Consider the following 125089-nt stretch of genomic DNA (forward strand, 5'->3'; position numbering starts at 1 on the left):
TGGAATTTGTTCAAAGTAATTGGCCACACAGTGAAGATAAAAACATATTGGGTTGTATTTTTCCTTCCCTTAGGGAGAGAAGTGTTTTCTTTCTAATAGTCACCGGTGTCTCGTGTAAACCTAATCACTCTGAATTCTGAAAAAAACTCTGAATGAGATCAATATGTGTCTCAGACCCTTCATAAAATCACCTTGGAATACATGAAAATATGCACTACTTTAACTTCCGTCCAATAGTGGTCATGGGAATGTTCTGAATAAATGACTTATGAAATTCAGCTTAAGCTTCTTGGTCTCATTTTTCCCTCCTTTCCTTAAGTATAACAAGGAATGGACTCTAACACAACTTGTTTTTAAGACATCAGGAAGCTATACACTTATTTATTATTCTTATTATTTATTACCATGCTCACTAGATATGCTCCAAATCGTTTTCATTCATTCAAACAGCTTATAATGGGAAATATTATTCAGATATTTGATACTATTGTGCTCTGTTATAGATTTCAATTTTTTATTATTGCACAGTGTCCCTTGTTACTGAGAGACAGAACATCAGTCATAATGTTTTTGCATTAAAGAAAAATAATCAATCGTGTCAAAATAATATATAATATAGAAAGGGCAGTCAAATTAAAAGGCAGATTCAACTGTTGATATTTCTTTAAACAAAGTTATTTGTTGTTTTTTTACTTTTCAGTTTGAGATATGTAACATCTTGTAGGAAAGGTAAATTCCGGTTATCTATTACTATTATATATCTGCTAACATCTACTGGTAGTTGGTAACTTAAAACGTACAAGGGGTATTCACCATCTAGTCCTACTTTCTAAAATTACAAAATTAGTTAATAAAGCATCTTGCCATTAAAATAATCTCATTAATGGTAAAATGTTGGAGTCTAAATATATTTTGATCTCTTTGACCAAATTTCAAATTGTATTTACACTCTTTAAAGTTGCAAATAAATTAAAAACGTGATCAAACCTTGAGATAAATTAGACATTCAGTTTAACTTCTACAGAAAATTAGTACTAGTTTTTAATGACTAGTCCAGATCACAAAAAAGTCCAGTAGTTACAAACGACACAGAAAATCATCAACTTAGCGACACTACAGTTATATAAACATGCACATAGATGAATAAACATTAGAAAGAATAAATAATACTCAATATAACAATATATATATAAATATCTTTGTTTTGCATTGTGACCGGATGTGGCGCCGGCGCGACGTCACTTCCGGGTATGTCAGGTGGTCGCGATGCCGCCAAAAAGGAAATAAGCGGAGAAACATGATGGTGTCAGAGAAAGTGACGGAGAGAATCCGCAGGTTCGTGTGCGATCAACTCCGGAATCAACCAGACTTGAGGTGGAGGCTTTAAAGACTTTGTGTGTTTGTGTGTTTATGTGTTTGTGTTGAGTCAGTGCAGTTTGAGTTACAACAATAACAACACAGGCCCGTCTCCTGTTATATCAAATCCTAGTGAGGTCAAACTGCCGGATAACGTCCAGTTAAACCGTGTTTACGTCGCTGTGGCGGTGTTGTGGCCGCGTGCTGGTTTTGTTTGTCCGCGAACTTTAGCGGCACGAGGCGCAAAATGAAGTTTGTGTCGCAAAAACCAGTGTAAAGGTTACGTCTCGGTGCGAGGTGACAGCTGCCGAGTGGTATTCACCATCGTGTTTACGCTTTTTCACGACACCTGCTGGGGAACAGTGGGACAGACGACAGCTCAAAGTAAATTAAATGCTGCGTTGTTTTTTTTTTCACATCACAACTAGTTACCAACATTTGCATTTTTCATATTAAGGAAACTTTTGCACATTGTCAGTATAACTAACACTTATTACAATAACATGTTAGTAATAAAACAAAGACTTAGTAGAAAAGCATAAAACTAGGACAATGGTGTTTTAAAAACAATAAAAATGGATAAAAAGCAAGATAATAGAAGTAGGTTTTGAGCTGTTTCTTAAAACTATCAACAGAAGGAGCTTGTCTGATGTGTTGGTGGGAGTTTGTTTCTGAAGCTGCTCCCCCAAAACCTTTTGTTTAATTCATTTTTGGGATATTTAGCAAGCCTGCGGTAGAAGACCTGAGGGAACAGTTTTGGGAACATACTCCGATAAACAATCAGAAATGTATGAGGATGCTGTACCGTTAAGAGACTTCAAAGTAAAATCATTTTAAAGTTCAAGGTCAGTGATACTGGAAGCCAGTGTAAAGACGCTCAAACCAGAACAATGTGATCCCTTCTTAGAGGCTGTATATTTAAAATGATCTCAAAGACAAAGAAAAATACATTTCAGTCTTTCCCTGTCACATGAGTTTCACGTGTGTTTTACAAAAGGCTCGAGTGAAGAACATCTGTTTCTGCAATTCACCTCTTCCCTCTCCCACCTTGATGTAATCTGTCTAACGTCTTATTGCAGCACACTGACCTTGGGAATTTTAAAAAAACGATATCTGGTGCTGGTGGGACTCGAATCACTAAGTCCAGAGGACAGAAATTACATGAAGCAGGTGGTTGAAGAGGAACTGTCGAAAATGCAGGTATCTGAATTCTTCCCAAACAGCTTGTATGTATATATATATATTTAAGTGTAGTTATGTTGGGGGGGTCATTTTCAGCTTGTCCCCCACCCCCCTTCTAGGAGATTGATGAAAATGGAGTTGAGCCGGAGACCGAGAAGCCCCACAACAAAAGGAAGAGAGAAAAGGAAAATGATGATGATGAGGAGGAGAGTGGGATAGAAGACGAAGATGAATCCACGGCAAAGAAATCCCGACGTCAGATAAATTCAGGTAACTTGGTTATATTTGTTATTTACCGAGTACGCAGACAATTATTCCTATTCTTTTTCAACCTAGTAATTACATTACTCTGACATTGTTTTAATTATAGTGAGTTCTGTTGCTTCTTTATAAACCAGGAAATGTTTTGTCTTCTTTTGTGTGATGAATGACAGAATCTGAGGATAACGAGGGCCACAAAACAGGAAGTGAGGGGAGTGCAGAGGAAGAAAACAAGAAATCTGGATCTGAGGATGCGGAGCAAGAGGTTGAAAAATCACAGCTAAAGAAAAGTGGAAATCTTAAACGTAAGAGGGAGGGTGAGGACTCTCCAGTAGAGGACGTGAGTGAGTCGGGAGGGTCAGACAGTGAAGGTCCAAAAGACATCGGGATAAAGAAAGAGAATTCTACAAAGAACACGCAAGGCAGCAGCAGTACAAGTCCTGGAAAGAAAACACCACAGAGTGATGAAGAGAATGAAACTGACACAGAGAGAAAGTCGGAGAGGAGTGACCAGATCAACGAGTCTTCAGATGATAGTGAAAAAAGTGAGAATTTAAACTTTATACTTCCATCTACCACATTTAAATGTTCATTCATTCATAGTATCTTGAGTTTTTTTTTTTTTTTTTGTGATACGACTTTCTGTTACTGTGCAGAAGAAAAAGTCCCAGTGAAAAAGGAAAACAACCAAGACTCAGATTCATCGGCACTCACCTCCTTGGACGATGACCAAGAAACTGGGAGGAAAAAAAATGACGATGATAAGAAAACTGTGAAAAAAGATGAAAAGACCAGCGGAGAAAAGGTGAGTCCATGAGTCATGTGATCAATCAAGTCCTCATCATCTTATAAAAAAATGTATAACTGGCTTTTATTCATAAGTAATTTCAAGTGATTTTATGATGTTTATTTTTGGTAGTTTTAATTTTAATCACTTTTACAGTGGTCATGTGATCTGAAATGTAGTTAATTTAATTGAATTTAAATACAGGCAGATACAAAAACATATTTTTGTTGCAGTATTGTAACTGGAGCTCTATCGATATGGATTTTTGTGGGTCGATGCTGATGCTGAGCCCAATTTATACTGGCGTTGTTATCAAAGGACCCACTGTGCATTTGAAGTTATTAGAAAGAAGTTTGCAGAAATGCTAAACTGAACCATATAATTGACTTTGAGCGGAGTCGAGACACAAAGTTCAACATGAATGAAAAATGTTTTTACTGAAACATAAGTTTGTGTATTGGGTCATTGTGGAATATAATATGGAATAAAGTCTTATCTTCTCAACCCGTCTGACCCCTGCAGGATGAACACAAACAAGTTGTGAGGCTCAAGCGCTACATTTCTCTCTGTGGTGTGAAGCGGAATTACAAGAAGCTCCTCGATGACTGTCACTCTGTGCCCTCCATGGTGGCTGTTTTGAAGAAGGAGCTGGACGATCTTGGTGTCCAAGGTCATTAGATATATATTCACCTTTTTAACAGTACACAAATTCATGCCATGCTAGTTTTTTGAGTCCTAAAGTCAGGTGAATAAATGGTTATTTGCGGTCTCCGGAGCAAGATTTCAGATATTTTGACGTATTTTGTGTCACCAGAAAGCAAAATTTACAGAGATCATTCACAAAAGCTATTCAAATCTTCCCCGCCAGGTGGCTGTGACATTTACCAGGCACCTAGTTTGTTCTTACTTTGCCCATTTTTCCACATTTGTTTAAATACTATACATTGAGATGCTTCTAATTTGTAGCACTTATGAAAGACTGACAGAAGAAACAGTCAATCCGATTATAAGTTTGTAGCTGCAGCGTGACATTTGTCATTTGTGAATAATGTAAACTTTGACCGTTTTTCTTTTTCTTTTTACAACCGACAAAAAAAATCTGAAGTTATAACACGTGTGTGTTTTCACACAGGACAACCATCTATTAAAAAATGCAAAAGTGTCAAAAGGAAGAGAGAGGAGGCTCAGGAAATAGCTGATCTTGATGTCAGCAACATCATTTCCACATCAGGTAACTATTTGTCTCCGTTTTTTGTTTGTTACCACCTTCTGCTTTTAGTATTACTAAGTAACAAAGCAAGGTTTCTTACAATAATTCACTGGCCAAATTTAGAAATAATCAACTGAAAATCTTATTTTGGATAAACCCACACTTTGCATTAAATGCAGTTCTGTAGCTAGAATTCACACGATTCAAAAATCTGAGCAAAATGTTAGTGGAGGAAGATTAACCATGAGCATTTGTGAAAATTCCATTTCTTTATTGTTCATTGTGCACATTTAGTTCAGTTTGTACAAGAAAAGCCAGTTGGTGTGACACAATCAATATTGATTATAGAAAATGTGAATGTGGATCTAACATAATTAGCACTATAAATAGGCTTTTAAGATAAGACTTTGCATTATTATACTGTCCCTTGGTCAAATGAACAACTTTAGATGTTTTCTGTTCCTCTCATGGGAAACTTACATGTATCACACATGCTGCATACACTATATACTGTGATCTATTTGTACCAGATAATGCACAGAACACTTACAGCAATGGTGTTATTCAATAAGTTTTGAAGTGACTTAATCGCTAGATTGTTTATCACTTTATTGCGCATTCAAAATAAGAAAATATTGATTAACGATAACCGGTTGTGTGGATACTTCTCTCAGGTCGTCCAAAACGCAGAGGAGCCTCAGTGAGGTGGGAAGGTCACGACTCTCCGTCCTCTACGTATAAGCGCACTCTGAACTCCGCCTCTGATAGTGATGAAGAAAACAGAACACACAAGGTGCACAGACGAGCCACAGACTGGACCAACCTGCAGGGGATCGTCAGTGATGATGCAGACAGTGACTGACAAGGGTCACTTCCTGTTCTAAGGACATTACGCTTTTCTCTGTACAAGTTGGTTTTTGATCTTTATGAATTACTTAGTTATTGTTTCTTATTGAGGGGCGACATGGTGGTGCAGTGGTCACCAGCCTCCCAGCAAGAATGTTTGCCTTCATGTGGTCTCCCCGTGTCTGAGTGGGTTTTCTGCAGGTACTCCAGCTTCCTAGCAGAGTCCAAACACATGCACACTGGTGTTAGGTGAATTGGAGACTCTTATTGACTGTTGGTGTAAATATGAACAAATGGTTCTTATGTCATGTGATGCCCCCCCCGCTCCCAGTTAAGTGATGATGCATACTTTTTCATGTTCATATATTTTCAATTTCTAATAAAATATTTCAAATGATATTGTGTTCTTGTGGAATAACCATTTATTTTAACCTGTTGACACATAGATAAAACTGATTTCCTTTTTCTAACAGGAGGTGATATTCTGTATAAAACAGCTAAAGACGTGCACGATATTAATAACAGGCACAAGACAACACAGTAATAAACTTAGTCCGGAATCTTCGCAGCGTTTCATCCCCGGAACTATTGTGAGCAGGCTCTCGGATTCACGGACTATTTCGTAGACGGACCGGTCCCACGGGCTAATGTGTCCGCCAGCACTCCTGCAGGTATCTACTTATAAATACGCTAAAACAATGTTATTGCGGGCGTTTGCGTTTGTTAAATATCTTAATGAAGTAATGAGTGAGTGTTGATGTTCTTAATCAGAGATCGTCACTGGATCCTGATAAGAACTCCATGTGACCCTCAATCTCCTGCGAGAGCACTGAGCTATCTCAGTCATTAAGCTGAGTTAAAAACGCTTGCATTGCATTAAATTGTCTACGTTTCCATGTTAGTATCCAAGGAGCTTTTACATAAGCTGTGAATAGAGAGAGCATAGATGGTAGATTGGTATTTCACGGTTCATGTTTCTACTGGTTTTACATTATTACCGTATTATAGTATTTATTGCAGTGGTGGATGTAGGATCTTTTTATATTTGGGGGCCAATATGTCCAACATCTGTGCACAATTCCTGATTCAGTAATATGCACGTTTTAAACATTCATTGTTTCATTGAATATATTTAGAAAAGTGTTCCTTGTTCAAGCACATTGTTTTCTTCACAAAAGAAAATAAACAAATTGTCATATTTGTTGTTAGTTTTGTTAGTGAGTTTTTTTTTTAGACTACTGACAGGACAGAGGCACTTCAGTGTCCAGTCAGATTTTCCACCCCTGGATCCGGCCCTGCCTTGTTGTCAGTATTAGTATTTTCTCGGATGTCACATTTACTCAGACCTTACACGACACGTTTCACACAGGAATGGATGATGACACACCAGACGAGGTCCTTGCCGAGCTGAGGTCCAGGCCCATTGGAGGATGGGGTGTCGCACAGATAGCTGCTGGCACTGGGCTGGCTGTGTACGCGATGTGGGTGGTAATCGTCCAGCCAGGTTTTAGAAAAGTCCCTCTGAGGCTGCAGGTAAGATCAACATCTTCGTAACACTTTGAATGATTGCTAATGTAACTCTGCTTGTTCCGATTGTACCTTGTTAAACATTATTCTAAAATGCCTCCAGGTTCCCTACATCCCAGCCAGCAAAGCTCAAGTAGATAATGTCATGACACTGGTGAGAGGTCGAAAGGGAGGCCTGGTGGATTTGGGATCTGGTGACGGTCGCATTGTGAGTACAATCAGGATGTGTGAGATCCTTTTGTCTTGCACTGGTGAACCATAGGTTTTTGACTGTGGTCATTTTTAAAACTTCAGGTCTTGGAAGCCCATCGGCAGGGTTTCACTCCTGCTGTTGGTTATGAGCTCAACCCTTGGCTTGTTCAATTCGCCCGCTTTCATGCATGGAGAGCAGGCCATCATGAAAATGTATCATATCGGCGGGAAGATCTCTGGAAGGTTTGACATTTTTCACTTGAGTTGCAGCATTTGTAACAATCCTGTGCAAATTTGTATGTTACACTAGCCACCATTGAATGACAACAATTCACTGTATTACTTTGTGGTCTTGACAACATTGTAAAGTATTATTGAACAATATGATAGTTTGAGAGGAAACGTTCTCATGCCCAGAAGTAGACGATAACAAGAATGACACAATCAGCAGCCCTCCATCTAAAGCAAAGATTGACATGAAAACTATCTTTATGAACAAGGAACATGACATTTTACAAGCTACATGAATACTTAATCGTTATGTTTTTTCTAATGTGATTATTATATTTATGTGAAGACAGATTCTTAATAAAAAATGAATGGTAAATGTTTACTTCCTGCATTGTATCTCTTCACAGGTTGACTTGACAGAATGCAAGAATATCACCGTGTTCTTGGCACCTAGCGTGGTGAGTAACACATTGAACAGTTGCCTAGTTACCAGAATAATAGGTTATCTCGGTGTAGCCTACAGCAAAGCCAAACTCCCTGATAAAGAAAAATGGAAGGTTTCCTGGTTGAAAAGGGAGGTGAGATGAGTTGTGGTTGGTCACATTATAGAAACGCCTTTTCTGTCTTAAAACAGGAACCTTTGTTTCTGTCAGAGAAAGTGTTGCAGTGGTTTTAATAACACTTGAATCACATCACATAGATGGTGAAAACAATTTAAAAAATACTTAAATCTCTAAATGTGCAGGTGGCTAAAACTCAATAAAAGGAACTTGACCACTATGGTCCTGCACCATTTTAAGATTATAGATACCAGCATAAGAAAAACCATCAAAGATTAATCTGTCAGCACGCGGATGAAGCTTCATTGAATTCAGATGCATAGTTTCAATAGATTACTGTTCTACTATTGCAGTCGTTTTTTGATTGTGCTCTTGTGTTCGCAGCTTTCATTATTGCAGGAGAAGCTGCAGGCTGAGCTTTCTGATGATGCCTTAGTTGTGGCCGGACGTTTTCCCTTACCTGACTGGAAACCCTGCAGGATTGAGGGCCAGGGTGTGGACAGGGCCTGGGCCTACAGCATGAAAGCACAAAGACAGCACGCTCTCAGGAAAAACGACAACCTCACAGTCATGGATAGCGACACTGTTACAAACTAACCAAAGGAGAAATTATTCTCTTGAAGCTACATGGACACACCAAATCTTTTTCCCTCCTGTAACGGCAACATGGAATCATTAAATTATAACTGCCGGTAAGATGTAAAAATCCTTTATTGGATAAGGGTAACTTGAAGGACATTTTACATAAATACAATTTCAGACTTTTTGATTACATCTGCAACAGGATGTTTCTGAGAAGCCGTGTATGCATATGCACTTGCTGCTTTTTACTCTACTGTTGTACTGAAGTGAAAAATTGCAATGATTTTACAGAAATTTGCAGAAATGCTCTCTTCTATATTTTTGATAGCTTGGTTGTCTAATTTATTTATCAACAATGTCTGAACTTCACTTTTATACCAGAAATTCCCAATTGAGGATTTCTGTGTAACTAACCTTTGGTGGATTACATGTCGAGGAGGAACATGCTTTTAAAAGTTGTTTTATCTATAGTTTTCTGTTTTCTGTGTCCGCTATATGCCACTATGTACTTAGTGTTTCTTACACCTAAATATAATTAGACATCTTCAGAGACTATTTTGGAATTCATGGTGCAGCTTGATCCAGAAGTAAGAGGAACTAAACAATGAATAGCTTCCAGGTGGTTGTGTGGGCAGGTGGACTTTGCCCTTCATGTTCTGTAAGCGTGATTGTTATTTTCTGCAATATCACAGACTGTAACCCTTGGACTAATGGTGTCCATAGTGTATAGTAACTTTGATGGTATTTCGTAGTTACATCTGTGAACATATTAGGAGAACGCATTCATCTTTCCAAAGTGGTAAATAATTATCCAGTATCAGTTTATTTTTGACTGTAATGTCTTTGATAAACTTTATTGAGCACACACTGGAGAAATTCACTTGTTACAGCGTATTATTATTATCACTGTAATGCAAAATGATCATAAAATAATAATACAAGAATTATTATTGGTAGTAGTAGTAGTAGTAGTAATAATAATAAACTTTATTTGTATAGCACCTTTCATACACAAAATGCAGGGGCCTTACATACAAGAAAGATAAGAATAAAAACACAACTGATCTGAAGTAACATAAGAACGTGAAAATGACATGAAGAAAATGACATTTAGAAGAAAAATAAATAAAATATATAATTTAAAAAAGCATAAAAACAGAAAAGAAAGAAAGTGATACAAATTATAAAAGCGCGGGCAAGTGCAAGATGTAGTTAGTAGCATTACATTATCACAGAAACATTTGGCATTTGCCCATAAAAAAAAAAGACCTTTTCTCTCGTTGCCTAGTATTTCTTTAGTAGTTGTTGTTTTGAAACCGCTGTAACTTGAAGGCATAACCGGATGTCGTGCTCTTATTGCCGTGAGCGTCTTGACCCGGGGGCTGCTGGGATTGGTTGGTTTCTGCAGCGAAAGAGGAAGTTGCGAAGCCCCGAGCTGTAACAGGAGGTTGTTAGCTGTTGAGCCGCCCTGAGCACCGACAGCAGCAATAACAGGAGCCAGCGCCTTCAACTACCACACGCTTAACGCCGCCGCTCGTCCGTCCCGTGTGCGGGGAAGGAGTGCTGTGACCCCCCGCTGTAAAACAAGCACCGAGGCTGGAGGCGCCCGACGCTCGTGGACGCGTGTCTCCGCTTTTGACAGCAAGCTAACGAAAAAACGCGACGTCTTCATCCCTGTAGAGAAGCTAACGCGTTAGCCATCCGCTGCACCGCTTTTGGCGAGTGATTAGCCGCGAGACGTTTGGACTTAGGGGGGGGCTATTTAACGGTTCTCCCCGGTGTCGGATGTCCCGCAGAACAAGATTTTAAAGATCAACAAACCCAACGGAATCACGCGACGATGCAGCCGAGCCCACCCGATTCGAGTTAGCTGGTTCGGTTGCCTGTGTACTTGGTCGAGCGAGTACGCGTTTTTATTGCGGGCGAGATCAAAATAACTCGTTATTGCTAACATTTGCTAGCCAGACGCGTGTAAGTGAGTGAGTTTGTGTGTGTGTGTGTGTGTGTGTGTGGAGAATCGACCCACGATGAGCCCCCTCTGCAGCTGCGTTAGCCAGCAACACCGTAGCTAACGTTAGCTACAGATCTGGCTAGTCAGGCAGCTAATGTTGGCTCATTAGTGTAATTGAGCCGAGACTTAAGTAAACCCAAGAAAGCATCTGAGCCCCGCTGAACATGGTGAGTACGAGTCAACGCTTCTCCCCCTTTCAGCCTGTCTGTCACACTCGCCCGTGTCTTCCTGTCCCATGTGCTAACGGCTAGCGTGGTGCAGCGGCTTCTAACAGGAACACATAACGTTTTATTAATACTCCTATTAACACATGGCGCTAATGGGACAGGCCAGTGTGTGTGACAGGTCAGGTAACGGTTTGAGAGAGAGCTATGGGCCGCTTGACGGGACGTGACGGCTCTTCAAGCCATTTCACGGAACTAGACGCCCATCTTGCAAAAGCGAAAATTTGCCCCGAGTCGTGTTGAGCCTCGGCAAGTTGTGGCGTATTTGAGGAATTCAGAGCCGCCTGCCACGGGAGCTGCTGCGTGAAGCCTCGTTTCCATGTCGCTCCTCTTTTCGCCAGACGAGGCCAAATCCTCTTCCAGCTGCCAAAGCCCAGTGTTTTTACCTACAGCTATTTGATTGTATATATCACCGAGACCCTTCACCATCCACGTGAACTGTGTACTTCCACCAGGCCGTGCCTAAACGTGCACGCCACTGATACACGTGCAGTGATCCAGCTATATCCATCTATAGCAGTGTGCAGGCATTGACTTCTGAAGATAGGTTTCCACCTCAGTAAGCTCGAGTACGATGGTAACATACACCTGCAAATGCCAACTAATGTCTGTTAAGATTAGTCCGTGAGACCGCTTGATGAAGTTCTCTGCACGTGCACACGTTCATTCTTTGGGAACAAACTAGAAGATATCATCATCATAAATGCTCGAATGGCCGTGTGTTGTTATCTTCACGGTGACAATGGGATTTTTGGACATGATCCGGTGTTTGAAGAGACTTATGACTGGTTTGCACTTCGGCATCCGATGTGCATGTACACTGCAAGACATGCACATCCCTGAATTTCATCTGTCAAATGGACAGATATTGGTCTACGTTTGATTTCTCTCACGCTAATGTGTAGATCCTTATGAGACAAATAGAGCATCCACTGGTTCGGATCATGCATATTGTCAAGTAGTTATCTTATGTGTGCTCATTTATGTTTAACTTTATCTCGTATTATTCTCTAGGCTTCAGAGGAGTCGTCGCTGCGCGCACTGGAGAGCCTCATGACGGAGTTCTTTCACAGCTGCACGACCAATGAGCGGAAGAGAGAAATAGGTAAGTGTGTAGTCAGTAGATCAATGAAGTGGGAAACATGAAATTGAAACCGTTAAGCCCTCTCCAGATCTGTGCCTTGGCACAATCTTGTGTGTGACCTCTGCCGGTAGTTTCTCTGACCTCGTGGCTTGCTTTTTGCTATGATGTGCATTGTCAGCTGTGAGACCTTTATATAGACTGGTGTGTGTGAGCCTTTTCCAGATCATGTCCAATCAATTGAGGTGTAGAACCATCTTAAAGATGAAGAAGAGAAATGGGAGGCACCTGATCAAAGGGTTAATAATTGTGTTAATGTTATGTTTCAGTTTTTCTTTTCTTTTAAGAAATGTACAGAATTTTCTCAACTCACTTTTCACTTTTTAATATTGGGTTACTGAGTGCAGGTTGGTTGAGGGACAAAATCAGTCAAATTGTTTCAGCATAGGGCTGCAACATCACAAGATGTGAAGGGGTCTGAATACTGTCTAAATTCACTGTTGGACAGTTTCTCACAGTGGAGCATTTAATGTGACCCGGAATAATTTGGTTTCTAATTTTTTGTGTCACTTTTTTTAAGACACTTCCTGTTTTGTGATGCGTTACTTTCGTCTGTCTGCAAGTGAAGTACTACATTGTCATATACCTCTGTGATCATACCTACTTCCTCTTCTCTGCAGAAGAGTTGCTGAATAACTTTGCGCAGCAGACTGGAGCGTGGCGGCACTGCATGTTCTTCCTTTCCAATACTCGGAATGAGTATGTATGATGTACAGCCTCACAGTATTTGAAGTAAGTCCTGTAGGTGGAAGATACATATTTTGGAATTATTGTTCCCTGCAGGGCCTTTTTTACTAAAATATTACACACAGAATGCAATGCTTATTAGGAACTGATCGTATGACATTAATTTTATTCTGTTTTTTTGTTTCCTCATTTCATTACTTCTACAAAATGAGTTGGTTAAATGTATCATACATTTTGTGGGAGATAAGTCTGACCCCAATGATATGATTGAATTAAAAATGTTGTTTTATTTATAGCATTTTCTTGATAAATGAATTACAGGAATTAGTAATCAAACAAATTCCTCAAGCAGAAGAGCTGTGTCTAAATAACTTTCTACATCTTTGACCATCGATTGTTCCCTTTTACTTTCAGAACCTGGTGAACAAAATGTGGATTGGTGTTGCTTCACAAGACAAGATGGAGATTCGCAACTGTCTACCCAAACTCCTGCTTGCTCAGCACAAATCTGTGCCCTATTTCATCCGTAACAAACTCTGCAAGGTCATCGTGGACATCGGTCGCCAGGACTGGCCGATGTTCTACCACGATTTCTTTACAAACACCCTTCAGGTGAGCCTCGCTCGCATCCTTTATGCAATTAAAGTGTGTTGTGCTGTGAGTTTTTATCATCATCAGCTTTTTCATCTGTTGTATATAGTGAGAAAAATTCAGTAATCTCTATCTCCATTGTCTCTTGATGTGTTGTGAACTACAGTTGATCCAGTCCCCAGCTCTGGCTCAGTTGGGTTTGGTGATGTTGAAAACGACATCAGAGGAACTTGCATGTCCTCGAGAAGATCTGAGTGTTGCGAGGAAAGATGAGCTGCGTAAACTGCTGCTGGAGCAGGTACCGACTGTACTTGGACTGTTGACGGGTGAGAACAACCTTTTTGTGCAACATGATTTCCTGATATGAATATACATTTTAAAAGTGCCTGGTGGTAGTTTGTGGTGGATCACTTGTAGTGTTCTGTCTGCATAGGAGCAAAACAGCAGGTTGTCTTTTACTGTTTTTTGATGCTTTTACTTTGAAGGGGATGATCATTTTAATGTCTTGCCTCCACACCTGTAAATGTTACAACAAAATTATAATAATAATAATACAACACTATTTTTCAGCAGCACCATCGCTGCATGCTGGGATTAGCCCTGTTCTGGGTGACCTCACTGTTGCATCCCATATTGCGAACAATGCAAAGGACTTCAATTCCCTTTGCACACTGAGGCCTACCGTCAACAGAAAAGCTAAAACCACCAATGTTGCAACCTGCAATTTGGGTTTAATTTGACTTTTTAATTGCAAAACCTTAGATCAAATCTGCCTGAAGTAGAGTTAGGCTGACGCTCAGAAAAATGTATTGGTGGAAAGCTGTCAGTATATGTGGTTTTAACTATGCGTTATGTCTTGTTTTGCAGGTATCCTGGAGACCTATTGGGATAAGCACAGTGTCATCGCCTCCACGCCACCTCCCTCACCCACCTCAGGGGAAAGTGGTGAGAAAATCATTCTTAAGCTCCTTTTAAAATGCAAAGACTTGATTGAAATGTTGGGCTTTAACCGGACCATTTTGTGTCTCTTCAATCCATCTAGTGGAATTGCTGGGCAGTTTGTTTCAGGGCAGCCAATACTCAAAGCTGCTCTGCCAGCCCATGGCAGCATTGGACAGTGAGAGTCAGCAGCTCTGTTGTCTTGTTTTGGAGTGTTTGGCCCATCTGTTCAGCTGGATCCCTCTCTCAACAAGCATCACACCCACCCTGCTGGCCTCCATTTTCCATTTTGCACGTTTCGGTTGTGATATTCACACAAAGGCCAAGACGGGATCCTTCATCTCCTCCAACTCTTCCTCTTCTAATGGCCAGCTTAACCCTGGGACAATGGCACCAACGTCGAACGGGGGAGGGCGAAACGGACAGCAATGTGAGGGCAGCAAGGTGGATCGTGCCCGGCTTGGCGTACTCGCCATGACTTGTGTCAATGAACTGGTGTCAAAGAACTGTGTGCCAATGGATTTTGAGGAGTACCTGCTGCGCATGTTCCAGCAGACCTTCTTTCTTCTGCAGAGGCTGACACGAGAGAATAATGCCCATACAGTCAAGAACCGCCTACAGGAACTCGATGAGAGGTATGGACCTTAGTGCGCTGGTGCTTGTGCGTGTAGACGTGTTAACAGATGATAGTGTATGTGTAAGGTAATTTATTCTTTTCATCATACTGTAGGTGTCGAGCTTACAGTATGACGTAGCAAAATACATCTTCGTATGTGGCAGACTGTCAAAACCACCAAATTAGAACACCATCCATCTCCGTAGACTTGTGAAACATAACTTTTACGTTATGCCTGTAACACAACACATGTGAAGCTCTTTCCTGCACTGTTCGTATCATTTAACACAAAATGAGCAAAGTGTAAACAGGAACTGAAGTCGTCCTTCAAAAAGACCCTTTGCAGACATCATACAGAAAAGCATGTATCTAAGGTTATGATGCATCATTATTGACCAGTGTAGACTAAGTAACTTCTGAGTGCAAGATCTTCGTGGTGTATTAATGTTTTGTTTTGTTTCCTCTTGCAGTTACCTGGAAAAGTTCACTGATTTTCTGCGCCTGTTTGTCAGTGTTCACTTGAGGCGGATTGAGTCCAGTCCTCAGTTTCCAATTGTAGAGTTTCTCTCCCTTCTTTTCAAGTTCACCTTCAACCAGGTAATGATAATTAGTCGGTTATTTGTGCAGTACACCACATTGTGTCGATTCCTTCAGGTTTCCTGCAAGCTTGCCTCTCATTGATTATAAATGTGTATATATATATTTTTTTTTTTTTTTTTTTTTTTTCAGCCTACCCATGAAGGTTATTTTGCCTGCTTGGAAATTTGGAGTGTGTTTTTGGATTTTCTCACAACCAAAATTAAAAGCAGACTAGCAGACCGAGACAGTGTCCTGAATAGGTAAGTGACTCAGAAAGCATATTTATACCTTTTAAACCTCAGTGGTTTTTCTGAAACACCAAGTGAACTGAAATAGGCAACTCTATACAATATAATTAAGTGTACATGATGTCTGATGTGTTGTCGTTGTTCTTAATATAATCATGTGTGGTTGGACAGGTACAAAGATGCCCTGGTTCTTCTGTTAAGGGAAGTTCTAAATCGCATTCAGTTCAGATACAATCAAGCACAGTTGGAAGAGCTGGATGATGAAACGCTGGATGATGATGTAAGAACATTTCCCACACAGTATATTCCAGTCTGTCATTTGCATCTTTTTATTTAATATTTCTGGTGTTTCTTTTTAGCCACAGGAAGTCTAAAGTAAAAGTTTGCTATTTTAACTTCATTAGGAAGGTGTTTCTAGCTTTCACTTCAAAGTCTAAATGTTTTTCTTCATTTGGTAACCATAGAAACAGACAGAGTGGCAGAAGTACCTTCGTCAGAGTCTGGAGGTGGTTGCCAAGGTGATGGAGCTGCTCCCATCCCATGCATTCTCTACTTTGGTAAGAGGTCGCTGTTGGTGTCACATTGACATATTGTAAGGATTTAGGCATCTACACAAAATTCATTTATATATTTTTTTTAATTCCAACTTGAGCAAATTTCCTTCAACAGGAGCTTCAACATTAATTCCAAACATGATTACACACTCCAGCTTGCCAAAACATTAGAGCAGCAATATTGACTCCTGAAGTTTCTAAGATTGTTTATCAGCTCACAACGTATTCATGGTCTGAAATATTAAACAAACCACAATAACATTACACATTTCCTCATTTTATTTTACCAGTTAACTCGTGAGTGAAACAAAATAGTCATATGACTTCACACTAACATGAGTTCCTAGAAGGATGATCCAGCCACGTGTTGAGCAGTTTGAAAAGATCTGACGAGCCATGTGAACATAACACTTCATGTGTGGAATGTAGAATTATGAGTTTCACTCTCGTCTTGATAGAAAATGTGAATATTTAAAATCCAAATATTTCTTCTTGATCACTTGTAATTATAACCTCACTGAGTTCTGCTGTTTACAGTGATGTGTTCATACACTAATTAATAGAAAAACTGAATTATTTTCACATGGCTGCAGATTTTATTGTTTCATGCTGAGAAATGTATAACCAATCTTTGACAGTCTTCCTCCTTGTTCCTCTTTCCTGTCTCAAGTTTCCAGTGCTTCAAGAAAATTTGGACGTGTACCTGGGTTTGCAGCAGTTTATTGTCACCACTGGCACAAGTATGTAATGCTTTTGGTTTTGGTACAGCCACATATAATGGTGCGACCTCGCATAGATTCAATGTTTGAATGCTCTGTTGTGTTTCAGGTCGAAGGCTAATATCTCTGCGGAGAACGACTGCCAGCCGAGCCTTCACTGTTCTCTCAGGGACCATCAGCTCCCTACTTCAAGCTGTCGGACGCTTGGCTGAGCATTTCATCGGGGATGTTTTTGCTGCACGTTTCAGTGATGCCCTGGCCGTGGTGGAGAGGTTTGTGCTTCTATATAACATTGTACCTACAACATGAGACTATATTATATCTCAGAATGTTGTTAAACCATATTGTTGCACGTTTTGGGATATCTAATGACAAACAAGTGATGTAGTCATTTTCTGTTGGCCGTTCATTTTGTTAATTGAAAGAGCAAAATGTCATAATGAGCCTTTCCTTTGTCTTTCTCAAGGTTGGTTGAAGTGACTTGTTACGGCTCTCGGACCAGCCTTTACGACCTGGAGACCGCTGTGGCCTTCTGTGCTGCAAGCCTGACCTCACGGACGTGTGAGTATCACATGTTTAAAGAAGAATGTAACCCTATCTTTTAACATGGGACTCAAGTGGTCATAAAATACAATACTATTCCGTTATAGAGCACAGTGTCACATAGGGGGACGTGTGTGTGAACAGTTGCGATGTTTGTGTGAATTTAGACACTCAACAGCCGTATTTCACTGTTGAAATAAAGCTGCTGTGGCTGTTTGCACAGTGCTGGTGAAATTGCTTCCCATTGTTTGTCGTCAGAGCGGTCCACATTTTGCATAATGAAGAGAGAATATTTTGATCCTTGGAGCGGCAAGGCGGAAGGCCATTAAAATATATTTATTCCGTCATAAATAAACTAACGGTATTATAAATGCAAATTCAAATCAAACTGGGAGAAGCTTTACAAAGAAGAATCAAGTATGTTTAATTTATTTCATTTGCGACATGAACTCCAAAAATGTCTGTAAATTTGGGTCCAGACACTTTCCTGGTTTTCACTTTCGCATATGAACGCAGCAGGAGATTGTCCGTGTCAGAGGCGTTCACCGACAACAGAAAATGTCCATAGCGTTCAGGGGAGGGTGGAGCCTGGGTAGAGCAGCAGAGGCAGGAAGCACCTGTTTTTGAATATAGACAATTGACACAGGTTGTTGGCCCTTAGTACCTAGAAAGCTCTTGAATCGTATCGTCTTTCCAAGTTAACATCTTGTCTGCGTCTTCGCTTATTGCTCCTCTTTTCACCCTGAGACATTTGTATTCTCCCTATTTCATGTCTGTTGCGTGTCACACCCTGTTATTCTCACATGAGCTCACTCGGGACATTTTACTCTGGGGGCTACTAGAAAAAGTCAGACATTTTGCGGTCTCACGTATAGCCAGGGAATTTCAGGAAAATGTCCAGATTTCAGTGCCATGTCTCAGAGCAGCACATGTTTTAGCCGTGTGTCATGTTTGTTTGTTGCAGACATGCACAGGCTCTTGCTGCTTTGCAAGCCTACTCTCACTGGCTTGCACAGTTCTACAGTGAAGTCCACAGTCAAAACCAGAGCCAGTTCATCAACCTCATCACATCCACAATTGAGGCCAGCAGCCCACTCATCACAACTAAGGTAGCTTCTCTAACTCTCTCTCTCTCTGATGATGTCATTGTGGTTACTTACATACATGACAAAGAAGAAAAGTGGAGAATGTGTTGCCAATGATTTTATACTTAATTCTGCTTTTATCTCCAGGTACCCGAGAAATTGCTGCGTTCATCATCGGCCATCTGATGGTTTCCATCACATCTACTGTGCTGCCAGTGTTCTTGGTCACTTTGCCAGCTGTTCAGAACATCTTCAACCTCATTACCACAGAGAGTCGGACCCGCAGACTTCCCCAAGAGGTAAATGTTTGTTTCTTTTATTTAGAATATTATTTTTTTGACATGTAGTCCACAATTTCTCTTTAAATAAAAGACTTCACTACACAAGCCAAACATTTTTTCAAAAAGTCGATTGAGAAAAGAATCTAAAAGGTTGAAATGTTCTTACTACTTGAAATAATTGTTGTTGTGTGGTTTCTGCTCACACGAGGCGCACATGCTGGTGTGTCGGGCTTTATCCAACATGCTACTGCTCCCGTGGCCAAATTTACCAGGAGAGTGAAGCAGCAGTGGCAAAACTCGCTCCAGCAACCACGCCAGCATGATGGCAGGCCCTCACGCGGGAATATCGTAGTTTAAGAGGAACGGTGAACATCACTCCTCGGCAACCCCATAGGGATGACAGTCAGTTTTGATTTTATTATCTTTCTTTTCTGTTCTTTACTCCTGGTCTGATTAGTTGATGCCCTGGTCATTCCTTTCCTCCTCCAAGTTGTGTTTTGTCACGTCTTCTCACTCCAGTGAAGCGCTGATACAGCAGACCCTGCCTGTGCGCAGAGACATGGTGACAGCATCTCTGGGGAATCCACCAAATCACGTCAGATCTGTTACCAGAGTCTCCAGGAGTCCTGTCCAAGTGGTCCCTCAGCAGCCTTTTTCCCAGTGTTATTTTATTCAGCAAGCCAGGGTCAGTGTCTCATCTGTAGTTGTGCTGCCCATCTCAAGGTTAAAACTTGACATTTGATTTAAGTGGAGATCCGGTAATTTACAGTTCGCAGAGTTTTTCTATAGTTGCTTGCAATGAAACTAATAATAAATACATTTTAATATAAAACACGTTTCTCAACAAACAACGACACATCTGACTGGCCAGCCTTTGTTCACGGTCATTTCTCTTTCCCAGATGTGACGGATGAGATGCTGGCCTTCTTCTTGACCGCTGTTTCAGGCGTTGCGAGTCCAGATGGGTGTTTGCCTTCACTGGACAGATCATCCACACTTTTCTCAGCATGTTCACCAGGTAAAAGAAACTGTCCCAGCAGTATTACATCCTGCTTGGATGGATAAAGACTTAAATGGCTTCGGGCATAATGCTGCTATCACTCTTTAACACTAATGAATGTAATGTCACTTATATGTGCTGCAGGGAACAGCTGGCAGCCAGTATTTTACAAGAGGGCAGTGCAGGGTGTAGAGTGGTACAGAAGTTCCTGAAAATCCTGCAGGTGGTGGTGCAAGAGCCTGGTCAAGCTTTCAAGCCCTTCCTACCCAACATCCTCTCTCTGTGCATGGAGCAGGTTTACCCGGTGGTGGCAGAGAGGTCAGTTAGTGGTCACTTGCTCAAGTTAACGTTCATTCTGGATTTTAACAACCTCAATGATCATGTGGCATCATCTCCACTGAGAAATCCAGCTAAGACGTAAATGTGAATATTGGGGAACAACATATATTATCAAAAAGATTCAAATGTTTTGTCTGTGGAACCAGACACTAGTCACAAATCTGTTAATTTGTAAAACCGGACTATAAAACGTGTCACACACATTATGATATTGTTTTGATGGTGTACATTGAAACTCGTTGACAGAGATCTTCAACCAGACGTCAAGGTGGAGATGTTTGAGTTGCTTTACCAATACTCACCAAAACTGGAGGTACTTCTTTAAACCTCGGTATTAACAAGTGTCCAAAGAGGAGCTGCCGAAGATACGATGGAAAACGAAGCCAGTTCACAGCTGCCATGCAGGTCAGTGTCCCACAGCCCACAGCATCAAACCTTTATACCACTGTGTTTCTATATTTCTGTTTTTCAAATGAAGAACTATTTATATTTATATGATGTCCTGCAGCTTTGTAACGTTAACCATACAGAACACAAAATCCAAACGGGTTTGTGTTTTCTGTTCTCAATATCATCAGTTAACTCACTTCTTCATCACACCGCTAACAGATGAAGTCATTGTTGAATCTGATGTAACTTCCTTCCCTGACTTGTGTTGAAATGTGGTCTCCAGGCTTTCGGACAGTCGTTCCTGCAGCCCGACATCCACATCTTCAAGCAGAATCTCTTACATCTGGAGTCGCTGAACACCAAGCACAAGTTGTATCACAGAGTGAGTTGAGCTTCTGTGTCGGTAGATGTGTTGTATATCATCATGCAGCATTGCTAACTCACGTTTTTGCACTCTTATGGCTCCTGTTTGTAAGTTTTGGATTCACATATTTTATTGAGAAAAGTATATAAGCTATAAATTGAGATGTTTTTCTCTTTTGGTGTTCGTCTCCCTTTTTTGGCAAATTAAATCTAATTAGTAATCAAACGAGCAAAACAAAAACAACCACTTTTCTAATCAATATAACCTCTGTACTCTCTGTTATTAATATGAATGTTTATAATGTAAAGACTCCATTGTCATTACTTTTCTTTTGAATGTGCTTCAGAAGCTTTTTCGGACCTCGATGCTCTTCCACTTCATCAACGTGCTGCTGCAGGTCCTTCTCCACAAAAGCCACGACCTTCTTCAGGAGGAAATCGTCCTCGCTATTTACAACATGGCCTCCGTGGACTTTGATGCCTTCTACTCTGCCTTCATGCCAGAGTTCCTCAACAGCTGCCAGGGTGTAGACAGTGGCCAACGAGGTGTACTTGCACGCAACTTCAAGCTTGAACAGGTAAGAATGACGTTACTCAGATATCTTGTCCACCAATCGTTAACCCTGGCAATGTATTTAACTTCCTTTGGGCACAAGTGCTGCATTAAATGGTGACGGAATTAACCACTTGTTACTTACATGATTTGATTTGTTTTGATTTTACTTTGATTGGTCATGGACATGAATCTTCATAACAACTCAAGACTACAGTGGCATTTAAAAGATTGTCCACATATGAATACTGAACAGTATTTTACACTGCTGTAAATAAGCAACACAATTCAGCTCTTAATTGAAAATTATTTTCATCCTAATCTTTTTAGCCCTCAACAAGTTGACAAAAATAAGAGGTGGAGGCTAACGTTTTTTATAATTGCATTTATTGTTCATTGCTGTGAGACTGTATGTAATTAAACTCCGACCAGTCTCAACTCGTGTCCCCTCTGTAAATTCATATCTGTTAAACCTTTCTCTTCTCTGTCTAGGACCTGCCCTCCTTCACTCAAAGCGTGCAGCGGCTGGTGAATGACCTGCGCTACTACAGACTGTGTAACAGTAGCCTGCCCACTGGCACCATCAAGCTATAGCACAATGACTGAACCACTCCACACATCAACTATGATCTTCAAGGACTGCCTGTGCTGACCACTTTGCCCCAACACTCCTTTCCAGCTCAGCGTCGCTCCTCCTATTCAGAGTGATAGGAAGGAACCACATGCGTTTCATGGTTGAGTGACTGGAGGTTGAGGATGCTGCTGATGTTTAATTTCGTTGATTTCTACTGTAGAAGGTTGGCGCGTTATTTTTTTTAAAAAAGCAGTGCCCTCCTTATGTATTGCCAATGATAATTTGGCAAGAAATGTAAACCTGGTGTGCAGTCGGCTGTCGCCCAGACCTGGAGCAGTCTGAGCCAGGCCTTCTCTCCCACGCCTCTGCAACAAGGCCGAGCTGGGACTGAGCACTTTCAACTCATTTTGAGTTTTTTAAAATATCTGCTTTTATTCATTTTTGCCTTCAATTGTTTTCATCTCCAACGGAGACGGACTCTCAACTTAAGATCTTTCATATCATTCCATTCTGACAAAGATAAAACCTGCTTGATTTAAATAAAGTGCTTTTTTAGTAAAACTCAAGTCTTGGATAATTCATGATTTATTGCCCTATGTGCTCTGACAGTGTTACAATCATTTGCTGCACGTTAACACTGTTGAATTTCATATTAACTGGAATTCAACTACTTCAAATGCTGAATGTTTTTTTTTTTTCAGATTTTAATTTTGTAGAGATGTATTGTACAGTATAGATTAATTGTAAAAGTTTAGACTTCTTTCTAGTTCTGAGTGAATTTTTAAACAAGACTGAATGTCTTAAACACTGACAATCATTCATGTGGTTTAATTTAAAACAAATTCCACATATGTTATAGCTCAAGTTAAATGTATTGGTCACAGGGAAAATAGACTGTTGTATGGTGTCAAGCACGAGACAATAATGTTAACCTGCTTTACTTTATAGCTTAAGAGATATATGAAGTGTGTAATGATGACAGGATTGAGTTGCATAATGTGTGTATATATATATATCTATATCCATCCAGCAGTTTTAGGGATCAAGAAAGATCATAAATGGACAAACGGTCTTGAACATTTACCATTTGTTAGCTCTTGCAAGTCCAACAACTTCATAAAAATACTTAATTCACTGTGAAAAAATACTTAATTCACTGTGATAGTCTTGTATCATGAAGAACTTTCTCGATGCTGTATTTGTCGGCACTGAAGAGCAGGGTCATTGTTGGGCTCTTAAACTCACTGGCGTCTTTTCTGTCTCTGACGACTTCCACATACTTCAACCAATTTCACCTATTAAACATTCTGCTGGTCAAGGACACATCTGTGTGTTTACAACTTCTGATGTAAAAAAAGAACAAAGGATACTTTTTGAAATATTCAACTTTTTCTGCAATGGATTTTATAATGGGAAGCTTAGCCATGACAGCAACATCAGAAATCTTTGACGTAGGCAGTGTGACATGTCATTCTTCTGAGAGACAGCAAGCTCGTAGAGGAACTTCCGATGTCAACAGAAACTGCCACTGATTTGTAAAGGCAGTTGCCGCAGTTGCCACTGTTTGTGACTTATTCAGGGATATTTTATGTAGTTTAGGAATGTTTATCAGCGTGCTACTGTTCTGAGCACCCAGAATAATTGATCTGTATTTCCCCACTTGTATTGTGAAACATGCTCGTTTATGTGGCTGATTTATTTGTAATATTCTTATCCATTCTGCTTAAATGCTGTTAATGCTTTGCCTTTGTTTTGTGTCATTGAACTGAAGCTTGAAATCACTCTGTTACCACGCTGTTTGGAGGCATCTGCCTCTGTTGCCACGCTGTTTGGAGGCAGCTGCCTCTGTTGCCACGCTGTTTGGAGGCAGCTGCCTCTGTTACTACGCTGTTTGGAGGCATCTGCCTCTGTTGCCACGCTGTTTGGAGGCAGCTGCCTCTTACCAAGCTGTTTGGAGTCAGCTGCCTTTGCTGCCACGCTGTTTGGAGGCATCTGCCTCTGTTGCCACGCTGTTTGGAGTCAGCTGCCTTTGCTGCCACGCAGTTTGGAGGCATCTGCCTCTGTTGCCACGCTGTTTGGAGGCAGCTGCCTCTTACAAGCTGTTTGGAGTCAGCTGCCTCTGTTGCCACACTGTTTGGAGGCAGCTGCCTTTGCTGGCACACTGTCTGAGAGCAACTAACGCTGTTTGTGACTTATTCCGGGAGATTGGGACCAGTTTGTGAACGTTTACTTACTTTTGGATGGTTGAGACACTGCGTACAGTTCTGGTGTCATCCCTTCACATCTGTTTTATTGTTTTCTACTTTCTGTGCTCGTATGTACTGTATTTTAATACGGCCAATTTCCCAAATCATTTTTTTCAAAAAAATGATTTATTAAGCATTTTATGGGTCCATGCCATTTTAATCCTTTTATTTTTGTCTACTGATCATGTATAAGATATGCCTGTGCCACACTGCCTTTACATATCAGTGGCAGTTTGTGTGGAGACCCGAAGTGCCTCTACGAGCTGCCGCTGCCACGATTCGAGCTTCCCCCTTACTGATTCTTCTGGAATTGGGGGTGTGACATTACATTATCAGCATGTTAGCATTTAAACGGGGAAAGTTCTTGTGGAGAAACAAGAGGAGCAGCTGACGCATGTGACTTCACTGGAGTTGAGTGTGTTTCAGAGGGAGCTACAATCAGGTGGGACAGACCCGTGAGTTGTAATTGAGCAGCGTTGACTTCTGTCTCCTGAGGGGACACGGGACACAGACCCAAACATGAACGTGTTGACGAGGTGCGTTCTTCAGGGAACCACCCGACCGTTTTATTGGAGACATGGAGAAACCAGTAAAGAGCTGGTTTCTGGGTCTGCAGCCGCTCTGCTGTGTGGACTCAGGAGCAAATCAAGTAAGTGACTGAACTAATATTCGAGAAAAGTCAGAAAAGTCTTAGAATTTGCTTTTGTACATTTTCCAGTCTTTGGGCACTTCAGTTAAATACGACTCTATCTCCTCTTTAACGCAGGGAAATCGGACTAAATGTCAATTCTTCCAAGACATAGATATAAACTTGATTTCTTTAGATTGAAAAGAATATATCGCTGCTCGTTAAACGTTATTTTTACCACAGAGACGCAGCGTTTACTTGCTCCAAACACCGCAGGGCCATTTGCAAAAACAAATCCTCTTGCCAAACTCACGGGGTCATGAACTGGAACTAGGTTGGGGGGTGCAGAAGATAGTGATGATCATGTGGGTGACGGCGGTGGTGGAGAAACTGTGACCTGAGCTGTGCGTAATTGGGCCAAAACCGGTGCGCATTCAGCGCGCAAGGCGCAGGATCATCCGGCACAACAGCCGAACTTTTTTCTCAGCGTGAAAACTAACATCCAACCAACATGTAGCCCACAGCACAGCACGGACAGACTCCGAGTTAAATGTCATCAGGACTTTTCCGGGCAGGTCACGTGTGTGTAATTGATCGCATGCTGTCATTCATTAGCTCGTGCGTCGTGTTGCTGCTGATCTTTGCGTAACTCACCAAAATATCTGACGTGCCTGTTCCACTCTGTGTGTGTGTGTTTCTCTGCAGTAAATTGTGTGAATATGCATCAACATCTCTATATTCGTCTTTATCTATATTGTGCTTTGTGTGAGGCTGGTGCTGCTGATCAGCTGCTGTTCTGTCCCACCAGGTTGTCCAGATGTCAGGGAGCAGACCCTCATCGCTGTGAAGCCCGATGGAGTCCACCGACGTCTTGTAGGACAAATAATGCAGCGGTTTGAGCAGCGAGGCTTCAAGCTGGTTGGTCTGAAGATGTTACAGGTACAAAAGTCTGAGGGGACCACTTGGGTTGTGTTTGTGTAAAGTGCAACATCTGACATGTGTGTGTTGTGAAGGTGTCTGATGATCTCCTGGCTCAGCACTACTGTCATCTGAGGACAAAGCCCTTCTACCCCAGTCTGCAAGATTACATGACCTCAGGGCCCGTGGTCGCCATGGTGAGGGCATCATTTCTATCATTTCTACTTTTGTATTCGGTTGACGGACGTGAAAGTTTCGTTAAAGCAAATGATTCACACCTAGTGCAGAATGTTGCAAGAAAAAAAACCTGCTACACTTCTTCTGTTTTATGTGCATTCTCAGGTGTGGGAAGGGCACAACGTCATCCAGACCTCACGCATCATGGTGGGACACACTAACCCAGCTGAGGCCCAGGCCGGCACAGTCAGAGGAGACTTCAGCATTCATGTCAGCAGGTAACCTGATGTGTTTTTAAGCTTCACGGTTGGGTAATAACTTCATGACACAGCCACTTTCCAGATATTGAAGCTGTTGCATGTGTAGTCTTCTTTTTGTCCGTCTTGGAGTAATGATGTATGTTGGTCCTTTATAGGAACGTGGTCCATGCCAGTGACTCCCGGGAGGGGGCAGAGAGGGAGATCCAGCTGTGGTTTCAGGGTAAAGAGCTTCTGAACTGGGAAAGCTGTGACCAGACCTTCACCTGCGAGCCGTGAAGACAGAGCGGAAAGCAAAGAGAATCACTCGTGATACCTCAAAACAATTCAGTGTTCATGCCCAAAAAAAATAAATGCACTAACTCTATAGTCACAAAGATTTATTTTATAAAATAGATGAGAAATTTTTACTAATTACTTTAAAATTCAAGCTATGCACTAAGCTTAACTATTTTAATTGCACGAGACTCAAAGTAAAATCAGGATGTATCTCACAGTCACCGAAACACTATTGTCTTTCTGACCAGTAGTTATAATTTGCTTTATAATAGACATTGAATCCCCAAATCCTAGTGGATAGTAATCTAAACAGTAATGATCTACAGTTTGGAGAAGTAGAGCCTTGCTGTGGAGGAATAGAGAGTAAATTGTAATATTCTTTGTATTTTTATTTAACAAATGATATCTGATATGTTTGTGTTTAGGGTATTAAATATAGGAGTATTAAGTGTAATTATAAAGAGCAATTTATTGAACTTTTAACTTGAATCTTGTCCTCAAATTGTGATTATTCTTGACTATAAGTTTAATGAAATAAATGTATGTAAATAAAAATCGATAAGTGAAACCACCATGGAGCAGAATATGAATAAATAGGTGAACAGCAGAGAGTAAAACAATGTCAGGAATCGTGTATTTACACTGGAACAGTTAACCTCAGGTGAATGTTATTGGTTGAGATGTACACACACACAGACACAGACAGACAGACAGACAGACAGACAGCATCTGCGGTGTCACTTTTTTAAATCCCTTAAAGAGCTGAAAAATGACTTGAGCTTTCATTTTGCACTCAGTGTCAACTGTGAAATAAATAATTCATAATAGAATTCTTCACATACATTTTTTATTATATATTTTAATCATACAACACAGCTGTTATACAAAAATATATATATTGTTTAAGCTGCCACATCCACAGCAACGTATCCCTTATATCCCTCTTATACATGCTGATCTGATGTGTGCCACAATGCAACATTTTGAATCTCATAGACTGAAATTGTGTATTTATGACGTACAATAATTTCAATGTGTATTTGTCTGCAGCAAGCAACATTGTATCAATGCAGGTTGACGTTAATGCAATAAAAACTGTGATTCACTCAGACTGTTCATGCCCTGAGTTACTTTTTGAATCTCACTGAAGTAGTCTGGTCCCAACACAGTCATGAATTCCCTCAGTGGCTCGGTTCGGTAAATGCCACTCGTCGATTCTCCAACTGGGTTCACAGCAGGTCTGTCTTCTCTATGAGGGACCGTCCTGAGCTGCTTGCTGGTAGTGTATTTCCACTTTACCTCGACTCCCAGCGTCCATGCCACTGTCTTAAAGGTAACAGAAGAAACTGGAGCCACACCAACGGCAGGTCACACCAACAACCCTGCGAATAATAGACAACCTGCTGTTCTCCCTCAAAGCCACAGCTGCACCTTACAACCCTCACACTGTTTCTACCTTAAACTGAACTGAAGTTACGAAAATCGTAAAGCTTTCAGTCAGACGGGCGAATGAAATCTATCTTTTGCATCTGAAATCCAGTAGTGTCAGAATAAGCTTGGTGTAAATTGTATTTCACACGTTTTCACTGCTGGAATTATTAGTTTCTTCTTCAATCTCACTGTGAGTAATGGCTGGATACTGTAGAACTGTATGCATCTGTACTTTATATTATATATTTCACTAAATACCAAACAAAAATAAGTATACTGTCGAGGAGTTTAAAGCTCGTCTCAATATTAGAGTATTAGTAAGACAGTTTTACTTTGAACACAGCTCGTTCATGTCCATGAATCTTTGGCACAGAAGAGACTCAACAACACGCACGATTAAAACGTGCCTCTGTGCCACCAGCTGTACGAGCACCACCACGTGTACGTCCACTGATGTTTGATGCCGCAACTGTATCGGCGGATGTGGACGGGCTCATTCAAAATGCACCACCCTCCGATTTCACACCGATCTTCTGCTTTTGCTTCTCCATCACCGCCTCCAGTTCCGTGGCTTTGTGCACATCCTGAGAACGAAAGAGAGAAATTTAATTTGAATTGTCAACCAGTGTCTGTACGGTAAAGGTCAAATGAATAACACACTGTTTGTGATATTCCTTTGACGTCAGACCAAGAACAACGAAGGCTCTGACCTTTAACCTGTTATGTATTTACGACTTATTGTGTATTTAGGAGTTGTAAACAGGAGGGTAAATAAACTTTAGTCAATTTAGATCAATGGCAGCATGCTGAAATGATGTAAGTCTATCAGTCGAGGCTGAACAAACAAGTGGCTCAGGACACATCGACCCAAGCTTAACCACACACACACACACACACACACACACACACACACAGTTCACCTAGAATAACACTAGACAAACCTCGAGAAGCGTCTTCTGCACCATTATCTGGCTGTAGACTCTTGCACCATCCTCCGGTGCCACTAGGCGGAGCTCCTCCTTGTTCAGAGTGAAAAGCTGCGCTCCAGTTAAAATGCCCAGACCCCGAATCGTCCTGACGGAGGAGAAAGAAGCAACAGAATCACTGCTGGGGTCTGATCACTTCTCATTGTCAAAACATCACCAATTTGAATAATAATGTCGCGAAGAAAGAATCCAGCTACTAAAACTAGAAGATTGGCATCAATTTTGAAATTACAAATTTTAGATTCTCCTTTTATTAAGATCCACTTTTTGTTTGTTGCACTTAATGCTGCAAACGTCCAGCTCACTGTATTTTTGCTTTGTTCATTATTGACATGTGAGGGCGCTGTTGTGCAGATCAGCAGCAAGTGTAATGCAACGTACTGGTTATAAATAAACATATCAGCACTTGAATGTCCAATAACCTTCATAAATCTCACTCCCCCTTTAGACCAATAAAATCTGATTTGCTGGTCCATTTCACATCTGGATAATTCTAATTTCACAAAAACCTTCGGTGAAACAAAGGCATAGGTTTGATTGATTTTGATACACAACCAATGTTGGACGTGATATTTCTCATAATTAATGATCTCAAGGACAGGATATGTGGCCTTGTGCTGAATCGGCCTCCAGGTGAATCTGTCCGAGCTGGAGACGTCTCCTGTGGGGGTGGGGGGGGGACGACACTCACTGTTGATTGAAGCCCTTAGCGGTGAGCCAGGCCTCCACCTCAGCAGGGGGTGAGCGGTAGTTCAGGGAAGTGGAAGTGTCCGGGGTGCGAGGGGCCACCGGCGGACGGACAGACTCTTTCCTCCCAGCCAGCCGCTGCAGAAGCTCATCGTTTATTATCAGGACTGCAAAGACACACAAAACTTCATACACATGCAATACATACAGCAGCAAGGTGTCATTTACGGCATCATACACAATACGTTGGGTCAAAATGTCACATTTCTCCACTGCGAAATTTGTTTAAAATAATTATATATATTATAAACAGGCCTTCTTTATATTTGTACCCTACACATGACGTCCGTTACCTCTGTCACTTTCTTCTCCGCTCTGTGGGCGCGTCGTTGGGCTTGCAGCATTAGGACTGGTCCCATCCGGGCTGGATGGAGGAAATGAGAAGTAGTTTGCTGGAGGGGAAAGTGCAATCTGTGGAAGAACAGGGATGGAATAAAAACCGTCAAACGGGTTAAAAACACACAGCGTGTGAGGTGTTTCAGGCATTGAACCGTGAGAGTAGTGTTGTGTGTGTACTTGTACCCTTGACTCTCTGCGGACCAGTGGATTGTCCCTCCCCGTGTTGTTCAGAGCAGACAGAGGCTCCAGGATGTTGTGGGGAACAAATCCTATCTGGTCGAAGCGATTCCGACATTTCCACCATCGCTTCGCCGACTCTACTACCTAAAGAGAGGAGGTCTCACAAATCAGCTGAGGTTTGTGGCATATTCCAAGAATATATATTATATATAATATAATGACCTCCACCAAGAAGTTACCCCAAGATTTCACAAGAACTACTACTGGGATTGTTGTGAAACACAGATTGAAGGATGGCATATGGGCAAAGGAAGTATCCATTAACATTTTGGTGTGGATCCGGATCAGAGGGTGGATCCAGAATTTTCTTTAACTTTCTTTAACTTTATGAGATAGGAGATTTTCCAATATTGATTTATCAGAGAATATTTCATGGATCTTTAGGGGCCTGATATGAGTGTTTGTCCAAATCAAAATCCGGACCTAGTGAATTTAAATGTGGTTTCATTAGGGGACTGTTGGGCCCTTAGTGCCATTCTACTGGTGTGAGTGTTCACCTCCAGGGTTTCTCCCTGTAGCACAGACAGTTCGGTGCTGTTTCTGGCCACAAAGTCGTAGCTGCAGCAGTAAAACCTCTCTCCCTCTGGTGGGAGCCCGTTGCCATCTCTGAAACGAAAATGGAGTCAAATATCAGTAATTTGAATCTGATGAGAGACACATAAATGAGGGATATTATAAGTCAACAGTGTTAATTACAGCCATTTGGAGTTTGACTGACATTGTGCAGTACATTATTACATACAGTATATTATGTAACTATGCCTCGCTCTGTCTACAGACTCACACTTCATCAGTGCCTTCACCGGCGCCCTCCGATGCTTGTCGAGCTGGTTTCTGCAGAGTTTGTGGCTGATTCCTTTCCCTGAGGGCATCCTGCTTGTGCTGCAACGCGATGGGATCTTCCAGAGGCTGCCCAGCTGAGTCGTAGGCCTGCGACTGCCATCCGTCCAGGAAGACGGGCGAATACGGACCAGCCGACACATCAAGGTGCGAACTGGGAAAAAGGGGGAAAGAGCGTTTGATTAGCCCCACACAACACAGTCTCAAACCCACATTTACACACAGAGACATAAACACACAGACCATGAGGAAGTCCAGTTAGACCCCAATGAAGTCCAGAGTTCCTTTTCCCCTCCAGCCAGATGCTCCTGGAGCAGTGAAACGGCACCGCTGGTCATAGCAGGACCGACCACGGATGCAGCTAGGGCTGGGCCTCCAGTGGTTTTCACCATCTGTGAAGGAGAAGGTTACCAGCATCGGTTTCACAGAAAGAAAAAACACTAAATCAAATACTAGAGAGACTCACTAGTCTGAGAGGCAGAAAGATGTGATGCAGCAGGTCGGAGGCATCGGGCTGTGAGATGGACGACTTGAGACGGTCCTAAACACACAAAGACACTTTCATTTTCATTTCCAGTGGAGTTACGCAGTGTTAAGTTACAAATGACTAGTGTAATCTCACCAGCAGACTGAGGGAGTACTTGATTTTCTGAAAGACGTCCAAGAAGTCTTCCTCTGATGGAGGAGACGCTTTCATGGTCAACAAATCATCTGCACACAGGAGAGTACAAGCAACACAACTTAATTAAGTGTACTTCTACACTTCTACACACCACACTCACTGTTATTGTCACGTGCATATGATATACTGTGGTTTTCAGGTTTTTAAACAACCTATGTTCGGAAAGTAAAAATATAATGGAAAATAAGATAAAAAGAGAAGAATACTAGAAACTTCCACTACTGATGATGACTCATTAGTGTTGAGTCTGACTGCTTGTTTTGGTGAGTAATCTCCTATAAGACAAAGCCAATGATAATGACATATAATTGCGTTCATGCATTCATTGCCGTCAGTCTGAAATCAAATTTATTCTCAAGCAGGATGCAAAGTAGTTTTAAGAAAAACGCTTATCTCCTATTCTCACCACTGGGTACATCCTTCCACCAAGTTTCATAGTAATCTGTTGAGTAGTTTTTGTGAAATCCTGCAAATAAACAAATACACACGCTGATGAAAACTTATTCTTTTTAATATTATGCTAGTTGTGCTCTGAATCTTCCAGAATCGACTCGGCCCCAGCTTCAGTCATTCCATATTTCTTAAGAATGCTTGTTGTAGGCAAGGATTGGTCTGAATTACCAGAGGGGGTTTTCCCCAGCCTGCCTGTTTATACTGTGCCAATATTCGGCCTTCCGTTTCCTGCTCCTACTTTCCTTCTGTAGCCTGCATCTCTCTTAACCTTCCTTTATGAAACTATGACAACCACAGTTAGTTGGTAGGATCCTCTCACCATCGGGTCCCGTCTTCTTCTTGCTCTTCCTTGACTTCTTCCTCCTTTGGTCGAGAACACTCTGGGCCTCGGCCGTCTGCTGCAGCCGCCCCATGAATCTCTCCACGTCGTCAAAGCAGTGGTTCAGAATCTCCTGATAAAGACGCAAACTGTTTTATCCTCGATGCAACTCATAGCAGTTTTCTTTTGAATAACGTAAACACACCCCAACGATTTAAAAAGCCACAAGTTGACACTAACATGAAAGTTACACACATCCATACATTCAGTCTGCAAATTAATGCTCTAACCCAGAGGTAAAATAAGTAATCCTATAGTTTGTAATCTGTGATTTGTAAGATCTGTAATGCTTTTTAATGTTTAATGTTTAAAATCAATATTGATTAATATACAAACTTCTTAAATTTTGGTCATTAGAGTAACACCACATCTGCATTAACATAATATAAGAGCTAATAAAAGAGCTTTACCACAAACTGAGCAAACAACTTAGATTTCTACAACTTAGATTAGATCAGCTCTTCTAGGACCAATGGGAGTGGTTCCTTTAAACGTCACTAATCACACAGTAGACAAGTTTAAAAAGATGTGTTACAATACGATGGGATTTTCTCTCTTTTCCTTTAGTAAAATTCATATCATCTATATGCTGAAGCAATTTTTTCAACGGCAAACTCTTATGTCAGCTGCTATGTCCTCTCTCTCTCGTGTACAGACAATAGGGGAAGTGCTGAGGTGCTGTATGAGGGCTACTGTCATAAACCTGATGGGACTACATACTTCACTGAGATTCTCTGCACAGGAGATGATCTCATTTTACTTTAAGATAATGACACTTCCTTACAATGGGTCTGTCTGTCTCTCTCTCTCTCCATTCATATATATAAGAATAACTAATCTATAACTAAATCGTTTATGCGAGTACATACCACTTCTCTCTCTGCATTCTGTTGAGTTGTATGATTTGAGTCCTCGTGGGCACCATTCTCTGAGCGGAGGGAGAACAAAGAAGTTACTAAAACGAAAATGAACACATTTACAAAAACACCCAGGCTGCCGCAGTGAGCTACGAGGTAGTATCCAGAAATCCACAGTACATGGTCATGCACATTGATCAGATGAGTGTACCTACCAGAAACTGTGTAGATGGACAGGCTGCCGGGAGGAGGCCGCTCTCCTGGAGGCATCATGACCCGGAGGCCTGAGCTCTTTCTCGGGGCCACCCGAGGTGGTGCAGACATCTGGTGTGTGCAGGTGCAAAGAGGAAAATCAAGCATATACAGACACACATCCATGGAGGCAAACACAGATGACATTTTGGGCAAAGCCTACAGCCTGCACAGCCCATCACAGGGCGGACATATAGAGACAAACATCCAAACAGTATGTAGATCATTTACACTCACACACACACACGTGGACAATTTAAAGTCTACAATCACCCTAAGCTGCATGTCTTTGGACTGTGGGAAGGAGGAAACCCACCCAGACACAGAGGGAACATCCAAACTCCACACAGAAGTGTCAGATTTAAAAAACACAGATCCTTCTTGTTGTTAGGGAACACTTCTAACCACTGTACCGCTCTACCGCCTGACAGAATCAACACAGGTAATAATGTGTAGGTAATAAAATAAAACCTTTTTGGAGAAATGTTTGCCAACATACCAACTTTTATGTGGCATCTAATTTCTTGTTGCCTAATTGTTGTATCAGCCCGCTGTAATTATCAGGACATTATCTCATTAGCAGTTAATGTGAAACACTTAGCTCAGCTTCACCTGAATATCGTATATTGAAAATAAGACGAGCGAGGGCTTGATAGTGACACATTCCACACGCTGATCGTAAGAATGCAGTATTCTCACATGCTCCTGCATTTAAGTGACAGATGCAAACAGTATGACAGGAAAAACCACTGTCACCAGGTGCGTGGTATGCAGGTGACACAACCACCAAAACTTGATGGAGAAACTCTTTAAGCCGAACATAAAACCCACAGAGTTTGTGCTGTGCAAACACATCTCAGCTCTTTCCCCTCATCTTCCTGCCTTTTTTTCCATCCTGTCATTTCTTCTCCTCCAACATGTGGATAGAGCAGAAAATAAAATGCAGACTTTTTCACGCGTTAACAAATTATAATCAATTGCACAGACAAAGTCATTCATGCAATTGCAAGTGATTGGATGTTCTAATGTGTGAAGATGAAGTAATGCTTATTGAGAAGTCTCCACGTATTAATGACATGAAGCGGCTGTCCTTCACACGACAGGTGCACCGCCTCTCTCTCTCTCTCTCTCCCTCCCTCTCTCCCTCTCTATCTCTCTCTCTGTCTCTAACAAACACACACACAGAGATACACAAACACACACACCCACACACAGTTTACACAGAGTTAAGTCCTGAAATCTCGATCCATCACTGTACCTTCTGGTGCTGTTTGAGTGTTTAACTCCAAGGGACAGAAACCAATCCTCGTGCTGAGTTGTATGTGCTCTGATCTGAGCTGTTTACATGCGTACGTCCCACCTTCCAGAGATATGCAGGAACAAGAAAAACAAGTTTGGCTTTCCTTAGGCAGTTAATCTGTCTCGCTGCTTTCACTCTCCTCTGACTGTCTCATGCACCTATGAGGGCTGCGGCCCTCCTCTCTCTTTGCATCTCTGTGGGGCCTCTCCTTCCTGTGACCTGCGACAGGTGTTTCTCTCAGCAGCTGCCTGTGGCTTGTGCCAAGGGGCTAATGGAATCTGCAGCACATGCCAGCGCAGAAATGTCATGCAGTCTCCACCTCCACACATTCAGTGACGTCGAGTTTCGTTTGAGACATACTAACAAAAGTGGTGAAAAATGTTATGAGTAAAGGACAATGAAAAGGAAATGAATCATTTATTAATTCTTTGGATTTTTCTCAAAGGAGAAATGATATTAGTTCTGTGAGCTGAACTAAATAAGCACTTGGTGACTGCTGCTTTGAAACTTGCTATTTAAATAAACTTTAAAACAATTTTTTTAATGTTCTTTCTTACAAGAACTTTTCTTTGTGACTGTGCAGACACTAACTAAACATGTATTCATTGTGAAACTAGAATGGCACCAACCTCCACTATGGCCCATCAGATCCCCTATGAAACCACATTTAGATACACTAGATATCTGTTTGTATTTGGATCTGCACCAAATTGCTCAGACTCATAAATATTAGTACCCAAAACATGTGTGATTTTTCTCTGAGAAATTGACAACCCTAAGATAAAAACATCATATTGCAATGTTAAAGAGAGTGAAGAAACATTCCTGGATCCAACTCCTGATCCTGATCCACACCAAAATGTTAATAGATTCTTCCCTGACTCATATCGCAGCCGTCCACCATGTTTCATGGGTTCTGTCCAGTAGTTTATGTGTAAATCCTGCGAACAAACAGACAAACATAACGTCCTTGTTGGAGGTAATAATTTATAATAAATATCTAAATCTTTTACAGTTATTAATATACAGTTATAGTTCTATAGCTCTGCATACTGTCATATAACGATAGCATATAACAAGATCAGAGGAAATAGTTTAACTCTGAAACATTAGAATCAATGAAATAAAGTGAAGTGAATGAAACATGTATTAATTCAAATAAATAACAGGTTTTGGCAAACAACAGTGTTTTCATTGTGATTTTTCCTTTTTACTGTATTCTCCTGTAAACAAGAAGAAATTTAAAGTATGCAGGATATGACACGAGGAAAGAGTGAGCTGCTGGTGAACAGTGACACCTACTGGTCATGGCAGGTCAGACCCCCCGCAGCTCCACTCATGCTTGACTCAGTTGCGGCACAGTTTTAAAAACAAATAGCTGCTCATAGTCTTATGGATGATGATACAGGAACGTGTAGGAGAGAAATGTTTGAGCTTTCTTCTGACGAAATAATGAACTGATGAGGTGCATATTTCCTCTCTATGGAGGCCGCCATTTTTGTATTTACAGTAGCCCAAACTGGACAAATTAAACACCTTTTGAGTTTTTATGACAACTGAAGGCTGCCACAGGTTCTCTTGTCATGTTTGGAAGAGGAGGGTGAGGTGAGGGGTGTTCAGCTGCAACATGCAACCTCACCACTAGATGTCACTAACTTCCACACCCTGAACCTTTCAATGAATCTAATGCTCTTTACTCTTGACATGATTGACATGACTCTGATCTCCAACAGGTTTCATCTCAGGAGCTTTCAGTTGATCTCCACAGTTACTGCCATCAGTAGTTTATCCATTTGATTTGTAGACGGGCAGTTAGTTGAGCCCACATCCCAACCGCAGAGGGGACGTACACATACTGCCCTTTTCACCAGTTGGTGGAAAAGTGAACGTTTTTTAAAAGCATTTAAAACATTTTACCCGTCAGTAGATGATAAATAATATTGATTAATTTCTATGTTATTTGGGCATCAAATCTTTAAATCTTGGCATAAAAATCAACCCGCTTGGATATCTCTCTCCAAAAGTGAATTTCTGAAATTAATCATGAATTTCCCGTCACTTTAACTGCTCTTAAATGTCGACTGTGAAAGAATCTCGTCTGCCACAGGAACACGGAGACACATACTGTAGTTAATTGCTTCCTAAATTCTCACATTTGACCAAGTAGTTTGGGTCATAGCAAATTATTTCCACTAGACGGAGCCGGGACCTTCCAAATAGTCAGTGGACACAGCAGCTTGTTTTTCAAGACAGTATCGTCCACTGTTTGTTCAACTCGGGGAGGATTTTATGAGACAGTGCAATTTCTTAAATAGTAAAATAGAGTTAATAGGAGGTTTAAAAGCTTTATTATGTGCTTTACAGTAATAATATTCACAATCATAAATATGGAAGAGTTTAGACTTCAGTTTTTCATGATGACTCTTGTAAATGAAATGACTTCACACGGTTTTTACTTCACTGTATTTGACAGCTACTTTGCAGATTATTGATTTTACACACCACATATGGTGGCCCATGACAAGACAGACAGAACATTAAACTACTGCATGGGACCACTCTGATAGTGGGTCTTGTTTTTACATTTAGCTTTTGTACTTTTAATGAGTTAATTTGGTGCAAATTAAGGCGCAGAGTGAGTAAAAAGCAAGTAGTATTCATAACAACATAACATCAATATCCATGTTCGCCTAGCATGCATAGAGAGCTAACCACAGACATTCATCTGCACATGTTTCTTATTGTTTGTTTTTCAACTGTTTCCTATTGTTTGCCCTGTATTTTTCATTTTTAACCAATAAAGCACACATTGTAACTTGTTTTTTGAAAGATGCTATATAAATTAAGTTTATTATTATGAATATTAACTACACAACTTGACTTCAGACTCTTAGCTCATTTATAGATATTCTGCAAATAGCAGTGTATAGGCCTGTTTAACTGCAGTAAAGAGCAGAGAGCAGTGTGACCACACAGATACACATCATTTAGACTGCTGGGGGAACTCCCATCATTCACTGAGGACTTCTCCCCCCTTTCTCTTTCTCTCTCTCTTTCTCTCTCTCTCTAGCTCTCTCGCTCACATTTCTGCAGGTATCTCCAGAGCTGCAGGATTCTACTCAACAACAATAGCAAATATCATTATTATTGTTATTATTAATACTATTACGACTGTTCCTGGTCTTTCTCACCTCTTCTCTGCCCTCTTTTCCACCCTCCTCACCTCTTTCCCCCCTTTGTCCAGGCGGATATGTCATGTTTGCTGGTTGTGGGAACTGTTGGGTTTCTCAGGAATTAAAGTGGCTTGAGATTACACATGGTACAAATTGGCAAATGCAAATAAAACAGGACTGAATGAGTGAGTTGACTGTTTTCCCACAGGCTGCAGCTCAGTGCACAGGGGCCGGCCAGGGACAGGGGCCGGACAGGGACACACATCACATCACATCCAGCAGTGTGTATTTATGTTGTCCAGGGGAAGGGCAGCTCAGCCCCTCCACTTCTCCCATTGGCTCCAGCTTCTCCTTCACTTCTTCTTGGGCTGTCGACAGCAGGGTCTTGTTCCAACAACCCGAAACGTGGCCACGAGTGGTGAGAAAACAACTTGATACAGACAAAGTGCAAAGTGTTTTTTTTTGTTTTTTTATTCCAGTCATATTATTGTCAAAACCAAAAAGGGAAGAGTTTAAAAGTAGCGAGGGAAGCCACACCAGCTACTGGAAACTGGAGCCTGCAGCGCCCTGTCAGCATGGTAAGTGTTGATCCGCCTTCACACTCCGTTAACGTGACTCCACGAGCACCAGTGTCTCACTATTGTCCGCGTCTCGCTTCTGACCGTCTTTGTTTTTTGGGGTTGAACAGTTTGTTCCATAAACTCCTCTGTGCGTAATGACGCGTCGTGCCTGTGCCATGACTCCGGAGAATCTCCCCTGTGCAGCAGAGTGCATTGTGTTCACAGCAGTAAACATGCAGCTCCATGTGTTCGGTGACGGATATGTTCCAGCACACATGTGTTCCAGCACATATCTGTCACCGAACATGCGTTTTCAGAGCCAAACTGTCAACATGTGGCTTAAGAAATATACTTTCTACCTGTTTAATACGTGATAAAGTGGGACTTATATCAAGATAAACATTCTTATGTAATTTAATGATCATGATATCACATATTATATTAAGTTGAGAGACAGATTTTTGCTGCAGAGTGAAGGTTGTGGGTTTTAAACTTTTCTATATATATATATGTTTCATGAGTTTAATAGAGGTGATTAAGATGGGCAGGGTAATGTGGTTAAAAATTATATCAAATATTCAAGTCAGCTGACATCGATATTAATCATGATTTATTTTAAGTTTAAAGAGTGGGCTGTGCTATATGGTCAAAAATGATATCGAGATAAAAAAAATTACATATCAGGCAATATTGATAATTATCACGTTTTTCACTCCTGAGTGAAGTTTGTGGTTTTAAACTCTTCTTTATGTTATATTTCAATTTTTCCAAATCTGAGGTGGATCAGTTATTTCTCATACCTCCTCAATGTGCTTGCATATAGGCTTCTGCAGACATCAACCACAGTGAAGTGGGCAAAATCACTGCGACTGACAGATACTCTCGTTATGTAATACTATGAGGTGTCGAGTGTGTATTTGCTAATATATGTTTGCCTGTGTAGGGTGTTGGCCCTTTTTCTGACCTGAAAACATGGCAAGGCAGGTGTCGAAAAGTGAGAAAATCAACAGCTGATTATAAACTACAGCTCCTGTTCTGCAGCTTCTTCCCAGCTGTGATTTATTTCACCCAGAATGCCTTGTTGGTATTTTGTCCTGTGTAATCCACTGTAGTATTCTGTGTTACGCACAGCAGCAGAACCCGAGAGCTGCTTATTTTCACAACATAAAAGGTTGACAAGACATTTTATTTGGGTTTAGGCTCTCGTTTCGCTCCTGTTTCGCTCACATGCCAGCGCTGCCACATGATCCTCGGCCTGCAGCAGCTCGCTCCGACGGAAGTTGGGAAAGTGTGGAAAGTTAGTGAATGCCCTGATGAGTGGGATTGTTGACTTTACTCGACTGGGAGTGTTGGAGAGATGTTACTCGGTCCTGAGTTGGCCCGTTGCCAAAGATACATTTATAAAAAGGGTTTTAAAAAATGACTCTGCCTCCTTTTCAAACATGTCGACATGTATGAGAGGAGCTGTATCCTGGCTGTTTGTGGAGGGTTGTGTCAGTAAACTAACACAAATCGTATGTGCTGCTGAAGTCGTTAACCCTCATGTGTAGACATGTAGAAAAGTCTTGTTTATCCGAAGTATGTGTGACAATAATTTATTCCCACCTCATGCTTGTATATGTAAGTATCTCATCTGTTTTTGCTTCTTTTGAACACCCTCTAATGAACACTTTAAAATGAATTGTATCCATTTAGGAAAATCCTTGAGATGCATTGTGAGTCCACAGTTTAACTGCAGTAATCAAATTTGTGTAAGTCTTATGGAGCAGTAAATGTCAATCTTGATCTTGGCTCTTTGTGTTTTGATGCTCAATGCAGAGAAAACCTGAATGAGGAACTAACAGACTTCTAGTTAAGTCTAAGAAATATACAGGAAAAATTCACATTGTAATTTAATGCAACACAAGAGCAGTTTTCTTTTATAGCGACTGTAGAGGGGCACAGTAGTTAAGGAGAAAAAATGCAGGATTTTCCACTTCATTTTAAGTTTAAATGACATTTCATGATTAGGTTTAGAAAATAATATAAAATGTTATTCATGAGAAGGTGTTTTTACAGGTTTTGTTTCACTTGGCTCGCAACCGTTGAATTTCCAGACCGGAGAATCGAGGCCTCACGTCTGAGAAGCTCGAACATGAGCAATTGTTGTTTATTTGCCTAAAAAAATAACATGTAGCATGACTTGATTATCATGAGGCTGCAGTTTTTATTTGGTGCCCAGTTGTCAACAAAGTTAAAATCAATGGTAATTGCCCTTCTCCTGCCCTGTGCACAACCATATCCGCTACGGTCTACCCATGCGCCTCAGTACCACCCACAGTGTGAACCAATACAAACTTAACACCTCCCAGTGGATTCTCACTCTCACCCACACGTCACTGAAGACCCTCACCCTCAGGCCTGTGCAGCGGCGACTTCTCCTTCCTCCCCCCCTCCTCTCTATTTGCACACTCATGTGCACTTATGTCACTCTCTCACACTGCTGTGTGTATGTGTGGAAACCCATTTCTGAAGTCACCTGCACCGTTTGGCCATGTGTCTTGGCCAACCCTGCCGCAATTCTTCTCTGGGTCATGCGCCTCTTGTAATTTTCCATTCTCATCGCAGGCACATAGAAATAATCCAGGCCGGGTCATGTTCTAAAGCCAGTTTGGCTCAAGCTAAGTCATTTTGGATCCGGCCCACTCATCGTAGACTCTTTTCACTTGGGTTTGGATTCAGCTGTGGCTAATGAGCAGGAGTGGGTCGTCCACTAACCAGTAGGTCGGTGGTTTTAACCCCGGCTCCTTCAGTCTGCATTCCTATGTGTCCATCGAGTGGGGAAGATACTGGACCCCACATTTTCCCCTGACAGCTGTGTGTGTGTGTGTGTGTGTGTGTGTGTGTGTGTGTGTGTGTGTGTGTGTGTGTGTGTGTGTGTGTGTGTGTGTGTGTGTGTGTGTGTGTGTGTGTGTGTGTGTGTGTGTGTGTGTGTGTGTGTGTGTGTGTGTGTGTGTGTGTGTGAGAGATTTAAAAAAATAATAAAAAAAGCACTGCAAATGTGTGCGTGATTGGTTGAATGTGACTGTGAAACACTTTTAGTTTGAAAAACGATATATAGATACACTCTCTTTACCCCTTGACTGTTTCAGATTCAGCAGATCCACGTCTGATCACAGCCCTCATCATACACACATCTGAATGTTGTGTTTGGTTTTCTACTGAGCGTTTATCCTCCATGTTTATCTATGAAACTGAAGTGCAGCACGAGTTACAGCACATGTGTGTCACAGTTGTGTTTTCACACGGCAGGTCAGAGGTGGAGGTCTGATTTTAGCACGCACCGTGACACTATAGCAGAAAAGTACAACGGTGGCCCCCCTTCCTGTTCCCTCCTCGAGACTGTCAGTGGTCTGTGGCCCCCTCGTGCACCTCAGAACACGTTTACTGTTGAGGTGCCAGATAAATGATAAAGTGGATGTGGTATCTGCTGGAATGGGAAAGAGGCAAACTCATAGACAATCATTGCTTTCAATTTGGTGAAGCCTGACACACATGAGCTTTGTTTGCAGGGGTTGGTGCAATAGTTTTCCATTGACAATGTTTTTCATTTGCAGCTCTTGCCTAACCCACAGTGTATTTGATTTAATAAAAAAAACGTAATATCAGTTTAACATCAGGGAGGTTTTACTGAAGCTGCTTTTTCTCCAACCAGACGGAAAAACCTTCCCTGGACACCGAGGACAGAGCCTGGCTGGGTGAGGGTCAGTCTGAATCTCAGCTTACACCAGGTCCGGATGCAGTCGCGACCGGTGATGGAGATCGGCCCGCGTGGGACTCGAAGTTCCAGTACGTGTTGGCCCAGGTGGGGTTCAGTGTGGGCTTAGGGAATGTGTGGAGGTTTCCGTACCTGTGCCACCAAAATGGAGGAGGTGAGTGTCTCAGTGGTCACTAGTTTCAACTTTGTACCTGTTTTTAGGGGCATTTAAAAAAAAAAGGGGCAAATATAAGATAACACAAAATAAACTCTCTGCAGTTATTTTTTCGGGTCGTCCATCCCATTCTTGTGAACGCAATATCTCAAGAAGGCCTTGAGGGAATTTCTTCAAATTTGGTACAAACATTCATTTAGACTCAAGGGTGAATTGATTAGATTTGGGTGGTCAAAGGTCAAAAGTCTAGGTCACGGTGAACTCCCAAAACAATTTATTGACCTCTTGAACGTGAAATCTTAAGATTGGCTTGAGGGAATTTCTTCAGATTTGGAACAAATGGTCACTAGGACTCAAAGATGAACTGATTAGATTTCAGTGAATGTAAATGTTTTCATATAAGGTCAAAGTGACCTTATATGAAAACAAATCTTACAACCGCAGTGTTGTATTTCTAGTTTCTTAATTTGTCGTTCTTCGTTTCCTCCAGGGTCCTTCATGCTGTTGTATGTTTTTCTTCTCGTGATTGTGGGAGTTCCACTGTTCTTCATGGAGTTGGCCGCCGGCCAGTGCATCCGACAGGGAAGCATCGGCGTGTGGAAGCACATCTCCCCGAAGCTGGCAGGGATTGGCTACTCCAGCTGCATTGTGAGGACTTTTATATTTATATGCATTTATTTAACTCTTGATTTAGATCTGTCAGAACTATGCTATTCTTCATCCTATAAAAGGCTTCTACAGCCTTCACATAGACTGTATGTAAAGATGGACCACATGTTAGTGGATGAGACGTGGGCCAAAGTAAAATGTCAAAGCACACGTTGAGTACATTTTTCTCAAAGATTTTTCTATAACATTTAATTTATTTATTGTATTATAAATTAGTTCTGATCACACTGGATTTATGTTCAAGTGTTAATTTTCCCAGGAAGTCTGGTTTTGATTAATTATTTGATGCTATCAAAACGGGGTGAAACGTCATTATTAATAGCTGAGATTGACCTTTGCACACGTATATATCGGCCGGACCTCGCTACCGGGGCCCCCCCCCCCACGATTGCTACTGTGCAATTAAGATGGCGGCGTTCATATCTGGGATGTTTTGACTTCATTTCTGGATAGTGGGAGGAAGCTGGGACGTGGTTTCCAGTCTGACCTTTTTTTCTTCTTCAATTTTTGGGTATTTCAAAGATACAGCCATGATCGACTTTAGAATATCAGAATCTGAATATTACAGATTTGAAAATCTTCCTCCGTTTGTCTTATTTACACTACCTTTTTATCGCCTTCCGTCAACAACTTTCTCCTGTGCCGTCATGTGAGAGAGTCTTGGTGCTGCAGTGCTGTTACGTAAGCATTTTCCATACGAACGAGACGAGGCGAACAGATTCAACAAGAACTTTCTATGCACACAAAGCACTCAATGTCACTTACACTTCACATGCACACACACACGCACATATACTCACACAAATGTACACACACGCATGTTCATATTTTTGACCTTGAAAGATGTTTTTTCCAGAATGTACAATATACAAGTCTGCACATACTGTATCATACTGTATATCTCAAGTACTTGCTGCGTAAATATTGAGAATTCACGAAGTAAATCATTCACAAACGCTTTATTCTCCTCGAAGGTCTGTTTCTACGTGGCTCTGTACTACAATGTCATCATTGCGTGGAGCCTGTTCTACTTGGGGAATTCTTTTCAGTTTCCTCTGCCGTGGGAGCAGTGTCCTCTCGATGTAGCCACTAACGACACAGGTACTCGCGTAACGCCGAAATTCAACAAAATGAAGTCACATAGAAAACACTCAAAGGTCATAAAGTTACCATCTTGGTCTTGTCCTCCATCGACAGTGAAAGAATGTGCGGCCAGCTCGCCGACGTCGTATTTCTGGTTCCGGAAAGCCCTCAACATCACAAACTCCATCGACGACTCCGGAGAGTTAAACCCCATCATGACGGGCTGTTTGTTGGCTGCTTGGACCATTGTCTCTCTGGCCATGATCAAGGGCATCAAGTCCTCTGCAAGGGTAACTTAACTTCTCTTCTGGTTTCACCTCTTCCATATCAACAACCAGTTCAAATGTCTGGTAAATATGGTTAAGATAAGGCTGTAACACGTACAGATTTGTTTGGAACTAATCATTTCAAATGTTCTGGCACAAAAATCATCCTCCGCTTCTTTTTCCAAATCTTAGGTGATGTACTTTTCCACAGTCTTTCCCTACGTGGTGCTCTTCATCTTCCTCATCAGAGGGTTGATGTTGGACGGTGCGATTGACGGAATCACCTATATGTTTTACCCTAAAGTAAGTTCATCATATTCTTGTTGTCCTCTTCTCCTTTTTATATGGATTTTGTTTCTTAATTTTGAATTCTAATAAGTTTTCTCATAAACACTGAATGAGACTTGAGACTGATTCCGTGGTCTCTTTCAGCTGGAAATCTGGGGTAGTGTGCAGGTGTGGCGACAGGCGGCCACACAAGTCTTCTTCGCCCTTGGTCTGGGCTACGGCTCCGTCATCGCTTACTCCTCCTACAATCCAATCAACAACAACTGCCACAGGGACGCGCTGATGGTCTCTTGCATCAACTTCATGACATCGGTGCTGGCATCGCTAGTGGTTTTTGTTGTGCTGGGTTTCCGGGCCAAGAACATTGCACTACGCTGCGTGGCTAAGTACGAACGTGTGTGTGAAAATGAATTATTAAGTTCCCTCAGTCCATTATGGCAACATATTTTTGTAGAACTACATTCACATGATGCTAGAAACTACAGAAATCTGTTAGATTGGCAAATGATTGTTGAAAGCAAATATAGCACAAGCATGCAGTAGATAGTAGAAATAGTGAACCCAAGAGGGGAAGGTTCTGTAAGTTCAAATGGTCTTAACAAAGATTCACATTATAGTGGTTTTTTTAATGTTGTCTTTCTCTTATCGTATTTTCTAATTTCACCCTCTTGCAGAAATCTTGGTCTGCTCAGCTCCATGGCGTCACATGGATCTGATGAGCACTGGTGGCCTTGGTTCAACATGTCCGATCCGAGCTCTGTGTCCTTAACGGAGTACAGAGAGTGGTACAGTCACTACAGCCCCACTGTGGGTCCAAACATCACTGACTGCAGTCTGGAGGAGGAGATGAATAAGGTGAGCGGCATTTAACGGATCCTTCGTTGAAAAGTGTGGCGTCGGGAACGATGGACTAACAGGCAGAGGGTCGAAGTGGGAGAGACTCCACATGTCTGAAGAGCAGATGTGTGTAGCCAGTAGCCAGTGGTTGCTATTGTTCGAAATCAAAATCTGGCATGTTTAGGGGACTGATATTTATGAGTGTTATGAATTTTGGTGCAGCTTAATTGAATTTAAGGGGACTGTTCAGCCTTGGCGGTGGTATGCGCTCTGCCATTCTAGTTGAGTGCCATTCGAATTGCTTTTGTAATGTAGTTTATTGCAATTACAGTTTTTCTTCAGTTTGTCTTGTTTGCCAATTTTTCTACTTTCCCTGGTGGGAAACGATGGCCCTCCCACTTTCTTACAGGCCCATCCAAAATATTGTTTCTGCCCGCGCTACTGATTCAGAGAATATAATTAAATCCATGTATTTGCCTTGTATGAATCTCCGCTGTATGAAGAGGGACAGGAAAGAATTTCTTCACATGGTGCTGACACATGGCCTTAAGAAAATCATGAGGCTCGGCCAGAGGTGAACATTTCAATAACACAGTATGTAGGTGGAGTGCTGCGTTTCCCAGGACCCCTGAAGAATCCGGGAGGTGCCGTAAAACATCCAGTCGACAAGAGGAGGAAGACATATGTGACACTGAATCTTGTAGGTCCCCGGGAGAGATGGGAGCAAGCTGTGATATAGGAGTGAAAGGAGAAACTAAAGAAACAGAGGAAGAGGCACTAAACGTCATGGTACCTCACAGTGTTTATTTTATCACAAAATTCTATGTTTTGTGTAGGTTGTACTTGTAGGATACGACTGGGAACATCAAAACCACATTTTCGCTGTCTCTCCTGGTGTGTGGAGCCCCTACGTACTTTCTCAACCATCAGTCGACATTAACAAATTCTCCTTTTGGACGTATTGTCACTATCCTATCCTGTGTGCCTGCAGGGGATTGAAGGGACGGGCCTGGCGTTCATAGCGTTCACTGAGGTGATGGCCCTCTTCCCAGCCAGCCCCTTCTGGTCCACACTGTTCTTCCTCATGCTGCTCAACCTGGGCCTCAGCACCATGTTTGGGACCATGCAGGGAATCCTCACACCTCTCATGGACAATTTCAGCCTCTTGGGGCGCCACAGGACTGCACTCACTGGTAATTCTGCCCCCAACAAATAAACATGTGTTCAAACTTTTCTCTGGATTACAGGCGTTTACAGTATTTGACTTAAATAAATTATCCTGCAGGAATGTAGGATTACATTTAAGACTAATACATTTGGACTATAAAATAATTCTCCTGTGCCGGACCTTGGGCAGGTGACTCAGGACGTTGGGATTGTTGAGACGTAAAGTAAAAGGATTTTGAGCTATCTCCTTAATCCAGAAAAACAGGAGTATTTTGTTCCACGTTAATACAATACACCTCTGTAGAATAGACAGTAAATTTCTTTATTCAGACAACAAAGCCTCACATTGTTCTAACATGTGTCTGACAGTCTTTACAGTTGTATATTATATCACCTAATATAATACTTTTAGTTTTGTACCTTTCCTGTCGTCTAACACTGTCTACATCCTTTGTTTTTCAGTGTCCAGCTGTGCTCTGGGTTTCTTGATAGGAATCTTGTTCACCCAGCGTTCGGGCAACTACTTTGTGACGATGTTTGACGACTACTCGGCCACACTCCCGCTAGTCATCGTAGTCATCTTTGAAACCATCAGTGTGGCCTGGGTTTATGGAACCGATCGGTAGGAAACAATATACATGACAGATGTTCATTTTCTTTGTCTTTGCTGTTTCCTGGTCTTTATTTGTTCTTATTATAAAAACAGATGCATATTTCCTCCACTGCAGTTTCCTGGATGATATTGAGGTCATGCTCAAATGGCGCCCTCCAGTGGTGTACAAGTATCTGTGGAAGTATGTGTGTTTACTGGCGATGGTGGGTCTGCTGGCAGCCAGTTTGCTGCGCATGGTCTTCAAACGTCCCACGTACACCGCCTGGAATCAAAACACAGTAAGTTATTATATGTAAAGACAGCAGTCAAAATAGCATGTTTACAGCATATGTGACTGTTTTATTATGACACCTTTGAAAAATAGCACATAATAATGGTTTGAGTCTTGATTAAAATGTATATTATAACTGGTGTAAGCTCCACAAAGATATAATGACTCTCAAAGTTGATCTCAAATTTGCTTTTATAAATAGTCTAACTAAATAGTTATTGCACTACTAAAGTACTTTGCATTGTGCGTACCTGCTGATGTCTCTCTCTCTCTGATATGCTCTGTCCATCCGTCTCTTCAGGGGTCTGAGATGACTCTGGAGTATCCTGGCTGGGCCCTGGGGATGATCATCATGCTCATTGTCTTGGCCAGCCTGCCCGTGCCAATCGGCTACATCCATTCCACGTGGAAAAGCCGCCAGCTCCGTCACGCTCACTCCGAAGAGGGAGCCGGCCCGGAGGTGCACCGCGAGTTGTACACCAAGTGCAACTCCACCGAGCAGCTGGACTCCAGCTCCCACTGCCGAGCCCCCTCCGAGGAAGACGAGGCTCGTCCCAGGACTGTCTTCCAGCCAATGGGCAGCGAACACTACCGGCTCCTGCCCCAGCAGCAGGAAGATGAGGAGGAGCAAGACACAGGAGTGTGAGCGCAGCTGAGGGAGGAGAGTGGTTCGTTTGTGACAGACACTCATAAACGGACTTTATCAGAGAGAGAGTCTTTGGGTTGTACCCTGTCATCATACTCCAGCAAGCTATGCATTGCTGACAAGCCAAAGTAATTTTATTTATATAAGTGAAGGTACATTACACAGTCAAATCAAGGCTTTTTATTTTCTATATTTGTGAAACGATGACCTCAGCTCCTCCTTGTATATCCCCCCGTTCGTGTTCTGAACCACCCAAGCTGTTCAGAACATAAAAACACTCGTAAATACATGAAACAGGACAAAAGCCGCACTGTTGGTGAAGCAAAGGATTTTATTGTAGTTTTTAGATGAGGACATTTACCAGCTAACAGTCTGTCAAACTAAACTTTTGTCTTGTTCCTGCCAGCCTGATTTCAAGCTGGGTTTTAAACTGACAGAAATATGCTTCATGCGTGAAAACATTCTATCATGAGAAACTGTGATCTCTGTGTGTGTGTGTGTGTGTGTGTGTGTGTGTGTGTTTGTGTGTGTGTGTGCATTTCTTTTGTTAATCACGTTGTTTATAAAATGAGAGATGTTAATATGTCAGTTAAATTTGTATATTTTACTTTGTATTGATATCGTTTTACCTCATATGAGAACAGCAATGTTTTGTGTTGGTCCAGTGTCAGTTGTAGCTGAATAAACCTCTAGATGGCAGCAACCTGACTCGTGACTTTCTGTGATTCACTCAGCTTCACTCAAATCCTCGAAGTCTTCAAAAACCTTTAAAGTTCAACTGATGTTACTTTGTTTTAGAGTAATAAATAAATAATAAACCAATAAAATGTTGGTGAGATGTTTTATTCACAAAGCTGGAGGCCATTTGTGGTTTTGAATTTTCTGTGAATTTGTGCAAAGGATAGGATAATACAAATAAATATTGTTGGGGAGCACAGAAGCAGTTAACCTACACCTTTTATCATTCAAATGCATTACTACATAATCACAGTTCATATATGTTACAGATATTTGCTGCAAGCGGACATTTTCAGTTAAAGCTCTGGAACTTTCCTCAGACACCACGTCTGTTTTTCTATGTATCTGTAAGAATTTGTGGATTTTTAAGGGAAGTTCCATCAATTTTTGTTTCATCAATATCACTTTAATTCTCACAAGGCTCTTTACACTCTTACTTTCTGGTGGGAGAGCTGTTGTAACACATACTATTGCCAATACCTGTGCAGTTCAAGTCCTTTCTTCTCTGTGAAGTTAGTTTTGTGCGACTTGATGTATTTTCCTATTATTGCTATTACAAAATCTTCCTCGTGTTTGCAGGTGTAGTTCTGGGTGTTTGTTTGGTGTTTAATTGATCAAATATTTGTATATGGATCACTACAATCTTCAGAACAGCTTTCATTGTGTGATGAGAAATGTGTATTTTATATTTTAAATGATTTGCTTTTATTTGCTATGATAAGTATCTTTGAGCATTGTTAAAATGCTCTACAAATAAAATATATTATTATTATTATTATATTATTATTATCTGGCATTGTGGCGCAGTTGTCCACAAATATTCCAAAACAAACATTGGCCTCTTTTTGGCAAACGTGGTGCTCTAGGCAAACTGTAATCTGGATATGAACCTAAAGTGGCCCATGTGGTAAATGGTGAATATGGCCTGAATAGCACAAAACAAATTCGGGCCACCTTTGGTTGGCATGAGGCCCCGCTATGGCCGACTTGTGGCCCAGATCTGGCAAACGGAAGCGGACGATCCCATGTGCCATCATTGCATCCATATGGTATTTGGGCCAGATGTGGAATGTGGGCCAAATCTGTGCCAAAGCAATTTTGCTATGTGAGCACACAGTGGTGCATAGAACAAGTGTGTTTTGTGTTTTTGCATCTGTATATTAAACTAGAGACCACTCCCAATCAAGAGGGAGAGAGAGAGAGAGAGAGAGAGAGAGAGAGAGAGAGAGAGAGAGAGACTGCGCGCACTCGGGCGGGACAGGAGTGCGCGGGACATCGGCACACCGGGGCCGGGTCAGGGAGCTGTAAGGATGGAGATCCGACCGGACAGGTTTAAGGCGGCGGCGGGGAAAACTCTGGGGAAAATTCACAGGTAGCTACACACCCTCATTCAAATGTTCCCGACCCCACCACCCTCTCACTTTTACCCCCGTTTTTTACGCGTGTGTTGGGGATGGATGTGGGTTGTTCTCTGCGGGACGCTGCGGTTCGTCACGCTGCGGGTTCCCATCCTCTCTCTCTCTCTCATCCAACCAGGAAGTGTAAAGTAGAGGAAAAGTTTGTTCCTTATTGATCTGAGCTGAGGAAAGAGGCGACTGTTGGGTCGAAGCAGCAGATCGTGTCAGAGGCTCAGCTCCAGCTGTGCGCGGCGCTGACAGAGGTTATCTCAAAATGCTGCGAGAGATTGGACGGATTATTTGGCTCTGATTTCACGTTTGGTTTTCTATTTGTTTGTTTTTCATTTTGTGACAGTGCAGTGAACTTGTGCATGTTGGAGTGGATGCTTTTTTCACTGTGGTGTCATGCTTTGGACACTTTTCTTCCAAAAACTAAGATTGATGCTGTTTGATTCTGAACTCGCTTCATCCTGTTTGTTTGTTTGTTTGTTCTTGTCAGATTTGTCCCAGCTCAGAGTGGATTGAACGTGTTGGTGTGTCAGGGGGAAAGTGCGGTTACATAATATTTCTATGCGTTATTGGCACGACCTGGCTGGATGAGAGCGCTGAGCAGATGGTGCCAAAGTCTTAAACTACCTATCTATCTATCTATCTATCTATCTATCTATCTATCTATCTATCTATCTATCTGTCTGTCTGTCTGTCTGTCTGTCTGTCTGTCTGTCTGTCTGTCTGTCTATCTATCTATCTATCTATCTTTCTATCTCCAATGTTAAAGCCATTGTTATCAGTCTGTGTATAGTGAGCTTTAGTGTTTATAACAGTTCAAAAAAAGTCAAAGAGTAACGTTTGATCTGTCTTCCTCTGACGAATGAATTTTGAAATCATAAAAAAAAAAAAAATACAGGATACAGGTAAAAGGATAAAACAACGTTAAAAATAATGAATAATAATTGGTTACCATTAAAGTATTGCATAGTTGAATGGATATAGGGATTAGTAAATCATCACAAACATCATCAGAGACTTATTTCTATAATCGAATAATATAATATCAATCGTTCAAACTTAAATTCCCACTATTAGAATTGAACTATACAATGATTTACAACAACACTCCAGTCCAAGTGTATTTATCAGTCGCTACACAATAAAAAAAAGGCAAACTGACAACTTTTCATTCAATGACTTTTCCCAACTCCAACATCTGAACATTTTACATCGTCTTCTGATGGACATTTTGATTGAAGGCCTATAGCGATAAAAATAAATCAGTGCAGGTCATTTTAAAAGAAAAGAACAACATATAAAACTACCTTTAATAGCGAATGTGATAAAGTAAAATAAATTGTATGAAAGTTGCAACACAGATTGGTGTGCAGACAATATTTCATTAGAAAAGAGATTAAAGACACTGGTGGAACCTCATGCAATAACCACTGCTCTAAGCTTTCACGCTCTCAGGATTTGAGGTAGCAACCAAACGTATAAATCCCGTCCTGAAATAGCCTGTTTTTCAGTCCAGCTGTCGAGCCACGCAAATCCCTGAACCCTCCCCTCCCACTCGCTCCATCCCAGCCCCATGTCACTTCCTGCAGCCGCTCCCTCCTCCGTCCTCCATCCATCCATCCATCCATCCATTGAGAAACCAGCGCGGACAACTTCCCGCCTATCAGGGTCTCCCAGATTAACAGACATGCAAATCTCAGGCTTTTACTCTCTTACTGGTCGTGAGCCATGCGTGTTCACGGACGCTATGAGAGATGTGATGTAGCGGATTGGAGGTCCGATTGGTTGCAGTGGGCATTTCCTCAGCTTAGCTACAGTGAGCCCATGGTTTTATGTGGCCTCAGTGTAAAGTGCAAGCAACCATCTATGTTTCATGTTGTACGTGTGTGCATAGAAATGTGATCATTTTCTAGTGCGGCGAGCTTCCCTGCGCAGTGTGAATATGTGAGTGTGTCTGTGTGCAATCTCACCATCTCTCAGACAAAACCCCGATCCCTCCTGATGAAAGCAGCCAGGCGTCCATCTATTATTTAAACATTTTCTCCATCAGAATGCATCTCCTGTTTCTATATTAAACTCCACTAGCTAAGCATAAACTTCAGCACTGTAGGTCAAGTACACTCCGCATCGCTCCTCAGCCTATTTCACTCTGTTAACATCACTTTAAAGAAAAGCCCAAATATCCTTTATTTATCCTCTTGTGCCAGGGAGCTACTCCACAACACAGCATGAAATATAAAGACACAGATTTATTCTACAACTTTTGGTAGGAATTGTAAAAGTGTCTATTGGACATCTTGCCTCTCAAAGAAATGACAAGATTGCAACATGTATTCATTAAAAATACTTTTAAATGAATCAGCCACTTATCTGAATCTGCTGGATTGCATGGCCACACAAGGGGAACTTATTTTTCACTCCACACAAGGCATTACGCACAGGACCAAGATATTCGATAATTATGAGTTTAACAGATACCTACTTTTTTTCAACCACTTTGAAAATTTGCAAACTATTGGTAGGTTTTAATCACAGCCTTCTAATCAATCTAAAAATGTTCCCTTTTATTATATTTATAAAACATTATGTTTTTGAAATTATTCATGAGCAGCTTTGCTACTTAGCTCACTTCTTTGTGCACATGCAAAGTCAGAAGAGTTTCCCTGTAGCGGGTTAGGAAATAACCTATTGAATGTTGGTGTGTATCTGGATCGGGGGGGGGTAGCAGGGATTTTATTTCACTTTCTCATTGCAAGGAGGGACAATTTTCAACATTTTCACCCATTTCTCTGGGATCTTAAGGGAAGTGATATCTCTGAGTTTCTAAAAGTGTGGTGCAGCCTGATTGACTTTAAAGCCTCTGCTGGGCCTTGGCTGTGAGTTTCTGTCAGTGTGTCGCTCTGCCTGTGTTGTTGTGTGTTGGTGAACCAACATGTAGCCATGTGTATGGAGGGGTCTCCATAGTGAACCTGTGAGCAGTTTGGAGAGTCAGCTGCAACCGCTCAGCGTGCACGGTTATTGGCAGCAATGCTGCTTATATCCATGACGTTAGCACAGATCCAGTATTAAGTGTTCATGCAGCCTCCGTGTGTTGCTGCAGCTCGGTTTTCAAAACACTCTGGTACACAGCAGAACGGGAAATTATCTTCATGTGTAACGCGATGATCGTTTGTTGGAACAGCTCAGTTCATCGTCTACTGTCTGATAAAGGTAGAGAGAAGTGTGTGTTGGTGTGTGAGTGCATCTGCAGGGATTGAGTTTTTCACTTTTATTTCGATAATACGACTTTGAAGGTCGTGTGTGTGTGTGTGTGTGTGTGTGTGTGTGTGTGTGTGTGTGTGTGTGTGTGTGTGTGTGTGTGTGTGTGTCCACAGGAGAGAGAGGGGGGGAAAAGCTGTGGTGTGACAGGATGGGGAGGAGGGTGTCTCCCTGGGTGACACAGTCCCACCGAGACCCAATCTGTTCACTTCAGGGACAGTGAGAGGCTCATGGAGGAAGGGGGAGACACCACTATCAAAATTACAAAGTATCTGCAGACGTTTCCATTTAAAAATTAAATGTAAAATCCTAAAGCTACAACCCATAATAATCTGACCCCTAACTAGAGGTCAAACAAGGGTGAAATCATTTTCATACAGGAGGACTGAGGTGGGCTGGGGGGAGTGCAGGTTTACATGCGGCACAATGGAGGATCAATCGGCACACAGATGTGATGACCAGGGCGTCTGGCGTTATATAATATTTTTACCGTCAACCTCCATCGCTGTCTCTCTCTCTCTCTCTCGGCCTCCATCATCCTCTTATGAGAGGATTATGCAGAACGCTCTGTGAATTGGTGAATCTAACATACAGAGAAAAACAGAGGCACCAAGCAGCACGTGTTTACTCACTGTCACAGTTTATACATCCATGTAAAATCACAAATAGGGCAAAATTATAAAGCTTTTCTCACAATATCATAGCAAATGTGGAGAGTTGTGTGGGCTCCAGGAAGATCTTTCATTCTGTTCGCCTCCTTATTAGTTGTGTGTCACATTAAATATGTTCAACATCAATATGTGCCTATAATATGCCTCATTAATCGTTGCCAGCTGAGAGCAATCAGGTCCTCGCTGCATGCTAAGAAGAGAAGCGACGTCACCTGAGTGGACGTGAGCGTCTCGCACGATGGAAAATGTCCCGGGACGACTCTTCTTTTCTTTGTGTCTCTCATTGAACTTGCTCAGCGACGGGGCCTTTTTCTAATTTTGAGATTTTAAAGTTTATTGTACTTGTTTTTACAGTGAAAGTACCAATTAAATCCTCCTCTAGTACCATAAAACATTAGAGGAGGGAGACCCTGAGCTAGTGAGCTATTTTAGGGCACTTACACACACACTCACACACATGCGCACGGGCCAGATTGCCCTTTAGTGCGAAGCATCCGTGTAATTAACAGTAATTTCTGCTGTGGGCTAGCCTCGTTAGCTGGTAGCATATGTGTAGGTGTCAGGCTGCAATCTGTCCTGAGGTTTAATGAGGATCCTCCTGCAACCCGCACTCACTCTGAAGAAGGATGACGAGCTCCACTCAGGGGCCGAGCGTTGGTTTAGTGCAGAGACGACAGCGATTCCATAGAAAAAACAATTTGTGTCAGATCGACTTATTGCTTAGAATTACAGGATAATTGTCACAAAGGCATCTCTCAGTTTCCATTTCCAGAAGCCGATGCATGTGCTGTAGCTGAAACAAGGCCGAACAATCCCACACATGATTGTGTTGTTCTTATAGTAGAAATATACTATCTTATCTATCTTAAAATCTTAACTACATGTATCTGCTCATGAGAGATAAAGTTAGCAACATAAATATATGTTAATTAGAAAGTTTAACATCAATAATCTAAAATATGCAGCGGTTACATCCACACCAGATTGTACACACTCATAAATATCATAATATATGCCTGATATGTCGGTGCTTTATTCCCTGAAAAAATTATGAAAGTGTTGAAAAATGCCTAATGTTAAAAAATGATAAAGAGAGCAGGAAGAAAAGTTCCTGTATTTGCCCATTAACCCTCAGGCTCCTTAAAAAAAAAACTCCCTGTCAGCATCTTTGGGGACAAAATGTCCCCTCCCTAAAACTGCTTTAAAATAATATACATATTAATATTGCGTTGTATGTTTCTCCTTAAATGACCTAACAAACATTACTTGATCATAATTTACCAAATATTCATTCATTTTCAGTATTTAAATCTTAAAATGCCAGTTTTCAAAACATTAATTCACATAAGAAATTAATCATTTTCCATATACTACATGATAATGGGATTATTGTTGCTGGTTAACACAGCCTGGCATATGTCACTGATTAGCAACATCATTGACTTTTTTATTATGAGAATATAAGAATTCAAGTAGAACATTTAACAACAGCTGTGGAACAAATCATTCTAAGAAATCTAAAACAAAAATGTATCTCTGCATTATTTCCTAAAAAAGACAGTGACATATTTTTTTCTGTATCTGCCCCTTAATCTGCATCCGCACCCAAAATTGAATGTGTTGTTCCCAGACTCAGGCCCCATCCCTCCACCAGGTTTGGTGGGGATCGGTTTATTTGTTAGTGCGTAATCCTGCTAACAAAATCAACCAACAAACAAACAGACACATAACCTCCTTAGCAGAGGTAAAAAGTGAAATTAATCATTTATAATCTAAAAACGTAAAAACCAAACGAGAGACACAAAACTGTCATTTTAGGAAACCATTTTGTTTTGATTTGGTAAAAGACAATTGTGTGTAAATGAAAGTTAATCGGATTCACACAAATGAACCAAAGAGCAGCATGAACTCAACAGTGTGTGTCGTGATAAGAGAGAGAAGCCCGCTGCACCAAGCCCCGGCACTAGCCTTGTCCTTCCATATTCATTTCCGGAAGTAAATCATTTTTGTAATCCTAATCTGAATGTTGTAACAGATTAAGAGAGGGAGGGAAAGAGGGAGAGAGAGAGACAAAGAGAGAGAGGGAGAGAGGATGCATGCAGCAGCCTCTCTAATCTCTGACAAATTCAAAAAACGTTGCTTTACAAAGTATTACTGCTCTGTTGTCCTTTACGTCTTACTTAAAAAAAACAAAAACAGAATCTCATGATGGACCCAGGTTTATTTCAGGGATAATTTTACTGGTATATCTTGGTCCTGTTGTTCCATATCGACCGATTGCATGAACCTATAAAGAGATTATGCAGAATGGGCTGTGTGGAAATGGGGGAGGGAGAGGAATCCACGAGCATAACGAAGAAATATAACGACCGCACGGATGAAACGGCGCACATGCAGAGAGGCAGACGGACAACAGATAGATGGGTAGTGACAGATCACAGTGTAAAAGCTGGATTCAATTATTTATCTCAGCCAAAAGCACATCAATAATTAACCAGTGTCAGAGCCCGACTTGTCTTGTGTGTGAATAAGTTATTTTGCAGTTCCTGTTGAGAGCCTGAGAGAGATGAACTGTCTGGAACGTTTCCTTGAGAAAACAGAGGAGTGTTCGACGCTGTGTCTTTAGAAATGTGCTGAAGCTCAAATTTAAAAACACCTTTTGTGTTTTTAAAATGCAACGATCCTCATCACATGGTGCAAATCCTCGTGGTGATTGTGCCTTTTCCTGTGCACGATTCTCCAGCTCACTGACTAACTGGATCAGGCCAATGGAAAGTGGACGGCTGACACACAAGTGCACTTCACTGTGAATTTACAGTTATGCAAAAACACACTTGTGTTAAATATATATGTTGTATAAATATATATATATGTGTGTGTGTAGCTACATTAAAAACTGTTGTGGTACGTCTTGTTTAATTGTAGAAATGTGTATCTGCTGCATTGTGTGTGCGTGTGTGTGTGTGTGTGTGTGTGTGTGTGTGTGTGTGTGTGTGTGTGTGTGTGTGTGTGTGTGTGTGTGTGTGTGTGTGTGTTCGTGGGGGGGTTGTAATACACAGATGGTCGCTCTCCTGACTTCTCTGTTGGACTCCTGTGGAAAAAAGTGACAAAAATGGTCTTGTACAAAATGAGCGGTAGCATGAACAAACAACCAATAACAATACTCCACCCACCAACCCCCATCCACGCACAGAGCAAAACAATGTTAACAGGAACTGAGGAACTGCTGTCGTAAAATCTCATAACTTTAAAATGAGGAAAACTCCAAAGGCCGATAAAAGGAGATAAAAATGATAAAGATAAAACAATAAAATACTAAAAAAGATGTGAAAAGGATCAAGATAAAATACAAAGCAAAAGGGGTTAAAGGGAAATCAATCCTGAGAAAGTAAATAAGTAAATAAATCAATAAATTAGAAAAGTATATATCTGTAAAACAAGTCTAAGATGTATGAATAAATAGAGCGATAAACAAATAAAGGTCTTGAGTTTGCTCAGACTTTATTAAGGTGTCTTTTTTTTTCAATTCTGAATTCCCAGTATTAACATCCGAGCCTGTCCACTCAGTGGTATCATGGGGTTCGGTGTCGGCCTCCTGTGTGTGTGTGTGAGAGAGAGTGGACATCTTGAGCAGCACCAGCAGGTCCCAGGCGTCGTGAAGCAGAGGACTCTGGGACATCTCAGCTCCTCATCCTGTGACAGCTGCTTCCACACACTGAGTCAGACACGACCCCAACCGGGTGCATGTTGTAGGTGAATGTATATCTGAAGAGAGCGCTCACGGAAAGTGGGCAAATGCCACAAAATTTGTAAAATACATGCATGAAGAAAAAATGCATGTACTCTCAGGGTTTCTGCAGCTTTAAGATTAATTTAACACTTCTTAGGATCATAATGAATGAGATTCAATACCTATGTCAAGTACGACAGATACTGGAGTTCCAGAAGTATTTATACTTGAAGTAGCTGAGTCTGGAATAAGTTATCTCACAAACTACAGAGAGAGAGACAGTAGATATTCGGTCTTTCTCACAACCAAGCTGAGTGCACATGTGATAACTTCTGACCAGGGGTGTTTATAGACTCAGTTTGAAGGTTTATTTCAACGTGCTAATATCTGTATTGTTAAGAAAGTTTTTAAGAGCTTGCAAAAACCCTGATTCTTTCCAGTGTCTCAAAGTAAAGTGATAACTCTCACAACCTGTTTTAGTTACGTGGTGTTTGTGGGATGAATGAAGAGGAGACTGAGACGCCTGCTCAGAGATGGTTTACTTACACCAGGAGACAGTGTTTGCAACTTTTTAAGCTTTTACAACCCAAAGTCCCCTGAACTGGAAATGTTCCTCATACTCCCAGGAAATCGCCATTCGAGCCACAGTTTCCACGTTATGCAAGTTTTTGTCCCTGATGGAGGTGTACACCAGTGTGTGACCACACTCTCACCTCTCCCTCTTCCCCTCTGTCCTGTTTTTTTAAATGGAAATCTACCTTTGACCACTTTAATTCATCAGCAAATAAGGAGCAGCATTTTTTCCAGAAGATGTCCTTGCAGCGTTAGAACAGATCGACAGAAAAGATGCAGGCTAACATCTGCGTTTGACTCACCTCTGGGTCTGTCACTGAAGTGTTGTTAAAACCTGCAGAGCTTTATTTTAAATGTCAAATTCTACCTTTTTTATGTATTTATCATTGCATCTTGTGTAACATATACATGTCTCTTGATGCATGGATATCTTTGTTAAAACCTTATTTTCTGAACTCTTTGTGTCCTCCTGCAGGCTGATAGAGAAGCGGCAGCCCAATGGAGAAACCATCGAGTTATCAGCGGAGGGCCGTCCTGAGCTGGTGGAGGAGAAAGAGCTGCCGGTGGTGGACTGCACCTGCTTTGGTTTGCCCAGGCGCTACATCATCGCCATCCTGTCTGGCCTGGGGTTCTGCATCTCCTTCGGCATCCGGTGCAACCTGGGTGTGGCCATTGTGAGCATGGTCAACGACCACACTGTCTTCAAAGGCAACAAGGAAGTTCTCGTGGTAAGTTTAACATGAGAAATCCAAGCTGTTGTCTTTTCGGCAAATGTGTTTGTATTGTTTTTGTTTTATTTTTGTTCAGGACACAATTCATGCCAGTAAAAGTTATTTTAAAGAACTTCATTTTATTTATACGAATAGCTTTACAACATATATGTAGAGGCTGAGAGGTGAAAACTGACTCAAAGGTCGGTCTCCAATGAAGTTTATTTGCTGTCCTCATGACTGTTAGTTTTTCATTGTTAAACTCATAAATATGTTTCTTTCTCCAGGCTGCACAGTTCACCTGGGACCCTGAGACAGTGGGGATGATCCATGGCTCCTTCTTCTGGGGCTACATTGTCACACAGATCCCGGGTGGCTTTATATGTCAAAAATTTGCAGCCAACAGGTGAATATTTTTAAATTTAGGAAATCTTGTCCAATATGGGCCCAACGACCTTGCTATAAACAGTATTGAGTAGCTTGTTGTTCCAATAATGTCACTGAGTATAGTGCGAATCTCTGCCAAGGTCCATCTGTCCAATTTAAACAAACAATTCACTAGAACCAAATTTTGATTTAGATCATCGGCACCAAATTCCAAACACTCAAATCCATTAAGTATTGCAATAATTCATGCAGTAGTTTTTGCATAATCCTGCAAACTAACAGACAAACACAGTAACCAGATGAAAACACAACCTCCTTGGCTGCAGTTGTTACCGTTGAATATTTGATCTGAGGCAGCTTGTGTGTGTTTTGTGTCTTTAAGAGTGTTCGGCTTTGCCATAGTGGCCACCTCCACCCTCAACATGCTGATTCCATCTGCCGCCCGCTGCCATTACAGCTGTGTCATACTGGTCAGGATATGCCAGGGCCTTGTTGAGGTACAGCGGGTTTCTGTGTGCGTATGTGTTCTGCAGGTGTGTGTGTGTGTGCTCTACCAGTGCGTCCCTGACTGTGTTTCGTCCTTCAGGGTGTATCATACCCAGCCTGCCACGGGATCTGGGCCAAGTGGGCGCCACCACTGGAGAGAAGTCGATTGGCCACAACAGCCTTTTGTGGTTAAGTTTCAACACCGTTTTCGACACATTTAACCAGAATTCAATATCTGTGATCATTGGGGTCTGTGGGTTGGAAAATGAGGTTGTGTAAATATAGAAAGAATCCCAGAAATATCTGTACATTTTAAGAGCTTGAGGTCACGAAACAGATTCAGACGTAAAACTAGAATGGAACTCATTAGAGCAAATTCCACCACCAAGGCCCAACGGTTAAATTCAATGAAGCTACACAACATGTCACACACCCATAGATACCAGTTCCCCAAATGTGGCTAATTTTCTTAATCAAGATCCATGACTTACTCCCTCGAAAAATGTAAAGTTATGAAAAATAACTCCTGGATCCTCCCCCTGTTTCAAATCTGCAACAAACTTGAATTGGTTTTCTCCTGACCAATACCACATCCTTCCACTAAGGTTTGTGATAATCCCTTCAGAAGTTTTTACTCAATCCGGCTAAACAACAGCGATGAAACCATAACTTCTTCGCCCGAGGTTAGCCACAAGAATTACCTGCTAATTTTAGAGATTAGAAGACATGTGGCTTTATATTACCTGTTTTAAGGCAGACGTTACTTCACGGCTACAAATGAAAAATAAATGATCTGTTGTTTTCTCTGTGTTTGTCTCAGGATCCTATGCAGGGGCTGTGGTGGCCATGCCTTTAGCTGGGATACTGGTGCAATACACTGGGTGGCCTTCGGTATTCTACGTCTATGGTTAGTATCCTTATACGGAAGCACGTGTTGGTTTACTGCAGTAACATGACTGTTCAGCCAGTAAAATACAAAGATATGACCATTACTAGTATGTTTCTGTTTCATTAGAAGCTCAATGACTTAATATATGTGTCAGTTGCATTTACAGAACTAGGTTTTTTTATTGCTATTTATTGCTATAGGTTGAGTCGCTTTGTTTTTCATCATCTCTCACTCTTTGTGTTCCCTCGTGTGTCTGTTGTTTCCTCTTCCAGGCAGCTTTGGGATATTCTGGTATTTGTTCTGGGTCCTGGTGTCGTACGAGAGTCCTGCAGCGCATCCCACCATCACAACAGAGGAGAGGAAGTACATCGAAGATGCAATCGGAGAGTCTGCATCATTTCTCAACCCTCTGCATGTATGGTTCATGTACAGCCTCGCAGTCAAACACCAAAAAGCTCTTAGAGTGCAGATCTACACACACACACACACACACACACACACACACACACACACACACACACACACACACACACACACACACACACACACACACACACACACACACCTGACTCTATCATTCACGAGTCAGTGAATCCAAGTGATACCTTTTTCCTTTCGGTGGCAGAAATTTAAAACCCCATGGAGACACTTCTTCACCTCCATGCCAGTCTACGCCATCATTGTGGCCAACTTCTGCAGGAGCTGGACCTTCTACCTGCTGCTCATCAGCCAGCCGGCCTACTTCGAAGAGGTCTTTGGCTTCGAGATCAGCAAGGTGAGACCATATCATCCACATGTAAAGACTTTCACAGCTGTAGAAACTGTAACTGTGCCACACGCACCTGCGCCGCCTGACGGGTCAAAAGTCCAGGTCATAGACTGTGTGTAACAGTTCATATCTGGGATATTTTGGCTTCATGTCTGGATACTGAGAGGAAGTGGAGAAGTGTCGTCCATCTTTGTAGACAGAAGAAACAAGAAACAACCTAAAACTTGTGTTGATGATTATGAAGTGGCATTATTACAATATAAAAATATAGGGTGTGTACAGCGTGCGTGCAGAGTATCGGCCAATGTACCACTGTACTAACAACTTGGCTCAATTAGGTGCTAGTCCCTTGCTCATGGACGCTTAAGCTGGTGTTGAAGAAAAACATTTTTGTATTTCTTTTGACTATGATTGATAATAACTTTTTCCTTCCAGATATTTTCCTCTCGTAATTACTATTCTTGTCTCTCTCTCGCCACCTCTCTTCTCTTTTCAGGTGGGCATGGTGTCCGCTCTGCCCCATCTGGTGATGACAATCATCGTGCCAATTGGAGGCCAGTTGGCAGACTACCTGAGAACCCACAACCTGATGTCCACCACCAACGTCCGGAAGATGATGAACTGTGGAGGTGAGAGTTGAAGGACGATTAGGAGACGAAGAAAAAAAACAATGGAAAGAAAAAAAACAAGAAACCTGGCGACAGTGTACGACGAGAGCAGAAAACAGAAGAACATCTCAGATTTGTCATCAACTAAATATCTGAATATTTTTTTAGATACTATTCATTTAGAAACATTTTTTCAGTTACTTACTTTTAGCAACTACTGCAACAATATTATATGATTTGTTAAAGAATCAGTTGAAAGAAAAACTAGATATTTGGATGCAACGTATTTACATTCTGTAGTAAAAGTAAAACATAACCAATAGAAAGACGCTGAAATTCGAGGCACTATCATATAACTGTCGTGTCATATCTCAAGTGCAGCAGCTGCTACAACTGGAATCATATGAATATTTTTTTGCACAACGTATAGGTTGGATCACTCGTGTTTCATGTGCAAATATGAGTGTAAGATTTTCAATATAATTACAATGTACTTACATGGATGGACTAAATGGGCTGTATTTATATAATGATTTTTCTAGTTTAATTGACCACTCAAAGTGCTTTACAGTACAAGTCGCATTCACACACCAATCATTGACAGAGTATAAAGCTGTAAAGGGATTTCTTACATTTCTAAATGTGTGTGTGTGGCTGTGTTTCAGGTTTTGGGATGGAGGCGACCCTCCTGCTGGTGGTGGGATTCTCTCACACTAAAGGTGTTGCCATTTCTTTCCTGGTCCTCGCGGTGGGCTTCAGTGGATTTGCAATCTCAGGTAAGAGAGTTTAATCAGATCTCATCACCTGTGTCACTTTTCATGTCTGAGTTAGTTCAGTTGAATCAACAGTTTTTGAGAGAGATGTTGGAAACTGGGTTGTTGCTCCTGTTTTAGAGGAGCAGTTTGGCATTTGGCAAAACCTTGAGAAATAAAGGATGTGCTCGTTTTTGTGTGTTTTCCTCTTTCAGGGTTTAATGTCAATCACTTGGACATCGCCCCTCGATACGCCAGCATACTGATGGGCATCTCAAACGGGGTGGGAACATTATCAGGAATGGTGTGTCCTCTCATAGTCGGAGCCATGACCAAACACAAGGTACAAACATTCACTGATATGAACCTAACAATGCAAAGTAAGAAACTTTGAAGTTGTATTCATGTTATTTTGTTTAATAGTCCATGAGGGAAGATTAAATCAATCCTGTTTTTTTTTACTTTCTTCCAGACACGTGAGGAGTGGCAGTATGTCTTCCTTATAGCTTCCCTTGTTCATTATGGAGGAGTGATTTTCTATGGTATGACTCCACTTATAAACACAGTGTTACAGTGTCATGTGAGGCAAGTGTAGAAGACCCCAGAATAAACAGTGATTTATTTTTTAAACAGGACTCTTTGCATCAGGAGAGAAGCAGCCATGGGCGGACATAGAAGACACCAGCGAAGAGAAGTGTGGCATCATCGACGAGGATGAACTGGCCAATGAGACAGAGGAGCTCTACCGTGGAGGCGGGCAGTACGGGGCCATGAGCCAGCCCGTGGTGGGTTCTAACGGGGGCGGGGCCGGAGGAGGAGGTGGAGGAGGTGGAGGAGCCGGACCCGGGTGGGTGTCGGACTGGGATAAGTCTGAGGAGTATGTTCAACCGCCTGGATACAACTCCTACATGTACGGCGGAGAGGAGGAGAGGGAGCTGACACGGAAGAGCAACGTGATCCAACAAATAATAAATAAATAAATAAATAAAATCAAGATAAAGGAAAGAGGAAGATTCTAAGAGTCACTGCAACACTGAATGGACCTGCTGTGTGCTTTTGTACAGTATTTACTACTGCACATATCAAGAGTATGCATCCAATTCATTCCATTGTGTGTGTGTGTGTGAGTGTGTGTGCGTGTGTGTGTGTGTGTGTGTGTGTGTGTCTGTGTGTTTGTGTGTGTGTGTAAGCATTGCATGAAGGTTTTAGTGGTTAACGTTCACAAACACATCCAGTATTCATCTGCAAAAAATCTCCCAGACTTCTTTCCTGCTCCTGGGCTCTTTATGATTGGTCAGGAGCTTTGTTTCCACAACATTGCTGAGGAGATTCTGTGTGTGTGTGTGTGTGTGTGTGTGTGTGTGTGTGTGTGTGTGTGTGTGTGTGTGTGTGTGTGTGTGTGTGTGTGTGTGTGTTGGTGGGCTTTTTGCGTGTACAGCAACTCTCTCAAGCCACTGGAATTGTGTGGCGTTTAAATTTTTATGTGTAAGCCACCATCCTGCTGGTTAAGCACCTTTGGGGCATTGGTTTCAGCTGACATCAATGTCAATTTAAATTTAAAAAACAGCAAATTCGCTCTTTATCTCAGTCTATATTACTGTCAAGGTTCTCAGATATTATAGAAATCATATTGATCAGATGATGAAATCAACACGCAGACTGAAAATCAGTGGGATTCAATGAGACGCTGGTGATGCATCCAGTTCATTTTGCTTTACGGCAACAATATGTTTTTCCGAGGCGTGCACACTTCATGTTAACTTGCAACGCGGGTTCATATATGTGGTGAGAGTCTGTCATGCTTTAAACCCTCAGTGACTATACTTTCAAACTTTTCAGTCAAGGTGCTTAGGTGGTGTATCAGCCTGTATGTGTGTGTGTGTGTGTTTGTAAAACAGGCTGCCCTAAATGTATGTGTGTATGTATGTGTATGTGTGTGTGTGTGTGTGTGCGTTTGTGTGTGCAAGGGCACGTGCACGAAGCTGCAATGTGGTGTTTCGCTGAATCTCACCTGGGCCTGACCTAACTAGGTCACGTCCAGCCCGGCCTGTGGGTCACAAAGCACACGTTACGACTAAATCATCTGACTCTTGTGACTTTTCCATTTAGTGTGTGTGTGTGTGTGTGTGTGTGTGTGTGTGTGTGTGTGTGTGTGTGTGTGTGTGTGTGTGTGTGTGTGTGTGTGTGTGTGTTTGTGTGTGTGTGTGTGTGTGTGTGTGTGTGTGTGTGTGTGTGTGTGATCTCTTTGGAGAGGTGGCCCAGGATGACAAGTAGAGAGTGATAGTTCCAGCACTTAACCAGTGTGAGGAACAATCATTATAATATTCCCGGGCATCACAGCTCGTGCTGCCTCTGTTTCTGCCTTTCTCTGTATCTCTGCTGCTGCCTCTCCCTCCGTTTACCTCCCTGTGTTTTCTCCTTCTCATCCTTTCATCTGTCTGTACCGTGTCTCTAAATGTCATGTTTGAGTTGGTGGGTCAGAGTGTGTGTGTGTGCGTGTGTGTGTGTGTGTGTTGTGTTGGGTGCAGGTGCTGAAACATTGTGCGGTGAGCATGTTTTAATGGGCACAGCAGCGCTTTACGCCGTCATCCCTCTCTTCCTTTTACACACTAACACATATAGGTTGCAGATTTCATGCAGGAGGGAGTGGTGGCACAATATGTGGCGGTAGCAGTGAAGAGCATGGAAACAGGGTGGTCTCAGCAAATATTCATTATCATACATCATCAGAGGGGGGGTTTAAGGTTCGCTGATAATCACGGCCAATCACATTAGCTCCTCTCACGCCATCAATTTAAAAGTGGTATCCTCTCCACCTTCATGCAGCAGAAGTGAAGAGTTCCGAGGTGCAACAACATCCAGGAGGGAAACCAAACTGTGCAACAGCTTTTTGCATCTGCACCTAGACAGAGCCAAAGCACATTCCTCCGCCAAGGCCCAACAGCCCCTTTAGATTCAGTTAGGCTGCACAAGATTTCACACACTCATAGATATCTAGTCCCATATATATGCTTGATTCTTTTCATCACAATCATGAATTATTCCCTGGGAAAATGGTGGAAAAAATCCAATCTCGCAATGTTAAAGAATGTGAAAGAAATTCCTGGATCCGTCCTCAATCCATATCCAGACCAAATATTTAAAATCTAAATTCTAAAGGTTCCTCACTGACCCGTACTGCATCCTTCCACCAAGTTTTGTGTTAATCCGTCCAGTAGTTTTTGCGTAATCGAGCTTGCAGGGGTGAAACTTCCTTGGCAGAGGTTACAACATGTGCATGCACACAGACACACAAACAAGTTATGCTTTCTGCTTGTTCTCACAGGTCGTGCTGACTGACACTTAGTATTTTACTTTTAAGATTAAAAGCATCTTTGCAGACAGCTCTTTCTCAGACCAGGAATCCATTTCTGTTTAACTTGAGGTTTGTGAAACGAGTGGAGTGAAGAGTGAAAGTGGAAGAGTGGAATGTTAAAATATCCAGAATCATCCGAATCAAATGAGAGTTTAATGGGAAATGTGTCTAATAAATGATCTTGAAATGTGACGAAGGCAAATCACCATTGAGTTTTAAGTGAAACGTCTCAAAGACATGAATGATTATTCCTTTTTAAATGTTGTATCAATGTATTTCTGAATCAAGTTTCTTCTGTGTCTCAGTTTTTGGCTGTTCCAGTGTCGTCCTCCCCCTACTTGATGAAATGTGTGGTTACCTGGTGGGAATCTGTGTAACAAAAAAAAAATTCTGAAAAGGAAATGATGAAATTTAAACGTGCAAAAATATGCAAAATATTCTATGTATAAAAGATGTACATGTGCGATATCCTTGTGTATAATAAAAATTTAACTAATTTAAGGTGATGCCACTATTTCAGCACAATCGTGTCATCAGGATTTGACACCCAAACAGTGCGATGACGCGTTAAATTAGTGATTCTTTCTTCTTTTTTTTTACATCATGAGCACAATGTCAGCTCCCTGTCGCTCTCTCTCCTCCTCTCTCGGGACAGATGGATGCAGGATTATCTCGGTGATTTTAGGCAAAGATTAGATGGGAGAGCAGATGCACTCGGTGGGAGAGGGAGCGAGAAACATGGACGTCACAGACAAGGGAAGTGAGGATGATGGACCAGAGGGTGGGGCATGATGCCTGCTCGCTGTGTGTGTGTGTGTGTGTGTGTGTCTGTCTGTGTGTGTGTGTGTGTGTGTGTGTGTGTGTGTGTGTGTGTGTGTGTGTGTGTGTGTGTGTGTGTGTGTGTGTGTGTGTGTGTGTGTGTGTGTGTGTGTGTGTGAAGACAGGGCATTTTATCACTTTTCTTTAAGTCTTTAATTTGGATTATTTGTTCTGGGGATTAATTCCCCAATGATTTAAAAAATAATTTCACTTTAGTAATTTCTCAGACACATTTGTTATTTCATTTAGGATTTCTTTAGTTTGGTGTTTACTTTGAACTCGCTGTGTTTTTGAAGAAATCCCCTTACTCATCCCATGATTTGTGTTGACATACTTTCATGTCAGCATATTTTCAGCCTCTTGATCGGAACTGTAGTAAGTGATGATTGTTTTCATCTAGGTCAACAATAAACTGCCACACCTCTGGTATGAACATGTGTTGGCCTCCACAGCAGAGAACTGCTAACTTAGTGTCACTGCTGTCTTACTGTTAATGTTAGTATATCATATTGTTTTTATTATTGTTATATCATATTCTTATATTCGACTATTCTACTGATAACTGCTGTACATTAGCCACGCGTTTCTACAGTGTGACCGCTAGAGGGCAGTGAACACACAAGTGTCACCTGGAATTCACTCATAATTCACTAGAGTCAAGGAAGACGGACATAACGCCACACTTCACTTCCGGTAAGAGCTTTCAAAATAAGATAACTAGAACTGATATCTGATTACAGTGTTAATGAAGGAAACATATTCACAAGGACAACATTAAGTGTTTAGCGAGGAATGGATTATAATGCGTATTTAATTCAGCACCAGTGTGAGAATAAATGCCCTAAATGCTTTGAAATTACTTCTTATTGTTTGCATTTTTATTATTTTTCCCATAACTTGCCTTTAATTTTTAATTTTCAACTTATATAGAACCTTGTAACTGTGTTTGTATGTGTGTAAAGTTCATCATATTTATTATCATCATTATTATTATTATTATTATTATCATCATTATTATTATCATTATCATTATTCTTGTTATTATTATGATCATTAATATTATTATTGTTGTAAATATTAATGTTATTATTGTTGTAAATATTAATATTATTTTCATCATTAAACATTATAAGAACTATGACAGCCATAATAATTATAAGAACTATAAAAATAATTCATATTTCTTCCGTGATGTGAAGTTTGGAGGAAGCGAGGTTGTCTGAGAGGCCACGCCCGTCTGCAGCGACGCTTATTTGTGATTGGACGCAGCTGCTAGATATGGGCGGGCTCAAAAAAAAACCAGAACTCAATTATGATTGGGCCTTCGCGACGTCCGTCTGCTTCCGGGCGTCTGATTGGCTGCGCGAAGAGAGGGGATTAACGTGAAGCTGCTCTTGCCTCGCAATGAATCACAATGGAGACTAAACTGGAGCCAGGAGAGGATTTAAGTCTTTAAACTACTTGTAGCGCAAAGTTACAGTTTTGACAAGTAGCGTTCGGAAAGTAAGTCGCGTTCCCTTCTCCGGACAGCGGCTGGCGACCCGGAACACAAGTTGCGGCCACTTGTGCGAAGTGTTTCCCCACAAGTGTTTCGAAACGAGGAAACCCGTCTCGCAGGCTAACGTAATGTAGCGAGCTAATCTGATTTATCCAGAACGTGAAGTGTGCGTGAACTCTCCTCTCAGACCGAGCATCCATCGACCCCCCCCTCGCTGAGGTAAGAAACACGGAAACGGGCTCGTGTCGGGAGGGGAAGGGCTCAACATGGAGGAGCAGCAGCAGCAGCAGTCATTTTAAAAAAAAAATCTGGGCCAGTGTCCGCGCAGGAAGGGAGAGGAGCAACTGGTGCGGATGTGTCCACGGTCACTGGTTAACCGGTGTTTTCCACCTCTTTTTCCCCCACCAGGCATGACCGAGTACAAGCTGGTGGTGGTGGGGGCCGGAGGCGTGGGGAAGAGCGCTCTCACCATCCAGCTCATCCAGAACCACTTCGTAGATGAGTATGATCCAACCATCGAGGTGAGACACCGGCAACCAGAGACTGCAGAGGACAGACAAGAGGACAAACTCTGGAAAAGACAGTTTCAGTGTTAATCTTTATCTGGGTGTTGAGTCACTGAATAGTCAAATCATTAATAATCATCCTATGTAGCAGTGACTTCCAAACCCCTACATACAAACTTCATGAAAATGTTACAGATGAGAAAAGAATAAAAACAAAATGAAGTAGAACAGTCTAATGTGATTTAAAATGGTCTGTAAGATCAGAGCTAGAAATTAGAGTATTCAAATAATAATAATTAACATTTTCTATGTAGTATAAGGTTAACAAGTTATTTGATAAAAGGTTGACGGTGAATCCAGAACCTCAAGTCCTGAAAAAGCAAACTTACAACTGCAAAAGCACCAAGTAGAGCACATACCATGTATTCCCGGGGAAATCTGTGAAAATGTAAAAAACTTAAATGCTTTGCAATGTTAAAGAAAGTGCAAAAACAAATCTCCTGATGCAGATCCTCACTAGGAATTTAATGGGTTCTTCCCTGGCTCAGTACTACATTCAGTAGTTTTTGTGTAATGCAGCTCAAAGTCAAACAAACTCATGAAAACCTAACTCCTCTACTGCGGAGGTAAAAAGTATATTTAAGAGCAATTTAAAAGTTTCTATGGAGCCTGCCAGACGGCTAAATATATATATACATGTATATATTCATACATACATGCATAACACAGTAAATACATGTACAACATGTCATACTTGGTGTTAAAAAAAAACTCCTTGTTTCAGCAAGTTCATTGCAAAACATTTGATTCAGCAAGGTCTTGTTGCTACACGACGGAGCCGTGTAACTGTCCAAAAAAAAAGCAGAAAAAGGAATCAACATGATGCAATCCACTGTAGGTTCTCTGCAGACACCGTTTAGCCCTGCTTGTCGTAATCATGCTCGTGCTATGTTGCAGGACTCGTACAGAAAACAGGTTGTGATTGACGGAGAGACGTGTCTGCTGGACATCCTGGACACGGCAGGTCAGGAGGAGTACAGCGCCATGAGGGATCAGTACATGAGGACAGGAGAGGGCTTCCTCTGCGTGTTCGCCATCAACAACATCAAGTCCTTTGAGGACGTTCACCTCTACAGGTACAAGATGCTGCCCGGTGTTTCAACTATTGCACCATACTGTACCATGCATGTTCTGACAGTGAGTGTAGCATGACGAGGCTACTTCCTGATGAGTAGGAACAGCACATGTAACTCAGTAATTAATATCTACAGACAGTCTGGTTCATATTCACATAATTTAAAGGAAGGTGATGCAGCAGGCGTAGATCTGCGACTGTAACCCACCCTTCAGAAAGAAAGATGGCTTCAGCCTCTTAAGTACATGTGTCTCCTCCTCAGAGAGCAGATCAACAGGGTGAAGGACAGTGACAGCGTTCCCATGGTGCTGGTGGGGAATAAGAGCGACCTGGGCACTCGCAATGTGGAGTCGCGACAGGCGCAGGAGCTGGCACGAAGCTACGGCGTGCCGTTTGTGGAGACCTCTGCCAAAACCAGACAGGTGTGTAGGAAAGACAGAGACACCTATGTTTAAGTTTGCATGGAGGCATGTTCCAGCAAGTAAGTAAATAAGATTAAACGTATTAACCTACTTAACAATCTAACATAATTTGTGTGTTTTGCAGGGTGTGGAGGAAGCGTTCTATTCACTGGTACGGGAGATTAGAAAATATAAGGAGACCAACCGCAGCAACAAGAAGAGCAAGAAGAACACTCAGAGACGTTGTTTGATACTATAGCAAACCACACACACACACAGCATTCTTTATGGCACTTGTTTTCCTCCTCCCTCACACACTGCACCTCCTCTGTCACTTTGGAGACTTCCATCTCAGCTCCAGTCCAGACAGGGTAGCAGGCAAAATCCATCTTTACAGCCATCACGGTTTCTACTAACAGCACGCTGCCACGAGTTTTCATCCAATGTGCAGTTTGTTTTGATGACCAAACTACTAGACGCTCTAGTTTTTAGTGGAATGTTTTTTTGTTTACATTTGTGAAACTTAATTTTTGAGTCTGTGGTAGAAGGATTTATTTTCCAAGAACCTGTGAGAAGTTGTTTGTATAGAAAATTCTCATTTTCTAATTACGTATAATCCGGCCAGTGTTTTCTGCTCCTGTTGACTCTAGGTGGTCAAGGGTTCACGGCAGTGCGTCACTGCACTTTGCACAATCACAACAGGTGATGTTTCTAATGCATCTCACCAGGACTCAACACAATCTGCAGGTGAACTGTTGCATGTTCGTCATGAGAAATGGATCCTGATGACTTGGATGCTTTTTGTTCTTGTGAAAATGCTTTGCTTCCAGAAAATGTTTGTCTCCTCTCCCCCTTGGGTTTTGTCATCTGGGGCTTGAAACACAACAGAAATATATATATAGTTTCCCACAAAGACCATAAGTTAAAGAAAGAACTGTAGCAGGATAGCACGAGTGACAAAAGCTTCAAAGTTGTGTTCCAGTCTCCGAGGTGCACTTTATCCATTCCACGTTTTGTTTATTAAATTAGACTTTAAGATTAGTGGTAGTGCCAGTTCAACTGAATGAGCGCTGTCAAGTCTGACCCCTGCTTCCATAACTTTGTCATTATTCATTTATCATTTGAAGTGCTGACACAGTCCAAAGTCGCACTGCATTCCAAAGTTCACTTTTGAATGCAGTCAGTCCCAGTGTTGTTGGTGGTTGTAGTTGTAAGTCACTGTCTCCAAGCTCAGCCTCTGCTTCACCACACTCCACCAGAGCATGTAGTGTGGGTGTGCAAATGTCCACGTGGTGACATGAAACCACTCAAACCAGTGGTTTCACGCAGCAGCCTCACAGTGACTGTCATGGTATCCGATCCCACTCGATGCTGGATCAACACGTTCAGCAGCGCAACATTTTTCTATTGCAGTGTTTGTCTTTTTTGATAATTACCATCGCTCTTAAAATGTAATGGATTTTTATTTTTGTAGCATAACCGATTGTCCCAGTTTAAAAAAAAAACATCTGCATTGAGAAACTTCTGTCCACATAGTTACTGAAATTATATCAAAGGTAAATGAGATAACTTCAGCCAAGTATTTAGAATGATCAAGTATAGAATTTCTCCATCATGCTCCTAATGCCCGACTCGTCACTTTGACATGATGTAATTCCACTGTAAAAAAACATGTAACGTGATTGGATCTGACACTGACAGCTATGTAAAATCACTCTGCTGTAATGAACAAGTAAACGTCTGTAGCTTTTACGTCTCGTCCTGTTTATCTGAGGTGGATCTTCTTGGTTAAGGGGTTTTCAAGAGGATAAGTGTTTCCTCAAAAGAGACAAACTTATCTCAAACCGAGCCGCATTTTACACTTTGGGGCTATACTACGATGCAAGTTCAACATATCTTCACATTGGCCGTCCTCATAATGTGTATGAAGCTGGTTATCAATTGGAATTGAGTTAACCCTGGGTTTCCTTATCCAGGTCTAGATCTCAAACTTAACCTACACTGGAGCAGGTTGGTGGTTCACCATAAGTTACCATGATGATTTAGCACGTGGACTGAAAAACCAGAGTTAAACCAGCAGTTATCTCGCTAACACAAATCCTGCTTAGTAGTACAGGCCCCAGATCTGATTTGTGACTTTCGATAATGTCTCCTTTTTCTTTAGAAGAACAAACAAAACATCCAGTTTTCTGCCTCAGTTTGTGTCATTTAAAGTTCAATATCATCTTGTCAGGTACTGAATCAGTGAAGAGGAGGGGTTGTGGTTTGAGGTTGACACTGAAGAGGAAGGCAATCACAAATGACTTCATTTCCGTAAAGTAGATTTTGCTTTTGATTTTATTTTACAAAAAACATACTACTCAATTTATTTTTCTTCATATTAGAAAATATAGAAACAGTGATATATATACGCATTTTTACAAGCACAGTAGACGTAGAAAAAAAAAACTAAGTCCAAAAAAGAGGCACAGGAGGAATGAGGGTGTGTGCCTCTTCCTCACCATCCGAAACGAGACACTAGCTTGCTCTGGTCATCCAAATCTTTCTGAACCTTCTTCCTCATGTAGAAGATGGGACAATCCCGGCTGCAGAGGAGAGAGGGGGACAGCATTACTAAATATTTAAAAAACTGCCAGTGTGTGCTCAGCCTAGTTTCTGCAATAAACACACTAATACTAAACGTGCTTGTGTTTATACAGTATATGTACCTGGTACAGAGCACATCCTCGTGCAGGGAACCTTGACACCGCTGACACTGAGTCCACAGGCGAGAGAAACGTTCCTCCAGTGTGTTCATGTGAAAGATCTGTAATTTACAAGCTAAATGTAAGCAACATTTTAAGACATTTGTTTGCAGATACTGCCCCTTGTAATTTATAGTTATTTGCTTTGCTAATACAGTCGATGTGGAAAAACTAAATCACAGCCCACTGGTCTACAGCAGCAAAAAGGAAATAACCGGGCACAGGGACTCAATTTGGTTTCATCTGCAAATTCTCTCTAATTGATTTAAGCTCTGAAAAGCCACCCGACGGCAAAATGATGCCAAACACAAGAGAGCCTTTCTTCTAACATTTTCAGAGCTGGGACTTAAACCAAATCAACTTCAAATCTTGTTAGTGAAAAAAACAAAAACATTTAAGTCCTTTAGCATCTTGCTTACCTCCTTTTGGTAAAGTTCAGACTCCTTCTTCTTACAGAAATCACACACAGCCGCTGCAATGACACACACACACACACGTTAAATCTTGCAGAAATAATAAAATAAATATAAAATTATTAACAAATAGCAAAACATCCTCTTTAAAAAAGGAGACATCAATGTGAGCACACATACCGTCCGTCTTGAGCACAGCTTTGCAGCCGATACAGGCGCTCCTCTTCGTAGCAAACGCCATGAGTCCCCCGACCTTCGAGGTCAACACGGTCTTGCAGCGTGTGTGGTCGCCCTCTGACAGACACGACAATAACCACAAGTGACGTTAAGATCCAAAAGGATAACACGCATTACTTTTCTGAACTGTGGAGCTTTGAGTCATATGATCCCTGCAGATGTACTGTTTTTGTTTGGAAGATTAGTCTATAGATTACTCAGTTTATGCTTCAAAATGCCAAACATTCTCCTGCTGCGTTCTTTATATGCAAAAGGAAATCTCCAACTGAAACAGACTTTCCAGAGTTTGAGAGAGAGTGTGTGTGTGTGCTGACTCACTGAGCAGGACGCTCTCCGCCTTGCTCTCTCCCAGGATGGGCTCAAATATTCTCAGCAGGGGCTTGGACAGCTGCTGTTCCAGGTAGTATTGTGTGTCGATGGGAATGGTGTTCTCCAGCACATAGATTGGATCCTGAAGAATCAATATTATCATGTTTATCATGAGGAAAGGAGATGTGGAGGTGAATCACACATTAAAAAAAAAGTCGAAGCTGCCAGTACAGACCTCTGACTTCATGTAAGCTGCTGCTCCCTTTGCAGCCTTGATGATGACATATGGAACTCGGTCTCCCAGGTTGGGAGCGCTGCCGGCATCTCTTTTCCTCATCCTGTAGAAGCATCCATGTTAATGAGTCCGTTCACCCATAATCACACACACAATAATTTCCCTTGAAGAACAATGTCAATTAAAACATCTCAGTATAATCAGACCTCTCTGCCAGCTCCACGTGTGCCTGTTTGGCAGCGTACTCCTGGGCGGTGCGCGTCAGCTCCTTAGTGATGACCAGCTGGCTGATGTCGATACGGTTGCACAGCAGGTCTGAGATCACCTCTTTGGCATGAGTTACTGCCCCCTGCGGATCCCTAACACCACAGCGGACCAGCTCAAATTAGTTCTACTGTTCTACGATGAAATCCTGAGAAGCAACATCTCTGATATGTGTGTACCTGTCAATTAGGATTCTCTGCAGACAGGTGCCGATAAGGTTCGCCACCAGAGGGCAGTTGTCTCTGCGGACAGTCTCAATGCCTTTACAGTCCATCTTTTCATGAGTGTCTGCACTGGAGGAGAAATACAGGCCGGCATATCGCTTCTTGTTGATCAGCAGGTATGGGTAGTACACCTGTGGAGGTGATGAAAATAAACTTGTGAGCCAAGAGGATGCTCCATCTCTCCTGTGGTCCCAAAAAACAGCTTCCTATTCCTACAGATACACTTTGGCAGGAAGTGCTGCTGCATGTCTACTTCATCCTCCAAGTTTAGATTAAACACACAAAGATCTACAGAGCTCTTACAAAAAGTCAAGGATATGGAATCGTATAACTGGGGATTTACCTGACAGTTTATGCTATAATAATATACAATTCATATAATCATCAGTAAAAAAAGAAATTGAGACCTTTTTTGAAGGAATTTAAGATTTTAATAACTTAACAGCCGACAAAGGCTTTAAGCTTTTTCAAGACCTACACATATTCTGTTGGTCTTAAAAAGGAACATATATTTCGAAAGGCTTTAAAAGTGTAGTCCTTTTAAAAAGTGAAATAAAAACAGCAAGTAAAAAGATTTTAGTTAAACCTGAATTGACAATTGAACTTTTTAAATGGGACAAATATGTTGTTGAGAATTAACAAGCCTAATGCAAAGGATGCTGGGTAGTTATGACTGTGCTGAATGGTTTGAATTATTTTCAAGTCAAGTCAACGTGTGAAATGTGTAATATTAAGGAATCTTGTTCTCCGTGAATAAAAAGCCAAATAAACTTTGAGGGATCACATGTAAATCAAGCTTGTCTGTGTCATGTTATATCTCAACAGATGTCGTTCATTCATTCAGGTCAAACTAGTGTGTGTGAGAATAAACGCTCACTTGAACCATCTCTTTATCAGAGAAACAAATCAAATAGCAAAGTGTGCATATAAACGGATTGGACTGAAACTGTACCTTCTCAAACTCCAGTTTGATTGGTGGTGTGAAATGGGACGACACCCACTCCGCTGCCTCCCTCCCGATTTCCATGGCCTCCTTAACTGTCGAAACCCCGAGTTTAACCATGACAGAGTCTGTGTCGCCATAGATGACCTTAACAACAAATAAAAGAACACAGACACACATATAAGTGTTTAAATTACAGAAAGAAACTAATCTGATATGTTGACAGCATGTTTTCCTCACCTTGGCATCACCTGGGTAACCACTGGAAATGGTGTACTTGGACTCCACGAGCTGTTTGGTTTGCTCGATCATCTGCCTCCCAAAACCTGTGACGCTCTAGATGAGATAAGAAAAGTTTTAATTCAGTTAATAGGTAAATTGCCTGTTGCTGGATTAACCTTTCACTTTCACGGAGCAGAAAGCCACGCTACAGGTCATGAGTTTCAATGACGAAGATGAATATTTGCTACTGAGCAAAACTCAGAGTTGTCTCATCTGTCTTTGAGGGTGATGTGTATCTAACTAGGTTAACATCACACAGTCTGTAGCACATCATTGTTTTTCACCTACATTAGATGTTTGTGTTTGATTCTTTGTTCTACTTTTCTTCCTCCGCCTGTTCTGTGGTCTCCGTCTCAACTCCAATCTTTGCTCTACATCTTTGTTTGTTTAGCGCTTGTGCTCCCACTTCCCACATGCGCAGTGGAAAGAGCGACAGTGAGTCAAATTGTGATGACTTAATTTATGACAATGTAAGACCTAGTACAATATTTGAAGACTTTTTAAGGCCTTAAAAATCACATGGTTAAAGCATAGCGTGGGGCCAGAACTTTAAAAAGTGGATTTGAAGCACAACAATACAATCATGCAACCTTTGACCTTTCTTTTGTGTGTGTACGCAGATTACTACCTTTGAAAAGACCATAGTTTTATGGATTCTTACTGGTTACATTTGAAAACACAGCCCCTTACCAATGTGATAGAAGAGGAACTAATGCCACAAAGCTCTCTAGCTGAAGATCATTCACACTTATCAGAGTATACACATATATATCACAATATGTAAACATGTTAACATATTATGCAGTCAGTTGTATGAGCTCTGAGCAAGATAATTACTCCAGAGTTGTCATGAAGAGTCAAGTGCTCACCTGGGAGATCTCCAGACAGGGCAGCTTGCCGATCTGGGCCCCAGTGAAGCCATACACAGAGTTAGCACTGATTTTGAGAGCCAGCTGACGGCCGTCCAGCACCTGCTTCTTGAAAGGGTCAGTTTCCTTCTTCAGCTCTGTTTTGGCCCTGTGGCAAGACGGAGCAACAAGATGAGTAGGGAGGCACATCGGGCTGATTCATGATACATTTTGTATGTTAAGTGAATCAGAATGGGATCACAGCAAGAGGAAACAGATTAAAGTTTGGTTTTAGCAGTAAATCAAGGCCCCATGCTACAGTAGCTGTGAAACAAAAATGCTAAATACTCACTCGAGTTCAGCTCAATTTGTTGTGATTTATTTAAACTAATTCAAACCTCTTTCTGGCAGACAGCAGGTTCTCCAGGATTTCCGGTAGAAGTCCTTTCCTCACTGAGCTCCTCACAAACAGGTCACCAGTCGGAGTCTTGATGAAGTCCTCAGCTGACAGGCTTAAGAAACACAACCACCTCAGTTATTAGTTTGCTCTGTTAATACTAGACAGATAAATGTGATGCATTTAAGTGTTTAAGGTGCAAAAGTACAAAACGAATGCTCACCCTAGTTTCTCTGCTGAGCCCTTCTGCAGCAGGGTGGTGTAGCACAGATTGTGAGCCATCATGATGGACGGATACAAGGAGGAGAAATCCAGGGTGGCAATGGGAATGCTGTAATACCTACACAAAGAAGAGGGTGGTCATGGAAAGAAAGATGACAAGACCAAGACAGGACCAGAGGAGTCACAAGCCGTTTTCAGATATGAACTCCAGAAAATGTCCACACAATGAGGTCCGGACTTTGTCTTCCACATATGAAGAATGCAGGAGGAGGTTCTCCGGTCAGACACATTTGCAACAACAGAAAAATCTCTGAAAAGCTATACAGTCACACAAACAAACAAACAAACATCAGACATACATACCCTTTCTCTGGCTCGATGACAGTTGCTCCAGTGTAGTCTTCTCCTCCTTCTACCTTTATGACAGGCATGACCAGGTCCTGTTTCATGGCCTAAACATGTACAGAGACTTGTAGTTTTCATCTCTAAGTCAACGTGTATCTAATATCTGTGCCTTGTGTCTGCCTTTGTTACCTGTCGCAGCAGCTGAGAGACGACCTTGATCTGCTGTCCTCTTGACAGCAGGTATGTGAGAGGCACACCTGTCACTCTGGCCATCTCCATGTAGTTAATCACACACATCAGCTTCTGCAGCAAGCGCAGCGGGAGATAGGCGTCCTTCAGGCAGTAGACAGCCAAACGTCTGCGAGTCTGTTCATTGCCATTCTGAGAGGAAGGACACAGGGGGCAAGATGGATGAGCAACAACAGCGACAACTCAATGTCAAGTCAAATTTAAAGAGCTTTAAAAAAAATATCCAGCTCTCTTCCAGGTGCAGAAAGGTTACCTGCAGATCAGTGATGATGGAGTGCTGTACATCCTCCTTCTGTTCTTGCAGGAAGTGGAAACTCACGGCGTTTAGTGTGTATGAGCGCAGTTTATAATCCCGCAGGAGCACCTGATAAGACAGACACACCAGCCAGTGTATATTCAACATATCTTTTCCTCAAATCATTCTAATCTAAGCAATGTCTTCTCTATTGTTGAATTATAATGCACAGGCTGCTGACCTGCAGCAAATCGAACTGAACGCGGCCCTCCATGTTAGTGATCTTGTTCTCTCTGCGTCCCATCTGCTTGCTCTGGAAGTTCAGGTCTCGCAAGACTGACTTGATTCCTCGCACTCGGCCCAAGTAGGGAAACAGATTCACCTAAACACAGAAGGACATATTTTGCTGAACAGAGGGGGGGAGACATGAACTTAGTGCAAACATAAAAAGGAAAACTTAAGTATTTTTGCAACATATACATTTTACAAAGGTAGTTAAGGGATTCTTACTGACGCTAAATCTGTCAGGAACATTTTTAGTCTTTGGTTATGGATGAAAGTTGTACATTAACGTGGCTCCATCTAACCTTTAGAGCAGCTGCTCTGTTGAGCAGGTAGGGAAAGTCAAAGTTTTGAATGTTGTAGCCAGTGATGATATCTGGATCCACTGTTCTCAAAAACTCCGCCCAGCTCTGCTCACACAGACAGACACAAAACAACGAAACATTACAAAAGGAAACAAAGAACTTGTCAAAATACAGTTTGTTTGTTTGTCAGGTCATTATTAAATCTTGTATATTTACCTGCAGCAGCTGTTTCTCCTGTGTGAAGCACAATATCTGAGAGCCTACAATGCTGGCGCAGGACTGGAGGGTAAACACAGTGCGAATGAAGGGCTCCGAGTCACCCTGACGCTGGACCATAGACGCTATCTGAATCACAGGGTCTTTATCAGCCTCTGGGAAGATTCCTGGAGAGAAAACAGGTAACGTCCAAATCAAGATCTGCATTTGCTTCTCATCAAACTATGATCAAGCCCTGTTCATGTTTCTAAATATGATGCTGGGTTGAGATAAAGAAAATCCCAGAGGTAAAGAAAGAACCTCACCTTTTCTTCCTGCACACTCAATGTCAAAGCTCAGGACCCTGAGTGGTGCGATCCTCTGCCAGTCTCCCTCCGCTGGGTGACTTATCAAATCTGTCCATCCCACGTCCACCTCATACTGACACAAGGTCGCCTGAAGGACAGAAATAGGAAGATGACAGCAGACCCATGTAGAATGCCGGCCATTTGGTCAACCACTGAGCAGCATAAAGACGAGGCAGATTGTCTCTTGTGGTTAAAAACGTAAACAACACCTACCTTGCCTGGGTACTGAGAATTTGTTTCCCCCATGCTCTTCTCCTCACGCACTCTGAACTTGCCTTTGGGAAGTTCGATCCAGCAACATCCCACCACATCGCAGTCCACCATAAACCTGCGATGAGAGAGGTTCACTGAGCTACTTGTCCACTTTTTTCCCCTGAGAAAGCCATGTGGTACATGTAAAGAAGAATTTGTAACACACATACCTGATCTCAAAATCTATATTGGCCTCGTAGGATTTGTAACTCTGGTGTGAGAAAGGTCCAAACTTTATGCCCTGCTCCAGAAGTCTCTTTGCTGGGGCAATGAGACGAGGCATCGCCATGGTTATCCGCAAGAAACTGACACTGCGTTGTCCATGGTAACCATACATGCCTGTAGGAAAAAGGAAAAGAGTCTTAGATGCAAAAAAGCCACAGTTTTTCAATTGTGTATTAAAATAGCATTGATTCATATTTGTTCATTTATTTATTAGTAATTGTTCTTTGTAACCAGGATCAGCCCTGTTATCGTATAACAACAATTTCTTTGAAGCATTTTGTAATCACTTGTCCTCACTCTCTTTCTGGGTGATGTCCACAGCCAAAACTGTGATGGAGATGTTGTCCTTATTGGAGCGCATGTCCTTCAGCACAGCAGAGTTCAGTTCTCTTTTGAATTCACCCAAGTTATCAGACGTGAACCCTTTTCAAAGGAAGCAGAAAGAGGGAGACAAATTGTGGGATGAATAAGAATTACATGATTTTTCCTCCTCTAAGGGTGAAATCATTTCGAAAAGTGACAGCTCAGAAGAGAGAAATGTGCATATATGACATTTATACAATGTACAGAGTGTTTAAACTCAACTTTACATTAACAAGATAATAATTACTCACCACTTGGTGCAGGAACGTAGAAGTAAGGCGCAAATCCGTGAATGTGGCAACAAACACTGTTGCCGCTGTCTGTCACCCCAAACATGCGGATGATGGGAACTGTTCCCTGCGACTGACCAGGCATACCAGCCACCGCGTTCCCTGCAAAACAGAAAAGAGGAAATCAAGTTTAAAACATTTTTTTCTCACATGTGCCAATGGATCATAAGAGTAGTGCTCAACAAACAAAGAAGCCAATATAATTCCAGAATAACCTAATAATAATATATGTGAATTTACAAATACTGTGTAGTATGATGACCATTATTTATATATTACTAACAACAGTAAATATATCAAAGAATTCAGTCTATATTATCTTAAGTCTGGCTTCTGCACAACTTCTCTGTGACAATTACCTAAATAATAGTCGAGATCAATCTGCTGAAACACCAAAGTATCAGATGATGGTTCCAGTGAAGGAGCAGTAGGCCGCGGCCAGCGAGGGTTAAGGTTTGCTGAGAATAGATCACCTGACACAACAAGGAAACAGAAAACAGAAACAGAAGAAAAATTATATATATTTATTATGGCGATTAGTACAAGTAACTACTGAGAGCATTATCAAAACTGAATGAACACAAGAAGAGTATTTGTAAGAGCTACCAAACAGTTTACTTACCTTAAAAAATAAAAATTAAAAAATCAGGCTATAAGATTTAGGAAAATTCTAAGCATCAGTGATTATGCGATTATCGATTTATGGAGATGGTAAAACTTAACTGCAAGTTATTGGCCATTTGTGAAAATGGTCTGCATGTCATTTACACAACTCCATCTTTACCTGTACCAAGAGAATAATTTGAATCATTCCACCTACGTCTGTTTTGATTTCCTGTGCAACACTCACCTACGGGAATAACGTCATGACCTGCCTGTCCCTCCATCGCCTCTGAATCCATATCTGCTTCATCGAACATGGACAGTTCCTCTTCGAACTGCGACGGACTGTCCTCCCACTCGCCGGCCGGTTTACCCCGTTTGGCCTGAGGTGCCCCGCCCCTAAAGGGGCCACCGTTGCGCCTTTTAAAGTCCATGGCCTGCAACGAACATGGAGAGCAGAGGACACGTTAGGGAAGATGATTAGATAGAGAAAAATGAAATAGAAGCGCAGTGATGGTAGCAACGCAACAATCCAATAAGGGAGGCGGTTCACAAATATATTCAGAATAAGGGACAGCAATCAAAACCATCAAAAAGGTCACATTATACTTCTTTCAGAGCTTATTGCAACCTGGAAATAAAGCTAAGATTATAACAGATAACCCACTTTGCTTTACATACAGCTAAAAATATAAAATGTGTGTGTGTGTGTTTATATTCCTTGTAGTGGCAGAATACATTTGTAACATGGTGCATGTGCTTAGAAACTATGATGAGTGTGGTGGACTTACTGCAAATGGTGTCAGTGATAATTATCTTGATGTAGATGATATTACAAGAAAACACTATAAGTAGATGTGAAGCAGAACAATATAAATAGATAAATGATAAAAACAAATATATTTGATCAACTAAATCATATATTATGAGAGAAATGTATTAAACTGGATGTCATGCCCCAGCTAAGGAGAGACACCCCCCTATTCTGCACATAGTTTAGTCCATTAGCCTATTATAAACAGTCTATGTCCAATTAGGGGTGAAACTAGTTCCACACACACTTGTTAGCATCACACCTGCGTCACGTACTTTGTCTACACGCGGTCACATCCTCTCACAGTTGTGTTATATCAGCTCAGTGCGTTGACGTTTGATGAGCGTGTGACTGGAGTGAGGTGAACATGTCTCTGTTGGAAGTGATGCTAACCTCGGTGCTTCCCTCCTTGTGTGTGTGTGTGTGGGGCTAAAAGCCGCGCGCTAGCAAACACGAGTGTAAACAACACGCAGCAGAGTCCGTCCGAGCTCCGTCATAAACAAACCGTCACACTAACCTGTTTGTCTCCTCGCGACGATATAAACACCAGCGTCTGACCGTCGCTTCCGGACAACAGCTCCCGCCACTCGACTTTAATTTGTGAACTTTCACCGAAGGGGGGCAGAGCGCGGGAAGTTTCCTGCCTGGTAGTGGAGGACGGGACAGTGACGTCACGGTCGAGGCGGAAACTCTGTTGCCGTGAGGAGGAAGTCGAGCGCGGGCTTTTTTTCTAAACCTTCAACATTATCAGGACCGTGTGTTCCCGGCAAAATGACGTCAAAGCGTGCGCAACAGCGAGGGAAGGGCATAGGCATCAGAGAGAAGATGTTTGAATTTAATAAAATTTATATATCACTTATTTCCAGGTCAAAAACAAGTCATTATATATAATAGAAGAGAAGAGAAGAGAAGAGAAGAGAAGAGAAGAGAAGATCATATCATATCATATCATATCATATCATATCATATAGATAGATAGATAGATAGATAGATAGTAACCTACATCTACGAGCATACTTCAAACTACAGCAATTATGTTGGCAGAACAGGAAGCGTCAAATACAGTCTTAATGCAAGGTAAACAATATCATCAGCTAATTTACTAAATATTCAAACAATTTAATAACCACAGATTCAAATCAAGTGCCTCCATTGGCTCCAGGGCACATGCCCAATTTTTCCCAATGGGGTAATCTGTCATTGGAATTCAGGGGCTGAGGACAGTGACACTGTGACTGTTGGGCCACTCACTTATTCTCAGGAGCTTTACCAATATAAACCTGAATGGTTTAGCCCTTGTGATCAGACCACGGGTGGGTGGTGGTGGGGTTAGCCCTGATAGCAGCCAGCAGAAAATAGCTATGAGGTCACAAAAGGACAGAGATCACAGAGATATGAAGAGGGGTTGGGTGTCTTAGAGTCACGCTGTATTCTCCAAACTATGCTCCTTCTGGCCCTTGGAGGACATTATAAATATCTCTTACTCCTCCCCTCTATGGAAGCTCATTTCTGCTAAAAAATAATCCTATTAGTCATTATAATAAGGAAAAATGACTCACCAACTCCAAATAGTGACTGAATATCTCAATAGCATCAGTTAGTTTCTCAAAATAACAATTTATAATCTCAAGATTTCAACTCAGTTTCTTATAATTATGACTTAATATCTCACAATTATTATTTACATGATTTTAACTATTTAATCACTTAATCATGACTTACTGTCTCATATTTAGCAACTTAAGGTCTCAAAATTCTGACTTACTATCTCGTTAATTTTACTAACTATGTCATACTTTGAATTTACTGTCTAATCATTCTGACCTTTATCTCATAATTGTGCTACTTCATATTTTATAGTTATGACTTACTACTTCATAATTTGGATTTACTTTCTCATCATTTCGACTTTTATCGCATAATTATGTAATAATTTTGACTTTTTATATTGTAACTTTTACTTACTATCTTAAAATGTTGTGACTTCATATTTCATAATTTTGACTTTATTATATAAGGTTCACTTTTTATCTCGTAACTTCAATTTACTATCTTTACATTTTGTGAATTCATATTTCCTAATTTGGAGTCTTTATCTCGTAGTTTTGACTATTTATCTCGTAACTTTGACTCATTATCTTCAAGTTTTGCGACTTCACATTTCATAATTTGGACAATTTTGACCCGGCATTCATCTCTTTTCTTTTTTTTTTCTGGCAGCAATGATCTTCCAGACCTCCTCACAGGAACAGAAAGAAAGAAGTTGGCCCTGTTTTGAATGGATGAAACAAATTAATTCCACCAACCGTCGCCCCGCCCCCTGTCACCGCTGCTCAGCCAATGGCGTCGCAGCGCTGAGGAAAACACCCAGTTCCCCTCGCGTTGCGAACAGGGGTCGGAGCCAAAAGAGGAGAGCGCGACCAATGGGAGTGGAGCTCGTGAACAATTTGACAGCGCGGTCCTCGCACCAATCATCTTCTCACATCACGGGCAGTGGGCGGGGCTTCTCCCTTCATGACAGCGAACGCACCACACCAATGTGAGCTGCTGGCATTTAACTGAGGCCGCCGCCCCCTTCTTCTCCCCCCCCCCCACCCCATACACGGTTGTCCGGTCTCCTCGTTCGTCTTCGGGGGGGAATGACTGCAACAGCTGCTCATGTGTAGTTCATCTTGTTGAAGTTTGGACAAACCGGAGGGTGAGTGCACGTCTGCGTTTCTGTCCTCCATGTTCATAGGAGCGCACTTCTTCCTCGACGGACGTGCATCAGGACTCGGTGTCCTCTGCGCGTTTCCGCTGCTGCAGTATGTGCCTGATGTCACGTTCGCACCCAAAACACGGAGGATGCGTGTGAAAGCGGCGTGCACGTCCAGCCCAGAGGTCAGCTGGTGATGTAATGACACTGGGCAGGAAGCTGCTGGCCCGAGCCGAGGTGGACGAGCAGCCTGGGTTCGGGGGTTCAGACCTGTGGGCCCACTGGTCAGCTCACAGCTAAATATAAATGTGCACAAGGTGGTTAGTGTGTTTGCATGTCCAATGGTCCCCTCACTGGGCCCTGAGGGATCCCAACAGATGTGGGGGTCCCTGAAGAAATGACCTGTAGTTCAGCTCCAGCATTGTGGTATTTACTCATTATAGGATATGAAATATGTTTGGTGTTTCCTCAGGTAGACGTTTGAGCTTCTCTGTGAAGTTTGACTCGTTTGACGTTTCCACATTCATATACAGGAAGGGGAAGTTTCTCTGTTCACAGTTGAAGTCTGAGTTGAAGTCGTGCATGGGGGAGCGGGGGTTTTCTCACAGGGGTTTGGAAGCCAGTCGTGTTGCAAATGAGATGTGGGAACTTTGAAACCTCCAGAGCACGTCCTCTGAGAGCAAGTGTCTCAGTGAAGTGGGAGACGGCTTCCCTCCAGCAGTTACTCTCGATTGGAAATAAAGAATATATATATTTGCTACTCCATAAAGTAAAGGTTTCCCAGTGAAGGAGAAAGAGAGAGATGTTTGAATTCAGATTAAAATAATCTGATGTGTCAGTGGTTGTGGTTTTCTGATATATCAGGTTTTGGTGGTGATGGACTGAATGTCGTAAAATGTGTGTCAGTTTTAACCACTTCCATCAGTAGCAGCTCAGCACGGCCACTTTGGACTTTCAGATTTCTCATGAGCAAAGTATACGCAGATTAAATTTCCATTGAAGCGTGCAAAAAATTGTGGGTAGGATTGTTGCACAGGTAGAAACACATTCCTCCGTGTCAGTGTGTTGCCCAATTTGCTTTCTCTCGTGTGGTTTTATGGGATTGCGACATATTTGTACACATCAGCAAGTAAACGGCTGGATCGTGTTTATACCTGATCAATGCTCTTATCTGTGGTTTAACCTTTTCTGGCTCCTCGAATTTCAATCAGAAATGGTGAAACGGGAAGTGAGTCAGTCAGTGAACCAATGGGAACCATTTCTGGTTCAGTCAGTCACGAGCAGGATCAGGTATGAGCAGGATATTCTGACATCACGACCAGTTTGGAAGCCAATCATTGTGTGTGTTGTGAGTCGTTGCTCGTGAGTCAGGAGGAATGACGCCTCTCTTGTGCTTTATAATGTCTCCACTGTTGATGGGCGGATACTGAGCTTCTGTTGCAGACTTCTAACAGTGGATGCCTGATGCAGTAACGTAAGATGAACATTTTACTCTCACAGAACAGCTTTGTAGATTTTATAGATAAAAACTCGTGTTTTATGGGATATGCATGTTTGTGCAGGTGAGTGTTATGTGGCTACATGGGAGGTCAGTCAGAAGAAGCCCTTTGACCATCACAGATTTTAAACACAGCAAATACTTGAGACATATACATGTACTGGACATATGATGGAGTTTCCTTTGAGAACAGCCAACACAATTTGTCCAGTTGTGACCAAATTAACATAATCTAATGTCTCAGTGTTTCTGAAGTTTACCTCATCAAACAAATTAATAAAAATGAAAAGGGAACTGTGGAATAATCAATCCTGAAATAATTGACATTTTGACTCATTCAGCAGCCTCTGCCGTTTTTCTTTGTTCTTCTTTTGAATTACACAAAAGCTGTCAAACTCATTTCCATGAAAGTTTGTGGAGGGTTGGGGCACCGGCTTAGGAAGAACCTTTTTAAATTTTGAAGCAGATCATGAAAAACGGGCAAATCGAAAAAAAACATTCTTTTCACTTGATTCAAAATGGGGAGATTGGGCTGTAGCCTCGGCGGAGGTATGCGCCCTTGTATGGTTTCTCTATATCTTTTTGTTCCGTGGAATTTGTTGCACTTGTGCTTTGCTTTCACCTTCTGTCCAGTTCATCCCAAACCAGCTCCACAGGGTTTTAGTGCAGCTCCTCCATCATGTGAAGCCTCCATCTTGTTCTTTTCTGCTCAAGTTCTGAATCATTATCTTTGTAGAAGCTGTACATAGTCTGTACCAACACTGTCTTTGTACAGACTGAGTTTGTAAGTCATCATAAAAGTTGGAAAACCTGTGGGAAAAGTTTGAGTTAAAGTTAAAGACGTATTTCACTTGCAATGCTGCTGGTAAATAAATTAACAGATTTCCTAATCCCTGACAAAGACATGTTTTCTATTAAATTTACATTATTTTTCACTTTTCGATGGTGTTTTTTTAACCTTGGGCCGTCTGCCACTCACCTTTGTACCATTTAAGGTTCACTGGACTTAAATTCCCATAAAACACGTAGAGGTGGGAGGTTATATTTACATTTCCAGAGAATTATTCAAACTGTAGAAGAACTGAGATTGAGAAATGCTGTGTTTGCATCACAGTAGTATAATGTAACAGGTTAGAGAAGTAAGTCATTGATGATGGACTGGTTTTGTAGGCATGTGATGAAATGTTGGTTGGGAAATAGTACAAAGTAAATCCCAAGATTAAATCACACTTTCTTTAACCACTGTCACTTTCTCTAGTAATAGTATACTGTAGGTAAGTACTATTATTTGCAAATAGTTTAAAATCACTGGTCCAGTCGTAAATATTGTACATATTTCATCTTAAGGTCGATGATGTCTGGATGAATTACTTTACAAATTGTTAAAAACAGTGAATTGCTCGCACCTCTAGAGACTTTAGTGGGGCGTTGAATAAGTATACGTGAAAAAGGGATAAGACATCATCTGAGAACATGTACTGTGTGTGTGTGTGTGTGGTTGTGGGTCACTCCTGTCTCAAGAGTGCGTTCTGTGTTTACCCAGCATGCCGCTGGCTCGCAGCCTATCTGTCACGTCCCTCTCAGGACTGGAGGAGTGGGATGAGGAGTTTGATTTGGAGGATGCTGTTCTTTTTGAAATTGCCTGGGAGGTTGCTAACAAAGGTAGGTGTTTGGTGTGTGTGTGTGCATTTTTGTGAAATTCTTTGAAAATGATGAAATTGTTTATTTTAATGTTCAGATGTTGCACAGTTTAATCCTCCCATTTAAAATCTAGTTTTATGAGAGAGTTATAATTGTAATGTCTAATCCTAACATGCATGTATATATCAGGCTGAATCACATTATATCTTTGTCTCGACTTTGTGTGCGTACTTGTGGCATGTTTGCTGCACATGTGAAGTTGGAGGCATCTACACCGTCATCCAGACCAAAGCCCGTATGACCTCAGAGGAATGGGGGGAGAACTATTTCCTGGTCGGCCCCTACGTGGAAAGCAACGTGCGCACTCAGGTGGAGCTGATCGAGCCCACTAACCCTGCACTGAAGAGAACCATTGACAAGATGAACTCCAGTGGGTGTAAGGTACTACCACACGAACACAGTAAACACACACAGGGCTGAGTCAAATTTGTGGGTTCTGCTCAAGGAACACATTCTCACTACACACGGCCGGAGATAGAGATAGGTTTGTGAATCTGCACCACACTTAAAAGCCCATTCAGAGATCTATTCTATATCCGACCCGCTCGCGTTCTGTCCCCGACCGCCTCTCCAAACACCATGACATTTCCCTGCAAAGGTTAAAGGTTGTATTACTGTCTCTCTGTCTCTCACAGTTATACACAGACACACTCCAGAAATAGATGTGTGTGTGTGTGTGTGAGTGAGATATTTTAATGCTTTGTGCTGTGGAATTATGGGTCAAAGCCAAGGCTGGCGGTGCTGCTATTTTAAAGGGATAGTGCAGCCTTTTCAGTGAAGCCTATCTGAATGACCTTTGCGTCAGATAACTTGTAGTCCCATGACAGGCCGACACCAGAGCACAGCTATTTGTACTGAAAATCCGTTTTTCTTATTTAGGTGGTGTTTTTCTACATTCAGCCGGCCAGTTACACTACACCCTACTTTGATAGTGATTCAAGGTTAATCTTATGAGATGTGAGACAGAATGAAGAACCCATTTATCTACATATAAATTATAAGTAAATAACCGATCAAAGCATGGCACCAAATACAGGAGTTGCGGTTGCAGCTGCGAGAGTTGAAGTTAGAACATGTTTCATGAGATTTGAGTGGTTTGTCCTATTTTTATTGTAAAATGATGGTTCATCAAGTTTTCCCATATCATTCTATTACAGATTATTCTATTAAAGTACATTTTCCACCTCTCAGCCTTTTATCGTTTCCCCTGCAGGTCTACTTCGGGCGCTGGCTCATCGAGGGCAGTCCCTACGTTGTTCTGATTGATGTTGCGTTCACTGCCTGGTCTCTGGACCGGTGGAAGAGCGAGCTTTGGGAGCTCTGTGACATCGGCGTGCCTTGGTTCGACCGCGAGGCCAACGACGCCGTGCTGTTCGGCTTCCTGACGGCCTGGCTGCTGGGAGAGGTCAGTGGCTCAATTGACGAGAACCTACACAAACATGAGTTTAGCTGGTTGTTGAATGTGTGTGTGTGGTTATCACTGACCCTGTGTTCTCCTGTGTCACAGTATGCCGCTCAGAGTGAGGAGCCTCCACACATCGTGGCACATTTCCATGAATGGTTGGCCGGCCTGGGCCTGATATTGTGTAGACACAGACAGCTGCCGGTTGCGACCATCTTCACGACTCACGCCACGCTGCTGGGGCGATACTTGTGTGCTGGAAATGTGGACTTCTACAACAAAATCGCAGAAGTGTGTGCATAAGGATTTATAACAAAGGGCTGTAATGAAATAAACAGGGAAGAATAGATGATGTAACACATGTGTGTCTCCTTCAGTTCAACTTGGACAAGGAAGCAGGCGACAGACAGATCTACCATCGCTACTGTTTGGAGCGGTCGGCCGCTCACTGTGCTCATGTCTTCACCACTGTGTCGCACATTACAGCCATTGAGGCCGTGCACCTGCTCATGAGGAAACCAGGTGTGTGTGATATTTCAAACTGAATGTCTCAATGTTTCGTTGTTTGAATCGATGTAGAGACTTAACTAGACTTAAACTGATTTTCTCTGTCACACGCAGACATCATAACTCCCAACGGGCTCAATGTGAAGAAGTTCTCAGCCATGCATGAGTTTCAAAATCTCCACGCTCAGAGCAAGAACCGGATCCAGGAGTTCATCAGGGGACATTTCTACGGGTCAGTGACCAACAACACACACTTTACCATTTTTAAAAAGTCTCACTTTATGTGAAATACATTTTTTTCTCATATATTAAATAACATTTCAAAAAGTTTAAATTAATTTAACAGTATCTCTAACTTTACCACCTGGAAAATCTAAAATATAATTTTGATAGTCTACACTTTCATACATATCATTATTAATTTTTTGGTTATTATTTTGTGGTTGTATTTAGTTTTTACTATAATTTAAGATTTTTGCATTCTATTGGCCAGGTATTCAGTAACTTTACATTAGAAGACAGAAAAATAATTACGCAAACACACAAATTACTGCATTCAGTACAATAACAATTAACATAATATTTGTTCACTTTAATCTATTATTTATTGGTTTAAATTAATATTTTACCTGGTTGCACCACCTGACGATTATCAGTTGTGCCACCTGACAGGAAATAAAGTGCAATCTATAATAAGTATGTTCTGTTGTAGAAATAAACCGTTTTTTTAAAGAATGAGTTTATTGTTCATTGCTCATTTGTCAAAAATAGTATTAATTGTCAGTACTGCATTCATCCATGTTATGTGACCATTAGGCACCTGGACTTCAACCTGGACAAGTGTTTGTTCCTCTTCATCGCTGGAAGGTACGAGTTCTCCAACAAAGGAGCCGACGTCTTCTTGGAGGCTTTAGCCAGACTCAACTATCTGCTGAGAGTAAGTGTGTGTGTGTGTTGTGTGTTGTGTGTTGTGTGTGTGTGTGTGTTGTGCTTGTGTTAACAGATGTAGTGGAAGCGTTGGTTTGTTTGTCTGTGTGTGGGAGCGAGGAGGACAAATGTGGATCCCAGGTCAAGAAATGTAACGTCTATTTTTGGGTGGCATTCTTGTCGCAGGTCAACCACAGCGATGTGACCGTCATCGCCTTCTTCATCATGCCAGCTCGGACAAACAACTTCAACGTGGAGACGTTGAAGGGCCAGGCCGTCAGGAAACAGCTCTGGTGAGGTTATGTTCAACAAGATGAAAGATCTGTAAATGTCAGTAAAATGTCGGGTAAACGTCAGTGGGAGCACATGTGAGAATGAAGCAGGAAAATGTCTGTAAAATCCACAGTCAGTGAGTTGATAACATTTCTAACCTATTACGAATGCAAAACTGGAAGAATACAAATATCTTCGGATAAAAAAAAAAAGAGGTGCCATACACGTAGAGGACGCCCCTGAAGACAACAAGATTTGAGAGCTTTTGGTGCTAAGGGCCGGTGTCGATGTGCTATAAATGAACACGCAGCTGAATGTACACACCATGTCCGGCCTCCTGCTGCTCTTCTCAGGTTCCACACCTCACCTCAATAAACCTGTTGTTGTGAACACGTTCTTCATATGTGAAAGGCAAACTGGAAAATATTCTCCAGAGTTCATGTCTGTTAACGGCTCAAGTAAAAATGTAGAATTTTAGTCAGACAACCAAAGATCTTGCTTCAACTTGATTTCAACCTGGAAAGGGATTTGCAGTTGTCTTATGGTCGTTGTACTGTGTTTGTTTTTGTATGTGACAGGGATACTGCTCAGACTGTGAAGGAACGCTTCGGAAAGAAACTTTACGACTCACTTCTAGTGTAAGTCGACCACTTTCAGTCCACTGCATAGAAATCAAATGTATGTCTCCCATCAGAAGTGGGTGTTCTATATAAAATGCAGATGTCACAAACCCAGTTACACTTCTTACAAATATTCAAGCCTATCATTTTACATCTTTCCTTTAATGCTAAATTCTAAAACATTTTTGCTTTGTTCAGCGGGCAGCTGCCAGACATAGCAAAGATGCTGGACAAAGAGGACTTCACCATAATGAAGCGTGCCATCTTCGCGACCCAGAGACAGTGCCAGCCTCCAATCTGCACCCACAACATGCTGGAGGACAGCAGCGACCCCATCCTCAACTGTGTCCGCCGCATCGGCCTTTTCAACAGCTCTGCTGACCGTGTCAAGGTATGTCATCTGTTGATAAATAGATTTTTTTTAAATGATTTCTTCTAAACATTTGACGTATTTGTGTGTTTTTCAATTGAGAGACATAAACACAACTAATAATTCATACATGTTAAATCTGCAGTGTAATAAATGTATCCAATCACAGTGTCTGTTATGGTAAATACTCTGATAATAGGCACTGATAATAGACTGCATAAAGATGGATGACGCATCTCCACTTCCTCCCACTATCGAGAAATTAAGCCAAAATGTCCTGGATAACGAACGCTGCCATCTTGCACCGATGCATTTTGGGCCAGAGTCTGCACCGTAGCGATCAGGGGATGGAGCTGTAATGTTGAGGATCCACCGATGTGCAAGCTGGTCCAATCGCAAGTGTGTCTCAGCTGTCAATCAATCTATACGTTTCAACCAGTTTTTCTAGAGCATCAAATGTCTAATTAAAACCAAAACTACCGGAAAGGATACATCAGTGTGATAAGAACGACCTAAAATGACAGAATCCATATTTATCATTTATTATTATGTCCCTTCTACTATCATGGAAGAGAAAGGGTTTATGACTTGTGCTGCAGCCAGCCACCAGGTGGTGATCAAGACACTTTGGCTTTGCTTCTGGGGGGGGCCCCATCATGTCATCCATCTTTATGTACAGTCAATGGCACTGATATTAAACAGCATCTCTGTCCATTAGATCATTTTCCATCCAGAGTTCCTCTCGTCCACCTCTCCTTTACTTCCCATGGATTACGAGGAGTTTGTAAGAGGCTGCCATCTCGGCGTCTTTCCTTCTTACTACGAGCCTTGGGGCTACACACCTGGTATGACCCATGCATGTTGACAAGGTGTATGTACACATATGTATGATATTAAAATGTTAATCGGACCTTTCTGCTTCTGTCATTGTCAGCCGAGTGCACAGTCATGGGAATTCCATCCATCTCGACTAACCTGTCAGGCTTTGGCTGTTTCATGGAGGAACACATAGCGGACCCCTCAGCGTATGGTGTGTTTCTTTATACATTTTCTCACTTACTCTCAGTTTTTCTTGAATAAAAAGATAAACGATTCTTTCTTTCTCATCACGCTGTTCTTTTGCAGGTATTTACATCCTCGACCGGCGGCTTCGGGGGGTCGATGAGTCGTGTAACCAGCTCACCTCCTTCCTGTTCCAGTTCTGCAAGCAGAGCCGGCGCCAGCGGATCATCCAGAGGAACCGCACCGAGCGCCTGAGCGACCTCTTGGATTGGAGATACCTCGGCAGGGTGAGATTGCAAATCCCAAAAGATGAACTTAAATCATGCAACAGCTTTGGAATGTTAATGTGTTTTTCTTCTGCTCTGCATCAGTATTATGTAGCAGCTCGTCATATGGCCCTGGCTAAAGCCTTCCCTGACACTTACCTGTATGAACCTCAAGAGTCAACCTCAGTAAGTCAGCTTTTGTTTCTTTGAATGGGAGATTTACTTGAAATTATTATTACATATAGAAGTAAAAAATCTTTTCAGCTCCATCCTCTGATGGAATATCCGGCATCTTTGTTCTCATCCTCAGACCTCAGGCTTCCGTTACCCGCGACCTGCCTCTGTGCCGCCATCTCCTGCTCTGTCCCGCCACTCCTCCCCGCACCACAGCGAGGCCGAGGACAACGATGAAGACGAGCGCTACGACGAGGATCTTGAGGCGGAGAAGGACCGCGTGAACATCCGCCAGCCCTTCACCCTGCCAGTCAAAAACAAGTCTCCTGCTGTCTCCGGGGCCAACGGGTCCAGCAATGGTGTCTCGGATTAGACAAATGGAGACACACACCCTCATACGTAATTACAGTCATCAATGTACTCGCAGACGTTATAGATGAGGAAAGCTGTAAATGCGAGTGGTAAATTTAATATTGGCTTGACGTGAAAAGCTGTATTTGTGTCAGTGTCTTCCCAGACTGTGCATACCTCAAAATTTCAGTTTGATTTGCTTTGGGTTTTTTCTCAGTTACACCAGCAGGGAAAGCAGTGGTTTGCTTTGTGGAGTAAAACACAGCAGCTAGAAAAGAGCTAATCAACAGCTCAACATGGGAAAAAAAAAAAAAGTCAGGATTGCTGGATTTTGTAGATTACTAACACTGGATAACACCGATAGGTCGAAGTCATGGAGAAAAATAACGTAGGATTATTATGAGTCACTGGAGGATGGTTTTAAAAACCTGAGTGAAAGGTTGGTCGGAGCAGAACCCTCCTTTTTTACCAGCTTGTCATCTTTCCACGTTGAAAGCAGGATCGGCTACTTTCCAGGTAATAGTTGTTGTGAGTAGCCACAAATAGCAGCCATTCTTTTTACCCATGTTTGGCTTAAATGCGTGGTGGTAATCCAGTGCTTCAAACTCAACTGTCCACCTTTTATAGTATCATATTGTTCTGTCTTTGTAATGCCTTGTTTACCACAAGACCTCCCAGAATGGAAACATAATGGAAAAAGCACACAAACGCAACATTGCACGAATAGTGTCGTGTGTGTGTTTGTGTTTTTTATTTTGTTTCCGGGCCTTATTGTATCACAGCCTTTCAGTGACGATCATCGATGACCGACCTCACACTCCTGTGTATGTCTGTGTGTGTGTGTGTGTGTGTGTGCTTTTTGTGGGGGGGACGGATACTCCTGGGTTTGCCTGTTTTCGAACGTATTTATTTGTGAAAGGAAAAGAGATGAGTAAAACTGTGTCCTGTGGTGGCAGCAGCCATGTTTTTCATGTGAGAGACATGAGACGAATGGAGGAGCTTGAGTACGTATTCACTGTTTGTTATGGAAGAAGGAAAATTGTTTTACCAGCATATATGCCCACACTTCCTGTAACAGTTTTATCATTCACAACATGCACCAGATGAACTTCTAATAAAGTTTGAATATATATATATATATGTATGCTCTGTATATACCTGTTGGTGTTTTACATATGATAACTGGGTCTTTCTTTGTGTGCTTACAGTTTATTGGAACACAAAATATCAAGTTCTTAGTAACATTGATCCAGTGATTCACTATCACAGATTTCCCAGTGGATCCTCTTGTTGCTGACGATCATCCGGAGTCGTCCACTGCTTCAGCACAAGTAAACTCGGCCCCCGTGACCTTTGCAAGCTGAGATAAACAAGGAAATCAGGGTTGAAATCAAAATCTCCCTAACGCGTCACATATTTATACACACAGAGAAACTCAAGATCTTACATTTATAATATTATTTATTGTATTGTTTATACAGTGGCCAGTGCACGTGAAATGGGGAGAGAGAATAGAGGAAGACACGCAACAAAGGGCCAGGTCCGAACTGAGGACTCAAGCATCTGCTCAAGTTCTGTATTTAAATACAATTTTGAGTTGGCATTGATATGAGTCCTTATAATCATGCTACATTATACCTCCACTCTTCTACATCTATTTGAAAGCTGTAGTCACTTTTCAAAGGTTTTACATTTTTGATGTGTGATGTAGCTCCTTTTATGTTTGTTACCCCATACAAACAAAATGTTGTCTAGTTGGAACCCGTTACATCACAGATGTTCAGTTCTACCAAGACTCACATTTTCATCATTTAAATAACTTTTCAGGGCACAAACAGGTAAAAATATCCAGTTATTCACTAAAAAGCTTTGAGAAAAGTTAGAAGTAAAGAAAATACTTCCAATTTGTGCACAATAACCTATTTAATAATCTCACAATCACTCAGATACGACCCTTAGGAGGGAGGGACCAGACCCACAGGAATAAAACACAGTTTATAGTCATAAAAAGTCACCTCACCTCCAACAGCTACACCATGAAAATATTACTGCATGATTATTAAGGGACAAAGCAAAAATGGATCCCATAAATATCTACAACAGAGCAGCTGGCAAAAAGAGTTCACTGCAGTTTGCATTCACTCCAACCCAGATTGACCAAAGTGATCTGTTCGTTCTCAGGATCTTTGAGAAAGTGTGTGAGGCAACACGGGACTCACCAAGTAAACTACTCCAGAATGAGTTGTATGTTGCGTTGCCAGTTACAGCCCCGAGTTTGGCTGGATTTCTCCTCACTGTGTGCACTGAGAAGCCATTTGGCCCCGTCACCTCCACCTCCACCACGTGATAGTCACTCAACCTGGAGAATAGAGGGGGTAGAAGTCAGATGTGAAAGGCTGCGTTGGGTCAATCACATTTTAGTATAGGAAACTTACGCTGTGTCAGACACAATCTCTCCCTGAACCCCTGTGAAGCCCAGTGTTGCTGCTGCCACCGCTGCTGCCGCCATGGTGTTCACATTGTTAGGAGCAAGTGGGCACAAGTCTGCCACTGGGCCCTTGAACAAAACCCGCCTGCCCTCTCCCTCCGTCCAATCAGAGAGGACGTCCCCTGTCAGCCGGAAGCAGGACGGATGCTTGGACATTCTTATAAACAACGCCTGAAAGGAAGCAGAGAGGAGAAAAACAGTCATGTTAAGAGACTCTCGTGCTGAAATGTGCTGAGTCCCATTATGTTCAGACTGGATCCTGACTTTCTGTCCAGTGTTACCTTTAAGGCTCCACTGTCACTCAGCCTCTGGATGTCCTGGCCTCCCCACAATGCACCACTGGGGACATAGAGGGTTCTGCCGTACTGCTGAGCCGCCTGACGCAGCATCGAGTTCAGATCAGGATCAGAGAGGGCCGAGGGAGAGCCCACCTGAGAGGAGGAGAAACACGGGCACAGCACAGGACCAAGCATTTAGATGTTACTTTAGCACCCGTTCATTTACACATCAGGGTTCAGAGTGGAAATTTAACAACATAAATTGACAGATATTAGCAATAATGATACATATCTGTTGAAAATAAGCTGCTCTCTCCAGGTTGATCATATCTTTAGTTAATCAGACAAAGAATCTTACCATGAAATGAGACTGAGACAGGAAGTGGAGTCCGAATTCTTTCACTATCTGAGGATGGCACACTTCTACAATCACATCACATGGCCTGTAAAGCACACATAGATTATCCATTCAAGTTTTAAGGAAGACGTCAGGCAGCATCACACACATCTGTATCATACAGAGCGATAACATGAAGATGCTTAGTGTGTTTTGCATATGTGTGTGTATTTGTGTGTGATTGCACCTGTCTGCAAAACACGATAGATCGCCAAGTATGAGTTCATCAGGGACTAATCCTTTGAGCTTGTCAGAATTTCTGTTCCAAACAAAAGCCAGAGTCAAACCCACAGCTGCTCCATCTTTAAGGATCCTCTCCACCAAGTACTTCCCTAAAACACACACACACACACACACACACACACACACAAAGAGAGAGAAAGAGAGACTTAGACAATTTCATGGCTGATAACAGATCGTTAAGTGAATAAGGATTCATGAATTGAAGGAAAACAGTGTCTTGAGTTCGGAGAAGCAGTTCCAACCTAAATGTCCAAATCCGACAACTCCAATCCTCAGCAAAGAGCCGCTGGTTTCCATGTCCTGTGCAGGGAAAGCAAACTAATGAAAGCACCATCACACACACACTTGCATTTGACCGTACTTTATACCTCATCTCCCTCGATCGCCTATTCGCCAGCATAACTACATTTATTGCTCTACTCACCTAATAATCCCACACGCCTCCTGAGCTCCAGAGTCTCTCAGTCTGAAGCACGACTGCAGGGAATTGTGGGAAAGCAGAGTACAAAGTTTGACTCTGAGAGGCCGTAGTTAATTATTGTCTGTTCTTCAGTTTGTAGAATTCTCTCACGCACGCAGGGTTCCTCCTCCACCTGCTCTAACAATTTCAGGAAAAATCTACGTTGTGTGACTCACATCAATTTATTCTTAAATTACATATATTGCATTTTGATAAGCATGTTTGCTTTTTTGCTTTATTTGCCCCACGTGCACAATTTAACTGTGTTTGATTGGGAAATTATGATAATTTTTTGTCTATAGCTCTGATACTTAATCATCTAGTGAACAAAAGCAATAGAATATGAAATCATTTTTACTATTTTCTAGAATCATCCTACAAAATTCAACAAAACCCCTACAAACGAGTCACACATTGCATATAACACATAAGCTGTGTACAGAAGCATAATTCTAACAGTTTAAGTTTTGAAAGTTTGACAACGTTAGAATTTCAAGAATACGGGCGTTTCCCACATTGATTTATTAAAATCCATGTATGCATGTTTTCATAAAGACCAATCTAACAAATGCCAAGCCAGAAAACTATCTTTATCATATGTGAGTTTCCTATTCCCAGTTATTCACCCAGTTCAACTTTGCCCTCTGCGTGTCGATGTAATTCTATTCAGCCCAGAAAGGTCAAAGGTCAGCAGTTTGTCCATAGCAACTCAAAACGGGGAATTGATTATCAGAGAGCAATCAGACAGGAAGCACAAGTCTAAAGTTCAGTGCTGTGAAATACCAGCAGACTGACAGACACGGCAGAGACACAGAGACGAGGGGAACAGGAGAACGAGGCGAGAACAATACGGATTATAGGTGAAGAAGAAGAATATAACAAGTTCATTCACTTGTTCACTTGATGGTCTGAGAGCCCACGTCAGTGCTGACTCTGAGAAGATGGACATCCTTGAGACAGCAGCATACGACAGGCGGCAGAGGAGAAATATGGTACCACAGAAACCATTTACTCTTTCTCACAGTCTCTTGACATTAATTTACTTAATAGTCTTTTCAGTTGTGACGTGTCTCCCTCTTTCTCTCTACTCCTCCCTCCCTCTCAGTCCTGTGCCCTGCTCTTCTCTCTCTTGCCTTTCTTTTTGTCCACAGCTCTGTTCTTCTACCTGTGGACTCCTGACTCGCCGGCTTCCATCGTGTCTGCAGGTGTCAAATCGGCACCCACTGTCCTCCTGGCTGCTGTCGTGCTGAGCTGGAATGGAGGTCAGAGTGTCCTGGGTGTGGCGGGAGGCCTGCTCTTCTCTGCTGTTGGTGACTGCTGCTTGATATGGCCGGAGCTGTTTGTGCATGGTAAGAGTCTGGTTTGTAAGAGAAGCTTCCAGATGCAGTGAACAATGGCAAGTTCATCACTGTGATAAAAGCTGCCCTTTATTCCATTTTAGTTATTTATTGTCATTATGTTTCAGGAATGGGTGCATTTGCTGTGGCTCATCTGACGTACTCCCTCACCTTCCTCTCCAGTCGTTATCCGACACGTTGCTCTTCCTCCTTGACTATTTTCCTCTTCTTGATCCTGCTCACGATAGGAGGAGGCTACTACATGTACATATATCCATTCTTGCAGAAGGCACCGGACTCAGAGCTGCTCATTCCCGGTGTGGGGGTCTATATTGTCTTGATTACTCTAATGGGGGCGTTAGCTATTAGAACCCGCCATGCGGCAACACTGCTGGGAAGTGTGTCTTTCATGGTGTCTGATGTGGCACTGGCCCTGCAAGTTTTCAAGGTCACGCCACAGCTACAGCACGGAAACACTCTTGTCATGGGGACATACTATTTGGCACAGCTACTAATCGCTGTGGGTGATATAAATGCAACAGTGGACAAGGAGGACTTTGGAAAATGGAAGAGGTCCTAGACAGCATCCCTGTGGCATACCTAAAGTGTGAACCATCGTCCGCACATTTACTTATTGGGTAAAGAGCTGATGCTACCATTGAATACTTTTTATAAATGTAGGAATTATTTCTAAATAAAGGAAAAGAGGAAGATAAACTCATTGAGGACAGTTTACACTTGACAGCTCCTTGGGTGAAAAGGTTTACAACTGGAAACGATTTAGCAAAAGGGCAACTTGCAACACGAGATACTTTGTTTCTAAATTGAGTTTCAATGATCATACAACACATATGTCAGCATGTTAACAATAACATGTACTCTGTGATTTGTGCCAATATTTGAATCAGTGTTTTAGTGTAAGTTGTGCATGTGGTGGCAATTGTTTTCCACTTGTGAACAGGCCATTATATGTAGATAAATACTCCCATTTGTTTTGCTAATAATAAAAAAATATGGTATAAAAAAAACGTGTGTCTGTACTTTTGAGTCAAGTTTTAAAAACAAACAACATAAAATAAATGAAAATACTTGGACAAAATCTGGATTAAAATTTGATGTACATTTAACTACAAATATCATCATGATACTACTACATGTAATACAGATCCTTGGTAATACATTTATGACACGAGGAACTGAAAACATTACACTGAAGTGACAGCTGACTGGGAAAAAAGTATTTTATACATGATACTTATTTACACAGTTAAATCTGTGGAATACAGGCAAATTTATGGACAGCAACTGTGGTAACAGACAAGGATGTTGCTAAACATGATCTAGAGCAGGGAATATGTTCTGTTACATGAGGTGAATAACACTTCAGCGATCCATCCCATTGTCATCTGACCGCTGCCCACGGAAACATGTCATCCCCAAACTCTCGCAGAAGTCCAGCTCTTCCTGTTGTAAACAAAAATATGACTTTAAAACATATTCCTTGGACAAATATTAAGCCTGCTACTAAACTATTTATATCTTTTCATCAATATTTTCTTTCTAGACTGTATAGAAAGATGGACGATATGACATCTCCCCCAAAGTAAAGCTAAAGCGTCTCGATCGCCATATGGTGGCTGGCAGCTGTATAGGTCATATATACCTCCTCCATGTTAGAGGATGGGACAGGGACCAAACTAAAAGTAGAAATCACACTGATGTGTATTCAAATGTTCATGTTTCTGGTAAATTTGGTTTTAATTACTTAATGCTGTGAAAACAGGGTGAAACGTCACTCATGATTGGACTTCACTACCGTAGCTTTATCCCTAAGTCTGAATCATCACAATACTTTTTTTGGTACAGTTTTCAATATTGTATTGTTCTAAAGTCTCAGTTATAACTACCTGGCATTCCTCCTTCCCTCCGAGCTCTTTGGTTCGCTGTTTGAGCAGCTCCTCCAGAGCCAGAGTAGGATTCCTGCAGTCCTTGAGCCCCTGTGGACAGTCCTCCACCAAACTACATGAACAGAAACACAGAGCGAGGCCAGAATCAACAACGTGAAGGACACATTCATGTAAACTTCTCAGTGCTGAGGCCTGTCAGGTCGACAGTGTTTCTTACCAACAGAGGGCGCCAAGTACATGTTCATGGACAGATGAGTGGGGTGTGCGGAGAACAGACACCAGCTGCTGTACTATTCCCATGGAGACAACAGTGTCTGCAGGATGGATAAGAGCAGAAATAACAAAAAGGAAAAAGAGAGATACTGCACACAACTCCATCATATACATCTTTGAAGGAGGTCTGGATTCCATTGTGTATATAAACATAGACACACTCAAACATATATGCTTTCACTGCATTTCCCATGCATTAGCATCAGGCTAAAACTTTGATTCAGCTGCTTTTTACTACTGGCAGCATAATAAATAATTTGAAGATAGCTACAAATATTGTCCCAGAGACCCTCTTCCATTGTGACCCTGAACAAATGCTAAACCTCGTTGTAGGAATGTATTATGGTATGATTTTTCTGATTATCATCAGATTTTGACAACAAGATCATAAAATTTGTGATACCAATATCTACTCAATCTAAAAGGCACTGTGCCGTTTCACCGCCTCCCTCCTTCATACCTTTCTGTTCAGGATGTGACCTCAGCAGGTTGAGCAGAAGGAAAGCCGACTTGGTCCTGAGCCTCTCATTCTCCGACTCTATGCCTCGCACCAGCACTGAGAAACCATTGAGGGTCAGGAACGCCTTGAGCCCTGCCTCCTGCTCTCGGACTAGACCTGAAGTCACGACAAGATACAGTCGGTTATATTCTGAGGTGTAAAATGAAAATCAGTCTGCGAAAAAACCCTCAGTTAGCATTTCAATCTACTTTAAGTGTTCAGTCATGAACTGCTGCAGCACTGTCTTCCTGTGTGTGCCAGAGCTCACATGAGATACTCACATGAGACAGCATAAAAGGCTTTTACTCTGGCGGTGGGGTGAGGGTCTGAGTCTGTCATCTGCAGCAGCTTTGGCAGAATCCCGATGCTTAGCAGGTGGACCTGCACCTCTGGCATGTTCTGGGCACAGGAAGCAATGAGCTCAGCAGCACGCCACCTCAACCCACTTTTGACATGACCAAGATACCGGGAGTGGCACAAATCCAGTCCACCCAGAACCATCAGGTCTGTGGGGCAGAGAGAGAGGGGACACGGTCAGAACAGAGCAAACAAACTGTATTTGAGCTCATAACCTCGTTATAGCTTCTCCAATTTAAGCTCCGCTTGGAGAATATCAAATTTTGTACTGATTATAACGAACCTCTGGCATTGTCCAAATTCTCACACAACTCCGTTAACACGTTAAAGGCGGATTCCCGCTCATCTTCATCGTCCTCTCCCTGCCTCTCGCTCTTTTCCTCTTTGTGTAGAAGTTCCAGGCACTGCTTGATCTTCTCCACTTCATCTGTCTGCCCTCTGCAAACTTCTGCGAGAGCTTCTTTCAGAAACGTCTTCCTCTGGGAAAAAAGGACAAGTGTGAAAATGGTTCTCAGTTACCTTTGATGCAAGACAGAGGGGGTTACGGGTCCAAATAAAAAATAGCAATCAACCTAAAGAGGAGGCTGTCTTTAGTGTGACATGTGCAAAAAGGCCCAGAACCTTCGGCCACTGCAAGAGGATTCAAGCCTCCGTATCACCCCGGACTGGTTTTAACTATGTTTGAGTCCAGTGACTTTGATAGGCAATTTGTAAACAATGGTAAAGCACATGTTGCACTATGCTGGAATGATGGCTCCAAATTGATTTGAGCACTAAAAGAATACTTGTGTTCAGTGCCACAGCTAAGGATTGTGTTTATTACCATTTACAGTCAGATAATTGTTGTCTTTTACAATTGACCAAAGGTCAGTACCTAAGGAGGTGTGTGTGTGTGTGTGTGTGTGTGTATGTGTGTATGTATGTATGTATGTATGTATGTGTGTGTGTGTCTAAAGCCTTCTCAGGTTTGAACTATATAATTACCAGGCATCAAATCACTAAATGGCTCATCAATCCATGGCTCCTTTATTTGCACGCGTTTCTACTGTATTTAATCGTGTTCAGTATTGATTCTGTGTTTTACATCCACAGATGTATGTTGTGTTTTTATGGGGGAGGGGGGGTTATGTGTTGTGTTTATTTTCCTGTTATGTGTTATGCTGTGGTTGTTGTCTCGTCGTGGGCACTGACGTGTTGAATCTCACCTCCTCTGACATCGGTTCAACGGGGGCCGCTCCCTCTGGCGCGACTCCGGCTTCCATTGCCATCTTCAGGACCCCCTGGAGGTTTGGGGGATATCTCTTGTCCTGGTTCTTTTCTGCCATTATGAATATACCTGAGGAGAGAGAGAGAGAAATAATAATAATAAAAAGATGTTTAAATGAAGTCAACGTCTGACCTCAATCCACGAGGTTCGCCTGTTTGCTCCAGCGGTCAATCAGCAGCCTGCCACATCTAATACGTCATTAACGGTTCTTACCACGGATAGCAATCGACTGCTATTAGCACAATGCACTTGTTTCCCACTTACCTTACACAGCGCAGTGGAATCAATGGACACACGGTTTCTCTGTCGACCTACAAACAACCGTACAAACCGCGTTAGCTCACAGAATGAATGATCCAGAATGTTCTGGCTAGCTAATCTCACGAGTGGCCTGGAGGCGGCCATTTTTTACCGTACGCACTAAAGCCAACACGCAAATAAGAAATGGTTTCCCCCGTGTATTCTGCCTCATATCCGTGTTTTCAGTATTCACGTGTCTGCGTTAATCAAGTCGTTCATAATTATAATAATAATGTTAAAATTACAGTGTAAAACATTGTGGTGAGCCACAACAGCAACATGTCAGCGCATCTATTCGCGTAATTACGGTACATCTGTGGCGTTCGCACGAGTGACGTTCAGAGAGTGTCAGTAAAAGTGAGAGAAGAACGTCACGAGACGTTCAAAGAGTCAGTATTACACATAAACTACTATAAAACATGTATCCACTATTATAACGTGTGTGACATTTTACATGTTATTATATAACAATAGGCGGTCGATATATAGGATTACATAGAGTCCAAAGTAATTTCCTCTTTATGAATACGAATAGAAACGATTATAGAAAGATGGTCTTCTGTTCAAATGTGTGTAAAGTTGTATATGTTATAATAAGCAACATATGATCGATGAATTGTCTCCAACTCTTACAAAGTCCTTCCTCTGCAATGTCATTGAGAAATTAATACATTTAAAAAAAGATCTACAATAAGCTCTTGCTGTTATTATAAGTGGTAAGAGTAGTAAGTGTAGTAGAAGTAGTGCGTACCGGAAGTAGTATGTTCCGCTTTAGAGTCGTCTGTGATTTCTCTTGATCCTTTTCGTCGTCTCTGGTTTGTCTTGTCGATCCAAGATGGCGTCGCTTGTGGGCTTGCGCGCATGTTTCTCCGGTAAAATTGTTTAATTGTGTGACTTTGTGAATTATCTCTTTCTCTACGTCGATTCATCGCGCTCAGTGTTGTTGTGTGTTTGATATAAAAGTGTTGTTGTTGTTGCTCAGTAGAAGAACACGAGTGAAGGAAGAGAGTGATGCAGCCTCTTCCTGACAGCAGAGCAAGGTCACGTTACATGAGAGTTAGCATCGAGCCGAGGAGGATGAACTGATGACTCTTTGAATATTATTCTTATTATTAATATCTGGACAGACACATGAGTATTAACGTGATGTCAGGTTGTCTGGAGGAGAAAGACACAGAGTCTTTCCCTTCAGGCTCGTTGGCTTCATGTCAGCTGCTGCTTTCTATCTGCAAAACACCACCTGTGATATTGAACTGTGACTTGACTCTGGAGGACGTGAGTCAAAGCAGGAGCTGCTCCTCCTCGTTTGAAAGATGTTTAAATGACGTGACAGTGATTTTGTTTTTGGACTTTAACCTACAGACATCATTTTGGAGAATCTCTGTATTATTGAGGTAATCTAGTGGTTAAATGTGATTTGAAAATGGGTAAAATGTCCCTGAGGCTAAAGTCAAATCTATTTATATTTCAATTGTAATTTTTCCAAGTAATAGTGTATGGACAGGAGAGGGAATCGCAGGGCAACTTATGATACGATGCGTGATACGTGGCCCGTGATATCGACGATATCACGATACAGTGGTTCTGCGATAATTGATTTACTGCAAAATAATCATATGTCACAATATCTAACTGAAGGAGAATACAAAATGCTCCTGAAGAGGTCAACTTGCAGGATTTGTGTATTAACTCACTGCAGTTTGGTGTCAGATTCACAGGGTTTGACACCAACTGAGATGAGACGATGTAATAAAAAACATCTCACTGCTTCTTTAGTCTCAAACAAAAACAGTTGACTATGTTTTGCAGTGAGACTGAAAAATACAAATATTAGATTAAATGACAGTCATAGACACATAATACCTTCACTAAGTTTTACTTCATGCACTCTGACAGAAACATTTTATTTTGAAGACATTAGGCTTGAATCACACGATTGTCACGTTAAATAATCAGCCGTTATCTAATTGGACATCATTCTCATGTTTGGATCTTTTCTTCTCAGCCCTTCAGCTCTCGCAGCCAAGCCTCCTGCACGGCTCCCTCAGATTGGTGAGTGTGCAGCCAAACTGCAGTTTACACACTGTTTCACGCTGTGTTTTTGTTAACAGCCTGATGCCCGGGGTTTCTCTCTGTCTTGTAGAGCGCTGTGCCCCTGAGCCGGCGGACCTTTGCTGCGGAGGCGAAGAAGACGTACTCCCGGGACAAGCCTCATGTGAACATTGGAACAATTGGCCACGTTGATCACGGCAAGACCACCCTGACTGCAGCCATCACAAAAGGTAGAGTCAAAATTTAAGAAAAGGTTCTGACCAACTGACTCGGACATTTGCGTTCTCACGTAGAGCCCCTCTGGAAGATTTTAGAAAAACGTTTGGACTTCAGTGCACGTCTGAAAGCAGCTTTGGAAGTTCAGCCCTGAAAAGCAATAGTTGCTCTTTAATGTCTCAAGACGTCTTTGATTGACGAGACCTCTCGTCCTCAGTGCTCGCTGATGCTGGTGGTGCTTGCTACAAAAAGTATGAAGACATCGACAATGCCCCCGAGGAGAAGGCGAGAGGAATCACCATTAACGCCTCTCATGTAGAATACACCACGGCCAACAGACACTACGCTCACACAGACTGTCCTGGTCATGCTGACTACGTCAAGGTAATCTCCATTTTTCTTCCCACCTGCATGCAACAAAACACTGAATATGACGCTGCCTCGTTGTCATGTGAACTTACCTGAGTAACGACTGAGTTTCTCCTTTAGAATATGATCACGGGCACAGCTCAGATGGACGGCTGCATCCTGGTGGTGGCGGCCACCGACGGCCAGATGCCTCAGACACGCGAGCACCTCCTGCTGGCCCGGCAGATCGGCGTTGAGCACGTGGTGGTTTTCATCAACAAGGCAGACGCCGTGGAGGACAAGGAGATGCTGGAGCTGGTGGAGATCGAGATCCGCGAGCTGCTCACAGAGTTCGGCTACGATGGCGACAACACGCCTGTTGTAATAGGCTCCGCCCTCTGCGCCCTGGAGGTGAGGAGAGGATACTGTCGGCGGTTTTGTCGTGTAGAGAATACTGTGCTGATCTGATGAGTTTAACCACAGTTGTTTTCACTTGACCTTTACTGTGACCTCGGTGGGGTTTGATCGATTAGCTGCATCAAAGCATTTGCCGTGTACATTTGTGACTGACGTACTTCTCTGTCTTTGCTCCACCTCAGAACAAAGATCCTGAGCTGGGTGTGAATGCAGTGATGAAGCTGCTTGAGATTGTGGATTCTTACGTCCCTTTGCCCAAGAGGGAGCTGGATAAACCTTTCCTCCTGCCCATTGAAGGGGTTTATTCTATCCCAGGTAGGAGACAAAAGGAAGAAGTACATGCAGCTCTTACTAGCACTGTTCCAGTTAGTTCAACCTAATCAACGAGTAATGGTGGTGTTATATTTTATCTGTAGAAGTTCACTGTGTATTTAAGTGTTTAACCCTTTGAAAACGATCCTGTTCAAATCCATCTAAAATAAACACCAGAAAGCCAAACTCCAAATAACTTATGGAGCGTTACGAAAAATGTTCATGTTTCTATATTTAGAAATCTTTTAGATTAATATGATTTGTGTTAATTTCAAATGTTAGTATTTTATTTTCATTTATAATGCCAGTTTATTGCTTTTATCGTTTATTATGGTTTATTGACTTGCATAATCTTTTAGCTTAGGTTGTACAGATTTTAGTGATATTTAGCATGTGATGATACGCTGAAGAATGACATCATAGTTACCACCAACACCAATATAGGCACCGGAGGACCATTAAGTGGCAAAACATTATTAACTGTAAAATGCTGTATCTCAAGATTGCAGATTATTTACTCCAAACATGGTTTTCTCCGAGCGCAAGAGTTATGGATTGTGTCTTTCAGGCAGGGGCACGGTGGTGACGGGCACTATGGAGAGAGGTATCATCAAGAAAGGAGACGAGAGTGAGTTCATGGGGCACAATCGCAGTTTCAAGGCTGTGATTACAGGTGAGTGAGCGACCGGTGGACTGGAGATCTGTCATTATCTGTCATTGCACGCTACCGTGACCTTTGACCTTGCGGTTCTTGTGTCCTGCCGGGCTCAGGTATCGAGATGTTCCACAAGTCTCTGGATCGGGCCGAGGCGGGAGATAACCTGGGCGCTCTGGTCCGAGGCCTGAAGAGAGAGGATGTGAGAAGAGGGATGGTGATGTGTAAACCAGGATCCATCATGCCCCACCAGAAAGTCCAGGCCCAGGTCTCAGAGCACTACGTTGATTAATCTGTTGTATTTCTAAACAATCAGTGAGTCTGAATGACTCAGTCTTACCTGGAGGCAAAGGCAAACTGGGAGCCCGGCCAGATGCTGCCGTGATGACACCGAGGTCATTCACTGAACTAAAGAACCTGCCTCCTACATATAAAGAGTAGTTTAGAGTTTGAGTTTTCCAGTTTTAGTTTTTGATTAATTTTGTTTTATAATGAAATATGAAACTTGCACTGTGCAGTAACTGAAACATTGACGTGTGTCCTTATTATCACAGGTGTATGTTCTGAGTAAGGAGGAGGGAGGCCGACACAAACCGTTCGTCAACAACTTCATGCCCGTCATGTTCTCTCTAACCTGGGACATGACCACCCGAATCACTCTCCCTGAAGAAAAGGTTTGTGTGTGTGTTTGTGTCAATAAAAGCATTGTTGTACTTCTTGTAACTTCACAAGGTTTCAGGTCAAATCCTTTACAAACAAAATGTAGAACAGCCTCTGTTGAGTCATTGTCTTAATAAAAGTAGAGATACAAAAAAATAGTGCATGAGTAACATGTTTTTTCAAAGTTGTGAAAATGAAAAGTCTCGGTTTATATTTTTCTGGTCCTTCAATATTGATTTGTCCCAGTGAGGATATGGTGTTGGAATAAATTTCCCCATCGTAAACTCTTGTATTTCTAGGTTTCTCATGTTTGTAAATGATTTTTGATAGTAATCACTCTCCCGTTGTTCTCGTCCCGTTTCAGGAGATGGTGATGCCAGGAGAGGACACGTCCTTGACTCTGACGCTCCGTCAGCCGATGGTTCTGGAGAAAGGCCAGAGGTTCACCCTGAGAGACGGAAACAGAACGATCGGCACCGGCCTGGTCACAGACATCCTGACTTTTACAGATGAGGACCAGTGCAACTGGGGCTGAAGGGAAACGCTGCACAGAGCTGGGGGGGGGAGGATTCTTGGAGAGGGCTAATCGACGAATTTCGAATTACAAATACATAAACCCATGCAAAGGGAGGACTCAAAATAATGCATGGCTCTGTTGTTCAGTTCCACTTCAACCAAAACACCTGTTTAGCACTGTCATTGTGACGTGACTGTCAAAACTCAAATGTCATTTATGTAATAAAAATGTATTTAATAATAAAAATGTCTTGTTTGTTTTGTAGATATTTGTAACAACATGATTCTCCAAAATCTCCACAGAAATCATGGGAAATTCATTGTTGATTTTCTTTTTACATTCATACAAAATAAAAGACTTGAATCTGCATGTTACCTGGATTTGCCACATGAGGGCAGCAAAGAGAAGTGTTCAGGCACATAGGAGATGTGATGGCAACAATAATTATTACTGGTTATTTAGTTACATCTCATTTAATGAGACAATGCTCATTAGTGTTTACAGTGTTTTCCTTATGAGGGGATTCAACTGATCTGAAGATGTGTGTATTTAATGTGCACTAACGTGTGTTGTCATGATGACAAGTTTTAGAAAGTTATCCACTTTGATGGACTTAAAGTTTGACTGTTCTGTCCTGCCTGTAAATCATTCAAATCTTTATTTAAAATAGATCAAAATATAAATTAACAAATAATAAATTTGTTTTTGTCATGATATGAGCAAACCCCAATACACCTGTCGGCTACAATCTGCCTGTCTCCTGCTCCTTTTACAGCCTTTAGTGAGGATTTGACATTAGATAATAAAATGAAAATAATGTAACAATATTAACACAAACAGGACGTCTCTGTCAAACAGCATCAGCCAGAGAGAGAAACAAACCTCAAGTGAAGGATTAAGATGTTGCTGAAGGGTTTTTTGATCATTGCTACCATCTTTCGACTGAGACCCTTTAATGGATGGTGTCAGTGTGTTCAGTCAGGCTGACAGGAAGCTGCTCTGTGTTTGCTGCAGGTATCTGAGTCGGTGCCTCCTGTAATCCAATCAGCCTGTTGGTGTAATCAAATACTGAAAGTCTGCAGGAGTCCACACTGCAGCAGCAAGTACGACTGAGTGACGAGCTCAGCTGCAGGAGGAGGGTCTGCACAAGCAAAATAACTTCAAGAGATACAAGTACAGACTCGTATGAGCTGGTAGCCAGTGGAACCAGTAACTGCTTCCCAGCTCATACAAGTACATACTCGTATGAGCTGGTAGCCAGTGGAACCAGTAACTGCTTCATAACGTGGGATTCAAACCAGCGTGCACATCTTTGAGCCATGTTGTGAAACTTCTCCGTTCACATGTTTGCTCATTCTGACATCCTCACATTCTGCCGAGGGATAAGATACATTACACTGTCTGCACATAACATTATTAGTTTGACTAATGCCTAAATAATAGAAGAGAATGCACAATTAATATATATTAACAAATTATAAATATTTTTACTATGACTATAAATACAATAGCTCATTAAAATGTAGTCACAAGCTAATATAGGACATTTAAGTGTTAATTAATGCGTCTGTCAAAGACTTTAATGTCTCCTGTGAATCATCTGTAGCAGATAACAGATTAATGTAATCAGTGGTGGAAGACGCCATGAGATCAGTTGATTAAACAAGAACAACAACGCAAAATTATACTGGAGAAAAAACCCAGTGCAGAAGTATTGACTGTAAGAGTTTATGTAAAAGTTGTCGTAGATTCTTGTACTTCTGATTTTCCTGCATGTTTGAAAGTAATGAAAAAGTTCACACGCTCTTCATTCACTTGGGGCCGTCGGACAGTCGTTTCAATTACAGTCCAATCCACCCTGATTTCATAAAACAACTTCCCCTCGGCTTTTCCTAGACAGGGCGTGTTTTTCCAAACAGAGATCTTCCATTCACAAGTTCGCTGCTCTAACCTTCAAGCTGTCCGCACCCCTCCAAAGAATAACACGAGACCGCCTCGGCTATCTGGTTTTGCTTTGGATGGAAATGAGAAACTGTTATGTGATATCAAGAAGATGCTTGGAGTGGTTTTTCTTGACGTGCTCTGGACTGAACAGATGTCACGGGCCCAGAGTGAGGAAGCCTGGATTGGACACTTGTTTCCCCCCGAACACGATGACTGATTCAATATCAGTTTTGCCTGAATGAATGGGCGTGTGGTTACATTCCCACATGAAACACACACATTGATAACAGTCCACGTCTTTAAAGTCTATCCACGACAGTTATTAACCACATCACAGAATTCAGACGGTATTAAGCAATAGATAGCAAGGCAGATAGGTAGGTGGGTGGGTAGGTAGGTGGGAAGGTACATACGTAGGTAGCGAGGTAGGTAGAAGGTAGTTAGGTAATGAGGTATTTAGGTGGGTAGGTATGTAGCTAGGTGGGTAGGTAGGTAGGTGGGTAGGTAGGTGGGTAGGTAGGGCAGAAAGAAGGAAGCTATAGGTACATAGGTAGGTGGTAGGTCGGTAGGATAACCATAGGAAGGTATAGGTACATAGGTAAATAGGCATTTTTAAACCAATATTTCTTTGTTGTCTGTTTCCAGTTCAGGATGCAACATGTTCACTCATCAACAGCAGAAAGAAGCTCTAAAGTGAAACAGCTGATAAGGTTTTGGTCCAAACTGGCGACTGTTGATAGAAAAAGCAACAATAATACGATCTAGGCCCGAAGCGTCTGGAGTTATGGCTCGAGTGAAAAGACGCGCAGCTGTTGCATCATGTTACTTTCTTTTTCCACCCTCCACCTCCGTCTGGCAGCTGTGAGAAAAACCAGAAGAAGAAGCGCGCCGCCGCAATTAAAGCTGAATTTGCCTTTCAACAGCCCACTCTGCATGTTGGAAGACTGACCCTCCACGGCTTCTCGTCCTCCAACACTGCAGAGTGGGTGAGAAGCATCCCTGTTTATTCTCAGCGCTGCTTCCATCAAACAGCACATCTCCGAGGATGCGGTGCTCTCAAAGTGAGAAATTATACTTTCATTTGACACACGGAGATAAAATCCCTGAAAACTAAAGCATGACGATTCTCTTAAATGTCACTCTGATGAGCCGGCCGCTGCCAGGACAAGAGAATATCTGGCACGCCCACTCTCTGGCAATTTAGCAAACAGGTCATCATTTAAATGGTAATTGAATTTAACGAGATATGGACAACATTATGCTTAGATAGGTATAATATATATAGAACCGATGATACAGTATTTTCCTATCAGTAGAAACACTGATTGTACCTTTGAGAGAGAGTTTTTTCAGTTGTTGATTATGTGTTAAACTTTCTCTGTTTCTAAATCGATAAAAAAAACAAATTTAGTATCGTGTTGCACAAGTTGCTTGCCCACACAGATTTCTAACAATATTTAACAAAGCTATTCTAAGTTCTGAGTGCGTGTGTGTGTGCGCGCGTGTGTGTGTGTGTGTTTCCAGTGTTCAAGGTTACTGGGCAGTGAAATCAAATGAGTCTGCCAAGTCTTGTGTGTACATTTGCAGAGACGTGCCTGTATGGTTGCATAAGAGTGAAAGAATACACCTCTGACCCCAACCAGATACCGTCCCACCAAATCACAGCCACATATTACAGTCCATTCCTCTGTGTTTATCAAAACCGCTCCTGCACTTAGTTCTAACTCTATAACAAATGCATTCTCTCTATGATTTATTCCTGGACTGTCATGAAGGGGTAAGAAAAAGAAAACCTGTGGCTTTGTGAAATATATTTTATTATGGTAGTCAACAGGAGATTTTCATTCACTCATGAATTGTTGTCTCACACGACAAACTAGGGGAGAAGGTAAGGTCATGATTGCTTCAAATGCGTTGAGTGGAAGACAGCAAGGTCAAAGTCAATCAGTTCAGTAGATGTTATTTCTGTCAATCAAACAAAGAGAGTTATTTCCAGTGTCAAACAAAGAAAAAAAAGTATTTACAATAACGGCCGGACAACTGTACAAATCAGAGTTCTTCATTCTCCTTGGCAGTGAGACCCTGACCCCTGCTGTGGCTTGTTTTCTGGAACAAGCCTCTATTCTGATATTTCTCCAGCACAAGTCAGCAAGAGATATTAATACAATACATGTGTTGAAACCTGCTGAAAAGGCAGTCCAGTGTGAAAGGTAACCCACGTGGAGCTTTTAATTTGAAATGCTTGGGAAAACTAATTCATCTCAGCTGGGATAAGTGAAGCAGTGGTGCACAGTCTGACCTAATAACTGCATTACGTCTCCCGTTAATAATATCTATCCTGACATTTTCATTATAATATGCTGCATCTTAATCTGAGTCGGAGCTCGTTAAACTTTCCTGATATTGTGCTCAAAAATACCTATTTTGCACAAGGGATCACAGACCATATAAATGTCCCTTTAAACATTCAAGAGTCAGTAGTGTTCTGTTTACATCAACCTCCAGGTTCTTGAAGAGATTTGGTGAACAGCATGTCCTTGGTACTGTGTTTGGTGTTTTCCTTTTTTCACCATATTACTGGGAACCTCCAAAATGATGTGTGTTCCTTTAAGGTTACACCATAGCACTGTATATAAAAGATGGACGACGCGTTTTGTGTCATTGGGTATTTTTAGACTCAAACAGGTCATAATTATGACTTTATGACCATGTTTAGAAATCACATTTCATCTGAGAAGAAGTGAAATTAATTTCAGTTGGCGGTTTGCTAATCGCTGGGCCCGGCAATTGTGCGAGAACAGTTTAGCACGTACGTAACAATGCACAGCAGGCCTGTGGAGCTTTGGATTTCTCTGACTGTTCCTTTGTGGAGGTTGCTGTCTTTTTTTTTCTTTCTCTCCATGACTAAAAATAGCGGAGTAAGTGTGCGAGGGATGGATTAATCAGGTTGTCAGCTCTTAAGTAACCTGTTAACATTATTATCTCTCTCTTTACCGACAGTAATGACCTTTTGCCGGCTTCAAATATGGTCGAGTTTACCTTGTTCCCGAGAGGAGTCGATATGATCACAACCTCGGACCAACGTGAAAACGGCATCGTTGGATGATGAGTTGAAATATTGGACAGTTTGGAATTTTCCAACAGGCCTTGTCTGAGGCAAATGTTGATATTCTCAACTGCTCTGCATTTCTTTCAACGTGTTTTAACCTCTCCGGCTTCTAGACGCTGGCAGTAACGCTGCCGTTGCCATCTCAACCCCCTGAAATCAAAGCCACTATAACCACTTGCTCATATAATTCCATTTGAATACATGTGTTTTTATAATGGATTCTTATGCCTTTTCATGTGTCTCCCATAATAACATGTAATCCATATTGTTGTACACCAGCTATCACCTGACATTGTATGATGTAGAATACTTTGTCTTATTGTTATATCATTAAGATTAAATCCATAACGGCCTGGAGGAATATTCCCGATGTCATCTGCCAAGTGTCAGTTTCACTCCACACTCAGCTGTAGATCGTGTATGTGTGAACACCACCGGTCCAAAAATATTCATACAAAACTATGCTATTGTCATGCATTTGATTTTTAGGATCTGCAAAGTGAAACAGTTTTTGTTTGCATTCGATGAAGCTCAATATCCATGTCAGGGAAGTCAAACTCTCATCTCCTCCAGTGATGAGTTTCGCTCTTGCTTGTGTGATGGAGAATGGTTCTGCTGCTCCTCCACCTGCAGCAGTAAAGTCTTCAGTGGTGTCCTCATGTCAGCAGAGTGACAGTCAAAGGGCTCTTCACATGATAACTGCATTACCCTGCATTCAGAAACAAGCACAACAAGCAACAGCCCACGGTTAAATCTCTGATTCTCTAACAGAGGACATTTGCTCACCTCTGGAATTGATCGACTCATTCACCAGTTCTGATGAATACTTCCTGACTTCCTCTTTCTCTACATCTCCCTCGTCCTCCTCATCCCTGCTGATGAAGGCCAGCTCGTTCTCATAGCAGAAGGAGTTGGCACCCGGTGTCGGGAATTTCCTCTCCTCCATTTCCTTGGCGCTGCATCTCGGGGTGGAGGGCACTTCGAATGTTTTGTTAAAGTAGGCATAATCTATCCTGTACTGGTTCTTCTCCTCGAAGATGACCGGCTCAAAGCGGTGACCCCACAAAATCTCCGAGGGCAGGTAGGAGGTGCGCGCCTGCGTCGTCATGGCCGTGGCCTCCACCATCCCCTCCAGTATAATCACTATCTCAAAGTCAGACGTTTCCAGATCCTGCTTACCTATGCCAAACAGTGGACTTTCTTCATCGATCTCATGTATGACAGTGAGGGGTGCGACCAGGAAAAGGCGGTCTGTGCCTTTGTCGTAGCCCACGTTCATGTCAATCTGATCCAGGGGGATGTACTCGCCCTCCACTGTGTAACGGTGCTTGACGAGCTGGGCGCGCACATGAGCTTCCACGATGTGGCTCTTCCTTAGGTTAGCGACTCGAAACAAGAGGGACAGCTTCCCATCACGTAAAGCGATGACTGCGTGGTGGCTGAACAGTAGAGTCTCGGCGCGCTTTTTGGGCCTCGCCATCTTGGCCATGATAGCACCAATCATAAAGGCATCGATGATGCAGCCCATGATGGACTGAAAGACCACCATGAAGACGGCAGCGGGGCATTCCTCTGTCACGCAACGAGCGCCATACCCAATGGTCGTCTGGGTCTCAATAGAGAACAGGAAAGCTGCCACAAAGGTGTTGACCTGCAGGACACAAGGAACAAAACTGTCGTCCCCTGTGGGATGGTCCATGTCCCCATGCAGGAGGCCAATGACCCAGAACGCCAAGCCGAATGTTAACCACGACACCACAAACACCAGGCTGAACAGCAGGAACATGTACCGCCAGCGGATGTCCACACAAGTTGTGAAAATGTCCGATATGTACCGCTGCGACTTCTCATCCATGTTTGAGGAATGGATGTTGCACTGGCCGCTCTTGGTGACAAACCGCCCATGGCATTTGCGTCTCGTGTGAATTTTGCAATTGCCAAAGTTGCCCACGGCGGGCATGGTACTCAATCTCAGGCCTTCTTCTTCACAGGACACGAAGCTGTGGTGGTGGGCCCTTCCCACATTCATGCCTCAGTGGGGCACGGTCACGTGGCTTCACACTATCAGCCCAGCTCATACAGACCAAGCTCACGGGAAATGCACGGCGCCGTCCAACACGCTCTTGGCGTCGACTGGAATCGAGAGCTGACGTACAATCGTAGTTTCCTGTAAAGAAACAAATATCAATTTGCAATCATCTGTCCACACTGTCGCGTTCTAAGTGCATGAACGTTAAAGGAAAGGTGGATAAAAACATAAAGGTAACTTTATTGCACTGTATTAATTCTTATAATTTTATCAACTTTGATCGAACATCTTTCCTATGGTACATTTGCGTAGCTCGAGATCCACAGGAGATCCTCTGGCAGTTCCACAGAGCATGTTGAAAACTAAAGGGGACAGAGCCTTTGCATTCTGGGTCCGGAGGCTGTGGAGCAACCTGTCAAGTGAATATAAGTCTGAGACATCGTTGTCTTTTAAGTATCAGAATAAAACGTAATTCTACCTGGAAGCTTGTCCTGATTTTAACTGAACTGTTTGTGTATTTCATTTTATTTTCCCTTTAAATTAAATTGTATTTGTTTAAATACCTTTTATTATTATTATTATTATTGTTATTATTATTATACTGGTTAGAGTATGTTGCACTTTTCTTCTCAATGCGACATTACATGTATCATGTCATAGCAAACATTAGATGTTCTGTCTTACCTCCACTTCTCCCTTGCCTCCACTGGAAATACTCTACTGGTATAATAAGATACATTTTTCTCTGATCAACAAGGTACAGAAATAGCCGGCTAATCCAATACCCTGCCATTTTATGTGACGGATCTTCTGTTTCCCCCAGCTGGTACAACTATCTGAGTCTGTGGAGTACGGTGATGAGGCTGTGTGTGATTCCCCTGTGACACTGAATTGGATAATAATATGGGCAAGGGGGAAAAAGACGGGGCACCGAGTTGGGCATCACGGAGTAAACAACCTCAGACACAAATGTCTCGACGGTAAGAATCGATGGGATCCCTTCAGGCACATTAATGGAAATAATATTCAGAAAAAAAGAGGGAACTTTATCGTGATCTGTCCCAACTGCAGCAGTCAGCTCACATAGGATGGCATTCTGTTATTTCTAATTCATGCTACTTTAGAAATTAAAGTTTCCAATAAAATTTCCAGCTAATTAATTGGAAACTATAATTTGTCACTACAGCAGTCCATCAAAACTGTATTGAAAGCATTATATGTAAATATAAATTAAACAAGGTATTTACAAATGATAGTAAGAAAGACCCATGATCCTCAATTTTCCATGTGGTCTTGTGAACTTTGTCTCATAGAGTCGTATTTCTAAAAAAATTGATTTTCAACTTGAGAGATGAATAAAGTTATTAGAACTCCTCTTAGGAGCATGAATATTTGAAATGAATGTCATAGCAATGAAATAGTTGTTGATATGTGTTACTTAAACTTCAGGGGTTTGCCAAAATCTTCTGGGGACCATGCATAACTATAGCAACAATTTCATAAAAATCCAGATCTAATATTTCTCAAAACATTTCACTAAAAGCTAAAAATGTCGACCTGCACGTCTGTGGGAGTTTTCCTGTGGGAATCCGGTGTATCACTATCTCGTAGCTGTTGAGGCCGACATTTTCATACACAGTCACGCTTTAACATGGCCAATTTTAGCCATGTTAGATATCATATATCACACACCTGCATTAGTGACATAATGAGAAAAACACATTAAAAGATGCTGAAGTAGTCCCTGATTCTTGTGCACTAACCGAAATGTGCCTCACACCATTGGTTACAAGAGAAGTTTAGGTTCATCAGTTGAGAATCTGGCTGCATTTTTTGCTCTGATGGAACTTCACTCATTTCATGTCATAAAATAGCCACAGCATCACGCTGCCGACTCCAGGGAGCTGGAGGGAAGCAGTTCAAGGATACGTCTGTACGTCAGCACAGGGGGACATGTTGGTCAGCGACTGGAAATAAGTGGATCGGACGTGATGTGTTTGCTTTTATTCTGTAAATAATTGATATAGAGAATCATTTTTAGGATATCTGAGCATCACATCAGCTTCAACTTCAACTTCCAAATTTTATTTGCAGCCAAAAAAGCAAATTCTCACAGGAAACACAGGCACATAGAAAAACATTGAAACACATGAATACATCAAATAACATCTCTACTGATGGTCTCCATTGCAATTTTTAAAAACACATTGAAAACATTTTTATTCACAAGTGCGTTTAACTAAACTTTACAAGGTTAAACCATAATTGAATTTTATTTTATTATTTTACACAGTTTTATCGACTTTATTTGTATTATTTTACTCATTTGTTTTTTATACAAATCTATCCTCTTTATTTCTTTTACCTCTTTTAATCTCTTTACCTCTTTTATTCTAACTGTGCTTTCAGATTTAAAAAAAATGTCTTTTCATTTCAGCACCTTGAATCTACCTCCCTGAATGAAATATGCGTTATGAATAAAACTGCCTCTCCTTGCCTAGGATGACTGCTAATTGCTGTGTAAAACTGCAGAGCAAACAGGATGTCATGGGCTCAGAGAGGCTGCCCTGCAGGTGTCCCACCATGACACCTCTATGAATAGACAGACATTAATACCCTGTACACACAGCAGGTAATGAAATGGTAGATGATTCATTTAATAAGCATGTTCTGTGCAGATTCAAGCATCGCAGGTGAGACTCAATTAGAGGTTTGTGTCAAAGGGAAAGAGTCCAGACTGCAGCACGACAATGACTGAGATTGTTTGTTTATTCCTGAGATTGTTTGTCTTTGCGCTTTTTCTTCACAGATTATTTGCTCTTTCTGTTCTGGTTGCTAGGAGGCAGGATGTTAAGAGATATAAATATCTAATATTCAGTGTGATCACTCCTCGGTTCTCTCTGGAGCCACAGACGCTCTGCCTGCTGGGCTGAGCCTGTTTCCCTACGGTCGTTCTTCACTTTTCATATATGAAAATACAGTGTATGGAAGGTGTTGAGTGTCAAATTGATAGGCTTTCTCTTACCTTGTGTGCAGGTGATTCTGATTCCAGTTCTTCCGGAGCTTTCAGCCAAACTGCCTCATGTTTCTCCTCTGTTACGGGTAGAGCCCCTCCATCCTCCTGAGGCGTGAGAGTGGACGGCTGCAGCGCTCCTTCATGTCTCCGTCTCCACTCAGAGAGACCATCACAATCACTCCTGCTGTCAAGTCCTTCAAGGTTTCGATTGAGGTCCAGTAGATCAGAAAGAGAGCAGAGATTGGAAAGTGAGGGTCAGTAGGGTCCGATTTGATCAGATAATCACTTCCTCGCAGCTCATTTTGGAGTCACAACAGTCTGTCCTCTTCCATGTCTCACACTTTCCTAGTATATGTGCTACCTGATCCTGCTCTGCTGCAGATCCCACTCCGTATCCCACATCAAGTGAACTATTGCTCACTGCTCGGCTCTCCTCCTCCCCCTCCCTTCCACAGTGTCACTGAAGATACTTGGCATTTGGAGACTATGTGCTCTTCCCCGACTGAGCGTTGCTGATCAGCTGTGCTCGGAGTCGACAGAACCAACCGGTTCATTCAGGGCTGATGTGCACGGGACGGACCAGCGGGGACCAGAGAATAAACACATTGGTTTTACTGAATTCTCTGAGTTTTCTTATTCTGGAATAGACAACTACTGGACCCGTAGACCAACAATTTTAATTTTAACTTTAACTTCCAGGTATAAAATCTACCCAATACTCATTTACACATCTGTGGAAATATATTTTAGACTGACTCTGTCACGTTGCCATTATTTTCTAACTGCCACTGCACTGATCACAGAGTGGGTGGTGCGCTCTCCATTTTGACTCATTCAGAAGAGAGAACCAGCTTCTGTTGAACATGCCGGATGATGAAAAAACCCATGTGGGCCCTTTTTAGATGAGCATCACTCATTTGTCTTGTGTAAGCCTGACTGAAGGAGGGAATCTGTGGACTTCACATGTATCACAGAACCAATCGCTCCCACGATCAGTCGCAAAAAGAAGGTGAAGAGCCGAGAGCCATGCTGGCGTCCAAGAGAGATTATACTTAGGCACACGGTTGGTTTGCGGTTGAGTTTTGGAGGGTAATTGCAAAACAACACAAAGATCACGTCATAAACGATTATCAATGACCCCAAACGTCTTCCATGGTGATTTTCAGCTGCTGCCATAAGGAATGTGTTTTAAAAAGCCTGTATATAAAACAATTAGGAAGAAGTGACAGTGCAAGGGATGGTCAGTTTACCTTGATGGATGCACATGCCCTCTGTTTGTCCTTGAGAAGACATTTTCCAATCCAGCTTTTGTTATTATTTGCCGGCATTTAGTCTTAGAAATAAAAGCGTGGACGACCTTTTCTAAGTCTGCAGAAGGACAGGAAGGACCTAATCTTCTTAACCAGGGGGGGTAGATATGATGACGTCTGATTTGGAGTCAATTGCCCCTTGGGGGATAAATCAAATATTATCAATTGAATTGAATGGTGTGGAAAAGTGGGGCCTGCTGGTGGTACTATAAAAAGACAGCAGGATTAATCATCTGGTTTCTACAAATATCTGAACTAAATTTCACGGCACTTGATCCAGTCGATATTTCATTAAGAAAAAACAAAAAAGAAATGCTCTGCTCAGGATGTTTCTAATTCTTTCCTGAGACAGCGCTGATGAATAGTTCCAGTACTGTCCTGACCCAGATTCACTGGAGGCCCCCACGGAGAAGAGACACGGGCGAGTGTGACACTGCAATACGACGGCCTCCGAGGAAGCTCAGCCACGGGGGTCTGAGTATCAGTTTCCTGTTGTAGGTAATAGAAATAATATTTGACCTTTAAGAGTTGTTTGTGCCGTTGGTTGTGTGGATATTTGCAGCATGTGAGATAATGCATTTGGCTCATTTCAAAACAGTTGTGTGTTTGCTCCTGTGAATGTTTGTGCAGCTTTGCATCCCCCCCACTACACTGCAAAAAACTGGTGTTGAAATTTCAAGGTTAAACATTTCCGAGTTGATTTCCACCCTAAAAGTGTAATTTTAACACATTCTGATTTAAATGGCGTTCAGTGTTATTTGACAGAGTTGATCGGGAGATGCTTTGATTTCGTAAAATTTGGACTTTATTCTTGAAATGTCCTTCAATGTGGTCCTAGTACTCCGTTGTTCTTAATGTCTGATACTTTTTTCAAAATAATTGTTCAATTCACACCCCACCACCTGGTTCTGTTCAGCCAATCAGATTGTGTCCTGCTCTGGAAGTGATCCCGCCTTTCCACCTTTAAATACGGAACATTAAAAGTCATGAGAGCGCCTCCCTGTGGAGAGGAGTGTGCCACACAGCATCTAGTCCAAACTAACAGCTGATCTCAGACTCTTGTCTCCTGTGAACATGAGATGACTCCAGCACGGTCACGGCTCCTCACTTTACTTCTGCTTCTAGACATTTGTTTCGGAAAAATGTTTCACTAGTGGAGGAAAAGCTGAACAGAACAGAAGTGAAACAGGAGCTGAGATAGAAGGATTTGAACTGTTTATCAGTGTTATCCCTGAGTGTTATTTAACTCTGTTTTGCAAGTTGAGGAACATGAAGAAGGAACTATAGTGTTAAATGTTTAACTCTGGACTTTTTGCTGTGTATGTTACTGTTACTCTGGTGTCAGGTCTGTAAGTGGGTTATGGGTTCAGGGGATGGAGGACCAGATGTGAAGTGTGCCATCAGGACAGAGAGAAGCCAGAGTCCGGCCGATACCTCGCACCAGCACCAAGCTATTTAAAGACCGCCTCAGTGCGGCAGCTCAAAGTGGGCCACGGCTCAACCGCACTCAGGACACGAGCTGCAGCGTTTGATCACCTTTCAGATTGTCAGCAAACATCCTCCTGATTCATTTCAAGTGTTATGTCATGTTGTGGTGAACACGGTGTGGTACAGGAGACACCAGCCAGGGCACAAGGATTCTTGAATTTCAGTGAGAAAAAAATGGTTCTGGCAGGACACTCAGGATCAGGATCTGGAGCAGGAGCAGGAGCAGGAGCAGGAGCAGGAGCAGGAGCAGGAGCAGGAGCAGGAGCAGGAGCAGGAGCAGGGCTGGCACTCCCATCATACAACTGTTGATGGGAGTGCTCTCCTGCTGCTCACTCTCACTGTGGGTCATTATTCTATTAGATAAAGATCTGTACATTTATCTGCTGCTGAGGTTTTAATTGACCTCTTCTGTTACTGAACTTGACAGAGCCACATAATAATAATCATAATCATAATACCTTTATATAGCACTTCTCATAGTTCATTAAAGTATTCCCTCATGTATTCTTTCATCCAGCAACAGATTTACAGACAGATATTATTTGATTATCATGAGCAGATTAGCTGCAAATTTATTCTCACATAATTATGAGTTCAATATTATAATAGTCCAAGATTTTTCCACCTTACAATATTATCACCTTGTTACATTTAGGTTGTTACATTTTTTTCAACTTCTGTGGATAATATTAGTTTAAAATAACAACAGGAGAAAACAAAAAAATCCATTTTAGGAATAAAGCAAGAACCTCAAACAAAATGGTTGCAGGCCTGTAACACAGGAAACACAGAAGTGATCAAGGGAGATGGAGAACAAACATAAAAGTTTAGAGATAGACTGTTGGCAGTCAACACCGATAAAAATCAGCCTGTGAGTGGGGAAGAGAGGCGTCGTGCTCCCACCCAGCACAACGAAATATAAAATACTGCGCGTGCACAACACACAGGGTTTTCTTTTTTGTTGTTGTTTGGGAGCTGTTCCAATCGCCCTGCTCCAGTTAGGGAATATGCTCCAGAGCAGCCTAATCAACATCCTGCATGTCTCATGATAATTAAGAGCTCGCACCACGTGGGATAACACAGGGAGGCCGTGTTAGCTCCACACAGAAAGGACTGGAGGTTGGATTCAGGTCTGACAGAGTCACACAAACTGTGTTCCCCATCGTCATCCAGATAAAAAGTGAAACACGGTCTGATCCTTGTGAAAAATCTTTTCAGTTTTTAACACATCTGTTTTCCGCGGTGGCAGAAGTGTTATCGGTTTTATCACCGTTTGACTATTTTCCCCACTAAGTGGTATTATCAACTTCATATGTATTTTTGCACATGCTGTCCTTGTTGCTGACACATTTTGTTACTCACAGCTCATACAAGAGGTGACTGTGTTAAAGTGGTTCCAATCATCTTCATCATCTTCATCCCCCTCCGGTGCAGTGGCTGGTGTTGCCTGATTGACGTTGGTGCCAAATTTATATTTGTCTCAGGTGAATGATGAAGGATTCATCCATCGTCATGGAAACGCTGACAGATTTTGAGTTTGATGCACACAAGTTGCATGTAGGTCACACGCCTCTGGACCTGGTTTTGTAACAGCGTGATCCAAATCAAGCTGATAAAAAAAAACAGAAATAGAAGCTGTTTGCAGCAGCAGCTCCTGGCTGGTCACCGTGACGTGAAAACACAAACACACACTTGTGTCATGTGTGAGATGAGGATGAATCAGAGCTGTGGTTGTGTCAGGCCCCGGTGCAAACTGAAACCTGAAGTGTATCTGAGGCAGACTGTGCTCGCCGATCAGAGCGGCTCCACCGCTGGCTGCTGTAATTGATCTTTGCATGACTAAATGGGCCACTTATTTTTACAGCCTGAGCAGGTGCACCTGTGTGCTGGTGTTTTCACATCGTCCATGGATCAGTCATGAGCATTTGTGGGGCAGCTCAACTCGGAGCAAACCTTGCAGGTGCACACAACCAACACACACACACACACACACACACACACACACACACACACACACACACACACACACACACACACACACACACACACACACACACACACACTACATCACACACAGAGAAATACAGAAACAAACCCAAATCACTCTCAGTAATCTGTTTAATAGAAAAGTATCAAGAAATAATTTAAGAAAATCCAGGAGAACCAGACCTGGAGAGTTTATTAACATGTTGATAAAATTGGTTTTACCCATATTTCACTTAAAGTCAACCTAGTTAACTCAGTGTGAGTATCCACTCCCGGAAGGTACAGAATTAGATCCATGATGAAAAACTATGAGGAATCAGCTCTGCTCTTTCAAAGTGTCGGCTCATGACAACACTCCACAAGAGTTTCACACACTGTCGTCACAGGAAAGGAGAGATGAGTGTTGGGGTTTAATGAGGTGCAATATTCCTCCTCAG

The 125089-nt window shown here is 42.0% G+C and overlaps 16 protein-coding genes and 1 long non-coding RNA gene across 26 annotated transcripts in view; 11 read left to right on the forward strand and 6 right to left on the reverse strand.

Annotated features, from left to right (window-relative positions):
* The window catches only part of kctd13 (potassium channel tetramerization domain containing 13), a 5282-nt gene extending 5004 nt beyond the window's left edge, over window positions 1-278 (forward strand). For all 3 annotated transcript variants that reach the window (XM_034594089.1, XM_034594092.1, XM_034594090.1), the window contains exon 7: window positions 1-278. This exon is cut by the window's left edge and continues 1184 nt beyond it. The gene's annotated coding sequence lies outside the window, so the exon portion shown is untranslated.
* Window positions 279-1243: 965 nt separating this feature from the next.
* On the forward strand, window positions 1244-6056 carry hirip3 (HIRA interacting protein 3). 2 transcript variants are annotated; one of them, XM_034594065.1, is made up of 8 exons: window positions 1244-1374; window positions 2436-2556; window positions 2658-2808; window positions 2973-3344; window positions 3456-3604; window positions 4109-4256; window positions 4719-4817; window positions 5471-6056. In XM_034594065.1, exons 1-8 carry the CDS (start codon window positions 1298-1300, stop codon window positions 5656-5658), a joined length of 1305 nt encoding a protein of 434 aa, XP_034449956.1. In that variant the 5' UTR covers window positions 1244-1297; the 3' UTR covers window positions 5659-6056. The 2 variants fall into 2 exon arrangements, with proteins under 2 accessions (XP_034449956.1, XP_034449957.1); XM_034594066.1 differs by having other exon boundaries at window positions 1262-1335.
* A 191-nt stretch (window positions 6057-6247) lies between these two features.
* Window positions 6248-9613, forward strand: antkmt (adenine nucleotide translocase lysine methyltransferase). 2 transcript variants are annotated; one of them, XM_034594115.1, is made up of 6 exons: window positions 6248-6313; window positions 7012-7175; window positions 7273-7377; window positions 7464-7604; window positions 8000-8050; window positions 8537-9613. In XM_034594115.1, exons 2-6 carry the CDS (start codon window positions 7014-7016, stop codon window positions 8747-8749), a joined length of 672 nt encoding a protein of 223 aa, XP_034450006.1. In that variant the 5' UTR covers window positions 6248-6313; window positions 7012-7013; the 3' UTR covers window positions 8750-9613. The 2 variants fall into 2 exon arrangements, with proteins under 2 accessions (XP_034450006.1, XP_034450007.1); XM_034594116.1 differs by having other exon boundaries at window positions 8552-9588.
* A 491-nt stretch (window positions 9614-10104) lies between these two features.
* On the forward strand, window positions 10105-22737 carry xpo6 (exportin 6). The gene is given in 35 exon segments (XM_034594143.1): window positions 10105-10912; window positions 11984-12074; window positions 12731-12811; window positions 12814-12842; window positions 13212-13409; window positions 13555-13714; window positions 14256-14333; window positions 14431-14962; window positions 15414-15540; window positions 15673-15782; window positions 15942-16050; window positions 16235-16327; window positions 16995-17068; window positions 17153-17216; window positions 17218-17315; window positions 17510-17573; window positions 17576-17604; window positions 18551-18695; window positions 18819-18848; window positions 18851-18970; window positions 19161-19280; window positions 19282-19358; window positions 19472-19512; window positions 19515-19617; window positions 19840-19888; window positions 19890-19922; window positions 19924-19970; window positions 20097-20281; window positions 20552-20585; window positions 20587-20612; window positions 20615-20671; window positions 20674-20696; window positions 20965-21063; window positions 21392-21622; window positions 22090-22737. Coding segments are annotated over 35 exon segments (3462 nt in total). The 5' UTR covers window positions 10105-10909; the 3' UTR covers window positions 22192-22737.
* Window positions 22738-24750: 2013 nt separating this feature from the next.
* nme4 (NME/NM23 nucleoside diphosphate kinase 4) lies at window positions 24751-26843 on the forward strand. The gene is made up of 5 exons (XM_034594126.1): window positions 24751-25066; window positions 25854-25984; window positions 26059-26160; window positions 26306-26418; window positions 26556-26843. The coding sequence occupies exons 1-5, from the start codon at window positions 24937-24939 to the stop codon at window positions 26674-26676; spliced, it is 597 nt and encodes a 198-aa protein (XP_034450017.1). The 5' UTR covers window positions 24751-24936; the 3' UTR covers window positions 26677-26843.
* A 1200-nt stretch (window positions 26844-28043) lies between these two features.
* On the reverse strand, window positions 28044-35438 carry eps8l1a (eps8 like 1a). Of its 2 annotated transcripts, XR_004614740.1 has the most exons (15): window positions 35141-35354; window positions 33846-33954; window positions 33643-33701; window positions 32714-32846; window positions 31882-31970; window positions 31726-31800; window positions 31503-31651; window positions 31204-31413; window positions 30917-31025; window positions 30363-30503; window positions 30134-30251; window positions 29785-29947; window positions 29049-29181; window positions 28440-28691; window positions 28044-28058 (listed from the first exon to the last, which is right to left on the reverse strand). XR_004614740.1 is itself a non-coding variant. In XM_034594059.1 (14 exons), exons 2-14 carry the CDS (start codon window positions 33952-33954, stop codon window positions 28605-28607), a joined length of 1575 nt encoding a protein of 524 aa, XP_034449950.1. In that variant the 5' UTR covers window positions 35141-35438; the 3' UTR covers window positions 28262-28604. The 2 variants fall into 2 exon arrangements, 1 of the variants encoding a protein (XP_034449950.1); XM_034594059.1 differs by lacking the exon at window positions 28044-28058 and having other exon boundaries at window positions 28262-28691; window positions 35141-35438.
* A 3304-nt stretch (window positions 35439-38742) lies between these two features.
* On the forward strand, window positions 38743-49487 carry slc6a16a (solute carrier family 6 member 16a). Its single transcript, XM_034594053.1, has 12 exons — window positions 38743-38933; window positions 42610-42826; window positions 43317-43474; window positions 44470-44596; window positions 44693-44868; window positions 45037-45147; window positions 45277-45518; window positions 45807-45987; window positions 46961-47162; window positions 47599-47758; window positions 47865-48027; window positions 48322-49487. The coding sequence occupies exons 1-12, from the start codon at window positions 38931-38933 to the stop codon at window positions 48664-48666; spliced, it is 2085 nt and encodes a 694-aa protein (XP_034449944.1). The 5' UTR covers window positions 38743-38930; the 3' UTR covers window positions 48667-49487.
* LOC117766796 lies at window positions 47624-48459 on the reverse strand. Its single transcript, XR_004614748.1, has 2 exons — window positions 48272-48459; window positions 47624-48011 (listed from the first exon to the last, which is right to left on the reverse strand). It is a non-coding gene; the product is annotated as an uncharacterized LOC117766796 (long non-coding RNA).
* Window positions 49488-50621: 1134 nt separating the features above from the next.
* Window positions 50622-65000, forward strand: slc17a7a (solute carrier family 17 member 7a). The gene is made up of 13 exons (XM_034594054.1): window positions 50622-50776; window positions 59518-59770; window positions 60040-60158; window positions 60522-60636; window positions 60726-60813; window positions 61446-61532; window positions 61787-61929; window positions 62140-62289; window positions 62780-62912; window positions 63557-63667; window positions 63859-63986; window positions 64116-64185; window positions 64277-65000. The coding sequence occupies exons 1-13, from the start codon at window positions 50715-50717 to the stop codon at window positions 64621-64623; spliced, it is 1806 nt and encodes a 601-aa protein (XP_034449945.1). The 5' UTR covers window positions 50622-50714; the 3' UTR covers window positions 64624-65000.
* A 4126-nt stretch (window positions 65001-69126) lies between these two features.
* On the forward strand, window positions 69127-73105 carry zgc:55558 (uncharacterized protein LOC393228 homolog). The gene is made up of 5 exons (XM_034594127.1): window positions 69127-69534; window positions 69724-69836; window positions 70779-70957; window positions 71219-71378; window positions 71503-73105. The coding sequence occupies exons 2-5, from the start codon at window positions 69726-69728 to the stop codon at window positions 71614-71616; spliced, it is 564 nt and encodes a 187-aa protein (XP_034450018.1). The 5' UTR covers window positions 69127-69534; window positions 69724-69725; the 3' UTR covers window positions 71617-73105.
* A 571-nt stretch (window positions 73106-73676) lies between these two features.
* pold1 (polymerase (DNA directed), delta 1, catalytic subunit) lies at window positions 73677-83730 on the reverse strand. 3 transcript variants are annotated; one of them, XM_034594028.1, is made up of 27 exons: window positions 83520-83730; window positions 82435-82631; window positions 81944-82057; window positions 81546-81686; window positions 81229-81354; window positions 80877-81045; window positions 80668-80782; window positions 80413-80542; window positions 80108-80274; window positions 79892-79996; window positions 79546-79686; window positions 79323-79433; window positions 79010-79201; window positions 78839-78927; window positions 78477-78593; window positions 78255-78368; window positions 77878-78025; window positions 76967-77062; window positions 76736-76873; window positions 75739-75914; window positions 75502-75654; window positions 75296-75398; window positions 75070-75202; window positions 74695-74808; window positions 74521-74573; window positions 74066-74163; window positions 73677-73942 (listed from the first exon to the last, which is right to left on the reverse strand). In XM_034594028.1, the coding sequence occupies exons 2-27, from the start codon at window positions 82619-82621 to the stop codon at window positions 73855-73857; spliced, it is 3318 nt and encodes a 1105-aa protein (XP_034449919.1). In that variant the 5' UTR covers window positions 82622-82631; window positions 83520-83730; the 3' UTR covers window positions 73677-73854. The 3 variants fall into 3 exon arrangements, with proteins under 3 accessions (XP_034449919.1, XP_034449920.1, XP_034449918.1); XM_034594029.1 differs by having other exon boundaries at window positions 82435-82634; window positions 83519-83730; XM_034594027.1 differs by having other exon boundaries at window positions 73679-73942; window positions 82435-82624; window positions 83519-83730.
* Window positions 83731-85534: 1804 nt separating this feature from the next.
* On the forward strand, window positions 85535-95921 carry gys1 (glycogen synthase 1 (muscle)). 2 transcript variants are annotated; one of them, XM_034594051.1, is made up of 16 exons: window positions 85535-85699; window positions 88738-88856; window positions 89095-89276; window positions 90109-90300; window positions 90403-90588; window positions 90675-90819; window positions 90919-91036; window positions 91621-91741; window positions 91918-92024; window positions 92583-92642; window positions 92823-93015; window positions 93713-93839; window positions 93929-94024; window positions 94120-94283; window positions 94368-94448; window positions 94573-95719. In XM_034594051.1, the coding sequence occupies exons 2-16, from the start codon at window positions 88739-88741 to the stop codon at window positions 94807-94809; spliced, it is 2127 nt and encodes a 708-aa protein (XP_034449942.1). In that variant the 5' UTR covers window positions 85535-85699; window position 88738; the 3' UTR covers window positions 94810-95719. The 2 variants fall into 2 exon arrangements, with proteins under 2 accessions (XP_034449942.1, XP_034449941.1); XM_034594050.1 differs by lacking the exon at window positions 85535-85699 and adding an exon at window positions 86763-87170 and having other exon boundaries at window positions 94573-95921.
* A 55-nt stretch (window positions 95922-95976) lies between these two features.
* aspdh (aspartate dehydrogenase domain containing) lies at window positions 95977-98743 on the reverse strand. The gene is made up of 8 exons (XM_034594103.1): window positions 98618-98743; window positions 98436-98493; window positions 98138-98282; window positions 97912-97996; window positions 97557-97706; window positions 97223-97446; window positions 97007-97146; window positions 95977-96147 (listed from the first exon to the last, which is right to left on the reverse strand). The coding sequence occupies exons 2-8, from the start codon at window positions 98488-98490 to the stop codon at window positions 96110-96112; spliced, it is 837 nt and encodes a 278-aa protein (XP_034449994.1). The 5' UTR covers window positions 98491-98493; window positions 98618-98743; the 3' UTR covers window positions 95977-96109.
* A 306-nt stretch (window positions 98744-99049) lies between these two features.
* Window positions 99050-101016, forward strand: tmem86b (transmembrane protein 86B). Its single transcript, XM_034594107.1, has 3 exons — window positions 99050-99645; window positions 99759-100002; window positions 100119-101016. Exons 1-3 carry the CDS (start codon window positions 99595-99597, stop codon window positions 100568-100570), a joined length of 747 nt encoding a protein of 248 aa, XP_034449998.1. The 5' UTR covers window positions 99050-99594; the 3' UTR covers window positions 100571-101016.
* Window positions 101017-101213: 197 nt separating this feature from the next.
* On the reverse strand, window positions 101214-104703 carry hspbp1 (HSPA (heat shock 70kDa) binding protein, cytoplasmic cochaperone 1). The gene is made up of 8 exons (XM_034594093.1): window positions 104558-104703; window positions 104232-104362; window positions 103310-103505; window positions 102951-103175; window positions 102631-102786; window positions 102115-102211; window positions 101898-102009; window positions 101214-101454 (listed from the first exon to the last, which is right to left on the reverse strand). The coding sequence occupies exons 2-8, from the start codon at window positions 104349-104351 to the stop codon at window positions 101374-101376; spliced, it is 987 nt and encodes a 328-aa protein (XP_034449984.1). The 5' UTR covers window positions 104352-104362; window positions 104558-104703; the 3' UTR covers window positions 101214-101373.
* Window positions 104704-105366: 663 nt separating this feature from the next.
* On the forward strand, window positions 105367-110016 carry tufm (Tu translation elongation factor, mitochondrial). The gene is made up of 10 exons (XM_034594064.1): window positions 105367-105465; window positions 106599-106645; window positions 106737-106875; window positions 107079-107245; window positions 107351-107620; window positions 107809-107941; window positions 108507-108611; window positions 108710-108861; window positions 109148-109267; window positions 109618-110016. The coding sequence occupies exons 1-10, from the start codon at window positions 105429-105431 to the stop codon at window positions 109786-109788; spliced, it is 1341 nt and encodes a 446-aa protein (XP_034449955.1). The 5' UTR covers window positions 105367-105428; the 3' UTR covers window positions 109789-110016.
* Window positions 110017-114318: 4302 nt separating this feature from the next.
* On the reverse strand, window positions 114319-120351 carry kcnj12b (potassium inwardly rectifying channel subfamily J member 12b). 2 transcript variants are annotated; one of them, XM_034594070.1, is made up of 3 exons: window positions 119878-120349; window positions 115635-116990; window positions 114319-115532 (listed from the first exon to the last, which is right to left on the reverse strand). In XM_034594070.1, the coding sequence occupies exons 2-3, from the start codon at window positions 116850-116852 to the stop codon at window positions 115512-115514; spliced, it is 1239 nt and encodes a 412-aa protein (XP_034449961.1). In that variant the 5' UTR covers window positions 116853-116990; window positions 119878-120349; the 3' UTR covers window positions 114319-115511. The 2 variants fall into 2 exon arrangements, with proteins under 2 accessions (XP_034449961.1, XP_034449960.1); XM_034594069.1 differs by having other exon boundaries at window positions 114319-116990; window positions 119878-120351.
* Window positions 120352-125089: the final 4738 nt, after the last annotated feature.

Source organism: Hippoglossus hippoglossus, chromosome 8 (genome assembly GCF_009819705.1).
Source record: "Hippoglossus hippoglossus isolate fHipHip1 chromosome 8, fHipHip1.pri, whole genome shotgun sequence".
NCBI classification, from domain to species: Eukaryota; Metazoa; Chordata; class Actinopteri; order Pleuronectiformes; family Pleuronectidae; genus Hippoglossus; species Hippoglossus hippoglossus.

Excerpts from the sequence above, each read along its gene's own strand:
- kcnj12b (XM_034594069.1), bottom strand. The coding sequence starts at position 116,852 with ATGAATGTGGGAAGGGCCCACCACCACAGCTTCGTGTCCTGTGAAGAA.
- hspbp1 (XM_034594093.1), bottom strand. The coding sequence starts at position 104,351 with ATGGCAGAAAAGAACCAGGACAAGAGATATCCCCCAAACCTCCAGGGG. Across the intron at positions 103,176-103,309 it reads GAATTTGGACAATGCCAGAG|ACCTGATGGTTCTGGGTGGA; the intron begins GTTCGTTATAAT and ends TCTGCCCCACAG. Across the intron at positions 101,455-101,897 it reads GAGGGAAGGAGGAATGCCAG|GAAGAGCTGGACTTCTGCGA; the intron begins GTAGTTATAACT and ends TGTTTACAACAG.
- nme4 (XM_034594126.1), top strand. The coding sequence starts at position 24,937 with ATGAACGTGTTGACGAGGTGCGTTCTTCAGGGAACCACCCGACCGTTT. Across the intron at positions 25,067-25,853 it reads TGGACTCAGGAGCAAATCAA|GTTGTCCAGATGTCAGGGAG; the intron begins GTAAGTGACTGA and ends CTGTCCCACCAG. Across the intron at positions 26,161-26,305 it reads CAGGGCCCGTGGTCGCCATG|GTGTGGGAAGGGCACAACGT; the intron begins GTGAGGGCATCA and ends GTGCATTCTCAG.
- eps8l1a (XM_034594059.1), bottom strand. The coding sequence starts at position 33,954 with ATGTCTGCACCACCTCGGGTGGCCCCGAGAAAGAGCTCAGGCCTCCGG. Across the intron at positions 31,026-31,203 it reads GGTGAAGGCACTGATGAAGT|AGATGGCAACGGGCTCCCAC; the intron begins GTGAGTCTGTAG and ends TTTTCGTTTCAG. Across the intron at positions 29,948-30,133 it reads CGGAGAAGAAAGTGACAGAG|TCCTGATAATAAACGATGAG; the intron begins GTAACGGACGTC and ends GTGTCTTTGCAG.
- slc6a16a (XM_034594053.1), top strand. Across the intron at positions 45,519-45,806 it reads GCACTACGCTGCGTGGCTAA|AAATCTTGGTCTGCTCAGCT; the intron begins GTACGAACGTGT and ends ACCCTCTTGCAG. Across the intron at positions 45,988-46,960 it reads TGGAGGAGGAGATGAATAAG|GGGATTGAAGGGACGGGCCT; the intron begins GTGAGCGGCATT and ends GTGTGCCTGCAG.
- tufm (XM_034594064.1), top strand. The coding sequence starts at position 105,429 with ATGGCGTCGCTTGTGGGCTTGCGCGCATGTTTCTCCG. Across the intron at positions 105,466-106,598 it reads CTTGCGCGCATGTTTCTCCG|CCCTTCAGCTCTCGCAGCCA; the intron begins GTAAAATTGTTT and ends TTTTCTTCTCAG. Across the intron at positions 107,621-107,808 it reads CCGCCCTCTGCGCCCTGGAG|AACAAAGATCCTGAGCTGGG; the intron begins GTGAGGAGAGGA and ends GCTCCACCTCAG.
- gys1 (XM_034594050.1), top strand. Across the intron at positions 93,840-93,928 it reads GCCTTGGGGCTACACACCTG|CCGAGTGCACAGTCATGGGA; the intron begins GTATGACCCATG and ends TGTCATTGTCAG. Across the intron at positions 94,284-94,367 it reads ATTGGAGATACCTCGGCAGG|TATTATGTAGCAGCTCGTCA; the intron begins GTGAGATTGCAA and ends GCTCTGCATCAG.
- tmem86b (XM_034594107.1), top strand. The coding sequence starts at position 99,595 with ATGGACATCCTTGAGACAGCAGCATACGACAGGCGGCAGAGGAGAAAT. Across the intron at positions 99,646-99,758 it reads GGCGGCAGAGGAGAAATATG|TCCTGTGCCCTGCTCTTCTC; the intron begins GTACCACAGAAA and ends CCTCCCTCTCAG. Across the intron at positions 100,003-100,118 it reads GCCGGAGCTGTTTGTGCATG|GAATGGGTGCATTTGCTGTG; the intron begins GTAAGAGTCTGG and ends ATTATGTTTCAG.
- aspdh (XM_034594103.1), bottom strand. The coding sequence starts at position 98,490 with ATGGAAACCAGCGGCTCTTTGCTGAGGATTGGAGTTGTCGGATTTGGA. Across the intron at positions 97,997-98,137 it reads CTATCGTGTTTTGCAGACAG|GCCATGTGATGTGATTGTAG; the intron begins GTGCAATCACAC and ends TGTGCTTTACAG. Across the intron at positions 97,707-97,911 it reads TGTCTCAGTCTCATTTCATG|GTGGGCTCTCCCTCGGCCCT; the intron begins GTAAGATTCTTT and ends TCCTCCTCTCAG.
- zgc:55558 (XM_034594127.1), top strand. The coding sequence starts at position 69,726 with ATGACCGAGTACAAGCTGGTGGTGGTGGGGGCCGGAGGCGTGGGGAAG. Across the intron at positions 69,837-70,778 it reads AGTATGATCCAACCATCGAG|GACTCGTACAGAAAACAGGT; the intron begins GTGAGACACCGG and ends GCTATGTTGCAG. Across the intron at positions 70,958-71,218 it reads GAGGACGTTCACCTCTACAG|AGAGCAGATCAACAGGGTGA; the intron begins GTACAAGATGCT and ends TCTCCTCCTCAG.
- antkmt (XM_034594115.1), top strand. The coding sequence starts at position 7,014 with ATGGATGATGACACACCAGACGAGGTCCTTGCCGAGCTGAGGTCCAGG. Across the intron at positions 7,605-7,999 it reads GGCGGGAAGATCTCTGGAAG|GTTGACTTGACAGAATGCAA; the intron begins GTTTGACATTTT and ends ATCTCTTCACAG. Across the intron at positions 8,051-8,536 it reads TGTTCTTGGCACCTAGCGTG|CTTTCATTATTGCAGGAGAA; the intron begins GTGAGTAACACA and ends TTGTGTTCGCAG.
- slc17a7a (XM_034594054.1), top strand. The coding sequence starts at position 50,715 with ATGGAGATCCGACCGGACAGGTTTAAGGCGGCGGCGGGGAAAACTCTG. Across the intron at positions 63,987-64,115 it reads GAGCCATGACCAAACACAAG|ACACGTGAGGAGTGGCAGTA; the intron begins GTACAAACATTC and ends ACTTTCTTCCAG. Across the intron at positions 64,186-64,276 it reads TGGAGGAGTGATTTTCTATG|GACTCTTTGCATCAGGAGAG; the intron begins GTATGACTCCAC and ends TTTTTTAAACAG.
- hirip3 (XM_034594065.1), top strand. The coding sequence starts at position 1,298 with ATGATGGTGTCAGAGAAAGTGACGGAGAGAATCCGCAGGTTCGTGTGC. Across the intron at positions 2,557-2,657 it reads AGGAACTGTCGAAAATGCAG|GAGATTGATGAAAATGGAGT; the intron begins GTATCTGAATTC and ends CCCCCCTTCTAG. Across the intron at positions 4,818-5,470 it reads CAACATCATTTCCACATCAG|GTCGTCCAAAACGCAGAGGA; the intron begins GTAACTATTTGT and ends TACTTCTCTCAG.
- pold1 (XM_034594028.1), bottom strand. The coding sequence starts at position 82,621 with ATGGACTTTAAAAGGCGCAACGGTGGCCCCTTTAGGGGCGGGGCACCT. Across the intron at positions 80,543-80,667 it reads ATTCTCAGTACCCAGGCAAG|GCGACCTTGTGTCAGTATGA; the intron begins GTAGGTGTTGTT and ends TCTGTCCTTCAG. Across the intron at positions 79,997-80,107 it reads AGGAGAAACAGCTGCTGCAG|AGCTGGGCGGAGTTTTTGAG; the intron begins GTAAATATACAA and ends CTGTGTGAGCAG.